Below are 144,179 nucleotides of genomic sequence, written 5' to 3'. Positions count from 1 at the left end.
TATTCGAGCAGGGCCACCTGGAGTGAGAGCAGATGTTATGTCCAGGAAGCTTGTCTACACAAGCTAGTTGTCACGTGGCCATTTCTGAAATATATCCTTTAGGGGAATTATAATAATATACACTTTATCCAGAGCACCCAAACTACGTAAAGTCATGAAATGGGCTTTTGATGAATCGCCATAACTTATGGCGATGGTCACAGATGCAATCGCATGATGCTAATAGTAATATCGCCTCATGTACTAAAGTGTGAGTTTATCTAAAATGGCGCTTAGGCGGCCATTCGCAAAATGGCGTCTTGCGATCTCATTTCCAAGATGGCGTCTTGCAGCCAGTCGCAAGTTGGTGTCGCTGTGATTCAATTTTAAAATGATCTTGTCTCAGCCAATAATCCAGCTTTGACAGAATCAATGTCTAATTCTCGTCAACAGCTGCTATAAAAAATATAGGTATATGCCTCTACCTATATGAAACAGAAAAAAGCAAAAATCAGACAGCGCTAATAGACAGAATTTAATTATATATGATTACGTGTAATAAAAAAGTATACATATATATTATAAATGAAACCAAGGTAAAGAATACAAATTATTAAAAAAATATGAGTTCAACCGGCCGGTATTATTACTCATTAAAAATAGCAGGCTAAATAACATTAGTATATTTTAACATGTACTGTATATACCTATGCATCTAAAAAGTATTCAATATATCTGCTACTAATATTCAAACAAAATTATATGGAACCTATATAGCTAAATTGTGCTATAAATTGACACAAATAAATATGGCAGTTAGTAGTGCAGAAACATCACTAATTATTGTGCCAACAGAATTACAAACAAGCATGCAGACAAGCATATATGAGTCATAAGCTTAGACTCTGTAGATGCAGATTTGATGTTAGTACCTGCCCAAAGCAAATTGTTAGTAAGAAAGTTTTTATAAGAACTCCATTGGTATATTAGCAAAGGGGTTAGTAGCAGGCATGCATTTGCCCAGGCTTATATCTTGTTATTTGCAAATTAGATGTTAGTATGCACCCAAGATGTTTTAGTAAGCAGTCCAATAAGCATATGGTTAAAGCTTTCAGATCCCTCCTTAGTGAAATCAGGAGCCCGTGGGATTTCTCACTTGAGGGAGTTGGAAACATGGCTTATTAAATATCCTGTACTCACGATACTCCCGGGAGGTAATCGAGTAGTATACACCAGCTGGTTTTAAAGTAAAATAAATCTTTACACGTTTCTCCGCCTCCTTTGGATTCAGCGGCTTCCTCAGAAGTATAAAAGCTCAGTCAAAGTGCTCCGGTTTTTATTCCGGGCACTGACGTCTTACGCATCCGCCATGCGTCTCAATCCAAGCCTCGTTTTCAAGAGGGACCATGTGATTGCTTTTCAACTCCCTCTTGCATGAGTCACCAACTTCATGCGTTCCGGCATGGTGTTTATTTGCGTGTCATTTCCTTCGGGCAGCTGATCTCATTATGAATGGAGGGCATATCATGTACATTCCAATGTATTGCCAAATTCCGCATGCCCGAAAATAAATCAGATGGTTTTGATTATTAAAAGTATTATTATTTCTGTTCAGTAGATAATATGTGTATAAACCCAAATAAAATCAAAATACCTTATCTTACATACATATCTAAAAATATTCATATACATATCTATAGAATAAAAAATAATCAATAATAAAAAAATTATAATACTGAATAATGAATACTGATGAGAATATAACACACTAATGAATAATGAAAAAGGAGAGTTGATATTGAAAATGATAAATACTAATAACCGTAACATACATAATAACTCCTCTAAATATCTAGCTCTATATTTATTTATTTGTTAAGAGACAAGTCAATCATATAAATATTGAAACAAGGTCTCTAACAGATCACTGTGAATTATCTAGAAGAAAACATAATACCTTATAGTAGCTATTCTTATAATCACATGTACTTAAAGAAATATATTTTTTTTATTTGTAATTAATCTCTCGGGAAATAATACAGATTCTATTAAGGATACTGTCAAAAGTGGAAAAAGAGGGACAACATATATATCTATTGTCCATAACCTACATATAACCCAAAAAAAACCACCAAATATATAACCCATGATCGTAAAAGGGAAATATATATTAGAGCCCATAATTATATTAATTAGAGACTTTGGGATAATATATACACACTTATAAGAGATGATAGTTAGAAGAATACATTATATTTTTTGGCTTCGGAATTTATAAAATACAATGGGCATAATGCCCTGGTCCAAAGGGACCTTTGGTAACCTATATATTTATACCTTGCCCATAAAGCAGAGTCTAAATTTGACCGTATTTAGACAAGATGGATAGAGTCGAGATATGCACCCCCTCGGACTTCGTTATAGCTATAAATTATATGGTTGACTTCATTTTGGTTTATAACATGATTTCCCTATTTTATTTTATATTATTTGTTGCTCAGGAATACTGAATGTGGAATGTTCTTTCTGTTTATTGCGTGTAAGTTTTATTTTGTATATGTTTACATTTTTTTTTTTAATAAAGAATACTTTATTCTAAAGAAAATAAAATAATATGTTAGTAGTAGTGCCCCATATATGTGGCAGAATCTGTAAAGGGCATTACTGTGTGGTATAGGGGTCTATTATTAAGATAATATAATCTGTGATAATTAAGGATTGAACTCGCTGCGAGTTCAATCCACGTATTGAAGGCATTCATCAGGGTTCGTATACTTAATTATCACTTCCGAAAAGCTGCTCTTTTTGCAGAGACAGCTTTCGTAAATAGAGCACTTTTCTCCTGCTGCCTGGACTCTTCGGAGCCTGTCTTGAAGCTGCACATCGATTGATGTGTACCCAACCTAACTCTGGATTTAATATGAACTTGCATGAGTTATAAAGTTTAACACTTGCTCAGAAGTTAAATGGAAACTTTTGTAGCTTTCACACATGTTTTTTTAAGACTGCCAATTTCCATTTGAACCAGCCCCGGATCCTATGTAATTTAAGAATGTCCCAATTTTTAGGGATTGTGTGACAGTGTGTGGCCATAATGAAGTTCAAACCTAAGGAAAAAACCTAATCCTGGTCAAACTATACCACCATGCCAAATTTGGGGGCGCTAGGTCCAAAACTCTGGCCATGCAAAAAGGACATACACACTTTCTTGCTTATTATATAGATAGTGTTGTAAATATCTGGATAATGCTTTTGTATCGTTCCTATGCTTCAATAAAAGAAAAGATTGTAAAATAAAACAGTTACCCCTAACAGGTGAACATGTAAAACAATCTAATTTTCTTTTCTTATAACATGATACAAAGTTTATATATGAGCACAATGTTGGCAAACAAGAACATGGACAATGTTATTGGTGCAGTGGCAGACCCAGATGGGGACGATCAGGGCCTTAATTGAATATACAGAGGGATTAAGTTATTATTAACAAAGTGACTATGATACAGGTGGTCTAGTGTTCAAATCCCCCACAAGGAGTGTGGTGCATTTTGTATTTTAATACAGGGGTCTCAGTCATTGAATATTATTTTATTATATTATTAACAAGGGGGCTCTTGCCTACCCCTGTATGACATCAGCAGCCAGCAAGTGTGGATTTGGGGCCAGGCCACCAGCGGCAGACATGGACAGACAGTCCCAGCGCAATTTGAATCTGGCACAGGTCACAAGCCAATCAGAGCTTGCAGACCGCCAGCCGATCAGCAGCCGTCACTGCTGATTGGCTGTCGGTCCGCAAGCTGATTGCTTCGCGACCAGTGGAGCTGTCTCTCCATGTCCGCCTGCTGGTGCGCCAGCTGTAATTAGCTGGCGGGCTCCCCCTGCACCCATGTCTGTGTGATTGGGTGCTAGGGGAGCAGTGGGCCACAGAGGCAGCTTGGCACCATAGCAGCTGCACCCCTTGCACCCACGTTAGCTACGCCACTGTTTGCATGCATGTTAGCAAACAGTGGGGTCCTTTTCAGGATCAAAGGGATGGAATTATAGCCAAGGACAATGTAAACAAATAAAGGCTTCTGGATATCCCAGCCAGTGTATATATACACTACCGTTCAAAAGTTTGGGGTAACTTAGAAATGTCCTTATTTTTGAAAGAAAAGCACTGTTTTTTTCAATGAAGATAACATTAAATTAATCAGGAATATACTCTATACATTTTTAATGTGGTAAATGACTATACTAGCTGCAAACGTCTGTTTTTTAAAGGAATATCTACATAGGTGTATAGAGGACCATTTCCAGCAACCATCACTCCAGTGTTCTAAAGGCTCATTGTGTTTGCTAAGCACGTTAGAAGTCTAATGGATGATTAGAAAACCCTTGTGCAATTATGTTAGCACAGCTGAAAACGGGTTTGCTCATTAAAGAAGCTATAAAACTGGCCTTCCTTTGAGCTAGCTGAGTATATGGAGCATCACATTTGTGGGTTCGATTATACTCTCCAAATGGCCAGAAAAAGAGAACTTTCATGTGAAACATGACAGTCTATTCTTGTTCTTGGAAATGAAGGCTATTCCATGCGAGAAGTTGCCAAGAAACTGAACATTTCCTACAACGGTGTGTACTACTCCCTTCAGAGAACAGCACAAACAGGCTCTAACCAGAGTAGAAAGAGAAATGGGAGGTCCCAGTGCACAACTGTGCCAGAAGACAAGTACATTAGAGTCTCTAGTTTGAGAAATAGATACCACACAAGTCATCAACTGGCAGCTTCATTAAATGGTACCCGCAAAATACCAGTGTCAATGTCTACAGTGAAGAGGCGACTCCGGGATGCTGGCCTTCTAGGCAGATTGGCAAAGAAAAGCCATATCTGAGACTGGCTAATAAAAGGAAAAGATTAGTATGGGCAAAAGAACACAGACATTGGACAGAGGAAGATTGGAAAAAGTGTTATGGACAGATGAATCGAAGTTTGAGGTGTTTGGATCACACAGAAGAACATTTGTGAGACGCAAAACAAGTGAAAAGATGCTGGAATAGTGCCTGACGCCATCTGTCAAGCATGGTAGAGGTAATGTGATGCTCTGGGGCTGCTTTGGTGCTGGTAAAGTGGGAGATTTGTACAAGGTAAAAGGTATTTTGATTAAGGAATACTATCACTCCATTTTGCAACGCCATGCCATACCCTGTGGACAGCGCTTGATTGGAGCCAATTTCCTCCTCCAACAGGACAATGACCCAAAGCACACCTCCAAATTATGCAATAACTATTTAGAGAAGAAGCAGGCAGCTGGTATTCTGTCTGTAATGGAGTGGCCAGCGCAGTCACCAGATCTCAACCCCATTAAGCTGTTGTGGGAGCAGCTTGACCGTATGGTACGCAAGAAGTGCCCATCAAGCCAATCCAACTTGTGGGAGGTGCTTCAGGAAGCGTGGGGTGAAATTTCTTCAGATTACCTCAACAAATTAACAGCTAGAATGCCAAAGGTCTGCACTGCTGTAATTGCTGCAAAAGGAGCATTCTTTGACGAAAGCAAAGTTTGAAGGACAAAATTATTATTTCAAATAAAAATTATTATTTCTAATCTTGCCAATGTCTTGACTATATGTTCTATTCATTTTGCAACTCATTTGATAAATAAAAGTCAGCTTTCATGTAAAACACAAAATTGTCTGGGTGACCCCAAACTTTTGAACGGTAGTGTATATGTGAATATCGGAACTGATATAGAGCGCTCAATGTGCTAATAGGTGCAATCTTTCAATATTTAAATATCCAAATAAATTAAAAATATAAAGTATATAAAATGCCAAGACTAAGATATGTGTGCAAAGAACAATATAAAGTGCAGTAAATACATATATGTGCAAATTAAAGTGCAATTCAATACATGACAAAAGGTATAACACTATAAATGATACCAATATACATAAGAAAAAAACTCATTGGATTAACTGTGAGAGTATCAAAAAGGGGAATTTAATTATAACACAGACATAGCCCTAGACATATAGGGCAATACATTTAAAACAAAATATGCCACCAAGAGCTGTTATAAAATTAGCATACAATTGAGGAATAAAAAAAGGAATAGCTTGTCTGAGCGTATATAAAAAAAGGTAAGTTCATGGAAGGTGGAACCAGGAGTCTCCTGGTTCCACCTTCCATGAACTTACCTTTTTTATCCAATGAGTTTTTCTTATTTATATTGGTATCATTTATAGTGTTATACCTTTGTCGTGTATTGACTTGCACTTTAATTTGCACATATATGTATTGACTGCACTTTATATTGTACTTTGCACACATATCCAGGTCTTGGTATTTTATAGTTTTCATTTATTTGGATATTTATATTGCTTTTCACTTTAAATATTGAAAGATTGCACCTACTAGCACATTGAGCACTCTATATCAGTTCCGATATTCACATTGTTATTAACAAATCACCATTGTTATCCTATTACTGATGAGCTGACACCCACATTAATGGGGAGTGCTTCGTTTTAGATATTAAATATCTTGCTTTCAATTTATTATACACTCAGATATTTTACTAATACGGTGTGTTCCAATTGTGAAGAAGGGTTCTCAATACCCTCTGGTGCTGTAAACTCATATATATATATATATATATATATATACACATCCCCTCTATGCTTTGGTGGATTTATATATATATATATATATATATATAATTATTATTTTTTTTTTTTAATAAAGAGAATGAGATACAGGCGCCTGATAGTGTATTAACTCCAGACAGCAAGGTAGTGAATGAAAACTTAGAATGCGTACCACAATGAAGTTAAAAGCAAGCACATCACAACAGATCTCTCAGTGGTTCCCAGGGAATTGTCTCACACTTAGTGAAGTTTCCAGGGTTTATCTTAAAACTCATAGGGAATTCATTTTCCATGTGGAAGAAAAATGTATTAGTACACACCAACAGCAAAGAACAAAGTTAAAGAGATCTTACGTGGAGCATTTAACAATTAGGTACAGCATGTATCTCAACGCGTTTCGTCCCTCACTCTTACAATTAGCTGGACTTTGTCCTGACAACCATGTTGCAATATTTTTAAAATCAAACTTCAATATGTTATGATGCGATAAGAGTCAATAGGGGTAGGGTCACGTCCAGGTTTAAAGTGAATTCTGCATTAAAAATGGGATAGGACTAGTGTGATTTATGTACAGTACAATATAGTTCTAATAGATAGGGATAAAGTCCCTTTGGAGAATTTTAAAATATTTCCCTGAAAATCCGTCAGGTCCAGGCATTTTGTATGTTTGCAGAGAAGATATTGCAAGATTAATTTCCTGAGCGGTAACCTCTGAGTCAAGGTGCCTAATCTGATCTGGAGACATGCAAGGTAATCTGGCATCCTCAGATCCAGCAAAATTTGAAAAACTGATCAGAGGGCACAGCTGTATAAAGGTCACAGAAGTACTTCTGAAAGGCCTTAGAAATGTCTGAGATCTTAGTTAAGGGAGGAGATCCCTCAGTCACTTTAATAGACACTATATGACTTCTACAATGGTTTAATTAAGGTGGCTAATAAACAATCAGCGCAACTGTCCCAACGATAGTATCAACTTTTGGTGTAGACTTGTCGCAGTTGGGCTTGGGACACTAAAAGGATCTCAAATAACTGTTTAGATTGAGTGTAAGCATTAAATGACTTATCAGTAGGGTTAGAGACATACTGTACGTCGAAATCAAGTTTGCATAGCACAATGAAGAGAGCAATATTGATATTTATATTCTTTGTTACGGTTAGCTACATAGGAAATGATGTGTCCACACATTATAGTCTTGGAGGCTTCCCAAAAAAGGATGGGGTCTCCCCAATAGTCTATTATATTGTCAACATATCAAGCCAGTTAATTAAGATATTTCTGGAAATGGTCAGATTGAAATAAGTAGAAGGGAAACCTCCAGGTGCGATGTGCGAGTCCTATGGCTGGTAATCTGATAGAGAATTCAACAGGCGCATGGTCTGAAATCACAATATTAACAGATGTCACCTCCTGGACTAAACTTTCCGCCACCAAAAGTTATCAATTCATGAAAATGAGTGTTGGACCCCCGAATGACTTGTCAGTGGGATGAAAGAGCCTCCAAATGTCGGTCATATGCATTTGTAACATAACTGCCAAAAACAGCCCAAGAAGGGGAATTCAGGTTAGCAGGTATAGGAGATTTATCTAACGTCGGGTCTTTGAGAGTGTTCAAGTCGCCTCCCAAGATAAGTGTAAAGACCTCGTGTTGAGCCAACATTTGAGACAATTGACACAAAAATTCCAAAACTTGAGTGTTGGGGGCGTAAACATGAATTATTGTGTAGGAGGTATCACCAATTTTAACAGCTAATAACAAATATCTACCCTCTGGGTTTAGGACCATATCCAAGACAGAGTATGAAAAGCATTTAGCAAAACTCCTAGATTTTGTAACAAAAGAAGCAGAGACACACACTCCCATCCAAGAGGCCCTAAGAGAGGAGCCATCTCCTGTCTTCCAATGGGTTTCCTGAAGTAAAATTATATCAGGGTTAAATATTTTAAGGTGAGTAGTGACTCTCCGCCTCTTAATAAGGGAATTGAGTCCCCACATATTCTACGAGAGGAATTTAATGAAGTCATGGGGAGGGAAATGAGGAGGTATAGTTGATCAGCTCACCATTATCCAACACCAAGAAAGTATTCCAGATAGGGTAGCAATCGTATCCCCCTGCTCCGAAGATGAGCCGCCATGACTGCCATAACTTTCGTGAAGACACAAGGAGCCATGGAGTGTCCAAAACTGGAAAAGTTCTTCTTGGACAGCAAACCTGAGGAAGCGCTAATGACTTGAGGGCCTGATTCATTATGGATCACAGCTGCAATAGCGATTATGCACGCTGTTCAACTGCAATAGTATGCCAAGCCATTGCGATCGCAATGCCACCGCAGCACTACACAACGACGCCCACTTTACCTTACACACATCCGTAATGTTTAGTAAGACTGCAAAACCATTGGTACAATTGAAGCCTCACGACACTTGCACAAGCTCTGACCTTACTCAGGAATTGCTAACATTGCAGTGGATAATTTATGCACACCCATGCAATGGCATTCAAACGCACTGTCACGCCTGCATTTCGCCAACCACCCTTCCATCACCACCCCCAAATGGTACTTCCTGTCAATCACTCTGCGATGCATCTGCGTAGTCACTGCAATTGCAGTGACTGGTTCACGCACTGCGATGCATGCGTAGAACGCAACAATTGGCCGATTGCGTGCATATTCGCAACTGTGATCCTTGCTTTATCAGGTCCTGAGTCAGATGGGAACATGCAAATAAGCATCCTGATGCCTAAGAAGGCCATGAAGTCCCCTGGCTCTAGAGCTAGTAGTTAGGAGCAAAGAGACTCCATGCGGAACTTGGGAACCCGCAAGTATCTGTTGAGTGACTTCAGGTTGAGGCTGGCATAGAAGCCTGCACTGAGATGGGAGAACCGGAACAATGACCTTGGAGGCCAGTAGGAAGTGACTAAACTCCCACAAGGCTCATGCTTTTTCTTCATCCAAACGAACACCTGTGGAGAAAAACTGGGCTGGAGGACGTTCCCGAAATGTCAACGCTTAGCCTTGGGAGACTACCCGTCTTACCCAGGCATCAGTCATGATTGCCCTCCAAATCTCAGAGAAAAGCAAAAGCAGGCCTCTCACGCTGGGGTCCCCCAGGTGGAGGCCCACCCCATAATGCAGCAGGCTTGTCGGTTGGTTTGGTGGCCACGGTTGTTTACCTGCTGGTTTAGAATTCTTAGGAGGAGGATCCCTGGATCTAGAAAACAACAGGCACTTTACTTTTCCCTGTGGACAAAAGGAACAAAAATTAGATGATCGCAACCTAGGAGCTGCCGCAGAAAGAAGAAAGGCCATCTTGGATGCTGCCACCGTAGCCCTTATCTTGTCCAATTCTGGACCAAAGAGAATATCCCCTGAAATGGTAAGAACCTCAAGAGCCTTGTTAGAGTCTGTGTCAGTGAGCCAAGAACGAAGCCAGAGGGCTCCTAGATGCTGACACTATGGAAGTTAGGATACCAGTGTCTATAGCCGCCTCCCCCGCCTCTTGGACGCTCCACAAGAGACAAAAGCTTGCTTCTGTGGGTACCTGAAGTGAGGCCATCTTCCAGGGCGTCTGGCCAGTGTCCGATGGCCTTAGCAACCCTGGCGGACGCCAGGGCCGGATGTGCAACCGCACTTGCATTTGAATAAATAGTTTTGAGGAAAGTATCCATCTTCCTATTTATTGGATCCTTAAGGGATGTTGTGTTAGGAAGAGGGAGGGTAGTATTCTTGACCAGGCCAGCAACATGTGCATCAACTGGGGGAGAAGACTCCCATTTAGCCCAATCTGCCCAATCTGCAGTAGGTAGTGGATATAAGGAAGCAATGCACTTAGAAACTTGGAAGCGCCTTTTTGGGTGGGCCCATGCCCCCGCCAAAATGTTCTCAAGCTGCTCAGAGGAAGGGAACTCTGAAACTGCCTTCTTCTGATGCTTAAATACTGGTGCACTAGACATAGGGGCTGGCTCAGCATCCTTGATTAGCAGCACTGATTTCACTGCTTTAATCAGAGAAACTACATCTACCTGAGGTTGGGAGTCCTCCGGAATAAAGGAGGTCTCAACCTCAGAGGTTACAGACACATTTTCCTTGTGGTCTGAGGAAACATCAGAGTCTGAATCATAACCAGACAAAGGTGTAGAACTGTCTAGCATCTGAGGGTTTACGTTTTGAAGTGCGGTCTCTGTCTAGCATCTGTTTGGAAGATTCTGACACTTGCGCCAAACCCTGCACTGACTGCGTGATGGACTGCATCCAAGTAGCTCCTTGGCAGATGGCTGCACAGGAGATGGCATAACTCTGGAAATATGTGCTGCGTCTGTAGAAATACTAGCAGGAGGAGCAGACCCAGGCGTTGAGAGCCTATTGTAATGCTAGGGTTTGTTTGTGAAACCAGGGTGAGGTAGATGTCTGTTTGAGAAGTAGAAGGTGTCTAAGTAAAGCTGGCAGACCTGAGCAGACTTCATGACACCTGTGTAGATGCTTCCCTGACCGGGAATTGAACCCGGGTTTCAGCAGAGAGATGCCCGATCGCACCCACTAGACCACCAGGGACGTCGGTGTTGATGATGGTATGATGTATGTAGCAGAGAAGAGTGTAACAGTACATTAACCAGGCTTAACTGGGTTGTTACTTGATAATAATAAAAGCACTCTTCTCACTTGGTTCTGAATCCCAGGACACTTGAGTGGCATATCTTGGCAGAAGTATTTACCAGGCTTGGGCTGGGTTTTCTCTGTAGTCTGGGAGCACTCTAAAGATGACAGGACCGGACACAGAGCTAACACCGCAATGGATGGTAGCTGTGGAATAATCAGGAATGGAACCAGGGAAGCAAGAATGGCTGATATTACCTAAGTAGACAGGTGTATGCTTCGCACAAGTGTAGAACAGATTCAGAAAACAGGAGCAAGCTGGAATTTACCTGGGCAACTTGAGATGCTGATTAAAAAGGAGTAGAATGGAAATGAAAGTTAGTGCAGCATATACAAACAGAACTGCACCAGCAGGGTAACAAATGAATGTAATTGGAGCACAGTTAAACTTCACTCAGTAGAGACTGAGCTAGCAACACACAGTAGATTAGTGGAGAGTCAAGCTGCATACACACACAACGATTTTGTTACCAACGATTTTCTGTCAGATTATCTGTCAGATTTTTTAAAGTGTAATGAACGAATTTTTTTGGAACTACAAACAATTTTTGCATATTCCCTTAATGAAAATCATTGAGTTGACATGTCTGACTGAACTACAAACGTGAACGCGCATGAACGATCATCGTTCATCATTTGACTCAGAAAGTGAACGATTTTGTCAAATGATTATCGTTTAACGATAATCGTTCAAAAAATCGTTGTGTGTGTATGCACCTTTAGAGATAAAGCAGAAGTGAAGCAATGCTGAATCAGAGCTGGGAGACCAAAGGTTAATTACACTGCCGTGGATTCAGGATTCCTTGTAGCAAAGTGGAAGTACACATAGATTGCAATTAGACTCACCACAGGCAAAGTCATAGTCTGTAACAATGCTGAAATCTTGCAAATTATAGATAGCTGGTTCTGGAGATGAAATCAAGATATCAGCAATCTGGATACTGGCTACAAATAGTGCAGTTTGATGAGAAATGGTACAGTAGCTTGGAGAGACACTAGCTGGAGAACTAGATGCAGGGTTCAGGAGTAACTTCGTCCAGTAAGGACTGGGTTAAACAGCAGCAGTACAGCATGATATCAGAACTGCACTGCTCAGGAAACTTACTACTTTAAGGAAAGTAGTCCAGGAGCTCAGTTTAGCATAGGCTCAGTAGGAACTAAGCTTAGATGTACTGGCAATTTACTAGAGCCAGTGGATGGAACTTATACGCCTGGGTTAGCCGTGAGAGGCTGAGCAGAATCAGGTGGTTCAGGAAGGCTCAGTCTGGCATCGGATTGGATGGACTGTGGTCAGGTGACGGGAACCTGTCACAGCAGTATTCCAGGGCGAGTCTAGGCTCTGATGTGGATTGCGGACTAGCAGGCCGAGAAAACTGTAGTTGATGCAACCTAAAATGGACAAAGGATGCTGGCACCTTGCCATGAAACTGGATTACAGCGTGACAGGAGCGGTAAGTGACCCAGCGAGACAGAAAACAGGACTGGGTTGTGACACCGATCAACTAATTTCAACATTGAAAGATAGTTCAAAGCGCTGTCAGATACCTAAATTTAATTACATAAAAAATTATATGTAACCCCCCTTCAGTGTGCGGTGTGGTACATTGGTGCATTTGGAGTGATACACCTCCTATTGCCTCAGGCTAGCTCTTCAGGGTGTGGGCAATACCTGAGAAGGGGGTCACTGCCCATGCAGGCTTTATAACAGTCACACATATAGATACAGGTATAGATAGACACATGCAGCAACAGTTCTTTTGAATAACTTGGATGCCAGACCTTCTCTTATACAAATATACCACTTTATTTCTCTCCTCCTGCACATGAATTTAAAGGACAAGAATATGGTTATAGCAGCTTCTCCTCTCCCTGCAGCTCATATACTTGGCATGTCAGATGGTATATGACAATCTTATGGATATGATTACATTACATCACACCATACTTGCCTACTTTTGAAAAAGCATTTCAGGGAGATCGTGAAAGCAACATCTATGAGCGAGGCTGCAAAGTGGGCGTGTACTGCTACATCTGAGAGGCGTGTCATACTATTAACTTACATTCAAATGTAAATAAGCCCCAAAGCAGTTAGTAAGATCTACTTATTATGTGAAAACACACTGATACATTTGAGAAAATACATCTAGCTATAGGGATCATTGTGCCTTATAATAACCAATGCAAAAAAATGATTGCAAATGATCCCATTTGAATGTATATATCTCTGTATTTTTTATATATAACAGCTACATAATGGGGGTAAGGTGAAATCAGGGAGATTGCTAGCCTCTTCAGGGAGTCAGGGAGATTGTTACTGTTTCAGGGAGTCTCCCTGACAATGAGGGAGAGTTGGTAAGTATGCATCACACTCTTCTTCACCAGCACAGTCTTTAAGCACAGTCACAATGAATGCTTTGCATACACAGGTCCACCTGGCCCTTTGCTGGCTGGTGCCTGTAGTTCTCCACTTCATACATGCAGGTCCACCTTTGCCCTATGCTGGCTGGTGCCTGTAGTCCCACAGCTTCGCACACATCTCACATAACATTTATGGTGCATACACACGGTCAGATTTTTCCTTCAGATATGAACGTTAACGATTTAAAAATCGTTCAGTCGTTCATATCTGAAGGAAAATCTGACATATCTGACATACCTGAACGATGGACGATCAACAATGTGCGTTCCCGTTTGTCAGATAACGATATCTGACATCTGATGTGTTTGCAGTCAGACTTGGACGATTCCATTCATTTTAATGCAGTCAAAAATCGTTCAATCGTTCAAATCGTTCAAAACTGTGGTAAAATCGTTCAAATCGTTCAATCGTTCATCTGACAAATCTGACAAGTCTGACAAATCTGACCGTGTGTATGCTCCATTACACTCTGCCTCTTCTCTGTCTATTCTAAGACAATATACAGAGTGTCTCATACTCAGTCTGCCTCTCTCTGCTCCCCTTCTCTTTCACATGGGACAGCAATACACAGACTTTTCTATTGCAGCTATCAAACTCTCAGCTGCAGCCCATCCCTATCCTACGGGAATGGCTCCTATAGCCACACTGCTACCCCTTTAATGGCTGCTGTGGGGCTTTTATGCATAAGGGACTCCTCTTGTACCTTAACAGAAAAGCGCCTGGGAAATTCCTCTTACCCATCTCTCCAACACATATACTGGCACCTCTTACCCCTCATGGGTGCTGAAAATGTCACTGGGCTGCTCACACTGCAGGCTTCCACCTCTTTCTCTGTGGTCTCTCACAGATGTTATCTCAGTGGTCTCACTCCAGACCTCCGTCTCCTTGGGCGTTAGATGGGCATCGTGGCAGCCACCACGGTCCTGCCAATCTCCCCCTGCCAGGGAAGCACGAGGGCTACATTTCTGCTTCCAGCTCGGACTCTCCCCAAAGATGTCTCCTCTCTCCCAAATTCTTCTTCTCATTTCCTTTGTTCTTCCTCCCCCCTCCTTTCTCTTATCTGCCTGCTACACACCCAGTCTTCCCACCCCTGCGTGTCTACCTCTCCAGCCCCTCCTGAACCTGAAGACTGATCCCCAGGGTTTCAGGAATGCAATAACTATAACAGGAAGCAAGCTTTAACACTGAGAGGGGTGTATTTACAAATACCATCCCCTAGAAGGTGTTACATATAAAAACATTATATATAAAAAATATTACATGGCAATTACATCAACATAAAACATATAATTCAATAAAAATCATATTCCACTTCTAACAAAATCTCAGTCACGATTGATATATGTCTGTAAGAATTGATAAAAAAAAGATTGTTGAGCACTATGTTACCAGGTAGCTGTGTCTTACTAGACAGTAACACAGTTATTATTCTGTATCCACTTATATGAACAAATTGTGTCCACAGCTCCCTCCCATTGCTATTCAATTCACGCTGAATTGAATCGACCCCAATGATTGTTAACGCACCACAAACAAAGAAATAAGTGGGGCTATGCAGAGATAGTTAAAAAAACAGGAATAGACAGTGAGAATATACAAAGTACTTCTAAACAGTCAATCACACAGAACATTCACTGCAGCAATAAAAGGGCAGTAAGTGTTCAACAACCCAACCCCAAGAGGGGAGGAAGGAGCTATATGTATAACCTGACCGGTGAGGGAGTGGAATACAGGGAGACCAGGACCCCGTGCAATCTATGGAGACAAGTTGAACTAGCAGGCACTGTGTAAAATGGCTGCTCCACGTCTCTTGTGGGAGGGGAGAGAGAGAGGAGTCACCCTGGGTCCGAATGCCTCTTAAGGGATAGCACCCAGGGGTGGGGGAGCAGCTAACAAGAAGAGGTTACATGCCCCTCCTGGCATGGACCCCAAGGCAAATGGCCGGCTACACCATGGTGCCCCATTGCCCAACTGCCCTGGTGGTCTAGTAGGAATGCAGTAAGGACCTAGGTTCCCACTGCCAGCACCGCCGGTGGTCTCCCTCTCCGGCAGTGAAAGCCTTACCTGTCCCCTTGCTGCACCAGCTGCAGCTTCCCTCTGTGCTATAGAGCTCTAGCCAAAGATGCTGACCTACTCGCCAAAGGTGCGGCTGTCATCGCTGGAGTGGCAGTGCGGGTGTTCTATAGTAAGTAATAAAGCTTCTAAAACTGTGCTGCTCCTGCAGGTACCAAATAAAAAAACTGGTTGCCTATGGCTGGGGCGGGGCATAGGAGGGAGCCTGAGCTGATGGGCAACAAGTGTGAGCTATTTGGTGTCCAAACTCCTACTCACCAGCCTTTACCCCAGTGAAGAGCCTGTGTCCCCTATGGGGGAAGAAGAGAGGAACAAGATAACTCAGGGTTAATAGCAGGTACAGGCTATCTGGATTGTCTAGTGGCAGACAGGAATATTTGTAGGGTTGTTGGACATTGTGGTACTTTAGATGTGGCACTCACAGTATGCAGTATGTTATAAGTTGTGGCAGCAGGATTATATAGATGTGTGTCTGTGTGTATATATATATATATATATATTGTGTAGGGGGTCCCTCTCCTGGGGTAGACGGACACCACCTTACACACAGCAGCCAGGAAATAGCACTCCAGTCGTGGATTTTTCTACAAGCTGGTCGGCGCCAGTTTTTATTGTGCAATATCAAGAATCAAAGAAACAAAATTCAAAATAAACAATAGCCCGGCTGGGCACTAACTAGACATCAAGTTCCCTCACTAACGGAACACTAAGTAAATCTCTGTCCACGGTACCTTCTGGTTTGTAGCCAGCAGTGTCTCAGAGCAAGCTAACCTGCAGGCCTGCTCTCCCAGGTATGAGACACTCAGCTACAACTGAACACAGCTTATATCAGCTAGTTCCAGCTGTAAACCCTAATGAGCCTGCTACCAGGCTGAAAGGCCCAAAACCTGGAGTGGCCTGTGGATGGAGCCCTCCCTCTCCTCACATCCACACCCCCAGGACCCAAACCAGCTTTTCCAAAAGCCGATACTCTGGTCTGCTTACAAAACAGACTTTTCCTGGGGTTTTTAGAACACATAGGTCAAAAACCTAGGACAAATGTACCTGCCATTGACCACTTTACCAGTGCTTCTATCACATATCCCCCCCCTTTGTTTCAACCTGTGGGGCAGAACAACTGCAGCCCCGAAACAATGGACGCGTTATTCTCGCATTACTGTCCTTGTTTTCTGACATCCACTTCCGAGGGGCATGGTCAGTGATCAATCTGAACTTTCTTCCCACCAAGTAGTACCTGACAGTCTCTAACGCCCACTTTATGGCCAATGCGTCTTTCTCTACCGTAGCATAGTTTCTTTCATGTACATTTAATTTCCGGCTTAAGAAGAGAATCAAGTGTTCTTTACCCTCTTTGCTTTGGGACAGGACCACTCTGATGCCTACATCTGATGCATCGGTCTGAACAACAAACTCTCTGTCAAAATCAGGGGCCATCAGAACTGGTTGGGTACATAACGCTATTTTTAACTCATGGAAAGCCTTCTCTGCTTCAGGACCCCATTCCACCATGACTTTTTGTTTGTCTTTGGAAAGGTCAGTAAGTGGGCCTGCAATGGTGGCAAAATTGGGTATAAACCTCCTATAATACCCAGTGATCCCTAAGAAGGCTCTCACCTGCTTCTTATTCAGGGGTTGTGGCCAGTTTTGGATTGCCTCAATCTTATTGAGCTGTGGCTTTATCAAACCTCTGCCAATGGTGTACCCAAGATATTTTACTTCTTCCATCCCCAGACAACACTTTTTTGGGTTGGCTGTCAAACCTGCCTTATAGATGGAGTCCAACACTGCTTGTACTCTGGGCAAGTGAGACTGCCAATCAGGACTACGAATGACCACATCATCCAGATAAGCAGCAGCACACTGTCTATGGGGCCTTAGAATCCTATCCATTATTCTTTGAAAGGTAGCAGGTGCCCCATGTAGCCCAAACGGCAACATCTTGTATTGAAACAACCCCTCCGATGCAGAAAAAGCTGTCTTTTCTTTGGCGTTCTCAATTAACGGCCTTTGGTTAAGTCAAGAGTAGTTAAATATCTGGCTGTCCCCAGCCTTTCACTTAGTTCGTCCACTCTAGGCATAGGGTAGGCATCGAACTTTGACACACTGTTCAATTTCCGGAAGTCATTGCAGAATCGCACACTCCCGTCGGGTTTTGGAATGAGCACAATGGGACTTGACCACTCACTATGCGATTCTTCAATTACACCCAACTCTAAATTTTTTTTAATTTCCTTTGACACTGACTCTCTTTGGGCTTCTGGTAACCTATAGGGCTTTAGGTTAACCTTAACCCCTGGGTCAGTGACTATGTCATGTTTAATGACCGTTGTTTTCCCTGGTATGTCAGAGAACAGCACCCTATTTCTGACCAGAAATTCCTTTACTTCCTGCTGTTGACTGGCTGACAGGGTTTTTGCCACTGTCACTTCGGGTACCACGGGCCTTGGGTTTACTGGAGGGCCAGGGGCTCGGACAGCTGACAGTGCTGCTCTATCCTTCCAGGGTTTTATAAGATTTACATGGTACATCTGTTCTGGCTTTCTTTTCCCCGGCTGGTAAACTTTAGAATTGACTGGCCCCACTTTTTCTAAGATTTCAAAGGGTCCTTGCCATTTAGCCAAAGTTTACTTTCTACTGTGGGAACCAACACCAACACTCTGTCCCCAGGAGCAAAGTTGCGTAAACGAGCATTGCAGTTGTATACCCACTGCTGTGCCTGTTGGGCCTGTTCCAAGTGCTCTCTTACTATCGGCACCACAGCAGCAATTCTTTCTTGCATTTGGGAAACATGCTAAATAACTGTTTTATACGGACTGGACTGCCCCTTCCATGTCTCTTTGGCAATGTCAAGTAATCCCCTTGGATGGCTCCCGTACAATAAATCAAAAGGGGAAAACCCTGTGGAGGATTGGGGAACCTCTCTTATGGCCAACAGCAAATAAGGTAACAAGTAATCCCAGTCTCTACCATCTTTGTCCACTACTTTCCTTAGCATGTGTTTTAAAGTTTAATTAAACCTCTACACTAACCCATTGGTCTGGGGATGGTGCACAGAGGTTCTTAATTGATCAATTTTAAACAGGCGACATAACTGTTTCATGATTTTTTACATGAATGGGGTACCTTGGTTAGTCAGGATCTCCTTAGGTATTCCCAACCTGCTAAAGACATGGACTAATTCTCTAGCAATGGTCTTGGTTGATGTATTGCATAATGGTATCGCTTCCGGGTACCTGGTAGCGTAATCCATTATCACCAGAATATATTGATGGCCCCGGGCAGATTTCATTAATGCCGCAACCAAATCCATAGCTATTCTTTCAAACGGAACATCAATAATGGGTAACGGAACCAGGGGCAGGATGCACAATAGTCAGTTACCTCTTTATGGACCCCGGGCCAGAAAAACCTCTGCATAATTCGTTCAGTGGTTTTCTCTACCACTAGGTGGCCTGCCGTTATATGACCATGGGCCAGATCCAACACTGTTCTTCTGTAAGCTTTGGGAACTATTAATTGTTCCACAATATCTTCCCCCTTCTTAGTCACCTGATACAGCAAATCCTGACATACTGCCATGTGAGGATATGACAAAGGACTATCGGGGTCTATGGGTTTACCATTGATCACCTTGACATTCTCCCTGACTTTTACCAGAGTAGGGTCATTTAACTGCTCCACAGCAAATACCTCTCTTCTGACCTCTAAATCAGGCAGATGATCAACTGGCTCAACAACATTTCCCACCTCAGTGGGAGGCACATCACTTGGCGAGCCACCATCATGCTCCGCATTCTCTAGTTCGCCAATCATACTAGAAAAAGGAACATCTCTGACTCTGAAGAAACTTCCTCTGCTGCTATGCCAGTACCTTCTCAAATGAGTCAGGGTGATTTACCTCTGTGCAAAATCGGTTTTCCCACAACTTCCAGAAGTGAGCAAAGTCTCTCCCCAATATTGCTTCATACATTAAGCCATGTACCAAACCCACAGAGACTATCGCGGAACCACATGGTGTCTCGATGTTCACTTCTGCAGTAACATAATAGCGAGTGTCCCCATGTATGCAGCTCACACCAACAGTTTTCCCCTTACGTTTCAAGGGGTTCACAAACTCAGCTTTCATAAGTGTCACCAGGCTACCAGAATCTAACAGAGCCTCTACACAGTTGCCTTCTACAGTGAGTACACACATGTGCTTATCAGTCTCAGCCTGCCGGTCAGCAGTACAGGCTGGCTGTGCAAAGAAAGACTCCCTGCGGTATACTTGAGCAGTATCACATTGCATAGGTTGAGAGGTAAGAGAACAATTAGCTGCAATATGGCCGAATCCACCACATCGGAAACACTGAATCACATTATAATCTAGTTTAACTTTGCAAAGTCCTTGGCATCAGCCAGGCATAAATCATAGTAGGCCTTTTGTGGTTCTCCAGATAGGAAGGGTGCCACAAGACTTGCCCACTGTTCCTTGGGCCAACTCTCCCTTTCTGCGGTTCTCTCAAAGGCAGTAAGATACGCCTCCACGTCATCACTCGGGGTCATCTTCTGCAAAAAATGACTGGCGCGTATAGAGCGAGTGTGGGTTGGAGGGTCAGTGGAAGCATCTCCAGTCCGGGCTACTAGGTGTTGTACCACCTCTTTTATGGCCCGGCTGTTCTCCGCTAAGGCCTGGTGGGTTTCCTCGATGGTAACTTGTTGTTGCCTTAGGGCTGCCTCCTGAATTTTGTTGGTTTCCTGCTGGGCTGCCGTAGCCTGGAGCCTGGAGCAAGGCCTTAACAATGTCCTCCATGTTGTCTTTAGGGGTCAGCTGAAAGCAGAACCTGGCCTCTCTGAGCATCTGCTGATGCCACCTTCATGGATTCCACAATCTCATGTCTGTCTCTTTAAATTTTAAAGGACAATTTTTCCTTGCTGTAACTTCAGTGTGTGCTTGCCCGCATTCTCCACCAATTGTGACAAGGTCAGGGTAGGGGGTCCCTCTCCTGGGGTAGATGGACACCACCTTACACACAGCAGCCAGGAAATAGCACTCCAAGGAGCTGCAGCAGTTCACTATAATGAGTCAGTGTGACTTACTATAATGTGCTGCACCGCCGCTAGTTCCTCCCCTGGGTTGTGACTTACTATAATGTGCTGCACCGCCACTAGTTCCTCCCCGGATGGCTATGACAAGCAAAGCACTAGTTGCTATCTTGCCTGTCATACAGGTGGGGGTACAAGAATGTGAGATGACCAGCTCAATGCTGAATAGCCTTTGCCAGGGTCGGACTAGTCCAGTCGGGGGCCAGATAAGCCAATGGGGCCCCCTGCTTCAGAGCTCCCCCACTATTTGCAGCAGGAGAACCATCAGCAGTAAGGGGCCAGACAGCCTATATGGCCCCAGCAACCAGACACTCAAATTTTTAATGGGTTCTGTAAAATGACAGTGCAATACAGTGCATACAAGTGGCTGCACTGGACCACATCACCAGAAAAGGCGGGGTCAACAATTTCCTCATTGCGTTTGCAGAGCACCAGCAAAATAATTGGGTAAGTGTCAAAGTTTTAATGATTTATCTTTTTTTTAATCACTCAATTATTAGAATAAAGTTAGATTAGTGTTATCTCGCAGCCATCCGTGTTTCCTCCTGGTTGTGGCTAGCATTCCTGAGGGCTGGACTTTACCATCTGCATACAGGCCTGTCATTCTCTCCCAGCGGTTTCCGTGACAACGGGGACCACTATCTTGGATGTGATCATATACATGACCTGCTCTGCCATCCAGCTTCCAGTAACTCCAGTCACATGTTCGGCCCAGCTTATCAGCACTTGCTGCACCTTATTTAAACCAGGAACTGCTGACTACTTATTGCCAGAACAACTTCTCTACCTAGAGATCAGTACCCTGGCTCTTGGTAACATTTGCATCATGCATATGTTCCCAGTCATCTGTCACCATTATTGCTAACGGAATTCTGCGCTTGTTCCAACTACCAGGCTTCAGTATGTTTTAGCACACCTGCTCCAGTAATTGCTTTTCAGCATCCTGTCCATTGCGATCCAGAAAATCTGATCCAGTATTCTGCACAGCAAACAGTTGCATCACCTGCAGCCTATTTCTATTGTACACAGCAAACAGTTCCATTACCTGCAGCCTACTTCTATTGTGCACAGCAAACAGTTCTATCACCTGCAGCTTACTTCTATTGTGCACAGCAAACAGTTCCATCACCTGTAGCCTGCTTCTATTGTGCACATCATGCAGTTCCAACATCACCTGCAGCCTACTTATATTGTGCACAGCAAACAATTCCATTACCTGCAGCCTGCTTCTATTGTGCACATCATGCAGTTCCAACATCACCTGCAGCCTACTTCTATTGTGCACAGCAAACAATTCCATTACCTGCAGCCTGCTTCTATTGTGCACATCATGCAGTTCCAACATCACCTGCAGCCTACTTCTATTGTGCACAGCAAACAGTTCCATTACCTGCAGCCTACTTCTATTGTGCACAGCAAACAGTTCCATTACCTGCAGCCTGATTCTATTGTGCAAATCATGCAGTTCCAACATCACCTGCAGCCTACTTCTATTGTGCACAGCAAACAGTTCCATTACCTGCAGCCTGCTTCTATTGTGCACATCATGCAGTGCCAACATCACCTGCAGCCTACTTCTATTGTGCACAGCAAACAGTTCCATTACCTGCAGCCTGCTTCTATTGTGCACATCATGCAGTTCCAACATCACCTGCAGCCTACTTCTATTGTACACAGCAAATAATTCCATTACCTGCAGCCTGCTTCTATTGTGCATATCATGCAGTTCCATCATCACCTGCAGCCTACTTCTATTGTGCACAGCAAACAGTTCCATTACCTGCAGCCTGCTTGTATTGTGCACATCACGCAGTTCCAACATCACATGCAGGCTGCTTCTATTGTGCACATCATGCAGTTCCAACATCACCTGCAGGCTGCTTCTATTGTGCACAGCAAACAGTTCCATCATCTGCACCCTGCTTCCATTGTGCACAGCAAACAGTTCCATCACCTGCAGCCTGCTTCTATTGTGCACATCATGCAGTTCCAACATCACCTGCAGCCTACTTATATTGTGCACAGCAAACAATTCCATTACCTGCAGCCTGCTTCTATTGTGCACATCATGCAGTTCCAACATCACCTGCAGCCAACTTCTATTGTGCACAGCAAACAATTCCATTACCTGCAGCCTGGTTCTATTGTGCACATCATGCAGTTCCAACATCACCTGCAGCCTACTTCTATTGTGCACAGCAAACAATTCCATTACCTGCAGCCTGCTTCTATTGTGCACATCATGCAGTTCCAACATCGCCTGCAGCCTACTTCTATTGTGCACAGCAAACAGTTCAATTACCTGCAGCCTACTTCTATTGTGCACAGCAAACAGTTCCATTACCTGCAGCCTGATTCTATTGTGCAAATCATGCAGTTCCAACATCACCTGCAGCCTACGTCTATTGTGCACAGCAAACAGTTCCATTACCTGCAGCCTGCTTCTATTGTGCACATCATGCAGTTCCAACATCACCTGCAGTCTACTTCTATTGTGCACAGCAAACAGTTCCATTACCTGCAGCCTGCTTCTATTGTGCACATCATGCAGTTCCAACATCACCTGCAGCCTACTTCTATTGTGCACAGCAAACAGTTCCATTACCTGCAGCCTACTTCTATTGTGCACATCATGCAGTTCCAACATCACCTGCAGCCTACTTCTATTGTGCACAGCAAACAATTCCATTACCTGCAGCCTGCTTCTATTGTGCACATCATGCAGTTCCAACATCACCTGCAGCCTACTTCTATTGTGCACAGCAAACAATTCCATTACCTGCAGCCTACTTCTATTGTGCACAGCAAACAGTTCCATTACCTGCAGCCTGATTCTATTGTGCAAATCGTGCAGTTCCAACATCACCTGCAGCCTACTTCTATTGTGCACAGCAAACAGTTCCATTACCTGCAGCCTGCTTCTATTGTGCACATCATGCAGTGCCAACATCACCTGCAGCCTACTTCTATTGTGCACAGCAAACAGTTCCATTACCTGCAGCCTGCTTCTATTGTGCACATCATGCAGTTCCAACATCACCTGCAGCCTACTTCTATTGTACACTGCAAATAATTCCATTACCTGCAGCCTGCTTCTATTGTGCATATCATGCAGTTCCATCATCACCTGCAGCCTGCTTCTATTGTGCACAGCAAACAGTTCCATTACCTGCAGCCTGCTTGTATTGTGCACATCACGCAGTTCCAACATCACCTGCAGGCTGCTTCTATTGTGCACATCAAACAGTTCCATCATCTGTACCCTGCTTCTATTGTGCACAGCAAACAGTTCCATCATCTGTACCCTGCTTCTATTGTGCACAGCAAACAGTTCCATCACTTGCAGCCTGCTTCTATTGTGCACATCATGCAGTTCCAACATCACCTGTAGGCTGCTTCTATTGTGCACAGCAAACAGTTCCATCATCTGCACCCTGCTTCTATTGTGCACAGCAAACAGTTCCATCACCTGCAGCCTGCTTCTATTGTGCACATCATGCAGTTCCAACATCACCTGCAGCCTACTTATATTGTGCACAGCAAACAATTCCATTACCTGCAGCCTGCTTCTATTGTGCACATCATGCAGTTCCAACATCACCTACAGCCAACTTCTATTGTGCACAGCAAACAATTCCATTACCTGCAGCCTGGTTCTATTGTGCACATCATGCAGTTCCAACATCACCTGCAGCCTACTTCTATTGTGCACAGCAAACAATTCCATTACCTGCAGCCTGCTTCTATTGTGCACATCATGCAGTTCCAACATCGCCTGCAGCCTACTTCTATTGTGCACAGCAAACAGTTCCATTACCTGCAGCCTACTTCTATTGTGCACAGCAAACAGTTCCATTACCTGCAGCCTGATTCTATTGTGCAAGTCATGCAGTTCCAACATCACCTGCAGCCTACGTCTATTGTGCACAGCAAACAGTTCCATTACCTGCAGCCTGCTTCTATTGTGCACATCATGCAGTTCCAACATCACCTGCAGCCTACTTCTATTGTGCACAGCAAACAGTTCCATTACCTGCAGCCTGCTTGTATTGTGCACATCACGCAGTTCCAACATCACCTGCAGGCTACGTCTATTGTGCACAGCAAACAGTTCCATTACCTGCAGCCTGCTTCTATTGTGCATATCATGCAGTTCCAACATCACCTGCAGCCTACTTATATTGTACACAGCAAACAGTCCATTACCTGCAGCCTGCTTGTATTGTGCACATCACGCAGTTCCAACATCACCTGCAGGCTGCTTCTACTGTGCACATCAAACAGTTCCATCATCTGCACCCTGCTTCTATTGTGCACAGCAAACAGTTCCATCACCTGCAGCCTGCTTCTATTGTGCACAGCATCCTGATCAATGGTAAGTAGTGGGGGGGGTTTAGGGTTAGGCTTTGAGGGGGGTTAGGATTAGGCACCACTGGGGGGTTAGGGTTAGGCACTAAGGGGGAACGTTTAGGTTTAGGCACCAAAGGGGGAAGGTTAGGCACTAACGGAGAGGGTTAGGGTGCGGGATGGGGAGGGTTAGGTTGCAAGAAGGGAGGGTTAGGGAGAGAAGGGGGGAGGGTTAGTATACTTGTCCGACCCCTCTCTGGATTCTGAGAATCGGGATGCCACTGTCGGCATTTTGACAGCCGGCATCCCGACTGCGAGGATATCATACCCAACTCTAAGAAAAGTACACAGTTCCAGCATCACCAGCAGCCTGCTTCCATTTGTGCACATCACTCAGAGCCTGATTCAGATTTGGGAATAGAGTAAGAGAGAGCAAGTAACTGTGTACCTGGACAAACCATATTGTAATGCAAGGGGTGCAAATACATACATTTTTTACATGTGCATTTGTTACAGACTGCAGGCCTGTTATAAGGCTGCATAGGTTTTTATTTCAAAGTGTTTTTTTTTCTAAGTGGTATTATATGCACAGCATAATTTAAAGAGTTAGACAGGAGTTAAACAGGAGGAAGACAGGAGGACAACATTTAAAAAAGAACTCAATACAACTTGAAAACAACTGAAAAGGATCTTCTGGATACCCTGCAACTCAGCCACCAACTTTCATTATAACCTGAACACACTTTTTGCTAACAGCCTGCTTCAACACTGCAAGCAACTACCAGTTGGATTCCTGCATTTTAATATTTGAATGTATGTTTTTTGACCCTACACTGTTTATATTATTCCTAAACCACTGTCAATTTATCTCTACACCACTGTTGTATCTACCATTTTTTTAACACCTTCTCATCTATAAGAATGCTTTATCCTTAATTTAAAGTCCAGCAACTTTAACAGCTCTAAACTCATTTTGTTTATTATATACTCTTGTAGTTGTGCCTTTACAACTACTAACACCGTTCTTCCTTTTTTAGACATTTTAACTGTACTATTCTTGTAACTCACTCTCATCACTACTACTGCTGTTTTCTCCCCCCCTAATCCCTCATCTACGCAATGTCTCTCTTTTCTTCTGCTCCCTCACTCACTCAGAAGCTAGATAATAATTTCCTCTACCACCAGTTCCCATTTCTTTTCTCCCTCCATAGTCGCCTCCACTTCCTCCTCTCCCTCTTTCCTCTCCTCTATTTCCCTTCATTCCATCTACTACTCTTAACCGCATCTCCCATAACTACTAAGCCCTGTACCCTCCCTTTTCTCCAAGTTAGGTCTCTTCTTCTCAACCCACACCCCACTAAACCTCCACCATTCCCACCACCTGCTGGCATCCTTCCTCACTCAGAAGCCCACCACATACCCATACTCTCCTTATCCCCCTGCTCCAAATCAATCTCAACCCCACACTACAGCAACCCTAACAGTCTCCTTCTCTCTCCTCCCAAATCTGTTCCTCTCTCCTGTCTTTTCTGGAAAGCCAGTCCTGTCTGTAATCAACTGGTCCCTGTCCATTACGGCTTCATATTCAACTCCTTCAATCTCCTAGCCATCACCAAATCCTGGACTTACCCATCTGATACAACTTCTCCTGCAGCTATCTCCTTTGGGGGCCTCACATTCTTTCACACTTCCTGGCCTGTAGGTTTCCACAGTGTTGGTGTTGGGGTACTTCTATCATCTGGTCACTCCCACCAACTCTTACCTTCTAAACTCTCCACTTCATTATTTGCATTCAATGCTCATATCCGTTGCCTTTTCCAACTTCCTCGAGTAGCTGACTTTCCTCGTCCCCCCTGGCCTTAACTCAAAATTCCATGTTAACTTTGCTTCTTGGCTCCTAATCTTCTTCCTCAAAGCTTTCCAGCACTCATCCTAACCCACTACTCCATGTTCCTTCCTCACAATCCAGCCTATCTGTGTCACCCCTGTTTGTCTGCCCCCTTCCCTTTAGAATGTAAGCTCTCACAAGCAGGGCCCTCTTCCCTCATGTGCTTCTCCTTCACTTACTCCTACTTTAATTTACAACAGCACATAACCCTTGGTTGCTGACGCCATGCTGCTTATTTAAGTGTTATGTAGCAATGTATAAATCGTGTATTTGTCCTGAATTACTTGTACTGTTAATAACTGTTTTTCTTGTGTGCTCATTTGCCTATGTACTTGTCTTGTGTGCTCATTTGTTTATGTACTTTGTAAGGCACTGCAGAACCCTTGTGGCGCCATATAAAGGATTATAATAATAACGTGGGGTAAATATGTCACCCACAAATGCTTAACATTTTATTTACACTGCAATTTAGATTTTAGTTTGGACACAGCCCTCCCAAATCTAAATCTCTCTCACATTTTAAATCTGCCCAACCTGCAGTGCAGCATGGTTTTACCAAGATGCACAGTTACTAGCTCTTTCTTTCTCAAATCCACAAGTTCTCAAACTCGGTGCTCAAACAGTGTATGTTTTCCAGGTCTCCTCACAGAATTGCAAGTGAAATAATTAGCTCCACCTGTGGATCTTTCAAAATGGGTCAGTGAGTAATGAATACACCTGTGCACCTGCTGGGTGACCTGCAAAACATGAACCGTGTGGGGTCCTGAGGACCGAGTTTGAGAACCACTGCTCAAATCTGGCTCAGGCCCTCAGTTCTAACATCGCCAGCAGCCTACCTCCGCTGTTCTACAGCCTGACTCCAGTGTGTCTGCAGTCTGTACCAGATTTTCCCTATTGCTATCCTGTATTCAGTAGCTTCTACCTATAGCCGTGGTCTGCTTGAGAAGCATTATCAGGCCATCTAGCTTTGTTAACTCTCCTGCACTTGTAGCTAGCCCTAGGGGTTCCAATCTGAATCAACAAAACCCCAGTGATGGTACAAAGTCCATGTGCATCAGGCTTTCTTTCCTCTGCAGACACAGTAAATAATCTGAGAAATAATTATGCATGTGGGAGGGTCGAGATACCTGTGGCATCATATGCATATTACCAGCATAATTTTTAGAGACTCAATACAGACATTGGTGAGCCGGAATTATTGCGTTGTTGAAGTCTTTACTAGCCTTGATTTTAAAGTGTTTTTTACCCTTTTTTTATTATTATACTACAATGCACTTTAACTTAGAGCCGGCATGTCAAACTCAAAATACCAACCGGGCCGAATATATTCAAGGTCTTAAGAATGTGTGAGCCGCAACAAAAAAAAAGTCTTATATGCAATTTTGAAAGGTTTCTTATTAATAAAAAACAATGCAGTGCCCCCTGTAGTAGTGCCCCTTATGCAGTGCCCTAGTAGGGCCCATAATGCAGTGCCCCAGTAATGCCCCTTATGTAGTGCCCCCAGTAATGTCCCTAGTAGTGCCCCAGTAATGTTCCTACTAGTGCCCCTTATGCAGAGCCCCCAGTAATGCCCCTTATGCAGAGCTCCAAGTAATGTCCCTAGTAATGCCCCTTATGCAGAGTTCCAAGTAATGTCCCTAGTAGTGCCCCTTATGCAGAGCCCCCAGTAATGCCCCTTATGCAGAGCCCCCAGAATTGTCCCTAGTAGTGCCCCTAGTAATGCCCCTTATGCAGAGCCCCCAGTAATGTTCTTAGTAGTGCCCCTTATGCAGAGCCCCCATAATGCCCCTTATGCAGAGCCCCTTATGTTGTGCCCCCTCCCAGTATAGAACAGGCCCCACTCACCTGTGCAGTACTTACCTTTCTTCACGATGGCCACTGAGCACTGCTCCAGTCCACGCCATCTTCACTCCCACCGTCCCGCGTAGACGCTGCCTCTGACTGGATCTAATTACATCCAGAGTGGCAGGCGCAGGCTTCTCTCATCGCGTGAGACGCGGGTGACGTCATGACATCACCCACGCGCTGCATCACTGGGAACACTTGCCTTTGAAGCGATCAGAGGCTTCTGATCGCTTTAGAGACCAGCGTTGCCAACTTTATATAAAGTAAACACTGCCCGATCAGAGCTCAGCTCAGTGGCAGGGATGTGGGCCGCATATTAAATATATGTGGGCCCACACTGTCGGGCCTCACAAAATGTTTATTCGGACCGGATGCGGCCTGACTTATGCTGGGCATACACGTCCAGATAAAATGCCTATCAGACCGACAGACATTTTATCTGGCAGCCTGCCAGCCACAGATGTATCTCACAGTGTATCAGCCTGACATCTGCGCTCCGCCCCCGGGGCAGGAGACATTTCCCTGTTCCTTCCTTGGGAAGGAACACAGGAAATATCTGTCTGTCGGCCATGGCTGGGCCCGATGCGGCTGACAGTTTACCCCATAAATATCGCATCGAGGGTCGGGGTCTGTGGCTGCAACCTGTGACAGGCAGCCAGGTAGGTGGGAGAGGGGAGCGGGGGGGGGGGGAGGTTGAGGGGGACACAGAATTGCAGCAGCTGTAATCAGTGCTGCGCATGCACCGCTTTTGCGAATGTAACAGTGCATGCGCAACACTGATTACAGCTGTGGTAAGTTAGAGCAGGCAGGGAAAAGTATCTATTTTCTGAAAAGCTGTCATCGCAAAAATGACAGCTTTTCGGAATAGATAGTTATGAAGAGGAGGAATGATGAATTCCTCAGGTAATTAGGTAGAACTCCATTACTCTTTAAAACCAGGACTGTTGGATGGCATATTGGGACTTGTATAAGCAGCAAGGTGGCACATAATTATTATTAAACTAAAGGTGGCACAGATAAAATATATTAGACAAAAGAGTGCACAGAGCTGTGTCTGTGTATCTGAGGCTGTATAACATTATGCCGTGTCCTTTGTGGGATGGCCATGCCCCTCAAGCTGATGACAACACCTACTCTATGGATGATCACAGCCCTGCAGCGGGCCCCTGTCATTGCATTCCCCTAGTGGACCCTTCATTGCCCAGGCCCACACTGGCCCTTGCTGGTATCCTTCTGCTGTAGGTACCAGAGTAATAAAAAACTGGTGTGGAATAATTATTTATAATAAACTGATGGTCACCAGGAAAATGTACTTCTCTGTAGTGCAGTATGAGAAAGGTAAGACTGCCTACTAATATCCAGCCAGCCAGGAGCAATCTCACCCAGATCCAGATCATGATGAATAATTACAGGTGCCAGTTTGTTCTTTGTACACTGGTTCCACAACTCACAAGTACCAGGAAGGGTCCAGTGCTATTCAGCATTGAGCTAGTCAACTTGAGGTAAGGGGAGCTGAATAATTCATAGACTATTACATTTCCCATTACGGCAGTTTGGCCTTTCCCACAATTATATTTAGGAGACCGAGACATACAGGACATAAGCTGCTCTCTGGGTGCGTCCCTTTATGAACACGTATGCTCTCACACTTGCCTCAAATGCAGGTCTGGGTAACAGCATCCAGCTGCAATCTCACACTGCTATTGCTACCTTGGTCTCAATGATTCCCTATACTTAGCCTTACCTCTTCGTTCTAGAGCACATGTTAAAATAAAGAGTAGCATAGGTGGAGCCAACAGTACAGTGGAACACAAGCGTTTAAGGGGAAAAGAAAACAAAGAGCTATTTTACACGTGGTTACAGAGAAGTCATGGTGTGGTATGTTAGGTAGACATTTATCATTTTAATATCTACATGGATGACATGATAGAATGTCGACCTAACATCCCTAGCGGCCCAGCAGTCACTTACCAGGTCACATCGGTCATGTTTCATGGCATCTGAGGAGCGGCATTACGGTAAATATTAATTTCCTATCGCTATCCCTAACCCCCCCTTCCCTTCCTCTGATTTCACTATGCCTTTCCATGTCAGCAGTTGATTGAGAAATGGCTAGGAATTTTTTTATTTTTTTGCAGGAACAGGAGGAAACAGGATCTTTAAATGGACCTAGTTTTTACGGCTCTATTGATTTTATTTTTCTCTAATATTGATGGGGAAAAAAACAGATAATCATTCTTTTTTTTTTTTTTAACTAACAAAACTGCAATGAAAATTGAGGCTAAGATTGCACCATGCATTTAACTGTCATATACATAAAAATGTCTTTATCCTAAGATCTCTGGTCTTATCAGTTGGGTTCTTTGACAGAGCTCACTATCGATCCTCGTTATGCTTCTGTGCTGCCCATTGCTACACTTAGCAACTAAGCTGGTTCAGCATATTAGCTACTTAATTTCAAATTGCTAAAGACTGGAAAGCTCCTAGATCAAATTGTTGTAATGCACTCCTTTCTCACATATGGTATACTGCAGCCATGGAATATTTCACAAGTCTGCTTAACCACAAGATCAAAAACTTGCATGAGACGTGGGCTTCCTGGTACTTTGTAGCCCTATGTTTCTTTTTCTTTTGGTGCACCTCAGTATCCTTCCTATCTTTCTTCTTCAGGGTCCATAGGGTGTCACAAGCTGCTCATGCGAACGCCGGGGGACCGTTTGCATCATTCCATCATTCCTGGTCTGTTCTGGATTGGTTCCTGCGGCTATTTCCTTCTGGTGCAAACGCTGCTCCGATGCTGATGATAGCGTTTCACGTGTTTCCGATTTTGGCATTGTCTCCTGTTATCCAGTCGAGTACCCAGTCCTCTGGTCAGCTTTTGTTACCTGCCATTCGTGTCATCTAGGCGGCACAGTCCGCATATCTACTACCTGCCGTTTGTGTCATCTAGGCGGCACGGTCCGCATATCCATGCTCTGCCGTTTGTGTCATCCAGGCGGCACAGACAGCACTCCGTGTCCACAGTGCGCAGTCCAGCGGCTTGTGTCAACCCGGCGGCACAGGCCGCAATCCAGCGTCCAAGGTATGCAATCCAGCGCACCACCGCTTGTGTCAACCCGGTGGCACAGGTCGCAATCCAGCGGCTTGTGTCAACCCGGCGGCACAGGCCACAATCCAGCATCCAAGGTATGCAATCCAGCGTACCTCCGATTGTGTCAACCCGGCGGCACAGGCCGCAATCCAGCATCCAAGGTATGCAATCCAGCGTACCACCACTTGTGTCAACCCGGCGGCACAGGCCGCAATCCAGTGTCCAGGGTACGCAATCCATTGTACCACCGCTTATGTCAACCCGGCGGCACAGGCCGCAATCCAGCGTCCTAAGTATGCAATCCTGTGTACCCCCGCCTGTGTCAACCCGGCGACACAGGTCTCTCACCAGACCACCGCTGCCAAGGCTGCTGCACGGACCACAGGCCACAGCTTGCCAAAGTTTACCAGCCCATAAGGCTGCTGCACGGCCCAAAGCCCGCATCTTGTTCTACGACCCACAGGCCACAGCTTGCCAAGGTTTACCAGCCCACAAGGCTGCTGCACGGCCCAAAGGCTGCATCTTATCTCACTGCCCTCGGGCCACGACTAGTCAAAGACTTACCAGCCCTCAAGACTGCTGCATAGCCCAAAGGCTACATCAACTACTTCAGCCCTCGGGCCACAACTAGTCAAATGTGTTAAAAATGAAAATCTAAGGTGCGCAAAACCTGCAGCCCATTCGTTTTCCAGAAAAGAATGTCACCACACTCTTAGAAATATATACAAATATGAAAGATTTCTGGATATGCGAAGCGGCGCTGGATATAAAATGTAAGCAGATGTGAAGTAGTGTACAAATATTGTAATACTTATATTATTTAGATGTAGGTCTCCCAAGATATTCGATGTATATTCTTACGTCACACCCACGTGGCTCCAGTTTGAACATATAAGAAAAGTGACAAAAAAGACATACACAGTCTCAGTCGTTTTTTATAGAGTCCAACACAGACTCTTTCTGTAGTTTCGTAACGTATTATCCGTCTGTAGGAGTGACATACCCCAACTTACACTAAAGCAAGAGGGGATAAACTTGTAAAGGTATTTTTATCCTCCCATATATAAATGAGACCTTCTTGCCACACTAGGTTATTCTAATAAAAAATACAGATGTTCTAAAAGTGGATGCATACCGTCACTCACGTGGTAAGTGGCGTTCCTCAGCTCGTAAGGGTTTCTTTAGGCTTTTCGAATTTTTCTCCATAAAGAGGTCTTTCTTCATCCATAAATAACTCCCCAAATAAGGATTAAATGGGTATGAGAAAGGATGGACGCATATAAAAATATACTCAAATTTATTTTTACAAGCAAACTATTAAAACACACATATAAACTAAGGAAGGAAAGAACTCTCATACCCTGTGAGTAGTGGACAGAGGGCCTGATTCAGAGCCGGATGCTCTGACCAGAGCGCTCGCTCTGAATCAGGGCCCTCCTTCATGAAAATGGAGCGGCCTCTTGGACGCTCGCATAGCTGTGGGTTACCACCCACAGCTATAGCGAGCGTCCATGATGATGGTCGCGATGGTCAAGACCATCGCGACCATCGGGCTTGCGACGAGACCCTGCGGTAGGGTCTCGGTGACCGCAAGCCCTGGAGTGATTTTGGCTCTATCAGAGCCAAAATCACTCCCACTGACATCACTAGTGATGTCAGTGGGGCCGGACTCAGACGGTAGGCGTTCCCATGGCACGCCCACCAAAGGGGGTGTGCTGTCACTCACCATCGACAGCAAGCCCCCTTTGGTGCGAGACCCCAAGCGACGGATTCCCCGTCGCTATGCGGGTCTCGCGCATGCGCACGATGGAGCTCCCTCCATCGTGCGCATGCACATTAGGGCACCATCGACCCGCTTGCGAGTGTCCTACGCTCGCGAGCGGGTCTGAATCAGGCCCAGAGGCCCTGATTCAGAGCCGGACGCTCTGACAGAGCGCTCGCTCTGAATCAGGGCCGGGCTTTTTTTCTTTTAGAATGACCTCCTGGCCGCTCGCATAGCTGTGGGTAACCACCCACAGCTATAGCGAGCAGCCAGGAAGATGGTCACGATGGTCAAGACCACCGCAACATCGGGCTTGCGACTAGACCCTTGTGGTAGGGTCTCGTTGCCGCAAGCCCCAGAGAGATTTTGGCTCTAACAGACCTGAAATCTCTCCCACTGACATCACTCGTCAGTGGGGCCGCCCCCAAACGGAGGCGTTCACATGGGAACGCCTCCGTTTGGGCAGCCACTCCCCCGGCCCACCCACGAAAGGGGGCATGCTGTCACTCAACATCGACAGCACGCCCCCTTTGGTACGAGACCCGGAGCGATGGCTTGCCCATCGCTATCCGGGTCTCGCACATGTGCACGACGGAGCCCACCATCGACCCGGTTGCAAGCGCCCAGCGCTTGCAACCGGGTCTGAATCAGGCCCAGAGTCCGGAAGTCCGCCCTCTCCAGACAGGGAGAGTAGTTTCCTAAACTTAAAAGACTGAACCGCAGGGTCGTAGCTAGGGTAGTGCGGACGGTGCCATCACACAGGGCACCACAGATCAGGGGGCGCTGTTTGGGCCTGTCAAATTTCTATTTCTTATCATTCTCACTTGTAGTTTCCTCTTATTTCATCCCCAACATCTCCTGGCCTCCCCTATCTCTTCGCTGGCCCTTCCCCATGAGGCCATTCCCCTTTTTTGGGTGCATTATATCCCTTTGAAAAATGAGGGGGGCGCCAATGCTTTTTCTGGCACAGGGCACCAAAAAGTCTAGTTACGGCTCTGCTGAACCGTATCAAGTATCAAGTGTCCATACAAAAAAGTCAAATAAGTCCCGTATGTATAGATACATACCGGACTTATTTGACTTTTTTGGATGGACACATCTACTGTATTTTTATCAGAATAACCTAGTGTGGCAAGAAGGTCTCATTTATATATATATGGGAGGATAATAATACGTTTACAAGTTTATCCCCTCTTGTTTTAGTGTAAGTTGGGGTACGTCACTCCTACAGACGGATAATACGTTACGAAACTACAGAAAGAATCTGTGTTGGACTCTATAAAAAACGACTGAGACTGTGTATGTCTTTTTTGTCACTTTTCTTATATGTTCAAACTGGAGCCACGTGGGTGTTACGTAAGAATATACATCGAAAATCTTGGGAGACCTACATCTAAATAATATAAGTATTACAATATTTGTACACTGCTTCACATCTGCTTAAATTTTATATCCAGCGCCACTTCGCAAATCCAGAAATCTTTCCTATTTGCACAACTAATCAATGTCTACCAGCCCTCAAGGCTGCTCCACGGCCGCAGCTAGCCAAGTGTTCCAGCCCTCGAGGCTGTTGCTGGACTCATTTTCTCTAAGATATACCCAAATCCTAACATTATCACCGGCAGGGCCGAAACTAGGATTTTTGTCACCAGGGGCAAGACAGTAATTTTATAATTCCCCCTGCAGTAGTGCCCATATTGTAATGCCCCCATAGTAATGCCCATATGTTAATACCCCCATAGTAATGCCCCTGTAGTGCCCACCATACAGTAATGCCCCTGTAGTGCCCATGCTCCCATATTAATGCCCCTGTAGTGCCCATGCTTTCATAGTAATGCCCCTGTAGTGCCCATGCTCTCATAGTAATGCCCCTGTATTGCCAATGCCCCATAGTAATATCCCTGTAGTGCCCTTACAGTAATGCCCCTGTAGTGCTCATGCCCCCACAGTAATGCCCCTGTGGTAATGCCCCTGTAGTGCCCATGCCCCAATAGTAATGCCCCTGTAGTGCTCATGCCCCATTAGTAATGCCCCTTATTGCCTATGCCCCCATAGTAATGCCCCTGTGGTAATGCCCCTGCCACCATAATAATACCCCTGTAGTGCAGCTTATTAAAAAAAAAATACTTACCTTGAACCCCGCTACTGAATCCAGCGTCGCGTCCGGTCCTCCGGCTGCTCCTTGGAACTATGGGGAGAGCCGGAAGCTGGAGTTCGGGAGAGAACTCCAGCCTCCGGCTACGGCTACACCGTGTCGCTGCAGAGAAGGAGCCGGGCGCCGGCTGGTAATAAATATTACCAGCGGACGTCCGGCTTGGAGCCTCTCTGCAGCGCCGGGCTGGAGGTCACTGGCACCAGGTACAGTGGCTCACCCGGTGCACGTGCACCTCCAGCCCCCCCCTAGTTGCGGCCCTGTCACCGGCCCTAAAAACAGAGTTTTCTAGCCATATTAAGGGTATTCTTCTTTTGATTTATCAAGCAGGGAGCCCTCACAAAATCCTGCTCAAATTCTGGCCACACAGATTCAGGTACTGACCCAGAAAGTAAAGGAGCTATCCCTTCGAGTTGAGGAGACTCGAGGTGCTTCAGCCCCTGCAGTGATTGAACCAAAGCTTAATCTGCCTGACCGGTTTTCAGGGAACTGTAAGGATTTCTTGAATTTCAAGGAGAGTTGCAAACTCTATTTTAAGCTCCGGCCCAGATCCTCAAGCTCGCAGGTCCAACAAGTTGGGATCATAATTTCCCTATTACAGGGAGACCCTCAGACTTGGGTCTTTGGTCTTCCCTCCACAAGTATGGCATTACAGACTGTGGACTCCTTTTTTGCAGCACCGGGTCTACTTTATGATGACCCCGATAAAGCGGCTATGGCAGAGGCGAGTCTCAGGTCCTTGAAACAGGAGAATAGAGCAGCCGAAGACTATTGTATGGAATTCCGTAAATGGGCCGTCGATGCGGGTTGGAATGACCCCTCCTTACGAAGCCAGTTTCGTTGGGGATTGTCTGATCAAATAAAGGATATCCTAGCCCAACACCCTTCTCCGGATTCCTTAGATGACCTCATGAATTTGGCCATTTGAATTGACTGGCGACTCCGGGAGCGCACAGTAGAAAAGAATCTACCTTCTTTGCCTCCATGATCTCCGGTATGGATGGATTTGTCTGTCTGAAGAACCAATGCAACTGGGAGCATTTTGTCTTCTGGCCGAAGAGAACCGTAGGAGATGTTCGTTGTGTATTTACCTCTACTGTGGCTGTAAAGGACATTTAGCCCAGTTTTGTCCAGTAAAGTCGGGAAAAGGCAAGGTTTAGATGAGCTAGGGGAGGTACATCTAGACCTTGCATCCATCTCCCCTGAAAATTCTGTCCATATCACCACAGTTATCAACTTACCCAATGCTCAAATTTCCAACCATGCCTATGTAGATAGCAGAGCTGTGGATAATTTTATGGACCTGTCTTTTTTTGAGACCTTGTGTCTGAATCCCGAGTCCTTATCTACTCATGTGTCGGTTATTCGTCTAGACGGGGCAAGTCTTTCCAAAGTTCCAGTTATCTTCCGGACCCCTCCTTTGCAAATGTCTATTGGAGCTCTGCATCGGGAAGAGTTGTCATTTCTCCTTCTACAGTGTCCGCTGGCTCTGGTCGTATTGGGGTGACCTTGGCTGAAAAAACATAACCCCGTGATCCAATGGCAAACTGGTAAAATCCTTGAGTGGGGATCGACTTGCTTTTCCCAGCATCTGTCTCGACCTATTCGTCTTGCTGCTGCCATCTCATCCAAATCCTCATATATTCCTGCTCCTTATCATGACCTAGATGAGGTATTTTCCAAGAAAAAAACTGACATTCAACTGCCTCACCGTTCTTTTGAATGCGCCATTGATTTGTTACCAGGTGCCTTCCAAAAGGCAGATTATATGCATTACACATCCTAGAGATAAAGCCATGCAGGAATGTGTTCAAGAGGCTCTGGATAAGGGATTCATTCATCCTTCTAAATCCCCAGTAGAAGCGGATTTTTTCTTTGTCCAGAAGAAGGATGGATCACTCCAACCCTGCATTGAATTCCGTGGACTGAATAAGATTATAGTCAAGAATGTGTATCCCTTGCCGCTCAACTCCGTTCTCTTTGATCAACTGCGTGAGACTTCCATGTTTTTTCTAAAATTGATCTTCGAGGCGCATATTACCTCATACGCATCAGAGAAGGAGATGAGTGGAAGACGGCATTTAACACCCATTCTGGACATTTTGAGTATCTTGTTATACCGTTTGGCCACTCCAATGGCCCAGCTGTCTTTCAAGATTTTATCAATGAGGTGTTAAGGGATTTTCTGGGAGTCTTTGCAGTGGTCTTATTAGATGGCATACTCATCTATTCCAAGTCCGTGGAGGAACATTGTAGGCATGTGAGGCAGGTCTTGCGAAGATTATTGGATAACTTGTATGCCAAGCTTGAGAAATGCGAGTTTGACATGAAAGAGGTCTCATTCTTAGGCTACATCATTTCTTCACAAAGTTTCTCCATGGACCCTGGCAAGGTGAAGGTCATCCTGGAGTGGGAACAACCCACTACACTGCAGGCCACCAGCATTTTTTTGGGTTTCGCAAATTACTAAAGCCTTCTCCTCTGTTGTCTCGCCCATCGTAGAATTAAGTAAAAAAATGAGCTGAGGTCGCTAATTGGTTGACTACTGCCATTCAAGCCTTCGAAGCACTTAAGGCGGCTTTTGCGTCTTCTCCTGTTCTTCGGCATCCCAACCCAGAACTTCCATTTGTCGTTGAGGTAGATGTGTCTGAGATTGGAGTGGGCACTATCCTCTCTCAAGAGGGATCTCAAAGATGGCAAGTTTCATCCATGCACATTCTTTCCCAGAAATTCGACTCCGCGGAAAGGAACTATGATGTTGGCAACTGGGAGCTTCTAGCCATTAAATGGGCGTTTGAGGACTGGAGGCACTGGTTAGAGGGGGCTAATCATGTGGTGACGGTTCTCATGGACCATAAGAATTTGGCCTATATTGAAACGGCCAAGAGGTTGAACGCAAGGCAGGCTCACTGGGCTTTGTTCTTCACCCGGTTTAATTATATTATCTCCTTCCGACGAAAGTGGAATGAAATCCCGGTGGCCGCATGGCCGGGGGTTCGAGTCCCAGCAGCGACAGGCAGACAAAAGCAGAGATCCCTGCAGTGGAAGCCCGACAGCGCTGGAAATCCCGATCGTCCTTAGGTAAGTATTTACTAACCTAACCCTCCTAACCCTCCTTATGGGTGCCTAACCCTAACCCCCCCTTCCCCGCTGCCTAAACCTAAGTCCCCTGGGGGGGGTGCCTAACCCTGACCTCCCCCCAGGGGTGCCTAACCCTAACCCTCCCTCCCCCTAGCCTAACCCTCCCGGGGGGGGTGCCTCACCCTAAGTCCCCCCCGAGAGCCCTAAACCTAACCCTCCCCCCCCCCCGCAGCTGTCTGCTCACGACCCCCGGCATCCCTTCGATCGGGATGCCGGGCGCTGGTCTGCCGGCATCAGAAAAATGACAGGCGTCTAGATTTAGACGCCTGTCATTTAACCCTCGCCGGGATGCCGGGCGCCGGTCTGCCGGCATCAGAAAAATGACAGGCGTCTAGATGCCGGGCACCGGTCTGCCGGGATCTAGACGCCTCAATTACAGTTACCCAGGACACTCAGAATTAATAATACATTTCATTCTTCACTTCTTAAACTGGTGTTCTTCTCCTCCAGGTTTTCTCCTAGACGTTCAGTAAGACCTCCACCAGTGCTCATCCAGGGTCGCCAGGAGTTTATGGTGGAGAAGATCCTTGGTTCCAGACTCTCATAGGACAGCCTTCAATTCTTAGTCCACTGGAAGGGCTATGGACCAGAGGAGCACTCCTGGGTTCCCGAAAGAGCCTTACATGCTCCTATCCTGAAGAAAAAGTTTTTGGAGAACTTTCCTGGGAAACCAGGGTTTAGGGGTTCCTTAACCCCTCGTCATGGGGGGGGTACTGTCACAAGCCGCTCATGCAAACGCCGGGGAACTGTTCGCTGAACTCCTCCTGTCAACTGTCCATCATCCCTGCTCTGTTCTGGATTGGTTCCTGCGGCTATTTCCTTCTGGTGCGAACGCTGCTCTGATAGCGTTTGAAGTGTTTTCGGTTTTGGCATTGTCTCCTGTTATCCAGTCGAGTACCCAGTCCTCCTGTCATCTTTTGTTACCAGCCGTTTGTGTCATCTAGGCAGCATGGTCCGCATATCTACTACCTACCGTTTGTGTCATCTGGGCGGCACGGTCCGCATATCCACGCTGTGCCATTTGTGTCATCCAGGCGGCACAGACAGTACTCCGTGTCCAGAGTGCGCAGTCCACCGTCCAGTGGCTTGTGTCAACCCGGTGGCACAGGTAACAAATCCAGCGTCCAAGGTATGCAATCCAGCGTACCACCACTTGTGTCAACCCGGCGGCACAGGTTGCAATCCAGCGTCCAGCGGCTTGTGTCAACCCGGCGGCACAGGCTGCAATCCAGCATCCAAGGTACGCAATCCAGTGTACTACTGCTTGTGTCAACAATCCAGCGTCCTAAGTACGCAATCCAGTGTACCACCGCCTGTGTCAACTCGGCGGCACAGGTCTCTCACCAGACCACCGCTGCCAAGACTGCTGCACGACCCAAAGGGCGCATCTTGTTCTACCACCCACAGGCCACAGCTTGCCAAGGTTTAGCAGTCCGCAAGGCTGCTGCACGGTGAAAAGCCCGCATCTTGTTCTACGGCCCACTGTCCACAGCTTGCCAAGGTTTACCAGTCCACAAGGCTGTTACACGGCCAAAAGGCAGCATCTTGTTCTACGGCCCACAGGCCACAACTTGCCAAGGTTTACCAGTCCTCAAGACTGCTGCATAGCCCAAAGGCTACATCAACTTCTTCATCTAGCCAAGTGGTCCAGCCCTCAAGGCTGTTGCGGGACTCATTTCCCCTAAGATATACCCGAATCCTAACATAGGGATATTATGGTTGGAGAGATCCAGGCACCAAACAGTTAAAGCTTCAGCTCCCAGGATGCCTTGGGTCCTCCTACATATGTACCCCGGCCCTAGCCATAGGCCTTCAGTTGTTCGTTTGGTGCGGCAGGATCAAGACCCACCTATGTAACAGGGGACTGCTCAGGCAGTCCTAAGCTTTTATTTTATGTTTAATTTTATTTCTATGTTTTTGGGTTGGCAGTACTAAGCGTCTGAATTAAGACGCATGTACTATGACTTCATCTATCTCCACCGGACCGCAACACCAGTAACTGGGCTAGTAATTCGGCGGGTCACGGATGAGCTTGCTAGCAGCAATGCTGCGACCCGGACTGCAACCGGTTAGGCACTTCCTTGCTTACAGGGAATCGCATGCGGCAGTCCCTTCTGATGTCAGAGACGCAGCAGAAACTGCTGTAGACTGCGCCCGGGATTGTCCGCGTCCTCACTAGATCGCCGGGGTCTTATCGTCTGATACCGGGGATCGGCAGCAGACGCTTCTGCTGCCACAATGCCAGCGTACCCGGCTGGTTGACACAGCTTAGGGGAGGTAGGCACTCCCCCAGCAGCTCCTCCCCAGACCCTACATAGGGTTTGCACGTCTGGGTTGCTCCACCTACCCTCCTCATGTATATGAGACTCTCATGGTCCACTATTAGTGCGCTGCTGTAGCTGTTGGTCTCAGGAGGGTTTGGGTCAGTCTCTTGGTATACCTCTCCCTTGGTTAAGGTATACAGGGCTCTATATCCTACCATTCCTGGTGTTTGTGTAGTTGATGTAAAGTCCATAGTAATTATATTACATATGCATTGTATGTGACTGTTTGCTAGCTGCTGTTGACACTGTCTTTTATTTTTTTCTGTCAATTATAACTATCACTATTTTTTCTCTCCATCCTTTGGGGTGAAGGTTTTTCTTTGAGTACTTCACATTCATTTGAGATTTTGTGAAGGCTGTCACATAGCATTGTATTTATTACGTTTATGAACATGTCAAAAGATAAAGGGAAACAGGAGGGGGAGCCCCCTTTCCTATTTTCATGTAAATCATGTATGGCCTTAGTGTCCTCTCAGGACATAAAGGGTGGTTTGTGTGTTGTCTGTTATAAAGAGCCACCTCACCAATCCAGTTTACCTGTCTCTAGACAAGAGCCATCTTGTATATCCTCTTTGTCCCAGGTAATGAAGCAGTTAGTGGATCGTATGGCTGCTCCCACGATGCTCCTTGGATGGGGTGTCCACAGCATGCTATCTTTGGAAGGATGTTTATGGCCATTCTAGTCAGAGTATGTTAAAAGCAGACCGATAGTTACTAAGGCGCCTAAGCGCAAGTTATATTTTTATCAGTCTGCTCAACATATGGATTCAGACGCATCATCAAAAGGAATCAGATGATGCGCAGGGTTCCTCTCCAGAGTCTATATCGGGGGAGGAGGATCATCTTCCACAGTGGATGCTCCTTCTTTGGTGAGGGCAGTTAAATCAGTCCTAGATATTCAGGATGATGAAGCAGCTCATAGTAAGAAGGCTCCAATGTTTAATCACCACCGGAAGGTGGCCAAAACGGAGTTTCTTGCATCTGAACAGCTCACTGAGCTTATGGATAAGGCATGGGGTAACCCGGATAAATGATTTTATGTAAATAAAAGAATAACATTGTTGTATCCTTTCCCAGCTTCTGTATGTACTAAGCAGGAGGTACCACCTACTGTGGAAGCTCATGTAACGCATTTAATCAGAAATGCTACGTTGCCTATTCCGCCAGCATCTTCTCTGAAGGATTCCACAGATAAAAAAAATGAAAGCATGTCTTAAGGCAATATTTTCATCATCTGGAGCTGTTACTCGTCCAGCTATGGCTGGAGCCTGGGTGGCCAAAGCTGTTGAAGAATAGATGGGGGCATTGGAAGACTCTCTACCAGATGCTACCAGAGAATAAAGGATGTATATCTCCCACATATACGGAAAGCGGCTTCCTATAAGGGAGGAGCTGCAGTAGATGCTGGGATTTTAGCTTCTAAAGCATCAGCAGCTTCAATAGTGGCTTGCAGGGCCCTTTGGTTAAGAGCCTGGAAAGCTGATACAGGATCAAAGAGGGTGCTGGAAGTCTTACCTTTCTAAGGAAAGGTACTTTTTGGAGCAGAGTTGGATAAAATAATAGCTACTCTGGTGGCTTGAAAATCAGCAGGTCTGCCATCTACGGCGACTATAAAGTATAGTCAGGTTTCTTTTCGGTCCTTCCGAAACTGGGACGATCAAGGGAACAGTCTTCCTCTAGGTCGACTAATTGTCGCAAGACTAAGAGGTCTGGCCCGGCAAGACATCCAGCTTCAAAACCAGATGACAAACCTTCGGCCTCATGGGGCGGGACTCCTCCTGGGGGCTCCCAGGGAGGGTGGCCGACTTCTTCAGTTTGTGGATTATTGGCATCAAACAACAACAGATGCCTGGGTCCAAAAAGTGGTCTCTCAGGGGTATGTCCTCAGTTTTAGGAGGCATCCTCCCCAGAAGTTATTTTGCACAGATCCTCCATCAGATGCAGTCAAAGCCATTCACTCCCTGCTGCAGGCAGGGGTAATAATCCCGGTTCTTGTGTCACATGGAAGGGGTTATTATTTCAATCTATTTCTGGTTCAGAAACCAAATGGGGCCTATCGCTCTATACTAAATCTAAAAACCCTCAACAGGTTTATCCATGTACCCAAATTTCATATGGAAACTCTCCGGTCAATTATCTTGGCAATGGAGCCATGGCATTACATGGTTTCCCTGGACATTCAGAAAGCATATCTGCATGTTCCTATTATACCATCCAATCAACAATTTTTACAGTTTGCTGTACTTCAGCAGCATTACAAATGTCAGGCTTTGCCCTTTGCCCTATCTACGGCTCCCACGGGTATTTACCAAAATAATGGCAGTCATTACGGCCTATCTCAGGCGTCAGAATTCTGCCATATCTGGACGACCTTCTGATATTGGCACAGACTCCGGTTGATATACAAACCCATCTTCAACTGACCATAGCCTGTCTACAAAAGCACGGCAGGATCATCAATTGGAAGAAATCATCACTTTCTCCAACACAGGATTATCGGGCACAAAGGATGTTTTTGCCAGATGACAAAATTGTGGCCCTGTCATTACAAATACGCAAGTGAAGGGTATCCATTCTGTTAACAATGCAGGTCCTGGGATCAATGGTATCCACCTTCGACATGGTGGGGTATGCTCAGATTCCAGGCCTCTGCAAAAGTTGATTCTCTTCAAGTGGAACTCAGAGGATCATTCTCACTCTAGAGGTTAGTCACTCTCTCCTGTGGTGGCTGAGAAAGGATCATCTGAACAAAGGGTGCCCATGCTGCATTCCAAATTGGGTGCTTCTCACCACAGATGCCAGTTTTCACAGATGGGGGCAGTGACAAGTCATCACACCTTACAGGGAAGATGGACAAATCAGGAAAGTTATCTGCCAATAAATGTTCTGGAACTGCGAGCAGTGTACAAGGCACTTATCATGGCACAGGACCTGCTCCAGAGTACGCTGGTCCAGATTCAGTCCAACAATGCGACTACTGTGGCCTACCTCAATCATCAGGCAGGCAAAAGAAGTTACGCAGCCATGAAAAAAGTGACAAAGGTTTTTGATTTGGGCAGAATGTCATCTTCCGCCCATCTCGGCAATATTCATACCGGGAGCACTCAATTGGAAAGCACATTTCCTAAGTCACCAGGACATACACACCGGAGAGTGTACTCTCCATCCAGAAGTGTTTCAGATCCTGGTAAACAAATGGGGTCTACCAAAGATAGATCTCATGGCGTCACATCACAACCACAATGTACCCAGGTATGGGTCCAGGTCCAGAGACCCATCAGCAGTCTTCGTAGATGCACTGGCAGTAAGTTGGGACTTCAAGTTGGCGTATCTCTTTCCACTGATTTCTCTTCTCCCAAGTTGTCAGGAAATTCAAGCAGGAAGGCAGAACAGCAATACTGTTGGCTCCGGCTTGGCTCAGACATCATTAGTTCACCGACATACAGAATCTGTCAGTTTCCTCTTCCTCTATGGCAGGGTCCCTGCCAGCATCCGGACTTAGCTCGTCTGGCTTTGACTGCATGGCTCTTGAATCTTCCATCCTATGAGTAAAAGGTTTTTCCAGCTCTGTAATTCAGACGATGCTTAGGGCACGGAAGCCTGCCTCTGCCCGCATCTATTACAGAGTTTGGCATTCTGTTGGTCAATGGTGTTCCTATAGGAATTATGATCCTAAGGTGTTCAGGATTTCCAGGGTACTGGCTTTTCTTCAGGCGGGGTTAGACAGTGGTCTCCGTCTGGCCACTTTGAGAGTACAGGTTTCTGCACTAGCAGTCTGGTTCCAGAGGAAGATTGCCTCATTACCAGATGTTAGAATTTTTTTCCCAGGAGTTCAGCCTTTTTGTTCCACCGGTAGCACCATGGGATGTCTTTGGTTCTTAAGGGGCTACAAGCTCCCCCATTTGAACCTCTAGACTCTGTAAAGTGGTTGACAGCAAAGACACTTTTTTCTCGCTATCTCTTCTGCTCGCAGTCTCTCGGATTTGGCAGCGCTTTCTTATCGCTCTCCATTTTTGATTTTTCACCAGGATAAAGCTGTTCTTCGTACAAAGGAGGGTTACCTTCCCAAGGTAGTGTCCCATTTTCATGTAAATGAAGAAATTGTAGTTCCAGCTTTTCAGGCTCCAGATCTTTCTGTTGGTGAAGCCTCCCTGGATGTAGTTTGTGCTCTCCATATCTGTGTGGCGCACACAAACTCTGTTAGAAAATCAGATGCTCTTTTTGTATCATATGGTTTTCACAAACGAGGATGGCCAGCTAATAAGCAGACTCTGGCGAGATGGCTACGCATTTCTGTCTCTCAGGTGTACACACAGGCTGATCTCCCTCTCCCAAGCGTGGTGACAGCACATTTTACTTGGTCTGTAGGGCCATCATGTCTTTGATACTTTTGCCTCTCAGGATGCTTCCTTTGGGCGATGAGTTCTCCTTTCTGCTCAGGAGCATCTCCCACCCCAGGGGAACTGCTTTAGGACATCCCCTTGGTATCCCTGTGGATCCCAATGGACCCTGGAGAAAATTAGAGTTATGATACTTACCTAGATAACTCCTTTCTTCGAGGTCCATAGGGTCCACAGGGCACCCACCCTGACACCTGGCTGCATGGGTAATTTTTTATTTCGGATACAGATTCCCTCAGTTTAGGGCATATTCAATTGGGGGCGAGAAAAGCAAAAATCCCGCACCTGCAAGGTTTTTCCTGGAGGTGCGGGATTTTTGCTATTCAATTAGGTGCGAGTTTTTTTCTATTTTGAGCCTTGGGAGTTTTTTTTATTCTCGCACCTCCAGAGCAAGTGTGATTTTTTTCTAAAATCGTTAATTTTCGGAAAAATCAGTGGGACTTGCTCTGGGACCCCGGCGGCAACCCCCCTGAGGACTAATTAAGCAATTAGAAGTTTCCAATTTGCTTAAGTAGTCCTTACTTACCTCCTCCAGCACTGTCTTCTGCATACAGCGTTGGAAGCCGGGTCTTCTGCAGCAGGGTGAGTAGATCAGTGTTTGTGTGTGAGAGTTGTGTGTGTGACCCCCCCCCCCTCCCTGGCATGGGCGCTGAGAGAACTACATCTTCCAGCAGCCCTTGCCCCTCCCAGTGAAAAGATAGAGGGGTGGCCATGGAGACCCCGGGCAGGTAAGTGTAGAGCTGAAAACCCCACAACCATTTTTTTTTTTTAATTGGATACTGCTGGTATCTGGAGCACGCATACCCGTGGTAATCCAAAATTGGGCGCAAGGTTTTTTTCCTCGCTAAACCTCACGCCCAATTGAATATGCCCCTTTGTGTGAGTGTTTCTGGTGTACGATTGCTTTTCCTTCTTCTGCCTTGAGACTTGTTAACTAAACTGAAGGCCTATGGCTAGGGGCGGGTTATATATGGAGGAGGAACTAAGGCAACCTGGGAGCTGAAGCTTTAACTGTTTGGTGTCTGGATCTCTCCAACCATAATATCCCCATGGTATCCCTGTGGACCTTGAAGAAAAGGCGATATCTAGGAAAGTCTATCATAACTCTAATTTATGCCTTCTCTCTCTCTGTTAGGTTGGTCCTCTGGGTTTTGGAGCGTGCTCCCCCCACCCTCAGTGACCTGTTCTTCCCAGTCCAGTCCTACCTCCTTTATAAAAAATCTTGCATTGGGTATTATTTCTGTTGACAATGTATATTTTCTACTTTTTATTGCACCCCCTGTATTTTTTGCTTATTAATGTCTACTTGTTATTTTTCTGTGTTCTGTGATATTTTGTATGTACCCTATGTGGTTATAAAAATAAAAATAATAAAATAAGTCTTTATCCTATACCCTTCATAAATATAAAGGCAAGAAATAGTTGACTGTATACTAGACAGTGAGGTGCTGTTGCAATGAAAACCCTCTTAAACCTTTGTGTGAACAGCAATATCAGACTACTCATACTCTTCACCTATAGAATTACATATCTCCCAAATGTCCCAATTTCATGATCAAGACATTCATCGCAACTTGCAGTAGGTTGGGACCTATTTCCATTAAAAACCCACAATAAAAAAAAAAAGTGTTTTAGGCAGCACCGCAGCCACTATGACGCGGTCAAGAGCCCACCGTGCCACAACCATGTCTCATTTTTGCAGGAGTTCAGGCTTTTTGCCTTTAATAAACCCCAAAATGTTGACATGGCTTCAAAATGTTGGCGGATGCAGTGCATGTTTCGCATTGTAAACCAAAAATTTATTAACCCTAGTTAAAGGTGTTCAATTAGCAACAGTTATTAAGCACAGGTTACTGTAAATGGAAACGAGTGGAAAAATTAGAGCAGAACATTCACAGTGGCTTTAATTGGACGGTATGTAAAAATGTCCGCCTTAAGTCATCTGTAATCTTTCGCACTATCAACACAAGGTCATTTTGATCTCTAGCCAACTATGCTTGAATCCCCCTTTTTATTATATCAATATGTTGTACAGGTTGGAAGTCTCCCATATCCAACTATTCCGTAATACCGATTTTTTTTTTTTTTTAACATGACTGAGATAGTGACACCTTTGCTTTCTGATGGTTCAATGTACACAAACTTTATTTAAGCCACAAAATTATCAAAGATATAAAATAACTTTCAGGCTGTGTATTAGGTGTATATGAAACAAATGCATTCTGTTTTTAGACTTGGGTCCCATTCCCAAGATCTCATTATGGTATGTAAATATTCCAAAATACGGAAAATCTGATCCGAAATACTTCTGGTCCCAAGCATTTTGAATATGAGAGACTCAAAAAAAATATTGTATTACTGGGTAATGCATGTCATAGTACTGTTCATAAACGGCAAATATCATGCTTAGCGTTTTGTTCCCCTTCCTTTTTTTCAACGTTTGTCTAATTTCACGCTTATATGGCACAGAGGTGGTTTTTGCAATTTGTTTTAGCGAATGTGGTTTAGCAATTAGTTTGGGCTCTGCTCATTTCTATTGCAGACTCCACACTTTCTAGTTTGTACTCTTACAACAACAAATGTGCCCCCCTGTATTCAAATACACTCTTCAGAGCTCTTCCTGTGGGGAATTACAACTCAAGACCACCTGTACCATAGTCAGACATTTTAACTGGTGAGCTATCCGAAATGAACTAATATGTCAGGGCACCTTGTTAATAAATAACCTTCAATGATTGAATCTCCCTGTATTAAAATACAAATGGTACAACACTCCTTGTGGGAGATTTGAAAACTAGACCAACTGAATCATAGCCAGACAATTAATTTGAGTGGCAACTGTAATTAAATATCATAGGCATGCACCAGATTAATAACTCAGTGATTTAATATCCCTTTATTAAAAATACACAAGAGGGGATTTGAACAACAGACCTCCTGTAGCATAGTCACACAATTAATGTGTGAGCTATAGCCACTATGTAGCAGCCATATTAACTGTAGCTACGTGTATGCTAGTTGTAATGCTCAGTTTATACCAGAACTGCCGTGACACTCACTCTCTCTGCCTCTCAGCAGCCAGACAGATATATGCAGAGTGGAGTTGGGGGGGGGGGGGGGGGGGGGATGCAGACCACCTCCATTATGCCACTGAAAGGTAGCGATTGTGTGCGTACTTGATTTCCTTCTTACGCAGAACACTTTAGTGTCCATAACTATACTGATAGACAATGCACACAGTTTCTGAAGCCTAAAAATGTAGCCTAACTGGTCAACCACTTGCACTCTGAGCAGCAAGGGGAGCCTTTGCGTGGCCAGCTTAAAGAGAGAATGTACAGTAACCAGGAATTACAGTTTCAAATATTTGCCTGAAATGTCCAATTTGCAATAAAGCAAATCAAAATCATAATATAGTTACTGCACATTTGTCAAAATGTGGAAACTTACAAATTTCTGATTAATACATTTTTTGTGTGTTGCTTGGTAACACCCAATAAGCATTTTACCTACTTCTATTTAAACAACCCATGTAGAGTAACACTTTGGCCTAAATGCACCAACTCCAGATATACGGGCATAAACGCTAGATTTAAATGGACAAATAGTTTTAAGGTAAAACCAACCAGTGGAGCCCCCTGTGGATTCTGGAAAGACCTACAGTGACCCAGCCCTCATTCTGTGACATATTTCACAATTCAAATTAAAGTTAATATGGAGATTTTGTGGTTTGCTTTCTAGCTCTAGAACAGTGGTTCTGAATTCCAGTCTTCAAGTACCCCCAACAGGTCATGTTTTCTAGATCTCTATCTGTGGAAGCAGGTGGAATAATTACAGACACAGCAAAACACATACAGCATATGTATATATGGAGGTCTATGCGCACTCAAAGCAGAAGCCCTCTCTAATTGCCCTCTCATTCCTGACCTGTTGCTTCTGCTGTTACCTCTATGACCTTTTAGTGTTTGGAGAGAATGTATTTGGAGGGATGCTGTCGATAACCCTTAGTACAGTCATTTGTATAAAGACGCCCATGTTCTCCCTGCTCAGTTTTATTAGCTTTATCTCTTGAAAATAGATTGCATAAAAAGAGAAAATAAACAATCAGGAGCACTTTAGAATTTACATAAGACAGTCGATTGTTGTAAAAACCAGACATTTTATTGACATTGTTAGGAACCATAGAAAATGCGTGCAGTTCCCACAAAACACTACTTTTTTATCCTCCCAGGTCCCGGGCATAGACTACCTCTTCTTAAATCCATACTTCTTTCTCTCATAGAAAAGATCTGTTTTGGAACTGCCCAAATTTACAATTTTGGGGCAACCATCTCTCTGAAAGAAAAAACAAAATAAAAGGATTAAAATTTACTAAAGGCTCAATCAGAGAAACAGGGTACATTTTGTTTATTAATATAAGACACAATGAAATGCAATTCTAAATACCGTATATGATTTCCTGGCAATTTATGCAAATATAGATCTGTGCAACGAACAAGTTTATGAGACCTATGTATTAATAGTCGCGGTACTGACGAGATTAACAATCCAGCTTGCCGTGAATATTTTAATTTTTTAATGAAATATTCTGGCTATGTACTACCGGGAACTAGCAGGGACAGCAGTTGCGGTAACCGCTGTCCACGCGAGTTATATCCCCAGCATTTCGGAGAAGTCTTTCACTGAAGTGGAAAAACTTCCCCGGGGGAAACTGACACTGCGCATGCGCACAGCGTCAGCTTCGAGGCCGGCTGGGGGCTGCAGGGGGAGCTCTCCTGCCCCTGAAGCGCCCATAGGCAAACAGTAGTTTACATTATCTGAAGATGGTGTAAACTACCGGGGCTAAACTCAGAAAAGCTTAGCACAAAGGGGTCAGATCGCAGTCCCCATTGATAATAATGGGGACTGCAATCTGAAGTGCTAATTTCTGTGAAATATCCTGCATTGTGCCATTAGTACATTGGATCGATACACAAAATTTTGCAGAAACTGCTGCATAATTTTATGTTAAAAAATGGCTCGACACAGTCCCCTATGTAACAAGATTCTCCACTATTATTTTTATTATATACACACAGTTCAACTTAAAACATAATAAAAAGTTCTTCGGACAACAACATATTATTTAAACTGTCCCTACTATCAAATGGCATAAATACACAGCTGGCAAGGGTTCCATCACCACTGTCTGCGTAAAAGATAATGGCCCACCACATAACCTGGCCAAATTTGTTCAGTAAAGGAAAGCCTTGTACCCTTGGGTTATTGCTTGGCTTTCCTGGGTCTTGTTATTGGAATCTCCAATCTTACAAAACAATGGACTTGGGGAACTCAAACCATGATGTCACTGTGTGGAGAAGTTTCCTTAAAAAATTGAACCTGGCATGAGTACACAGTAAAATCGAAGACATTTTTATGCTTCAGACAAGAAAAAAAATCCTTGAACGTACTCACTGATGGTAGCTACACTTTATGAAAGTGAAACAGAATTAACGGTAAGTACCAAAAATCTTATTTTTTTAGTCTATCAGACACTAGAACATTGGGGTGTAGTGAGGATTGAGGAGCTACCACTTAAAAGGTTAACCTTTTTTCAGGTATATAAGCTCCTCCCTCCAACCCCTTCCTCAGTTTGAACATAAAAAGACCCAAGGATAGGTTGGACAAAATAAGGACAGGATTGCATCCTTCTCTCACACACTACCCAATAGGGAAAGGGGCTCTGGACTCTGAGAAAAACATTTCACAGAAGTTCCAAAAACTTATTTTAAAGATGTTTTTATTTTCTTCCTGCATTTGGGGACACTCTAGACCATGGGGATGTACAAAAGCCCCCTAGGGGAGGGCATGTTCAGCCTTGGCTGAGCCCAATACTTTCCATCCAATCCCTGGACGCAAAGTCAGGAAATCTGTAAAAAAAAAACAGAGGACTATGTAGCTGCTCCACATAACTGCTCTGTTGAAGCTCCCTTCTGTGCCACCCACGAAGCAAGTGGAATGAGCTGAGATCCTAGCTGCGATAGGTCAGTCAACCCTCTCATATGCCCGATGAATTGTGGCCCTAATCCATCTGGCTATAGTTTGCTTGGACGCTGGCCACCTTCTTTTCTTAATGTCATAAAGAAAAAGTAACAATCTTTCTTATACTGGTTGACCTATCCAGATAAATTCTTAGCACTCTAACCAAATCTAACAGAGACGACAACTGACCCTGATCTTCTCTTGCCCGATTTAGAAAAAGTGGGTACTACTATATCCTGGTTAAGAGGAAAAGCAGACACTACTTTGGGTTGAAAAGAAGGTAGTGTACATAATACTGCCCCTAGCTTCATGAATTATCAGAAATGGCGGCCTACAGGTTAAAGCTCTCAATTCTGACTCTCCTAGCTGATGAAATAGCTAAATGAAAACGATAACCTCCAGGTCACCCACTCCAGGTCTACATCCTGCAAAGGCTCAAAATGAGGAAACTGAAGTGCTGATTTAGATTCCAAGGCTCTATGGGATGCCTATAGAGTGGATGAATATGTAATAAGCCCTGTAAAAAAAATTCTTAACTTCTGGAATCAAAGCCAATCTGCTCTGAAAATAGATAGAGCTGACACTTGCACTTTAAGGGAACCCAACCTAAGACCCAAATTGAGGCCTGCTTGAATAAAAGAAAGGACTCTTCGTAATTTAAAATAAGAATGAGAAACCTTCTCCAAGCAAAATAATATTTCCAGACTCTATGACAGTCTGAAGACACTTTCTTACTCTGATCATAGCCTAATCTACTGAATCTGAGTAACCCTTCTTTTTTAAAGAACTTTCCTGTCATGCCATCAAATTTAACCGATGGATGTCCTGACAAACAATCAGCCCCTAAGACAACAGGTTTCTGGACTCACTGCCATGTTTAGTATCGGAGTACCAAACTCTCCATGGCCAGTCTGGTGCTACTAGTATTACTGGGAATTTCTCATCGAGGAAGCATGGGTATTGGTGGAAACATGCAAGCCAGACAACAATTCCAAGGAACCACCATAGCATCTAGTAAGAGAGCTCTTGGATCCCTGACCTGAGCAGAGAAGCCATAATGTCTACCTCTGGCTGTCCCCACTTCTTTACCAGACTGTTGTAGACTTCCGGATGCAGAGACCATTCCCCTGGAAGAATAGACTGGCAACTCAAAGTCTGCCTTCCAATATTCAATTGCTGGATTAAAAACTGTGAATATTGCTAGAACATTCATCTCTGCCCAAGATAGTATCTAAAATTATTCTCTCATGACCAAGGAACTTTCTGAACCCAATTATGTATGCTATTGCTGTAGCTTTGTCTGATTGGATCCTTACAGGCTTTCGCTGCAAGAGAGATTGAAGAAAACAATGTGTTTAAACAGTTTTTAGTTCCAGCACATTAATTGTAAGCCTTGTTTCCTTGTTCCCTAAAAATGATGGTTTAGAATCACAGCCCACGATCCTAGGAGACCAGCAGAATCTGTCATGATAACCAACCAATCTTGGACGAGAACGCTCCTGCCTTTGTTCAAGTTCTCTGACCGGAGCCACCATCTGAGAGACTGTCTCGTTTCTGGTGACAGGATTATAAATTGAGTTTATAGCCGATGGTTGGCAAGCAACTAAACTTTTATAATGTTTAACTGGATCATCCTGGAATGCAGCCTGGCATACTGGACGGCTTTGAATGAGAACACCATCTTCCCTAATACAACAAAGAACAGATAGACTTCTGACCTTCAAAAGTTTTGCTTTACAAAATTTTGAAGGTCTCTGATCTTATCTGTTGGAAAGACCACCTTGGCTAGTTGGGTATTGAATGACCTAACAACCTCATTTACCGAGTAGGAATCAGTGACGTGCGGTGAGATAAATGTTTGGGGAGGCAATGGCTAGTATCAGAGCCAGATTTACAGATACATATATGAACCCGAGGGTTCATTTGTGCATTATACAAAGGTGCAGCAGTATATAATGCCGACTATAAAAAGGATTAGACTAATACAATGAAGATATTTATAATATTTTCTTTACATTTTTCTTATTTATATAGTCAAAACTCTTGAGTATACCCAAGTATGACAGGAAAGGCTAGGCTAGGAATCATCTTGGACTGCCACCAATTGATAACCTAGCAATGAGACTGTATGATGTCCACTGTCCTTAGCAGATTTGACTGAAGAGAAACCTTTGAGTCTTTCTTGCAAAGTAAATCTAGATAGGAAGTCATCTTTATTCCTATAGACCTTAGAAGGCTTACCATGATCTTTGTAAAAATGTGAGGGCATGTGACTAAACCAAAAAGTAAGACCATGAATTGGAAAGGTCTTCCTCCTATCACGGGGTAAATTTACTAAAGTGAGAGTTTTTAGAAATGGAGATGTTTCCAATAGCAACCAATCAGATTCTAGCTATTATCTTCTAGAAGGTGCTAGTTAAATGTTAAGCAGAATCTGATTAGTTGCTATGGGCAACATCTCCATTTCTAAAAACTCTCACCTTAGTAAATATACCCCCACGAATCTTAAGACACTGATGGCATCCTTGATGTCTTTATATGCCAGAAACATTGTGCCTCCATTCCGTTTAGAACTGATCTTACCGATTCCATCCTGAATCGGTCTAACCTCAGTCTTGTATTAAGCCCTTTAAATTTAAAATGGGTATGTGACTCCCATCTGATGTTTAGACTAAAAATATATTGGAAATCCCATTTCTCTTCAGCATTCTGGTACTGGGACAGCGACTCCAGAGTCCTGAAGGGTCGTAATAGCCTGCTCTAAAGCCAGACACTTCTTTTTTTGTCAATTGTTAACCCTGTAGTAAATAATTTTCTTGGTGGTGGACCCAAAAGACGGAGAATGTAACCTTGTCATCCATCTGTCTGAAGAGGACTTTTTCCACTGGTCCCTGAATAACAGACGTGCACCCACCACAATTCTGGGTGTATGCCCTTCCCGTCATGCCGACTTATCCTGGAGTCTAGGCTCCCGTTTCCTTGGCTCCTTCTTATTCATTGTAATTTGTCTTCCTCTATTTGCAAAACCTTGGAACATGGGCGGCTGACCCCTGGCCCAGAAGGATGAGATAGACTGCTGCTTAACAGGTGGACGAAACGAGAGACCTTAGGTTTAGTACATCTACCAAATGGTAAAAATGCACTTTTACCTCCTGTGGCCTCAGAAATAATTTTATCTAGTTCTGGCGCATTCCATGATTTTAACCACAGAAAGCAGCTAGCCACAACTGCTAGCCCAGAAATCTTCCACTGTACAGAAGACGCATCCAAAGAGGATTCTCCCAAATATTCTGCTCCTACTTAGAGATGCCCTGCAATGGACAATAGTTGAGACTTCATGCTGTCTGACTGAATACTCTATCAAAATGTCAAACAATTTTCTATTGCCAGGGGTACCCAAGATAAAGCAATACCGGGTCTTAATGCTGCCACTGCAGCAACAAATAGATTTTAATATGCTTTCACACTTTTGGTCTGAGCTCCATCCACAATAGGGAGAGCATGTGGCCTTATATAATCAGCGTACAGGAACATCCTTATTCCTTGTAAGCTATTTCACTGTCTGGAATAGGATACATATCGGGAAACCTGCGTGGAATCTGAAAATTCTTATCAGGATTAAGCAGAGGTCCAGCTACTAATTGTGGAGAAGAAAATAAAAGATCTTTTCTTAAACGTCTTAATTCTAAATAAATCCTCATAGGGGGTATCCTGATTTTCAATATCTCTAAAGATCAAGAACCTGATGCACTGTTTTAACCAGGTCATCTACCCCCTGAACGCTTGAACCATCTCCCATAAAGGATACAGAAGCCTCAAATTCAGAATCTTCCTCAGAAGAGGAGACGTCAGAACCAGGAAAAAAAAAAAAACAAAAAAAAAAACCGATAAATGCTCCATAAGCTGACGTTTATGCATCTTGGGCCCAACTGAAGACAAAAATGTCTCTAATAAAGTGCTGCTTTTCATCTAGCTCCTAGTTGGAGCTTTGCATTCCCCTGCAAAAGCAGGCAACTGCCTCTGACTGCCTGCTGTGCCCGGCGGTGGGACACTGTTTCTGCAGAGTCTTCTACCACCAGTGACCTTCAGCTGGGTATCCCGGTGACTGCGATGGCACTTCCTGCCGGCCGCCTTACAGCTGCCCAGCCACTGACCCTTGCTGGTAGCTGAGCCTCAGCAGTACCAGGTTGTGGTCCTAGTTAGCTACCGGTGCCTGCTGTCGAGGTGTTTCCCATACTGGGAGCTCCATCAGTCTGCAGAACATCTGGCTAGTTGGCCCCTGATCCAGCCAACCAACTGTTGGCATCCTCTCTTCCTGAACAAGCATACTGCAGCTGTTAAAGGTAAAGAGATGGGTGGAAAAGATAAGGTACTGGTGAAAGAAAAACAAACTACTAGTTAACCTACTGCTGACCTCTCCTTTAGGGGAGGATCTTATATACCTTAGAAATGTTAACCTATTAAGTGCTAGCTCCTCAACCCTCAGAACACTCCCATTGTCTAGAGTGTACCCCAGATGGAGAAAGACATTTCTGTTAATTCCTGTGAAAGCTGTTCCTCCAATCCTAAAAATAACTGTAGAGAAAAACACAGCGCATCAAGTAACATCAGATTTGCATTTTTTATGATTCTATTTTGGGAGTGTTCACACACGTGATAGAGTCTTACATCCTAATATTTCTGATGCGAAAACCATAAACCACACCAAACCGTATTTAAAAATATAAAGTACATTTTTCTTTTCTTTTTTATCATGCCCATTTCCCTGGAAACCATATTTTCTTGACCAAGACAGAATAGAAAAATGAACTGCTAGAATGTATGCAAAGAGGGAAGAGACGGCCATGGGGATCTAGTATTTATGTAGCATACACCAATACTGAAATTCTGGTTTATGATGTGTAAGAACAATGCCCATATATCAGAGGTAAGCCATTACAAGTGCAGATCTATAACAATTGGTCCATTCCTCTTATCACATGATGAATGCATCAGAAACATTTGGGAAATGAGCAATGTATTTGACATATGTTCCAACATAACCACATATAACTGACATTTGTTCCCTCCTGTAGGGATACATTTTACTTGATTTGCTCACATCTTTCTCCTGAATGGTGCACTCCTTGCAGTAGTAAGCATCGGACACTCCTGGGCCCCCACAGATCACACAACGTCCCTGGTAAGATCCATAGTTACACTCATCGCAGATCCTCACCAGAGTACAGGGGCGCACGTAGGAGTCGCATATTACACACTTCCCGTCACCTACAAAAAGGACAAGGCCAAATATTTCATTTTTTCATATAATTCTTACAAATTACATGAATCTGACAAAAGGATAGAAAGGGGATTTAATAAATAAAAAAAAAAAAGTATTCACCCCCTCAGGCATTTTATTTACATCATAGAACTAAATGGACTAGTAAATTCTTGCTATGTCAAAACAACTTTAAAGCCATTACTTAATTACAAACAAGAACAGAAAATAATTGATTCAATAAGTGTTTTCCAAACTTGGTCCCTATGGCCCACTCACAGCCCAGGTACTAAGGATATCCATACATTAGCATAGGTGGCTTAATTATCTCAGTTTGATTTACCCAGCTGTGCTGATCTCTAATGTCTGGACTGTGAGTGGGCGATGAGAACCATGTTTGGGAAACCCTAGAGGCAAATCAGTTGTTCATTGGACATTGGTGCTTTACTATTAAATGTAACTTCTGAGGACGAGTATACAAAATATGTAAACCTGTCTGTGAGAAGTCCCATAATGATCAGAGCATTTGCAAACTAGACATCCATTATAAACATTCAAAGCATATCCCAGAAAATATTGTTGAAAAGAACCAAATCAGGGGAATGATATAAGATTTAACTTAATATCCCAGTGCGCATTGCCAAATCCAACATAAGAAAATATGGTGAATCTGTATCGAACTGACCAAGCATCCATGTAAGAGATGCTCTAGCCAGGAAGACCACCAAGATGTGTGAGACAGGTATACAGTCATACACAATAAAGAAGAGAGGAGTAGTCCTTGGGACAACAATGGGTGGGGTATTTAACCAAGTGCAGGCCTGACAAACCATTACAGTGTTAAACCAAATTGTAATAGGATGACAAGAAAGGGTGGAAATGTGGCCAGGGGGTTGGACGACAAAGGAGGGGGAGGGGTGGGAGCAAATTATAGGTTGTAGATCCAGACGGGAAGAGTGATAGAAAATCAGTTAAACGAATTGGGTTTGGATACAGAAGTCCAAGGGTTCCATTTTTAGAAAAAGCTAGGGATGTATTGTGTATAATAAACAAATTCCATTTTGTAAAATATGCCAGATCCTGGGAAGGATAGCATGTAGCCATGGACAGAAGCTCTTTTCAGTCCACAGTTATCTGGCATCTGATAGCATGTGATGAATCAGCTTAGTATGGCGATAGGAGGCTCCAGGGATCTCTTTTGCCAAGAGGTAGAACTTAGGGGAGAATGCAACTGTAAGAGAGGTAATCAGGTTCCCAACATCCTTCCAGAAAGGACGGTTTTCCTTTATACAAACGCAAATGGAGCTAGAGGAAAGTGTTTCGTTTATATTGGACAGTGTAAAGTGTAGTGTGCAGCAGTAATTTGGAAATAAGAGGCTTATGTTTGCATGAAACAAAACAGAAAATAAATATGCCCGCGCTCGGTTTTATCCATATCATACATGGTACCAGCAGCATGGCAATATCAATGCCATAAATGTATACAAAACAGAAAAACTTTTGCTATCGGCGCTAACAATAATATACTGCAGATCTGGGTGTGTGCAGCAAATCAAATCGTGACAAATCCCCTTGGTTTTTATCAAAGCATATAAGCCTGCAGCCCTTAGGCAAGAGACCCCTAGGCACAAGCATATGTGCCCAGCACACCATTACATTGCAGTTGAATGTACTCACCTCCTAGATACAGAGGGACACATCTATACATGGGGCTGGCTGTGAGCCACACCCAACCAGGCCTTTAATCAGGGTTGCACAATATAAATCAAATGATTATATCATGATTTAAATCATCTGGGTTGCACGATTTAAATCAAATTATGTAATTGTAGCCCTGGATCGTGCACAAAGACGCAACTGCACAATCAGGGAGGTCGTACAAGTGTGGAAGAAGCTGTTAGATGATCTTGAAGAGATTGGACACAGCAGCAATGTAGTAAACATGGCAAAGGCAAGAGCTAAAATTGCACTCACAGATGCCCACTTGCTGGCTAATTTACTTGATCCTCGGTGCAGGGGAAAAAAAGCTTAGTCCTGCTGAAATTGAGACTGCTATAGAGTTTGCTCATGCCAATAATCATCGAATTATACTGGTCATTATCAACTTTCGTGCATCCATAAAACCATTTGCACCATACATGTTTGAAGTGGACACTTTACGCCAAGTATCTCCTCTAGCCTGGTGGATGTCCTACGCAGCTTAACTTCAGTTAGACACTTCTGTAGTAAATCTTCTAAAGCAGATGTTCACCACAGTTTCATCAAGTGCAGGAATTGAAAGGATTTTTTCAATGTACGGTTTTGTACAATCCAAGACATGCAACAGATTAGGAAATGAAAAAGCAGCTAAGATGTTTGCATGCTACAGAGCCTTTTGAGGACAAACCTGAGGGACGTGAACAAAGACATGTACAACTGATGTGAGTGAAATTCAGAGCCTAATTGTACTTGATGATGCAACTGTTTAGTGTGTATTTATTCTATTACTGTGTTCATTTTGTTACTCTTCTCACTTCAAAAATTGTTCATGTATTACTAAAACAAGGTGCAAACTTCTAAAAGTTAACAGTTTACTTTAAAAAAAAAAATAAAAATAAAAATCCTATTTAAATAACACAAAAATCCGATTTTTATGCAACCCTGCCTTTTATAGCCTTAATTGAAATCTGCCATTATAGCACAAATGAAATTTTTTTAAACAAAACAGAAAATAAATATGTCCACACTCGGTTTTATCCACATCATACGATATATGATTGATGTGCCTACACTGAACGTTCAGTGTAGGCACAGAACAGACTGTGAAACGACTGCACGATTACAATGTCGTAATCGTGGTCGTTTCTTTGCTAGTGGATACGCACCTTAACAGCCAGCCCCTATATATGTGTGTCCCTCTGTATCTAGGAGGGGAGTAGCATTTAACTGCAATATAATGGTGTGCTGGGCATATATGCTAATGTAGGGACCTGCAGACAAAGTAGGGGTCCCTTGACGCTGGGCTGCAGGCTTAAATGCCTTGATCAAATCATGACAAAATCCCCTTGGTTTTATTTGCTGCACACACACAGATTTGCAGTAAATTATTTTTAGCGCCAATAGCAAAAGTTTTTCTGTTTTATATACATTTATGGCATTACTAATGCCACGCTGCTGGTACCATGTATGATATGGGTAAAACCGAGTGCAGGCATATTTACTTTCTGTTTTGTTTAAAAATTTAGCCTTGTGCCATCATGGCAGCTTTCAATTAAGGCTATAAAAGGCCTAGTTGAGTGTGGCTCACAGCCAGCCCCTGTATAGATGTGTCCCTCTGTATCTAGGAGGGGAGTACATTTAACTGCAATGTAATGGTGTGCTGGGCATATATGCTAGTGTGGGAACCTGCAGAAAAAGTAGGGGTCCCTTGACGATGGGCTGCAGGCTTAAATGCTTTGATCAAAATCATGACGCAAAGCTGTACATCTCAGAACCAGGCCCAATGTCCTCTAGTAAGATCTTGCAAATGTTTTGACTTTCCAAACAGGGAATCAGAAAGGGGAACCAGATTTGTTTTTCAGCGTTTGACAACACAAATAGTATAAAGAAGGGAAATTTTGGGAAAAGGAAATACGTCGCACAGGCTTATTATTGTAGAATAGTATATATATTTAAGCATATGATTAAGCTACTGTATACACTGTCAAAGTATAAATGGAATATACTTATAATAGAAAAGTGGCGGTGCTCACTAGAGTTATATGTAATATAGTATGAACGGAAAAGTGGAAAGAAAAATAAACTATTTTGTGAGCACTCTTAGGTCAATGAAGAGAGAGGGGGCAGGAATACATCTACAAATACCCCTAAAATATAACTTTTAATATAGATTACTAAAACAATAGGTCATATAATAATAGAAGACCATATCTTTACCCAATTGACAATTTATAACATACAAAAACACGTACAACATAGAACAAAAAAACAACTTGCACTTAGATAAATATTGCAATATTCTCATATCAGGTAAAGAAGCAAGTGTGATGTCCTCCTAATTGGCGAAATATAATATAGTAAATATAATATAATCAATTTATCAATAAAGGATTATATACCTACTGAATATCAGTTTGTACCCATTATTACATCATACATATTAGAGCTGAGTGTGGGATTATAATAAGAAAAGTCAGAGCATAGGACTGCTACTCCTCACCTCTGCTAAATGCTATCTATGAAGAGTGAGAGATTACCGGAGAGCAGGTTGCCCTTAGAAACAACAGTTTAACGGGGACGTTACTCACATTTCATTTCTGCTGTTGAGTGTCATACTCTACGCATTGGACACCCAATGAGAGAACTACTCAAATAACATTGTCCGCAGTTAATAGAGTGAAAGACATCAAAGAAACATAAAAGAAACTATGATCTCAACAATGAAAACCCTGTATGGCTCTTATATCTGTCTAACAATTATATTACATGATATAGGCAATTTTTTATCTAGGTATCTATTTCTTATGTATCCAGTTTGTGGTGTATTACCTACAAACGTAAAATAGAACCATAAAGGCAATATAAACACAATTGTAATTAAGCTGTCTGCCTATTCAGGTGGATCGCTCTGTTTTAACAAATATGTGAACTTACATAGTTAAATATAAACAGAGAAAATAACATTATATATATATATATATATCTATCATAATAATACCCTCAAAGTGTGATAAGCAAAAAATATACTATTGTGCGGCCACTTAACTAAAAGGACATAGTCCTAGAACCTGCAGAAATAGCTAACCTATATGAAAAAAAATGAATAATAACCAGTATCTAAGAAGTGCAGGCTACAACTGTAAGAAAATAGCACGGTAGTTATCACATGTGCCAAAAAATGCGAATCATTAATTATCTTAAAGAGCAATTTAAACCGTGAGAACACATGAAGAGTACACAAATAACCAGGTGTATATAGTGTCTCCTCACTGCAAACTTTGTACAAATTGGGTATCTGATTACACACTGTGAAAAAAACCCAGCTGGAACGAAAGGAGCCAGGTCCTCTAAGAGCTGAATCCGGATAACTGGATCTGCCTCATCTATTGTCCCCTGGTGGCAAAGAGGAGAATAGGACACCAAACTGTATCCAGTATTAAGGAGCCTATCCATTAGCAGATGTTTTTCTGAACGATGAAAGACAAAAGATATCTAATGAAAATTCCGGTGGCTGTGCTGAAAGATCTGTCACGTACATGACAGATTTTTGCAAAAGAAACTATGAACGATATTGCATGACTTCATTCAGGGAGTGGATTTTTTTCTCTCCAGTGCTTTGTAGCTGTTAATATCGTTCGTCGTTTACCGCATATAAACTGCCAGATATTTCTAATATCTGGCAGCGATATGCGATAACTGACCAACATGTTGGAGACACGAAAGATAAAATTTATCGGCAGCAGGAGTGCGCATCTGTCATCGTTCAGGGCCTATCCATTAGCAGATAAATTGAACGACTGAACGATATATCGTTCAGTCGTTCAATATATCTGCTAATGGATAGGCCCCTTTATTCAGATAAGAGATCCTCTGTTTTCACCTATCAGAAGAGCATTACTTATTTATTTTATATAAATATACATACATAGAGAGTGTGAGTGAGAATGAGAGACTGACTAGTATGGTGTGTATTCCAATGTTATTTAAACACACCATCACAATATCTATATTAATCAGGACACAGTTTTACCAGGGTAACCACTGTCATTTATCCAGGATGGTTGCTTCCCTGTTTTGTCAGGATTTGTTTTAGAATTCTCCACTGCATATCACACTACTACTAAATTCTTATCTCGCCCACTGTAACCTAAATAGTGCGCTCAAGATGGCTGCTTTGCCTGGCACATTCATGGGTAAGATGAACTCCACATGGAACAAATGACTTATGAAAGGAATTAACATAATTCCTAATAATTAGCTAATTAAACATAATTACCTAATGTTTCGCTGATCTCCATGCATTACTTATTTTGTACATGGTAACCTACGTAGTACTTTAGTAGGATGATCAATCCGCGGATTTAATGATTATGTGAATTTCTTGTGCCTCCACTCCTATTCCACATTTACCCAATAATGTCAAATGTTCATATATTGCTCGTCTCACCCACTGTAATCTATATAGTGCGCCTAAGATGGTTGATTCACCTTGTATTTTCAAGTATATGATGAACCTGTATGGATCTTATATTTCATATCTCGCTATAGTATTCTGTAACTCACCCATTAGGGGTGTCTACTTTTCCAGCAACTGCCTAGTCTGCAAGGTTGTAGCCTATGTAGCGTACTCAAGATGGCTGCGTCGCTTGGTACCTACATTAGGTACGAAGAGTAATCCATGGAACTAATGACACAAAATGGCTGCCTCACACCTGTGTGTTAAGTACATTGTTACTGTATCTTCTAAAAATTTAACTCTGTATTATGTTAGTTTTTATCTCTATTTTCTGAAAACGTAAAGCACTTTGGCCTGTATTCAATTTGAGGCGAAAAGTCCGGACTTTTCGCCTTCTTCGCCTGTTTTGCAGGCGAAAAAGTATCGCGCGCGTCCCCGCTTATCACCGTATACAATTTCTAAGGACGCGAAAACGGGACCCGGCGAAACTGGAACAGGCAAAAAGCCCTGTCAATTTTCGGGAAATCATCCTTGCACCCCCCTAAAGATGTCCAGACATGGGAGATCACTATGGGTACCCCCTATTTTGCCTGCTGAAGGGAAGAAGTCAGGTTTTTAAATAGCCGCGGCAGGTGCATAAATGCGGCTTTGAAGAAGGTGGTGAAGAATAGCACTTAGTTATTTTTACCAAAAAAATAAGCTATGGTCATCAAATTTGGGGTACATGAAAATGGGTGCAAGCATATTTTAAAGTGATTTTTAACAATTCTTCAAAAATGCACCTGCCGCTACCACCCACAATGAAGAAAATACCTGCCGCATATTTGGGAACTTCTCTGGAATCAATTTCGCTACTTTAGAAGTTTGTCCGCCATTTTTTTTTCCACCCCTAAAATTAAAGTTCATTTTTTGGGGTTTCCCGATTTTTCTTTTTACTTTTTTTGACACACATTACTTTTAGGGGACATTACCAGGGGTGCAGGCTATTTTTTATTTTTTTTAAACCTGCACCCCTAAACCCCAATTCTGCATTTTTTTTTTCGCCATCTATTCTGTGGAGAAAACTTATCCCTGTTTTTTTACAAAGACTTTTCGCACCGGTGAAAAGTCTTTGAAATTGAATATGGGGATAATTGAAATAGGTGAAAATAAGGTCATCGCCGATAACGGACTTTTCACCTCAAATTTAATATGGCCCTTTGAGTACTAAAGGTGAAAAGTGCAACATAAATAAAATGATTAACTATTGTATACTTGTTAATTATGTTTTTTACACATATATGCAAAGAGAGAGAGAAAGAGAGAATAACTTATACTTGTGATGGTATCACACTAGGCACTACCTCCCTTTTATGGAACTTCCAGTTTGCTCCCTGCACTTAACCAGAGCATAGCAAGTCCACTGGAAGTCGCCATAGAGTAGCTTTAGTCCCATTCACGCTTCTTAAAGCATAGAGCAAACTCTCTGTCACAATGCATTATGAACAGGTGCAGAATAGTGCCCATGCAGAAGCACAGACACTTAAAGGTTCTATCCCCCTATTCACTCCTTCCCCTCACGATTCTCCTCATCGCTCTCCTTCCCAGGCTGGGGTGTGCCATGGAAGAGCTCAGAGTCGGCGGATATCAGCGGTTGCTGCTCAGACGAGACCGTTCATGTGCTGGGTCCTCACCTACATGGTCAGCCTGGCAGTAAAGATGATGTGAGTGGCCGGTACATGAGTAGTCATCTCACCAGATCCATGTCCATGAAGAGCCACAATCTCCAGGCACCATATTGGGAAGTCAGCCACCGGGTGTGTTCTATCAGCCTGGGATGGGCGAAGGACACAATGCACTGCACTGTGAGCCAGTGCCCTGGCTGACATGTAGGTAGGGACCTCCATTTTATAATCTGGGGACCCTTAATACAGGTGCCCCCACTAAAGCCTGGATGTTCTGATCATTTAAACACACTCAACACCCCTAAACACTTATCAGTGAAAGCCATGTAGTTACTCGTCCCTCTCCTGTTTATACTTACTGCTACTGGCCAACAGGCTCTTTTTACTGTCACTGTATTGAAATACCAGCCCGAGAGACAGTCTCTGCTGCAGTGTAACCATCAGATAGGAGCAAGCACACAACATGCCCACTGTAGTTCCCATTCTCTTGCATTCTTCTATAAAGCAGGTATGACTGTGTGGCATAACATGCATAAGGGGCACTACTGTATGGCATAACATGCATAAGGGACACTACTGTGTGCTATAATGTGAATTGGGGCTACTATTAAGTGGCATGTGAATTTTGGGCACATAGGGCCATATGCAATTTGAAGCGAAAGGTCCGTTGGCGGCCTTCTCGCAGCCATCGGAGGTCGAAAATTTATCGCGCCCGTCCCCGCGTATCCCCGTATTCAATTCCAAATCTGCGAAAACAGTACCTGGCGAAAACAGCAAAAAATCCTGTCATATTTGGGGAAATCAGCCTGACCTCCCAAAAGATGCTCCGACATGGGGGTTCATTATGGGTAACCCCGAATAGCCCTGCTAAAGGTATTTGGGATCTTTAAATGGTCTCAATAGGTGCTATTTAGAGTCTTTGAGCAAGTGGTGAAGAATAGTATTTACCACTGTTTTTTTGGAAAAATAAGTAGTCCCATCAAATTTGGGGTACATGAAAATGGATGCAAGAATATTTATATATACAAAAAAAAAAAAAAAAAAAAAATCGCTAAAGTCAAGCATTAAAAAGCGCAAAGAAACGCACCTTCAGCAAACACCTGCAATCAACAAAACACCTCCCCCATACTTGCAGACCCCCCCAAAGGCTATTTCGCTAGTTTTTTTAAATTGGTACCCCCACTTTGAACCTTTTTAGTCACATTTTCAAAGTGCTTTTTTGAGGTGTCCTGTGTGGTTTTTTTTTTTAAGAGTTTTTTGACGCAGTTAGCGTCAAGGGGGGTGTACAAAGGGTGCAGAGTAGTTTCAGCACCTCTCCATCCCAAAATCGCAATTCTGCACTTTTTTCCGCCAGGTAATCATAGGCAGAACCTTTTCGCCTATTACAATGCATTGCGTTTTCGCACCGGTGAAAAGAAACTACAATTAAATACGTGGATAAGTGAGAAATGCGAAAAGCTAAGGCTTTTCGTCGCTAATTGAATACAGCTCTATGTGTGGCATAATGTGAATTGGGGCATTAAGTTACATGTAATGTAACATTAATTATATTAATGTGAAATTACATAAATATATACACACACACAAAAAGTCCAGGATGGGTAGCACTCCCACTGTATCCAAAAGCAATACACGCTGGTGCCCTCCTAGGTGTCCCTCGGCGGGGACCCAACATAAATAGTAGAGAAGGCGGCACTCAGAACTATAATACCAATGCACAGCTGGTTAAGAATATAAGTCAACGTCTCAAGACATTATTTTCTCGTCATCAGGATAACGAGACAATAATGTATTGAAACGTTGACTTATATTCTTAACCAGCTGTGCATTGGTATTATAGTTCTGAGTGCCGCCTTCTCTAATTAATAAAAAATAATTATATATATATATATGCGCGCGCACACACACACACACACACACACATACATCTTGGATTTCACTTTACAAGGGCAAAAATACATATCCATAGTAGGCATTACAGTCTTCAAACAATAAATCAAGTATTCTTATGAACAAAGTACCAGACAGACAATAAAATAAACTGTTTTGCTCAGTGAGACAGACCATACAAATATGAATTAATAATACAAATTTTCTGTACACTGTTCCCCCCAAAAAAGAGAGAATATCAATTAGTTAAAAGACAGTTATAAACAGGTTTATTTTAGGATTGTTGACAGTAGCAACAGCTTTTGCATTTACTGTACTTACATTTTTCACACAGTCTTCCAATGGCTGAAAAAAATAACAAAAAAAATGTTAAAGTGTGTATGCACAGCATTAGTAGGGGCATGATTTACTACAGGACAGGAAAGGATTGTATATTATTATTATATAATCCATGCACCTGACGTGCATACTGGTTACCGCATAAGAAACATTGCTTGTAGACATACACCAGCAATGATCCACATGATCCTATTACATAAATCACAGTTCACATGCACCACAAGCACACATTCAAAACACGGGGCAGACATACACGGCTGCCGAGCAACTGTAATGACCTGGCTGCTGTTTTTGTTCCCATGAACTGAACAAAGAGAGTTTTTGTTTTCTTGTCTGTATGTGTAGCCTGACAATTAGTGCAGAAAATGATGGTATCAGAATAACTGCTTTGTGTGACCCATCTCTTATACTTACAGCCATTACCACAGGATGCCATACACCTAAAGCAAGCACGCTGGAAGCCAAGGTCTATTTTCACTGAGACATCTTACATCAAGATACTTGATGGCTTTTAGGTCATATTTACACTTCTGCCAGCAACTAAGACATGACCATAAGTATAATGAAACAGATTGTCCATCTATATCCAGCATAGTATTGTTAACCCCCTGTTGTTACCGTCATTTCAGCTGGGCCTAAGGCAGTGACCGCATGTGTCTCAATTTCCTGCCCCAGGCCAGCACACATGAGCATGCACTTGCAAACACACAGCAGCACATGCTATGAATGAGGACAGGGTAGGCGCCATGCCTGGCTGCTACCGGCACAACATCCCCTCAGCCTGTGACAGATCATTTCTCGCCGGACCTACCCACTCCCGCCTGCTTCCTGCAGAAGATGAGATCCGGGTGATGTTTCGCCATTATCCCTTCTCTCCACCACCGAACCGGACGGATCTAGCTACTTCCGAACCGGTCACGCCACTGATGCGTTCCAAGCCTCTCTATGATCACCACTGGTACAGATTTCCCCGGTGATTGGCTATCATCGCCCTGAGACCTGTGATGACTTCCGGATCACGTGATTGAATAGCAGCGTTTCCCTCTTTTGTGTTTTTTTTTTTCTTTAATTAACTTTATTTGTTTTAAGTTATTTATACATGATTTGGTGGAACTTGTATGCTGCTCTGCAACCTACACTGTCCTATTTGCTTATTTTTAAATGCAATGTTATGTTGTCCCTGACTTATCTGCTATGTTTTTTATTCCATCTCAGAATTCTTTGGTCAATCAATAGAAAGTATAAATAAAAAGGACAGGAGGAGAGAGGGTTGCTGCTAGATCCAAATTGGAGAAAGGACCTCTCTGACGTCACTACCGCGTGACCACTGCAGCAAGGCTGGACCACTCCTGTGTTACCATCCACGTGGGCCTAGAGGGGGAATATAATTTTGTGGCGAGCATAGCAAGCCACTGTGGCCAAAGCGTGGCGTGCCCGCGAGGGGCCACTTTTGGCCCACGTTGTAATCCTTGCCCCTCCCCCTTTTGTTGCGGGTCACGTGGGTGTGACGTCAGAGGTCCTTTGCAGCACCCAATTCTAGACCTAACCGAGGAGAGAGGGACGACCAAGATGATAGAGACAAGAGGGGGACAAAGATGATAGAGACAAGAGGGGGACAAAGATGATAAGAGAGACCAGGGAGACAGAGGTGGGAGCATGAGACAGATAAGAGCCAGAGATGAGAGAGACAAGAGAGGCAGAGGTGAGAGAGAATTGTGGATGAGATGAGAGTGAGAGAAATGAGGAGTGGGACAGGGATGAGATAGAGACGAGGGGAAAGGGGGATAAAGGTGAGAGGGGCACACGGCACACATATGAGAGAAATGGGAGGAGGACAAAGATGATAGACGATAGGGGAGGGGGGACATAGACGAGAGAAAGACGGGGTGCGGGAGGCAGAGATGAGTGCTAGTGACCCGGTGAATGATGGGTCCAAAATACTGGTAGTTAATCATGAAAGAAACATACAATTTATTTTTTATGGGAGATGCAAAGCATAGAATCACAATTACGCTTTAAGAATTGAGACGTGTGTGCGGGTCATTGTGCATATACAAAGGATACGTCAGCCTGCTAAGTCATGACCTCACATTGGCCCTATGTCCGACCAGAGCTATCCCTCTCATAAAAAAAGCCCCTTCAGCACACACAGGTAAAGCACACAGCCGTAAGACTCCGGAGCAGTGGAAACTTGTTCTTTGAGGAGAAGAATCATGCTTCACCTGGCATTTTGCAGTTTGATGGACAAATCTGGATTTGGTGGATGCCAGAAAAATGCTTCTTGCCTGAATGTGTTCTGCCAAATGTAAAGTTTGGTTACAGAGAAGTAATGGGCTAAAACTGTTCTTCCCTTTGTCCCAATAAAGAAATATCTTAATGCTATAGCATACAACTACATTCTAGAGAATTGCGAGCTTCCAACTCTCTGGTAACAGTTGGGGGCAAGCCCTTTCCTGTTTCAGCATGGCAATACTTCCATGCAAAAAAATAAAGTCCATCAAAAAATGGTTTAATGAGTTTTTGTGAAAAACTTGACTGGCCTGCACATACAGTAGTAGCCTTGACCTCAACACATACAACACCTTTGAGACGAAGCACAAATTATTTAGGTAAAACATATATATATATAGCTATATTAATCACCAAAAGGAGCACAATAAATATATAGGGCCTGATTCAGAGGTGCACGTAGTGTCGATTTCGCACACAAGCTGCAATGTTTTCAGTCTGCGCATGCATCCAAGTCGCACTGCGTATGTGTCCCGATGGTTACCGCTCCAAGCCGTAGAACAAATTTGGAAGTAAGAGCTGGGGATTTCAATGGGCTTCCTGGGAGGTAGCAGGGGCGATACGGGCGTGTCTCAGTCAGCGACTGCATCTATAGATGCAGTTGCACTGACACCAGCTGCCATGTTCAGATGGAGATTCTGTAGATCCATATGGCGATCTCCGATGGTGCGACTGTGATTAGCACCGCGACCATCAGCTCTGGCATTAACATAAAGATGCAGTAGTGGCAAAAGATGCAGCTGCAACTGCTCCCACCTCTGAATCATACCCATAGAGGGCAATGTAATAGCCTGCGAAAGCAGGCATTGGCACAATTTCAGCGTGTCTGCCAGGTGTTTTAAGGCAGTATTAATTATTGCCACTTTAAAACATCGGGCAGACTTTCCGGAATTGCGTCGATGCCTGCAAGTCACAGGCCATTACATTTACCCGTAGAGTTTTATCTAACTTGATCCTATTAGAGACAAACCAGTAATACACTTAGAAAGTATCAAATTAAAAATACAAATTAGTTTATTGAACTCAGTTATTAACCAATACGCACATTTACAGGATTTGCAATCTGCTTCCTCTACACCTTAAAGCATAGTTGCCTACTTTCAGGCTTCCACAGGCAGAGGGCATGGAGCTGCGATGATGCTCTGTTGTGGCATGTTTGCGTCATTGTGGCCCCGCCCCGTCTTCACAATGCCGAAATGAATGGCCACGATGACGCGATTCAGCGCAAATCAAGTCACCGGCTCCCCCCCCTACGGGGATTTCTAGTGTAACCCCGTGGGGGGGGGGGATGGGTCTTGCCTGCCTTTCTGGGGGGCCAGGAGCAGCACACGATTTTCGGGAGGCTCCCGGCCGAATCGGGAGGTTAGTGAACCCTGTTAAGGAAATTTTCCTTAACTTGAGGACAGTCCGATTCAGTATACCGCACCCACTCTGGAAGATCCTATTGATGATTCACTGCTTGCAATGACTGTAACAGCTAATGCATCAGCCATCTGGAGGCTGACAAACGAGCATTACAGTGTTAGCTGTTCCACCATCCAGACCACCTCACTGGAGACTTAACCATACAGATCTGTGGACTGATAGTTCTCTTGGTTTAATGCTTCATACTGACTGTCAGTGGGCTTCAGAGCTGGCCCTAGCCAAGTTAGTGCTTAGCAAGATTTTGGGTGGTGCCTCCCCCGTGGGATCCTGAAAAGAGGTGTGGCCTCATGGAAGGGGTGTGGTCTCATTGTGCTGTGGCCCCTACCCCCATTGTGCTGTGCTCCCAGCACAGCATAGCACCTCTCTCCTAGCACATATTACAGCACCTTCAAGTACTGATCACAGAACCCCTCTCCCAGTACAGCACAGATCACAGCAACCATCACCCTAGCCCTCACCCAGCACAGCACCCACCTCTCCCAGCACAACACGGTGTCAGCACCCCTCACCTGACTCAGCACCCCTATCCCAGCACAGCACCCCCCCATCACCCAGCCCAGCAAAGATCACAGCACCCATCACCCCTCTCCCAGCACAGCAGCCCAGCCCTCACCTGACCCAGCACCTCGGCCCTCATCCAGCCCAGAACCCCCCTCTCCCAGCTCAGCATGGTGTCAGCACCCACCCTTACCCAATACTCCTAATCCCAGCAGAGCGCCCCTCTCCCAGCAGTGAGCACCACAGCACTATGGCCCTCTCCTGGTTCCAGACTTACTTAAGCGCAGCCCGCAGAGCCGCCCAACTCAAGGTACAGCAAGCCGCGGGCAGTGGACCCGTTTTTCTCGGCTCAGGCTGGCAGGCCACAGCTGTGTCTGATGATTGCTAAAGGTGTGACTTACTACTCCGAGCTCCGCAAAGGCCCATGGGAGGAGTTGCCGTTGCCATTTACTTATAGTCCTGAATGAGCCTCTGCCCATGCACAGAAGCTCATTCTTATCACAGTAGTGGCCGTCGCCAGATGCCATCCTTGAACGTGTTGTTCTAGAGCCTATCCGGCTCTAACCACTAGCTGCCGTCCAAGTGCCCTACCCCCCCAAACTCCCACTGGCTGTTCTGCCGCTCCCTGCTCACTGTTTGCTGCTGCCTGGCCTGATCGGAGCTATCAGCTGAGCTCCGATCGTGGACGCCACACAGTGGCAGTAGCTGCTGCTAGAGTCTCTGCCCAGCCGTCAGCAGGTGCCCCAGACGTGCCTGCCCCAAACCTCTGCCGGCCCTAGGCTGGCTTGGATGCCCCTAAGCATTCCAAATGCCGTAGGCATTTTTCTTAGTTTGCTTATCCCTAGGGCCAGCTCTAATTGGTGCTGTTTCCTTGTCCCTAGAGACCGGACTCTAGGGTGGGTGTCCTGGGAGGAGGACCACAGCACATGCCCCCTGGGTTCCCTGCTTATTACTGCTCTACGGCACAAAAAACAGTACCTGGAATAATGGAAGTCAGTGTGCCCGGAGACGACCACCTTCCATTGTCTTCTGTATTTACACCTTGCTTGAGTCCCTTTTGGGCACTGTAGCCTACTGGCTACAATATCACAAATATTTTTGTAGATGGGATCCTTGAGATCCCTCTCCGATTGTGACCACTTGCACATGTATTGCACAATGGTTGTGCATGCGCATTACAACTGCTGGGTCCGAAACCCAGAAGTAAAGACTTCACAGAGACAGTAAGTTACCAGAGGAGCTGTGCAAGCAAGATAATGTTATTTTATTGAGTTGATGATCAGTGGAAATGATCGTAATTAATTTTCAATCAATGATAAATCTCCCCTAGGTATCAAAATATCTGAATATGACATGATGGGTATAGGTTTGGGGCAGGCACGTCTGGGGCACCTGCTGACGGCTGGGCAGAGACTCTAGCAGCAGCTACTGCCACTGTGTGGCGTCCACGATCGGAGCTCAGCTGATAGCTCCGATCAGGCCAGGCAGCAGCAAACAGTGAGCAGGCAGCGGCAGAACAGCCAGTGGGAGTTTGGGGGGGTAGGGCACCTGGACGGCAGCTAGTGGTTAGAGCCGGATAGGCTCTAGAATGACACGTTCAAGGATGGCATCTGGCGACGGCCACTTCTGTGATAAGAATGAGCTTCTGTGCATGGGCAGAGGCTCATTCAGGACTATAAGTAAATGGCAACGGCAGCTCCTCCCATGGGCCTTTGCGGAGCTCGGAGTAGTAAGTCACACCTTTAGCAATCATCAGACACAGCTGTGGCCTGCCAGCCTGAGCCGAGAAAAACGGGTCCACTGCCCGCGGCTTGCTGTACCTTGAGTTGGGCGGCTCTGCGGGCTGCGCTTAAGTAAGTCTGGAACTAGGAGAGGGTCATAGTGCTGTGGTGCTCACTGCTGGGAGAGGTGCGCTCTGCTGGGATTAGGAGTATTGGGCTATGTCCTTTCATATATGGATTTTAATAATTGTTTTAAGCCATACAGATCAATCTTTTTTTTTTACACAGCAATCTTTTAACTTTATGATTTTGATAATAAAGATAATATGATATAAACACCCCCTCCAATGGCTGGCCACATCTCTCCAGTGGTTGGCCACACCATTTCACCAGGGGTGTGGTATAAAAGGTCAATAGTATAAAGTTGGCATTCAGAAGGTTGCCTGGTTCTGAATATCAACATGAAAAAGGTCGACATGGTCAATAGGTCGACAATCATTCTTTAGACATGTATTTAGGATGACAGGGTTACATGGTCAAGAGTCAAAAGGTCAACATTTAACATGTCAAGACTAAAATGGATCCTAACCCTATACCTAATACTTAACCATCATGAAAAAAACATGTGATGACATTTTAATGTTGACATGTTTAATTTTTACCTTTTGATTGTCTACTATTTAACCCTGTCAATTTAAATACATGTCTACAGAATAATGGTCGACCTTATGACCATGTCGACCTTTATCAAGTTGATATTCAGATCCAGTTGACCTTCTGAATGTCAACCTTTATACTACCAACCTTTTATACCACAACCCTGGTGAAATGGTGTGGTCAACCACTGGAGGGATGTGTCAACCTTTTTCTTACTGTCGACATTCAGAATGTCAACATTTTTTTTATTGTTGACCAGTATCCTTCACTGGTGGCTTCACCCACTATTCCATGGGCATCTTTCATTGTATTTCCCCAGTTGACCCTTCATACTTTGTGTGAAAAATGTTATAATAGTTTCCAGGATAATGTTGCTGCTAAGCATAATGCACAAAAACACGTCAAGGGCAATAGTCATATTTGCCAACCTTTTGGCTGCCTCCTCCAGAAGGTGGAAGCCATGTCAGCACTGCAGGGGGCAGGTCTCGGCAGAGGTGGGAGGGTCTGGTGACAGCGGGGCTCGACAAAGGTGTGCGAGTCTGGAGGGGCGTGATGACGCAACTGCGTCATTGTAGCCCTGCCCCCCACTATGCAATTACTGGCATTGTGAAGCGGGGGCGGAGCCACGATGCATGTCTTTCGACCGCCTGTGCCACCCACTTCACTGGGAGAGACTTGTCCACCTTTTTGGGCGGCCGGGAGTACCACCCGATTTTCGTGAGCCTCCGGCCGTTCCTAGACGGTGGGCAAGTATAACAATAGTTAATTGGCAGAACTTATAGCACTACAATACCCATCATGTCATATTTACTGAATTTGATTCAAACATACTTTTTATTGATTTCAAATAGGCTACACCTATAAAATATATATATTTGTTAATTAGAATATCACAGAATTAATAACGGAAAGAATTGCAGATCTAACATGGACAGGGACGTGCAGTCATGTTAGGCAGAGCCTCCCCTGTCATACTCCCTTTCCTATCATACTCCCTGTCATGCTCCAGAGTTTTAATATAAAATCTGTGTTTTATACATGTGTGCCTCCCCAGCCATTGACCTCGCCGCACGTCACTGAACATGCTCTGATTTAGAGCCGCCAGCCTGACCAATCATAAAGGCAAGTTGTCAGGTAACCAGGCTATCTGGAAAGGAAAGGGTTAATTACGGGCAGAGAGTAAATGAACACACAGCCATGTTCATACAGTACTCTAACCTTTATTAGGTGTATCGAACATTTATATAGCTTCTTCTTTGCCTATCATATCTTATTCAGAGCGTGCATCGATGTTTGCCAAGAAATGTATCAGGGTCACATATACACTGTAAATTCTATTTGTATTAGTGGCAGGGGGCAGCATTGCATTTTTAATACGCAAATACTAATGCTACATATTTCTTGACACATAATTAAGAGTCTCTGCTCATTATTTCTGAGAATTAAGAAGTCCTTACATTTCAACATTTGTTTATTCATCTCCGCCACTTCCCACAATAGGTGCATAAAACTCTTTATCAGCAGGTGCATGCATACTTGCCTACTTTTGAAAAAGCATTTCAGGGAGATTGTGAAAGCACCACCTATGAGCGCGGTGGTAAAATGGGTGTGTACTGCTACATATGAGAGGTGTGTCATAAAAGTGACTTACAGCCAAATGTAAATGAGCCCCAAAGTTGTTAGTAAGCTTTACTAGTTGATGAAAACACACTTATACTTAGTCAGGGAGATTGCTGCTATTTCAGGGAGTCTCCCTGACAATGAAGGAGAGTTGGCTAGTATAAGTGCACGTGCGCATTCCTATCCTGTCTCTCCATGTAAGCATAAATTTGAACAAACCAATATTCAGAGTTTAACTCTATCACGACCCTCCCCCAAATGCTGACTACCTGTCACTCACTTTGTTAATGGGTTATTTGTGTCTGCAGAATTGTAAGACAATCGCAGCTTATACCCATGTGCAATGGCAAACAATCGCTTGATCTACAGTGCCTTGCAAAAGTATTCATCCCCTTTGCATTTTTCATGTTTTGTTGCCTCAAAACCTGGAATTAAAATGTATTGTTTGAAGGTGTGCATCATTTCATTCACAGAACATGCCCACAACTGTGAAGTTGTGTTTTTTTTTTATATTGTGAATCAAACAACATTTAGGACAACATAACAGAAAACTTCAGCGTGCATAACTATTCACCCCTCTAAAGTAAGTACTTTGTCGAGCCACCTTTTGCGGCAATTACAGCTGCAAGTTGCTTTGGATAAGTCTCTATGAGTTTGCCACATCTTGCCCCTGGGATTTTTGCCCATTACTTAAGGCAAACCTGCTCCAGCTCCTTCATGTTGGATGGTTTCCGCTTGTGCTCAGCAATCTTCAAGTCTGACCACAGATATTCTCAATTGGATTCAGATCTGGGCTTTGACTAGGCCATTCCAACACATTTAAATGTTTCCCCTTAAACCACTCGAGTGTTGCTTTAGCAGTATGCTACGGGTCATTGTCCTGCTGGAAGGCGAACCTCCATCCCATTCTCAAATCACAGGCAGACTGAAACAGGTTTTCCTCAAAAATATCCCTGAATTTAGCACCATCCATCTTTCCCTCAACTCGAATCAGTTTCCTAGTCCCTGCTGCTGAAAAACATCCCACAGCATGATGCTGCCACCAGCATGTTTCACTGTGGGGATGGTGTTCTTGGGGTGATGGGATGTGTTGGGTTTGCGCCAGACATAGCATTTTCCTTGGTGGCTGAAAAGTTAAATTTTAGTCTCATCTGACCACAGCACCTTCCTCCATACATTTGGGGAATCGCCCACATGCCTTTTGGCAAACTCAAATTGTGTCTTCTTATTTTTATCACTAAGTAATGGCTTTTTTCTGGCCACTCTTCCATAAAGCCCAGCTTTATGGAGTGTATGCACAGATACACCAGTCTGTGCTTTGGAACTCTGCAGCTCCTTCAGAGTTACTTTTGGTCTCTGTGCTGCCTCTCTGATTTATGCCCTCCTTGCCTGGTCTGTGGGTTTTGGTGGGTGGCCCTCTCTTGGCAGGTTTGTTGTGGTACCATGTTCTTTCCATTTGATGATGATGGATTTGATGGTGCTCCAGGGCATCAGCAAAGATTTGGATATTTTTTTTTATAACACCAACCCAGAATTGTACTTCTCAACAACTTTGTCCCTAACTTGTTTGGAGAGCTCCTTGGTCTTCATGGTGTGATGCCTCTTGCTTAGTGGTGTTGCAGCATCTGGGGCCTTTCAGAAAAGGTGTGTTTATACTAACAGATCATGTGACACTTAGATTTCATACAGGTGGACTTCATTTCACTGTGACGTCTGAAGGTAAGTGGTTGCACCAGAACTTTTGAGGGGCTTTATAGCAAAGGGGGTGATTACATATGCACATGCCTTAGAATTTTATTTATAAAGATTATTTTTTATATATATTTTTCTCATTTCACTTAACCAAAATAGACTATTTTGTGCAGATCCATCACATAAAATTCAGATTAAGAAACATAAATAAATTACAGGTTGTAATGTAACAAAAAAGGTAAAAAGCCAAGGGGGTGAATACTTTTGCAAGGCACTGTATGTAAAAATCGCAATCTCGTTCGTCTCTGAATCAGGCCCTGAGTTAAGTTAGGGTGAGGTTGGTCAATAATGCTAAACAAGACCATTTCCAGCGGGGACTATCCCATTGACAGGTAGCGTGCCATACAGTGTGCTGGTCTCCCCTTCCTGCAGCAGCAGAAGGGCACCAGTGGTCACCTTCATCATCTGGTAAAGACAAATTCATGCTACACGAGCCTAGCAGGGAGCTGCGCGTTTATTTATAATCAGGAACACACACATGAAAGCCACATAATTACTGTATGTCTCCATGTCTATCAGACACAGTGACGCTACAGACTAGCTCGGTACATACTGTTACTTTATATAATATATTTATATATGTTGTGCGAGTTATCTCGCATTATGTACCTGACAGGTCCTTCCCGGCCACGCCCAGCCGTCATCTCCAGCTCCGCCCACTGCACGCGCTGTATAAAACCTATCGATGTTACGTCACGTCCATGTGACCCCATCTTTGTCAGTGAACAAAATGGCGCCGTACTGTGTCCTGGCAGGCCGGCTACAGGTGAGCGGGCGGTGTGGGAGTGTGTATCGTTGGTCAGCAGGAGTGAGAGTGTAGACACTGCGGCTAGGAGCACGGGATGTGTTGGGTGTGCTGCGGCATGTCGGACCGCTTATGTAGGTGCTGTTACCATGCGGTCTGGGTGCTCCTTACATAGGGGTGACCCGGCTCCTGTTTCCATGACGACGGACATGACATTTACCTATAGAGGAATGCATTGCAGGATTGTTGCCTGTGGCTCTGTATTCTGAGTAAGCTGTCTCCTGTGCACTGTAATGGTCAAGGTGATCCCAAGGTGACAGCAGTATACTCTGGGCTGCTATTGTGACTTCTTTCCTGGCAGTCAGTGTCCGCTGTCAAATGCGTATTATGTTCCATCGGGAGTAAGGAAAGTGTGTTTGCATTGATTGTGTTTGTACATCAGGGAATCGGCACCTAATTTAGAGATTAGTTTCACACCACCTGTAAAGCACAACGGAATATCCTGGAGCTCTATAAGTGACTTAACAAATAAGTCTGTAAACTTGTTTTGAAGTGAAGGGGAAGTTTTCTATCTTTTGGTGCCCTAGGGGGAGTTGTATCATACATAATAAATAGGACAAATGTTAAATGCAATTCATCCACTGGTTCTAAAACTCAGTCCTCAGGGTCTGGATTCCAGGTCATCTGTGTGACACTTAGTATAATACACCCGTGCACCTGCTGGAGTTATGGAAATGTGAACTATTAGTGGTACTGTGAACCAGACTATTAAACATTGCATTAGTTTAATGTCTTATTTTAGGACCCGTCACTCATTCTGCAGATTTGCTCCTTCCTGCCATCTTCACAACCCATTATACATCCCAAGTTTCTTTATCCTGTACTTTATTACTCCAAAGAACAGTAATTTAGAGACCATTTTGTGTTAAATGTTATTACATACCTGAGCAATAATGTAGTGATTTAGATAGTTTGGTTGCTTTTCAAAATAATTTTCTACCATGTTCAGTTAAAACCTGCCAAGAATTCCTGCATTGTGTTGGAGAGTAAAGGTGCCTACACACTTGGCGATCTGCACATGACCCCATGATGTGAACGATTTCCCTTGAAACTCCTCCCCGGCAGATCTGCACATGATTTGGTGTTTAAAGTGTCCAATTTACAAACGATCTATCGTGCATCCAGACTTTTTCCAGTGCATTGTGTCCCATATTGGCAGATCTGCCCTACAGCACGGCAAATCTGATGATGCGATGTGCGACCAGCAGGGTCGCGCATCGTGATCGTGAGTGGGGTCTCACGACTTGGGTATATTTTACACGATCTGTTGTTCTGATGCGCTGGAATCGACCACATTGGGTAAAATATCGCTAAGTGTGTAGGCACCTTTTAGGTTGGGTACACATAAGATGTCGTCCGATTCCCGTGGATTGGAGCGACATATTGTACACAGTCTGATGTGTACCCATGATTGAGTTTTGTGCACAGCAGCTATGATGATCCGGTGGTCGATGGCATGCTCCTGGATGTGGCCACTGAAAGATATATCCAGGATCGTCTGTGTACCCAGCCTAAGAATTGTCTAGTTCAGTGACTTACTGTGCTTTTATCCCTGAATGTAGAAGTTTTTTTTTTTTACTATGTCATTCTTGCAGCAGTGGATTTCAGGAAGCTAGTGTATATTATCAAAGGTTTATTAGAAATAGAGTAGTTGTACAAGCTGTTAAAGATTAGTATTCAATAGGTCATATACAATTGGGAGCAAGGTTTTCTTTGCAAAAAAAAAATCATGCTTGCCTCGTGTCCAATTGTGGAATACCGCGGGTATGAGCGCTCCCGATACCCGCTCTATTCAATAAAAAAAAAAAAAGAGCCCAGGGTTTTCAGCACTGAAATCCCTGCAGTGAGAGGAAAAAAAAAAAGACCTACTTAGCGGTGCAGTGGTCTCCACGGCTCCCGGTCACCTTCCATCCATCTTTGCACTGGGGAGGTGGCTGCTGGGAGATGTAGTTCTCCCAGCAGCTGGCTCCGGGGGGTGCTCACACAAACATGGGAGTCAGTCACTCACACACTCTTACATGCAAATCTGCATGTATATTCCTATGTAATATTTTTGTCTGTTCATACTGCTTTTCCATCTGATGGCTGGGTCGCACCCATCCCGGCAGAGACCCCATACAGACAGGCAGCTTGGCCCGGCACTAATGCCGGGTCAATGACTTTGCCGGCTCTTCCTATGCAGAGAACGGGACCAAGGTCGCATTGACCCGGGTTACCCATTTGCACTGCTTCATGAGCACGGTTGACCACTCATTCAACCCTTCTCGTGTCCAGGGTTGGAATGCTGGGTCACTCAACCCGGCTTATTTCAACCCAGCCTTTTTACACTGCACAGTAAACTGGGTTGCTGCACGTTCACGTGCAATAACCCGGTTATTGCTGCTAGTGTAGAAGGGGTGTAAGTCCACGTATGAGGAAAGTGGACAATAGAACTCCTGTTACACGTCCCTTTATTTCTATAAATTAAGGATCTCTGCAATAAACTAGTTTCTTTCTGTATCTGATGTATAGAATGTAACAGTGACACACTGAAGAAATAAATCCATTTTGAACAGACACTAATGCTGGCCATACACGCTACAATTATCGGGGCGATCCACCCGATATCCGTGGTTCGCCCAGATAATTGTAGCGTGTGCGGGCGACCGAGGGTTAAATATCGGTCAGGCATGCTGGATTGTCCAGCATGCCCGTCCGATGCGATTTTTATGAGTTAAAATGTCAGCCGCATCGGGCAGTGTATGCCCAGCCGCGGCCGACACAGATATTTCCTGTGTTCCCTCTCATGGAAGGAACAGGGAAGTGTCTCCTCCCCGGGGACGGAACACAGATGTCGGGGCTAATACACTGTGAGATATCTGTGTATGCCGCGGACATCTGCGGGCTGGCAGACATTTTATCTGGACATGTATGCCCAGCTTTAGTAATCAAACATCAGTCCCACTGTATAATTCACTTGAATTCCATATTCTTTGTGTAGACATTTTTAATGTCCTTGTAGAATCTGCTGGTGACTTATGCCTTTGTGGATAGGCAAGGGAGTTCATAAGTAGACTACTTTTGCATTTAATGTCAACAGCTAACTTTTTGGTTTAATAGCTCTTATTTTGCAAATAATTTGAGTTAAGGTGTATGTTGTGTGGCTTTTATTTACTTTTTTTTCCTAACTTTTTTTTTTTCGTAGCAAGCCTTGGGCTATGGAGCTCGCAAGTACCACATTTCAGCCGTCATGTGCCAGAGAACCAAGGTGGCAATGAGCCACTTTGAGCCCAATGAGTATGTCCACTATGAGAAACTGGAAAAGAACATAAACATTGTCCGTAAGCGGTAAGGCTAATGATTCCTCAGGCTTGGCTTAACATCTAATATATAAAAGCGAAATGTGTCCTTCTGTCTTTCTATACAAATCCACAGTTTACAAGTGAAGATTGTGAAATGTTACATATGAGTGTATTAAAATGGCAGAGGCAACTAAAAAAATTTGCATTTGAAATTACTTACTGTTAATTTTTAATTAAACACAATTTTTGCTGTACACTCATTGTGGGGCCTCATGGCATATGGGTAGGGCCTCGGAGCGAGCGTTCTGTGTTGTCATGTTCTGTCATGATCTTAATGTTTATTATCAAAGAGAGCTTTAGCAGGCTTTCCCAGCATTCTCAGCTCTCTGACTATACCAAATTATGCTTCGCGATCGGAGGTTGTATGTAAACAAACGTTGTTTGTTGCCAATATTACTTCAAAAATGATTTTTAGTGTAGGTGTACAGGAGAAATAGAGTAGAAAATCCTTACCCAGACTCTGCATGTACTCATCGAAGCCCTGGCTGTCGCACAGCTTCCAGGTGCCCTCGAACTGATCCACCATGATGGGTTGTATATGGATGTGAGCAGTGATGGGGTGAGTGCTGGAGGCAGTTCAGGGAGTCCTTATAAAGTGGCTGCGCCCTTTCCTGAGAGCCAGTGTGGACAGGGCGGGCTGCAAGGTGAGGTAGTGGGCCAGTCCGCCCTCCCCTCCTAAATCACTGTCATTGTAAGGACAGGACCAGCTCAGCTGTTTTGGCAGAGCCCTGGCTGGGGGCCAGCGATGACAGGCTCATTTTGGGGAAAGTGGGATGCTTCCCATGTAACACATGGCTGCAATACTGATTAGCTCAGCCTGGGCAGACGCATAGATGCATCTGTTTAGTTGGTCAGATTTACCTGGCTGGGAGGAATATTCCAGTACACACTGATAGCCTCAGGTCTGTTCCATAAAGCTAATGAGGCTCTTCTACAAGTTTCACTATACAATATTTTTAATTATTGCGTTAACTAAAAGTTCATGATTTCCCAAATTGCACATTTTTTGAAATTCTTAGTGCCATTTCCTTACTACTGATTTGATTTGAACTATGTTGAAGAGCTGTAAGAATATCAAACATTCTTAAAATCCTGGACAACGCCTTGTACGCCAGCTAGTTTTATCAATAAAACCAAATTTGACTATGTAATCTGCACCCGTCCAATTTCTGACAATATATTGCTTTGATGTAAAGTTATTTTTGCAAAACTCGTAAAATGTGGCGACTAAGAACCTGTCCCCCTGTTTCTAAATCGTATACTGCTTGTGACAAATACACCAATCAGCCATAACATTAAAGCCACTGACAGAATAACATTAAATCTCTGATTTGGCAGCGTGAGGGGGACTTGCACAGTATTTGGCTAGTGGGTTTTATGTTATGGGTGTATAGCTGTTTTTATGCTGTAGCTATAAATGAGAGCAAAACCTGTGGCTGTCTTTGCTAAATGGTTTGTCTAACACTTCCCATTGTGTTTTCCCAGTTTGGACCGTCCCCTTACCCTGTCAGAGAAGATTGTGTATGGTCATATTGATGACCCGGTAAATCAGGAAATAATAAGGGGGAAGACCTATCTTCGTTTACGCCCGGATAGGGTTGCCATGCAGGATGCCACAGCCCAGATGGCCATGCTGCAGTTCATCAGCAGTGGGCTGCCTAAAGTGGCTGTGCCTTCAACCATCCACTGTGACCATCTGATTGAGGCCCAGCTTGGTGGAGATAAGGATCTTAAAAGAGCAAAGGTATAGGCAGTACTGTACAAATCCTTATTCAAACTGTTACATGTCAGTGCTTTATATGAATTGCTCTTTCTTTATATTTCACATAGTTTTGATGGGAAAAGAGCATTTGTTCTTTTGCCAGATCCTTCTAGTTCTGTGCTTGCCTTAAATCACTTAAGCTTTTATTTTCAAAACTTGCTCGACATGTGACTGGTCTCTTCACTAATCCACTTTTTTTTTTTTTTTTCTTCCACCTTTAGGATGTCAACCAGGAAGTCTATAACTTTTTGGCTACTGCTGGAGCTAAATATGGTGTTGGTTTTTGGAGACCAGGCTCAGGCATAATCCATCAGGTGAGACCAATTTATGTGGCCTATAGAATGTTTTTTATTTTTTTATTTTTTTTAACCTTAGTTTTATTTGGTTTTCTTTTGGCTCTTGGTAATCTTATCTTGTGCTGGCAGTATAAGTTCCAAGACTCCTAAGCCTTAATTTTTTTTTTTTTTTTCTTAAAGAGTTGTGCAAACTGCTTGTCAGAATTTCCATTTGATGGACAAACCAGGCTCTGTTCAAAACTGCCTGCCTAATCAAAGGTGATGTCTGATGCCAATTTGCCAATCTGACAAGCTAACTTATTCTAAAGCTTAGTGGCAAAGAGATATTCAATGGCAGGCGAAGGAACCTGGGAGAGAGGAACCTCCTAAGTTTGAGAGAGGTAGACAACCAATACTCCTTCAGAGGTGCTTTAGCTTAGGACAGTGCCACTAAATATGGCTGAAAGATCCGGTCACCAAACATCACTTCCAACGGTCATCAGAGATGGAAGGGGAGTTTGTGCAGTTTAGAGGTACTAACGATACGGGTGTTTAAGCCTTCTCTTTTATTCTGATATTATGTATGTAACCAGAGGCAGCGTTGTTGCCCGTAGTCTCTCCTAAATATATCTCCCAAGCCCTCTCAGTAGGATCAGAATAGCTCTGTTTAAGCCCCTTTTTAATGTAGAGTTTGAGAGGTCTGGAACAAAATCTGGGTTTCATATGTGAAAAAAGAACTTGTTTAGTATGTCTGACTTTAATAGAAAAAGAGGATATAATGGTAGGAAAATCTAATTGAGAGAGGCAATCCTGACCTCCATCCCAGACAACCATAGTTCAAAGACTGCGATATATCATCAAGGAGGGTAGTATTTGATGTTAAATAAAGGCACGATAAGTATTTACGGGGGAGATCATTTGGATTGTGCATTAGCTCCATCCCAAAAGTTAAGTGAGTGTCAGAAGGTAGGTCAATTTACAGCTGAATTTGGGTCTTCTAAATTCCTTTTCTAAAGGTTTTTTTGGTGAACATATTTTTAATCTAAAGCTGCATACACGCACAATGATTTTCTGTCAGATTTTCGAAAGTGTAATGAACGATATTTTGAACTACAAACTATTTTTGTAACTTCCCTTAATGAAAATCGTTCAGTTGGTCAGTCAAAATGAACTACAAACAGGTACGCGCATGAACGATCGTTCATCGTTATAATTCAGAAATTGAACGTTTTTTTTTTTTTTTTTCAATGAGAACGACGTCGTTATAGCTAAATCGTTCAAAAAATCGTTAAGTGTGTATGCACCTTTATGCATATCCCTTGGGTTATCTAACTTGACTAGACTGTAGACTGCTTGCAAAATGTATTTTATACATTAGTTTTTTTTTTGTTTTTTTTTTAAATCAACTTTGTTTCTATTCTAGATTTTGTTTCTTCTGTTTTATCATGCCACTGCCTGTTTACCTTAGTTTCATTCCAGGAATTCTGCCAGGCTGGTTTGAATAGATTATGCCCAGTATTAGATCCAACATGTGCCTGTCAGCTCTCTGGGGTTTTCCTCATTAGCAATCTTTCTAAAGCCTCTTCCTTCCAATAACAATACTTCCCTCTGTTTGCTCTATATAGCTGGGTCCTGGGTCCTGGCACATATAGCTGGAACATCTGCCATTAACTTTTGGCGCTATAACTTATGGTGCGTACACACTGGGCGATATTACTGAGCTACTGCATGTTTACGACATCGTAATCGTGCAATCGCTCAGTAATCGTGCACAAATCGTGCACTTTTATGTCAGAAACGACCAGCGATGCGCACTCCCACTGGCTGTTTCCGACATTGTCCATCGCCTGAACATGCAGCACAATCTGCTGATAACGACAATTTGGAATGTTCAGGAATGATGGACAGTGCCTGCACTGAACGACTGATCGTTCAGTGCAGACACTACAGGGGATCAGGAACGACTGTACGATTACGATGTCGTAATCGTACTGTCTTTCCTGATCGCCTAGTGTGTACGCACCTTTAGACTGCTCTATATAGTATGTCAGATCTTCCCTGCTGTGGAGAGGTCTTGTCAGCACCAACGGTGACTGACAGAAGTCCAGACTGTACATGAAGGAGCTGGAACCCAGGGAAAAAAGTGTGCCCTACACCCACAAACCAAAGTATACATCTTTTGAAGATGGGGAGTTTAGTAAAATGTTTTATCCAATTTAAACCTATATCTACTTTTGTTGTATGGAAGAAAAAAAAAAATTCTTAAACTAAATTTTATTAAGCAGTTGATAACTGTAGTTATTCCTTTATTCTCTTCGACAGGAAGTTTGTGGTCAGCTACTGTAGATGGAAATGTACTATAATGTATACATGAGATTTGAGTTTTTTATTTATTTTTTTTATTTTATTTCTCTTTAGTCTTGTGACTGCACACTTGACTCAAGGTCATCTTTTAGCAGTGGTTTAACTACTTCTTTCTTCTTCAGGGTCCATAGTCTCCACAGGGAGACCTTGGGGTGCAGGTGGTGGATGAGGAATCCGGGCACCGCGCAGTTGAAGGAAACCAGCTTCCAGCTGGGTAAACAATCAGCATGGGGAGGTCTGTGGCCCCGCAGCTCAAGGTGCCATTCCACTGAGGTCTCGCTCTCCTCCGACCACGCTCCCTCTGAGGTCTCCTGTGGCAATCTTCTCTAAGGCAGCCTACCAGACACTGAGTCTGTGTACTTGATGCAGTTTTGGTTATTTCTGCATTGTATGTAACTTATGCTAATGCTGCCTGTCTGTTCCTCTCATCTGTCAGCTTATAGCTTTACCTTTTCTCTGACTATCACCATAATGAACAGGTGTATTCAGGGGTTTTCCTGTGCCTCACCTCTATAGAACCAAGTATTTTTGTGAGGTTTGTCTCATACAGTTTTTTTTTGCACTGTGCCATATTTGGGCTGTGTGCTCCTGCATCTTACCCAAGCATAAGACAGGACCAGTATATTGCATTCCTACTATTATCCTACATACACAGTGGTTGCATTATACCCAGTGCCATTTACTCTGCAGCTATGTCTAGCAAAAGCAAGAGTAACTGGCATCTGCTCCCATACTGCTGTCTTGCAAGTTATGTGCTGCAGACTTAATTGAGGAGGATTTGATACAAGATGAGTTATGTAGTAAGTGTTATACTCCACCTGGCCCATCAGACAGAGCTGGTTCTAGAGCCCCCCCTGGGCTTCATTTTCTCAGGTACTGGTCACTATTGCGGACCGCCTAGTGGATCCGGCTGTAATTCCCCCTATGGGGTTATCGCAGCAGGCAGTAATGCCCCCTTTGGGGATGTCATAATAGGTTCTGGCGATACAAGTACCCCCTCCATGGGTAGACGTACTCTCTAACTCAGTGCAGAGTCTGGTGGCTATATCTCATGCCTTTCAAACCTTGTTGCAAGATGAGAGGCCCCTACCCAGTAACCCCTTTTAAGCGTCTTGTGGTATCGTCACAGTCCACGCAACACTCAGATTCTGAGGTATCATCCGAGGAGGCGAAAGATGCTGATCTCTCTAACCTGACTCCACTCTGGCGGAGGATGAGTTGGTCAAAAATAATGATCCTGCCTTGGCGCTGGCTGTCGGATCCATTTTATTAATCGAAGATGACGAGCCAGCCCCTAAATCCAAACACCCTCTCCAACGGATCAATAGCTGAATACATGGCTGCAGCCTCTTAAGGGGTTTCAACCACAAAAACGTCTAATTTCATGTTGCCCTTTTTCTGTGGCTCATTGTGCAAAATGAAACACCCCCTGAGGTGGATTCCCATGTTACGCGTTTACAAGCGCTACGTTGCCTATTCCTACAATTACTTCATCGAGCTACAGATAGGAAGGTGGAAGCTTGCCTGAAATCGATATACTCTCTTTAAGGGACTGTTGGCCGTCCACCCATGGCTATCACATGGGTAGCTGAGGCTATAGGGAACTGGGCTGATGCACTTTAAGGTGTGTGTGTGTGTGTGTGTGTGTGTGTGTGTGTGTGTGTGTGTGTGTGTGTGTGCTCTCTCCCCCCTCTAAAGCTTCTAGGGATCACTTGTCTTTTGTTGCTCACATTCGAGATGCAGCTTCCTAAATTGGAGAAGCAACATTGGATGTCAGTCTCCTAACCTCCAGAGTTTCTGATGCGGATTCCAAGAAAGGCCTTGAAGGATTACCCTATAATGGGGAGATCTTGTTTGGCCCTGACCTTGACAAGATAGTAACCACGTTGGCAGCATCAAAATTGAGATTTCTGCTTTCAGCTCATTCTACTACAAGGCCTCGGACTATGGCCCTGATTCAGTCCCATTCGCAAGCGGGTTGATGGTGGGGCATTGCACACGCGTGGCGTGCGCAAGCCCCGGAGCGAGAGTAATTCTCTCGCTCTGGGGCTCACTACAAACGGCGATTGTTGAAGTTGATCGACTGCTCGCCCGTTTTGTAGGCGGGATGGCTAGACAAACGGAGGCGTTCCTGAAGGAACGCCTGCCGTTTGTGGGCAGCCCTACTGACATCACTGGGGCTTTCGGCAGACGAGACCCTACCGCAAGCCCGATCGCGACCATCACCTGGCCGTTCGCAAAAGCTGTGGGTGACCACCCACAGCTTAGCCAGCGGCCAGGAGGCTTGTTTGTTTAAAACAAAAAAAAAAAAACGGCCACCCTGATTCAGAGCGAGCGCTCTCCTTTTGCGAGCGGTTCTGAATCGGGGCCTATATCTTTTAAATCCTTTCATCCTCAAGGAAAGCCTAAAGGCCAGTCCTTTACTAGGCAGTTGGCCTCCACGAGGGCTGCCAGACCCAGAACCAAGCAGTTCTGGAACACCAGATGCCCTGCTTCTAAACCCTTAGCCTAACACAGTGATTCCCAACCTCTGTCCTCAAGGCACACTAACAGTCCTGGTTTTAGTGATATCCATGCTGAAGAACAGATGGTTAAATCAAAATAACTAAGGTACTAATTAAGTCACCTGTGTTCAACTATGGCTATCCTTAAAACCTGGACTGTTAGTGTGCCTTGAGGACCGTGGTTGGGAACCCCTGGCCTAACAGGACGGACCTCCATCTAGGGGATCCCAGAGTGGGAGGCCGACTTTAAGTTCGCCCAGTGCTGGTGTCAAACCACCTTGGATGCTTGGGTAAGAGAAGTGGTCTCTCACGGGTACGTCCTCTCATTTCTCATTCGGCCTCCTCACCAGTTTTTCTACGCAGGCCCTCCTTCAGACCTGAACAAGGCCTTACAAATCCAGAAAGCTATACAGTCCTTGCTGCAAGCAGGGGTAATTATGCCAGTCCCACTATCTCATCAAGGGACTAGTTCTACTTTCTTTCTGGTTCAGAAGCTGAAGGCACTCATTGGCCTATCCTCCATCTCAAATCCCTGAACAAATTCCTAAAAGGTTCAGGATGGAAGCCCTACGCTCAATCATCCTAGCTATGGAGCCTGGGGACTTTATGGTATCACTGGATATTCACCCAGAGGTGCTTTTAAAGCCATCTACAGCTAACCATTGCTTTCCTTCAAAAGCATGGATGGTTAATTAACTGGAAAAAGTCCTCCCTGAATCCCTCACAGAGAATGAATCATCTGGGAGCCCTGGATTCTCAGGATCAGAATCTTTCTGAAGTCAGACAAGATCTCCACACTTCATCTACAAGTGCGCAGATGTATTCACAATTGCTGAGTGTCAATCCACTTGGCAATGCAAATTCTGGGATCCATGGTGTCCACCTTTGACATGGTGTAATATGCTCAGTTCCATTCCAGGCCTTTGCAAAGGCTAATCCTCTCCAGATGGAACAGGTTAACACATCGGATCAAGGCTCAGAGGTGCGTCTTTCTCTTTATTTTTTTTTTTTTGGTAGCTACAGACATCTCATCTAACCAAGGGTCACCAAGGGTTATCCCGGACTGGGTAATCACAATGATGGATGCCAGTCTCCGGGGCTGGAGTGCAGTGACTAGTCCGCACTCCTTTCAGGGCCGTTGGACATCGGTCGGATTAATCCTGCCAATCAACATATTGGAACTTCGAGCTGTATACAGGGCCCTCAAACTGGCCCAGCACATACTTCACGGGAAACCTGTACAGGTTCAGCCCGACTATGCCACAACAGTGGCTTAAATCACTCACATGGAGGCAGCAATGACAGAAGTGTCACATATTCTGACATGGGCCGAGGGTCACCTCCCTGCCATCTCTGCGGTGTTTCTTCTGGGAGTTCTCAATTGTGAAGCAGACTTCCTCAGCCGTCACTATGTGCATCCCAGGGAATGGTCTCTTCACCAAGAGGTGTTTCAACTCCTGGTGAACAGATGGGGCCTCTCAGAGGTGGACCTCATTGTCTCCCGACACAATCACAAACTGCCTGTGTGTTGGTCCAGAACAGGAGTTGCCGAGGCAACCTTTTGTAGACGCATTATCTGTGAAGTGGACCTTCCAGTTTGCGTACCTATTCCCTCTAGTCTCCCTTGTTCTTCGGAAGTTCAAACAAGATGGAGACGCTGTCCGGCTGGAGGCTCCAGCTTGGCCCAGATGTCTTTGGTACTCAGATCTTCAGAGTCTCTCCATCGACACTCCGTTCCTGCTGCCTCAACGACCGGACCTGTTGTCTCAAGTCCATGCCTTTTACCCGAACCTGGGTGATCTGTCTTTGACGGCATGGCTCTTGAGACATCCCTCCTAAGGTCCAAAGGATTCTCTAGCTCTGTCATCCAACACGATGCTTAGAGCACGTAAGCCGGCTTCTGCTCTGATCTACCACGGAGTGTGGCATGCATATTTCCATTGGTGTCATCCCAGCGGTTATGACCCCCAGGTGTTTCGGACTTCCAGAGTCCTGTATTCCTTCAAGCTGGATTGAACCTTGGCCTCCGCCTGGCCTCACTGAAAGTGCATGTCTCTGCTCTGTCTGCATGGCTGTAACGTAAACTTGCTCAGCTACCGGATATCCACACCTTCCTCCACGGTGTCCTCAGGATTCAACCTCCCCTTCGCCTCCTAGGATGCTTCCTTTGGGTGCCGGATTCTCCTCTCAGCACAGGAGCGTCCCCACCCTAAAAAGGACTGCTTTGGGACGTGTCCCTGTGGAGCCTATGGACCCTGAAGAAAATGAGTTATGGTAAGAACTTGCCTTTTAACTTTCTTCGAAGTCCACAGGGCACCCGCCTGACACACCTGGCTTCATATGGGCTATGTTTCTGGTCACCGGTTTCCCATCTCCTTCTCCGTGAGTGATTCTTGTGTGTACCAGTCTTCTCTCTTATCCTCCTCTGGCCTTTGGCTTGTCACAAACTGAGGTGCATCTGGCTCGGGGGTGGGATATAGGGAGAATGGACCAATGCATCCTGGGAGCTGAAAGCTTTAACTGCGTGGTGCCCGGATTCCTCATCCACCACCTACAGCCCAAGGTCTCCCTGAGGACCCTATGGACTTCAAAGAGAGGTAATAAAGGCAAGTTCTTACCATAACTAATTTTTTTCCTTAGTACTGCTCCACCCATGCTCATGATCGCCACCAACTGGACCATAACTATAGAGAAATAAATCGCAATGGCAGAATACTCTGCAAATAGTAAGATCTTGTTACGTCTTACTAGTTCATAGCCACAAACTTAGTTTAGGGGTGTACGCCTTCCCTTTTAAGTATCTATGCGTAGTTTCTTTTGAATTTGCCTATTGCTCCGACTTGCCTAAAATGAAAGCAACCTCCTAAGACTTGGCTCACATTTCAATACTTTATTTTAGACTGTAAATCATTCATTAGCTATAGTGCAGTAATTGTCACTGTGGCATGTCCTGACATCTATAATTGCCAGCTGGTGGCGACTGTAAAGGTGCGTATCCACTTGTAGATCTTGGAACGACAGTACGATTACAACATTGTAATCGTGCAGTCGTTCCTCATCCCCTGTAGTGCCTACACTGAATGATATGTCATTCAGTGCAGGCATTTTCCCTCATCCCTGAACATGGCCAATCTGTCATTAGCGGCAGATTGACTGACTGGCATGTTCAGGCGATGATTGATGTCGGAAACGACCAGCGGGAGTGGACATCGCTGGTCGTTTCCGACATTATACTGCCCGATTTATGCACGATTAATGAGCGATTATGATGTCTTAACCGTTCAATTGCTCTGTTTAATCGGCATGTGGATACTCTGCTTAAGATTTAGGTTTTCTATTTAGAAACCTTAAATGTGTGGTGTATTTGCAGTTATTTACCAGAATTAAAATTGGTGTTTTTTGCTTTATGTACTTCGACACGGCAAAGCAGTTTGCGAATTTTGAAGAGATTTTCTTCCATATACAAATGTAATATGGTGATATCAATCAATTTATTTATTTATTTTTCCCCCCTTTGCAGTTTAAATTGTAAAAATATATATATTTGGGGCTTTCAATTTATTTTGATGTTGCAAAGGGATATGGGATATTTCTAAAAGAAATTGCAGGCATTATGGCTTGCCTAGTCCTGGAGCAAGCTATATATTTTTTTTTTATATTTTTTTTTTTGCTACACCTAAAAGTGGTCACACTCTTAATGTATTAGAGGTCTCTGACCTAATAATGATAAACAAACAAAAAATGGCAGCTGCTCACTCAATCTAGCAGCACTAATCAGGTGCATGAAAGGGAGGGGTCATACGAAGTAGATAAAAAGGAGGGGGGTTTAACCCCCTATTCCTCAGCACACTGAATAGTGCCTGCAACAACATATGAAGACTATATGGTCATAGAAATCAGAGATATTAGTTGCATGCATTTGCAAATACATGGGAAGCTGCTAGGCCACGTCACGGCTTCTGTCACTAGCAGTGAACTCTATGACCATATAGTCTTCATATATTGTTGCAGGTACTATTCAGTGTGCTGAGGAGCAATAGGGGGTTAAACCCCCCCCCCCCCCCCCCCCCTCTTTTTTTTTTTTTTTTTTTTTTTTTTTTCTACCTGCTCAGACCACCACCCCATGTGGGTCTCTTTTTTTTTGCAGCCTCTCAAAACAGAGCTATGGTCCTGATTCTGAGTTGTATGTAATTCCCATTGCTGCTGAGTCTTTGTATGCAGTGGGATACAATTATGCTAATACTGCGTAAGGAGTCTTTTTTTTTTTTTTTTTTTTGTGTGTATGTAAATGGACGACTCCTGCCGGTATCTGAACTGTTGCTGTGTCGGACTATTTACAGCTGTTGTAAGGTCTTGAAATGTTCATTTCCCATCATGGTCATATCTGTTCCAAAGTATGCAATTTTGTTTTGTCACATTAGATTATCCTGGAAAACTATGCATATCCTGGAGTTCTCCTCATTGGTACAGACTCTCACACTCCTAATGGTGGAGGTTTGGGGGGGATCTGCATTGGAGTTGGCGGTGCTGATGCTGTAGATGTTATGGCAGGAATTCCATGGGAACTGAAATGTCCAAAGGTGAGTTGCTTGCTATTATTGTCCCCTATTGCTGCATGTTGAGTGCAGACCACCTTTACATGTTTACCTTATTAAGCTAGATGAATGACTTAAGGGCACTGTCCTTTTTGTCTGCTCCCCCCTCCATAACAGTCACTGCTTCCCGGTCTGGGCCTCTGCCTATTAACGTCTGGTCCTGGGGTCTGTGGGCAGTCGCAGCCTATTGTGGTGGTAGCTCTGAGCTGCAACTCCAGCCAAATCTCTCCTGTACACAGCATCGCATTACTGTGTCCCTGTGACTGGCTGTCCCTCTGCTGAAAGGTGCAAATAGATGGGCCACCAAATGAGAGAGGGGGTTTTCTGCGCTTTATGTGCCAAAGTCGCCCCCCCCTCCCAGTGATTCTTTGCAGCTTGCTCCTCCCCTGTTTCCACCTGGGCTGAATCTCTGGTTCCAGTGTTACAAGTTCTGTATCTGACGAGGGACCTGCATTCTGGCTCTAGAATACAGGTTTCAGGGGGCAATGTGCTTAAAAATTCTGTAGATGGCTGTGGTGATTAATGCCTTTTTATGTTGGAGGTGGCTAACCTTACTGTGTAATGCCTGGAGATCTTTTCATGTGGCTACTGTTATAGGTGGGTATTAAGAACTATTTTTGATTCATTAACACTGCTTCTGCTACAAGATTGATTACCTGGCCTTGGTCCTATTTATAACTCTAAAATACTGTTTAGCAGACTGGTGGCATGCACTTATTTTTTTTCTCACTGGCCTGCAATATTACATGCAGCTTAGGCAGGGTTATTGTGTCCATGTAAATTTACTGATTTCCTGCACTATTTCTGTTTCGAACTTGGGGCCTGATTCAGCAAGAATCGCAGTTGCTGATTCGCATCGCAGTGAGCGAACCAGATGCTGCGATTGCAGTGACCACGCAGTGATTGACAGGAAGTGCCGTTTGTGAGTGGTGATGGGGGGGATGCTCGGCCGAACGCAGGTGCGCCAGTGCATTCGAGTGACATTTCAGGGGCGTGCATTAATTTACTGTGATACTAGACTCAGCCCTCATAGCGTGCGCTGAAGTAAGCAATTCCTGAATGAGGTCTGACCTGCCTTTACGTATGGGTCTGATGTTACCGATTGTTTCGCTATGTTGCCCAAGTAAACGGATGTGAGTAAGGGGAAATGGGCATTCTTATGTCAGACTGAGATTTACATATCACCGCTGATATTGGCAACTGCGTTGCGTGCGTATAAGCAGAATAGTGATCAATGCTGAATCAGGCAGGTTTCTAGGTTACACAGGTTTTTTTATTTGTTTGGTTTTTTACCCTCTGCATTTCTGTTTGTCATCAACAACCTGTCGGGGAAGCCTGAAAAAGGTGTCTAAGGCAAAGCAAGCTTCCTCTGCTGCATTATTTTATGCTTGATCCAGCCTCTTCTTGATCAGAAACCAGATGGTTCCTTCTTTCTAATCTGAAATTTAACAGTTGCACAGAACCAGGAGCCGTCTTGCGATAGAAGCAGTGAACTGGCCAGCAGGGTGTTCAGCAGATCAGTCTGATCCCAGAGCTGGCTAGGGCCATGGCACAGTTCATTGCACTGCTTTCAAGGCGAGTAGATCGTCAATCTCAGGTGAGCGATTCATCACTCCCTTGTGCTCGGTCAGTCCCTCAGCTTCTGTCGGAGCCTTCCACAGAGCTGGTTTGGGCCTGCAACATTGAATAGTCTCTAACAAAGATGTCTGGATCTATGGATACATTTTTGACCTTCTCTGGTTCTTCAGATGCTAAGAAGCGCTTGTTCCTCTGTATTTAGATTTCCTTAATACCTCACAGGAGGATGAGCTAGGGACCCCTATTAGGTGGATGCATCAGGTTGGGAGGAGGATGCACCAGCCAGTATTAGTGTCTGGAAATTAACTGAGACAGACCGTTTGCCAGACGTTACATATTCATGAGGAGGAGGTGTCTATGCTTTATTTAAATGTAAAGAGATGCATATATCTAAATTTCTGTCCTCTTATCATTTTACTGATATATTTTGAAGGGGGCTTGGCTTAAATTGGATAAAAGGTTTTAGGTACCCAGAAGATTTTAAACATGCCTATCCTTTTATGAATGGGGACACCAAGGTTTGGGAGTTCCCAACCAGGGTAGATGCTCCTAACCAAATTGACTAAAATTACGGTGATTCCCATGTTGCAGTCTGCCACTCTCTCACACGGACAAAGTGTGATGCCCTATTTAAATCTGTTTGCTTTTTCAGGTTCGTCCCATTCTTGACATCGCCTGGGTCAATAAGGCCATAAATTCCTGGACCGAACAATTGGTGTCAGGTTTACAGGTAGATGTCTGTTCACCTTGCCCTGGTAGACCAAATCCGTGAGTCGTCTGTTTATATTGGAGATGCCTCTCTGGATGCATCGGCTATGCAAATACGTATTTCTGCTTTCGCCATTTCTGCCAGAAAACTCATCTGACTTTGACTGTGTCAAAGCGTACCCTACAGGAGGTCCATTTTGAAGGAGGCTTTTTGTATTTTTGGGACTGGAACTTGCCAATATTATACCCAGGCTACGGGAGGTAAGTGCCCTTATATCCCGGTCTCTGCTCCTAAGGCAAAATAGTTGTGGTGTTGCTTCTTCACTTCTCTGGCAGGGGTAGAGAAACAGTCTGCGTGGCTCAGAGAGCCCAATCCCATCCTCTGTGGTAGGGGCCTTCTTGCTGAGATTCTGGGATGTGTGGCTCCAGTCTGCATCTGATCTCTGCGCAGAAGTGTGTGTGTGTGTGTTTTTTAATCACTCCGCTTCCTCCTAGATCCACTGAGATGGTCATTCTGGAGGCGGTGCATTCTCTTTCAGATTCTGGAGTAATTGTTCCTGTTACTTCCCACCAGCAAGGACTGGGGTTCTACTCAAGCCTCTTCTTGGTCAGAAGGCAGACTGGTCCTTCCATCAGGTCTTGAATATGAAGTGGCTCATTTCCAATAGGTTTCTGGCAAAGTTCAAGATAGTCTCTGTGCTCTGTTATCAGCGCCATGGAGCATGGGGAATTCCTATAGACATAAAGGATGTGTGTATGTAGCCGTTTGGCAAGGGCGTCAAACTAAGAACTGGGATCCCTTTGACAGATTCAGGCTTGCAGTTGGGGATATACATATTCAATTCCTGATTCTACCTTTTGGTCTGTCTAAGGACCCCGAGTATTCACAAAGGTCATTGCCTGCATGATTTATTTAAGACTAAAGGGAATTACAATCTCTACTTATTTGGACAACCTTCTCAAGGCTCCAGTGGATGTACTATGTCAGCAAATGATTGTGGAGGTGGAGACTATAGAGTCTTGTGGATGGATCATAAATTACCAAAGTCAAATATCACTCCATCTCAGAAGCTCTTTTTGGGCCTCTGGTTCAATACCCGCAGTCATAAGGTCTGTCTTCTTGTTCAGAAGATTTGGGATTTTCAATCCCTGGTGAGATTACCTCAGGTCTCAGTGGTCCAGTGTATGCAACTTCTGGGGAAAAATGGTAGCTTGCGTCAAAGCAGTACTGCTCTTTAGGTTTCATGCCCAGACTATGCAATGACAGATTTCATGCCATTGGTCCAGGGCTGGATTCAGTCTGGACACCGAGGCAAACGCAGGAGGGGGTTCCGGTTGCCTGAAAACCCCCCTCCCCAGCCCACACAATGAGCCAATTGAAATGGTAATCTAAAATTTTACTACTGCTCCATGTTTTCGCAGCATCACAAACTAAATGATCAGCACCACCTGTGAATTCTTTTAACATGTGTCAGCCAGTAATAAATACACATGTGCATCAACTAGGAGATCTGGAAAACATGCACTTTTAGGGATGCACTGCTATAGACAAATGGGGTTACTGTATAATACCTTCTCCAGTGCATAAGGAGACTAATATGTACATATATGTGTAGGCAGTGCTAGGTTTTTTTTTTGTTTTGTTTTTTTTGCTGCTGCTCCCCCGGACTTGCTCCAATGCTCTAGAATGGTGCCGTCATCTCAAATAAAAACATTCACCTCAGGGAGAATGGCCCCTACTGCTGCATTTAATGGCTTACTGTGTTCTCTGGTCCTGTGTATGCTGAAATTATGACACAATACACTTTGTATAACTCATATTAAAGCTGGTTAAGTGCTAATTATGGACTGGCAACACTCTAATTTCAAGCATTTGGAAACTCCCATCTACAAATTCTGCGTTTGCCACTGGGACAGACAACTGTTTTGGCTATCCTAACAGACATTCCAGTCTCTACTGTGGTGGCTTCATACTCAATCTGTCAAAGGGATCCCAGTTCTTATTTTGGGACTGGGGGTTGGTCACAACGGATGCCAGCCTGACAGGGAGGGCAGACTACTGCTCCCCAACCGATCAACATCCTGGAATTAAGGGTGCTTCGGTACTCACTGCTCCAAGCACACAGGTCCTACAGGGCAGGCCAGTTTGGATAGTCTGTTTTACATAGGCCGCCGTCGTGCTGTTAAAGGGTGGGAACAGCAATCGTCAGGCTCTGATGGAGGTGTCTTGCATTTGTCATTGGGCGGAATGCTGGGTTCCTGCCAATTCGGCCATCTACATCCCAGGAGTGGGCAACTGGGAGACTGACTTCTTCAGTCTCCACATTGTCCATTTCTGAGTAGGCACTTCACTAGAAGGTGTTTAAGCTGATTGTGAATCGGTGGGGTCTGCCCAACGTAGACCTCCAGGTTAAACAAAGCTTCCCATGTACATGGCTCGCTCAAGAAATCCACAGGCTCTATTTGTAGATACCATGACAGTGCCTTGGTCCTTTCAGTTGGGATAAAGGTTTCTACCATTGCCCATGCTGGCCAGGATACTTCAGTGGGTTCGCCGGGATGGTCTCCTGATTATTCACGTAGCTCCAGACTGGCAGTGGTATGCTCTTCTTTGGGCCATGCTGGCTGAAGCTCCTTATTGTCTTACAATAAGAAAAGATCTGATAAGGCAGGGCTCTTGTCTACACCTAGATGTACGTCATCTGGCTTAGCCGGCATCGTTCTTGAGATCCAGATCTTGAGTGCTCATGGGTTACCAGGCTGCTTGTACAGAACATGATCAGGGCTCAAACTTGTCACTTCAAGGTTTTACCATCTGGTTTAGAAGTTAAACATTTCCTGGTGCAAACGTCTGAATCTCAGCATCTACTTGGTTTGCTGCGTCTCTTGGCTTTTCTTCAGATTGGTTTTATCTCATGACCTTTCGCTTTTTTTTTTTTTTTTTTTTTTTTTTTTTCCAATCAAGGCTCAGGTTCTGCCTTGTCCATTTTTTCAGAGGGGTTTGCCCATCATTCTGGAAGTTCACACCTTGCCCCCATACGTTCCAACAAGGGATTTGAATGTAGTGATTTGAGGCTCTTCAGCTGCCTCCCTCGAGGCCTCTTGAGACCATGGTTCTGAGAGCACTTACGATTAAGGTGGTTTTTCTGCTGGCCATTGCACCTGCTAGGCCCGTCTCGAGGTTGGCGGCCTTATCTTGTAAGCCTCCATTGGTCATTTTCCATCCTGACCAAGTGGTCTTTTGGCCTAAACCACCACCTTCTGAACCAGGATAATCTCCTGGCTTTTTCCGGGCTGGGCTAGTCTTCTGGTCCTGCATCTTTAGAGCCTTTGGGCGTGGTCTGGGCTGTGAGGATCTACGGTGACTGAATCTGTCAGTCAAATTGGAGATGTACACTTTTGGTCTTAATTGAAGCCCCTAAGAGGCTGGCCAGCATCCAAGTCGTCCATTGCCAGATGGATTACGTCGTCCATATGTCAGGCTAGTATGCCTTTGGCTAAGCCTGCTCTGCATAGTCTTCGGACTCGTGCACTCTGGCTGTTGGGGCCTCCTGGGCGGTTCAGCATGGGGCCTCAGTTGAACAGCTATGCAGGACGGTGACATGGTCCTCCTGTGCATAAATATACAAAATTTATACTGGTTCAATGCCTGTGGTTCCGGTGATGCTAGTTTTGGGCGGACTATCTTGTGTGCGGCTCTGCCAGATGGTGCTCCCTGTAGTTAAGTTGGGATTTCACAAAGCAAGCCTAACTGCCAGTGTCCCCCCAGAATGAATGAGAGGTGAATGGATTTTGGTACTCATCGTAAAATCCTATTATCTTAATCCATCTGGGGGACAATGCTCCTTCCCTGATTTTGTTGTCCTTTTGTTCTATACTCGTCTTGTTCTCTTGGTTACATAATTTGTTTGTCTTGTTGGTTGGTCTTTCTCATGCGGCTTTGTGAGAAAATAAAACTGAGGTCTGGTTGTGGTAGGAGGGGATTGAAAGGGGTTAGAGCATACACATTTTTTGCAGTGCCTGAACTCCTGAGCCAGCAGCTCAACCCAATGTAACTGCCAGATGGACTAAGAGGGAAGGATTTTATGGTAAGTACCAAAATCTCCTTTTTATAGGGGACAGTGGGGGATAATGAGACAAACAAATTGCATAGAAAAACATGAAGCAGAAGGGAAAGATGGCTCTGCTTGAATTAAATTAGTCTAAGGCTGGCCATACAGTGCGATATAGATGGCTTATATATACCGATCTGACGGATTGGTACGATATAGCTGCTGTATCGTACCGTGTATGGGCATGATATCCTACTGTGCGCACTTCCGTGGGGTCGTACATCGAGTGAATTTTCCGTAAGATCTGGGGATGCGATGTACTATCCCATGTTGCACTATGCGGCTGAGGGAGGGAGGTGCCACCACTTTGCTCTGTGTGTGGGAATCGCCCGATATGTGGAGCATTGGATTGACCGTCATGCATTGTGCATATTGCAGTGTATGGGCTGCTTTAGAGGTGTGTGGGGAACACTTGACGTGTCAGGCTTTAGATAATGGCTGCATGCTCCCAAGCTGTGCTATTGTTGGACTTCTGCCTCTGTTCCTGGGCCAGTTTTTGCTGCACCTATCCCTTCCAAAGTTGATAAATCACTTTGGGTTGTCACCAGGACAATTGAATGATTACCCAGCGAGAGGGAGGGTGTCTCAATCTGCTGGACAGTATTAATGGATCGTAAAAAATTATTTAAAATCTGACACTACAAAAGCCAAACTATTCCTATAAAACATGAAGTGTAGTAGAAACGCATTATCACACTAGTCAATTTTATTGGGATGTAGGGGGTGTGGCCTTTAATTAATTATTCTATTTTTCAGGTCATTGGTGTTAAATTGACCGGAAAGTTATCTGGCTGGACTTCACCAAAAGATGTAATTCTGAAAGTAGCGGGCATCCTGACTGTGAAGGGTGGCACTGGAGCCATTGTTGAATATCATGGTCCTGGAGTGGACTCTATCTCCTGTACCGGAATGGCCACCATCTGTAATATGGGAGCTGAAATTGGAGCCACAACATCTGTATTCCCCTATAACCATCGCATGAAAACCTATTTGGACAAAACCGGACGTTCAGGTTTGTAGCTTGTTCTCTACTTGCTATTAATTTATATGGTGCCTTAAGCGGCAATAACTAGTTGTACACTACATATGCCAGTTTGTCAAATTTAAAATTTTGCCATGAAACTACACTTAAGTTAAACTGTTAAACCAAGAATGGTTAATTTCTATTTTGCCAAGCCTTAACTTGACACTACACCATAAGTTCTATGTGCTGTTTAAATTGGGGGAGAGATTCCAGCCAGTGAAGCAGACTTATTTTCAGTCCTTCGATAAGAGCCTTCACGTTTCTTGAAATATAGGCAAAGAGCATGTTATGCCCTAAATTTCCATCACAGTGCTTAATTTTCAACCTCCGTAGCTGGCATAAGGCCACATTTGTGAGCCCACACCATCTCCAGTAAGCACATTTTTTTTATTTCCCCAATTAATTTGCACACCACTGTAGAGGCAATAAAGTACACACTATCCTTTGTAAACTTGCATTTCTGCTTCCTTTTTACTTATGTACAGACTTTGTTTATTGCTAGTTTTGGACATTGGAGGTGCCTTCCACTTCTACCCTCTGCTCTCTGGTACTTCCTCCAGTTGAGGAACCAGTTTAAGTGATTTTTCTTTCTCCCTGCTTGGAGAGAGAAATTTGAAGACTGTCAGTACCAGCAATCAGTGTTTGGAAGCATAGTGGATCTGGTGAGGAGCTGTTTCATAAAGGGGGCCCCATACTAGGCAGTAACTTGCATTCTGGTCCTTTTAGTGATTGGCTTGGAATAGGGGATGGTAAATAATCCCCATCTGCGGCAGGTGTCGCAACTGGATCTGAGTGACTTGGTGTACCTGAGCTTTGGGGGGTCTAGGGTTGGAGTGGTTGGGGGGAAAAAAAAAAAAAATCTTACCTCTCTGTTACCAAGTCCCAAGGTACTGGTCACTGAACAGAATTCAGTGGTCTTGTGGATAACTGGACACTGTACAGGAAACTGTGGCTTTGCAGGTAACTGGACACAGAATGAGATTCTGTAGACTTTTGGATAACTGGATACAGTATACTTGCGGATAGCTGGTTACTGAACTGAAACTATAGAAGCTTGGCTGAACACTGGCAGACACTGTGGAGCTCGAGTGGATGCCTCGCAGAGCAGAGGAGCTGGCTGCTGTATTGGAAGCAGCAGACCTGGGATAAACTGATAACTCGGAAGAAAAATAAAAAATCGCTGAGGGGGATAGATAATGTGCTCACATGGCCTGCAATGAGACTTTGCACTGGCAACTAGTAAGTCCTTGTTTGTTTAAAAAAAAAAAAATTCTAATGGCAATAGAAAAATATATACAATAAGAAAATGTGAGACCAAAAATGTACAGTAATGCATGTAAATCCGTACAGCAGCATAATAGCTGACATAACATTTTGTTGTTCTGCAATGCATAATATAAAACAATATAAAAAACAAATATTAGCATTTAACAATCACATTATCAATCTTGCATATATTCTAGACAAGAATAACATTTTTTTTTTTTTTAAACTCATTCAATTAAATGTGAGTGGCTGATGGGGACACTCCAAACACAAGAACTAAGGAATCAGTTACTAGCAATCAGAGAGAGCATAGCGGAATTTCTGTCACCGGGACCAAACTTTATCGAATTTACTCGGGCAGTTACGTTTCTGGTACATATAATGTTCATGAGATGTTGTCAAATTAACCAATGCTACCCAGGATGCAAAGGTGGGTGAATCAGGGGCCATTCACTTGCGGGCAATACACACCCTTGCCAGAGTTAAAAGGTTGTTGACATATAATATAAGGGAAACAGACAGGGAATCCTCAAAATCCAGGCCAAATAAACAGATGCGTGGAGACAGTAGAGGTACATGGATACCCGTGTCTCGCACACCACCATCACACTAGACCAAAATGAAGCAATACAAGGGCATGACCAGAGGAGGTGCCAGAAATCAGAGGGGGTAAAGCATTTGGGACAGGAGTCCACGTCAGAACCACCAATCACAAAAAGTCTAAACGGGGCCCAATAAACCCTACGCAAAATATACAACTATCTGCTGAAATCTGGCATAAGCCGTAGCTTGCCGGGGGGGGTCCCTATAACAACCTTCCAGTCATCGTCAGACAGAGTACCCAAATCATTAGACCCCATTGGGATAAGGTTAGTCAAACCCCCCTTCTTCCCTAGGAGATAACAGTAAGGAGTAGGCCACAGAAACTGATATCCTAGAGGGCAAAGTACGCGCCAATAAACGCATTGGAGCCTCACGAAAGTCAGGAGCCGCATCCCTCCACTGTGCACAGAGAACATGCTGAAGGTATCTGTAAAAGAAATGAGCCGGGAGACCATATTTGGAGGTTAAGAATGCAAAAAAGTGTGAAACCCCATCTTGATGTAACTGACAAATAGCTACCACTTCATATGACTTCCAAACCGATCCACCCTGCAATCCCTTAAGTTCTGAAAAAGAAAGATTACCCCAAAGTGGAGAGCATGGATCAGTTGGAGTTTCCCCCAATAATTTCTCCCCAGCGAGCCACACTCTCTGGGTCTGTTGCAGCAACGGTGGGCACCGTGAGAGAGAAGTATGGGCCAGCAAAACTGTGTGGGAGAAAATATTCATACCCGTTTTTGCAAGAAGAGCTAATGGAAGATTCTCGTGACCTATTCCCCCCCAACTGGGACATCTGAGCAGTGAGATAAAGAGATAAATCAATGCCAGACCACCCTCCCCTCGAGGCCAACACACTCTTTTATAAGCTATACATGGAGCCTTGTTTCCCCAATTAAATGAAGTAATACAGCTGGCAATCATCCTAAACTGGGACAAGGGAATATACACCGGAGAGTTTTGTAATATTAAGATGGTTATTCAACCCAAGTTTTTATATACAAGATTTACACGACCTGTTACTGAGAGAGGAAGTTTTTGCCATGTCTGAGACTTGGTTTTAAAGTTATCAGTTTGGGGAGTAAGATTTAAGTGAATAAAGTCAGCCGGAGAGTGCGAAAGCTGTATACCAAGATACTTGAGTACACCATCCAAGGGGAAAATTGTATGCACTTGGAGGAGGGGCATCAGGGGAAAGAGGAAATATTAGATTTATCCCAGTTTATATGAATGCCGGAATACAAACCAAATGTTTCCACTAACTCGAGGAGTGCTGGCAAAGAGCTCTGCATATTTGTCAGGAATAGAATCGTGTCATCTGCATAAAGACCAATCTTTTCCTCCTCCTGGTTTCAAAATCATGGACAGAGATCAGAGGAGGCTCTAATAGCGCAGGCCGTGGGCTCTATAGCAAGGGCAAACTGCAAAGGGGACAACTGGCATCCCTGTCTAGTCCCCCTTTCCAATTTTTTAAAGTATTTGGTAACAAAACCATTCACACACTGATTCTAGCAACCGGACATGAATATAAAAGTTTAATCCATGCCAGGAATTTTAGACCCTTTTCCGAATCTAGATAGAACTTCCAAAAGGAAAGGCCACTCCACCGAGGCTCATGCACGTGCTGCATCCACAGATATTAATCGTCCATCTTCACACCAGCCGCCTGTAGATAGGTGAATACCCTTCTCAAATTAATGGTGGTGGAGCTTCCCGGCATAAAACCTGTTTGGTCAATGTGGATAATCTCAAGAATCACTGTATTAAGCCGGGAAGCCAAAATTTTAGGGCAATATTTTTATATCCGATGCCAGCAGTGAGAGAAGATGATACGAATCGGGGGACAGTGGGTCCTTACCAGGCTTTGGAGTTAATATAATTATAGCCTCCGCCATAGAGTGGGGGAAGCGAACAAATCCCATAGAAGTGCTCAAATATTTCCAAGAGCTGGGGAATAAAGAAGCTCGCAAGGGTCTTATATAATTCATTAGGGAGTCCGTCTACACCAGGAGCTTTATTGTTAGGAAGGGACTTGATAGCCTCCTCCACCTCTTCTAATGAGAGAGGGGAGTCTAAAATCTGTTGCTGCTCATCAGACAAAACTGGCAAAATTATTTGATCGAAGTAACTGGACAGTTCAGAAAAAGAGTAAAGGGCTCTGGATTTATACACCACAGCGTAATGAGTGGATGGAGAACGCAGTAGCAATAGAAGGGGTATCCTCATGAATTGTCCCGGCAACATCTTTCAATCTGTGCACAGTGGTAGGGGAAACCTCAGCTCTAGCTAAATAGGCCAAAAATCTACCCGTGCGATCTCCCTGAGTATAATAATCGTGTGAAGCCACCAATAGGTGGCATCTAGACTTGTCCAGTAGAAAATTAGTCAACTGCTTGTGTACAATAAGCCATTCCACTCTATCAGCAAAAAGACCGCTAGCAAGGTATATCGCATTAAGTGCTGCACACTCATAGACTCCAATTCTTCCTCTCGTTTCCTATTGAAAGCCTTGAGTTTACGATATCCTAGATATCAGAGACCCCCCCCTGCTCAGAAAGGCCTTAAAGGCATCCCAGACTAGGGGACCAGAGTTCTTTATTAAATTTATTTAAAGAAATTCACGCCATACTGCTAGGAGTTCAGAAGCCGCCCCCATCTGTGTTAACCAAAAGGGGTTAAGTCTCCAATAAGAAACACTCCTAGGAAACGTCAGGTCAAAGGATAGCAATAGAGGGGAATGATCGGAGACACCCCTCAACAAATACTTTTTAGTATTAAACGCGATACAAAAGCCATATCTATGCGTGAAAACACGTTATGAGTAACAACGAGCTAGGGGAAAGCACTTGCACCAAGCATTCACCAAACTCATCTCCGCAATTAAGTGTGAAAAAGGGGTCGGATGAATCCTTAGATAGGTGGAGAGAGGTTCCTCAAATAAATTTTATTGAAATCTTCAATACAAATATTAAGAAATTCCAAAAGAAAATCACAGACCTTGGCAAGAATAGTTGAATTAAAAGGGGGAGGTATATACATTGCTAACAAAATAAGGGGAGCTGCATGGAAAGTACCTGCAAGAAAGACATACTGACCCAGAGGATCTATCTGCACCTTAACACAGTTAAAGCACATTGATTTGTGAATTAATACAGAAACCCCCCCTGGAATGTGCGTAAAAACAAGGAATGAAAGGCCCAGCCCACCCAGGGTTTTTTGAGTGACATGATACGACTACCAATCAAGTGTGTTTCCATTAAGCAGACTATTTCAGGGGTCAGAGCTTTAATTTGGCGTAGGACCAGGGAGTGTTTTAACATTATCATTTAGGCCCCTGACGTTCCAGGAAAGAAAATTTAGCATAGTAACGATGGGTACCATGAAACAGGAGAAACACTTTACCAAAACCCCATCCAACACAGTACATAAATGGTTGTGAAAAAATTAAAATACAAATACCCAGAACCAACCACCCCCACCCTGCATACCTACCCCAACACAGGTGCACCTAGACCCCAAAAATACTAGTCTCAAAGAGAAAAACTAAACTAAACCCTCAAAATAGTAAGGGCAACTAAATCTGCAACTTAAAAGACATGTCCCCAGTGAAAGGATCTAAACCACTGAAAAAAAACTTCCAAGCAAGAGTAAAACAAGTGGGCATACATGCTTGAAAAGCATCTCCATATAACAAATAAACAACATAAAACATAATGTACATACTGTTGGTGAAAATGGTAAAAAGACACTATCACTTAAAGAGCACTCAATATATTGGAAATATTATACTCTGGTTAATATCTCTCATGGTGGAACAGCACGGTTCTGCGCCTGTAGATCAATCCAGGCAGAGGCCTCGCGCGGAGAGTCAAAGAAATGGGTGGGGTTCCCAACCACGACCCGCAGCTGAGCAGGAAAGAGCATAGAATAAGGCAGCTGCAGGTCTCTCAACCGACGTTTCACTTTCAGAAACTGTGGGGGATTTTTGGACATCTGTAGAAAAGTCCTGATAGACCACAATTTTATTACCATTATATTCCAACGGGCCATTGGTTCTAGCAAGACGGAGAATGGTATCACGGTCCTTTATAATGAAGAATCTTTGTAATAAAGGTCCGTGGCTGTGCACCAGGAGGAAGAGGGCAGTCAGGGATGCAGTGGGCTCGCTCAACTGTAAACTGTGGAGTGAAAAATATCCGTTAATTTCTGCTGACATGCAGTCATCTGAGACTCTAATGAAGACAGTCTCTCAGGTACAGTCACATTAGCATCCTCCAAATTAGATATCCAGTTCTCTGCTTCCCCAACTCTATCTCTAAATTTTTTTTTTGCATATCTTGTCAAATGAGAGAGATGTCTACATGAACCTCCTCAACCCTGTCTGCCAAACGTTTTTCATAATCCGTAATGGCCTGCATTAGCGTCTCCATAGTAACTTCAGGCGATGCAGCCATATCAGGCGAAGGTGGGGCAGATATAGAGGGTGCAGGTGAGGAAGGGCCCGGACTGTTTCTGGCAAACCTTGACGACCTGGATGCAGCAGAGGATTGGGACTTCCTCACCATTAGAGAAATAACTTAGACAGACAACTACGGAATCAATATGAAGCCAAAAGATAAATATCAATCAATATCTGCAGCAGTAGGTACTCGGAGGATCCATAGTGTAAAAGTGAAACTGTATTCTGGCAGCTAATGGGCTGTTCATGCGTAACCACAACTCCAACGAGAGGCACACACAGATCTCTTTGGCAATCAGGCTGTGAAGTGTGGGAGAGGAGCACTGATCACGGGAGCAGCGTCAACAGCAGACAGTGTGTACTTATAGGGTAGTCAGCAAGGGACACTACCAAGCAGCCTCCCTTTCTCAGGATCGGCAAAGCAGCAGTAGACCAGGACAAGCTGACCCACCTAAGTTTACACTCCCCAAGTTGGCGTCCTATGCAGACCGTTATCCGGAGCTCATAGCTCTCAGCAGGAGCAGCCCAGGGTCTTCAGGCAGCCCACTGCAGGGTAACCGCCTCCGGAGGTCTCTCAAGCCGCAGGAGACAAGAAGGGAGCAGCCGCACAACAGGGAGCCGGAGCTAAAATGGCACCGCGTTGCACCACACAGGCCGAGGACCGTGACACCTGGAAATCGCAGGAGTCACGCTGCCGGACTGCCGACCAAGCAGAGACTTGCTCAGAGGTATGCTGGGCTCTTTACACAACGGGGCAGAGTTATGTGGAAGCCTTCCGTGGGGTGCAGGATATCGTCCAGGATTACAAGGCTGGAGAGCGAAGGGACCAGCGTCCTACTCCATGCCTAGTCAAGCCACGCCCCCACAGTCTTTTTTTTTTTTTTTTTTTTTTTTTTTTTTTAAAGGATCCACTAGCTGTTGATTGGCTGGGTCTGCAGGTGCAGCACTCCATTGGTAGAGCTGAGGTCAGGTGGTTCACTTGAAGATGGCTGCGCCCATGAACCAGTACTGGTGAGAACGGCTGCTGAAAGCACACCAAGAACATCTGCATGATTTTCATGCAGGTGCCGTCAGCCTAGCACCAGGAAAGTGGCGGCCATGGCAACTCTCAGGTGGTGGATCGGCAGCCGCTGACGAGGAGTGGGGTCTGTCTGGAGTCTCTGGTTAGGGTTGTGACTGTACCCCCACCTTTTTACAAGTGACTGCCAAGACACTGTTTGACCTTGTGAGGGATCTTGTCATGAAATGTTTTAATCAGATGAGTATGAACATCTGGGGAGTTTTGAAAGTCCACGTTGACTTTGAGCCTTAGGAGCTATGGGTAGGGAAGACTGGAACCAATTCCGAATTGGAGGTTTCAGGAGAGATATGAAAAGAAATCGGATTGTCAAGAAAATTTGGTAAATTTAAGATTCTAGGCTACTGGACTGATTACTCGTTCCACAGGTAAAGGACCTATGAATTGTGGTGCGAATTTCATGGATGGAACACTTTTTTTAAGTTGCGAGTCAACTGCCATACACTATCTCCAAGACTCAAACTTGGAACAGCTCTTCTCTTGCGATCTGCTGAGACTTTGTATCAGGCAGAGGACTTGGTTAATGAAGAATGTACATCCTTCCAAATTCTGCTGACTTATTGAAGGGAGGATTTAGCTGCTGGAACATCCAAGACTGGCAGTGACTGAAATTCTGGAACGTGAGGATGGAGACCACAGACTGTAAAAATTGTCAAGAATTGGAGGATAAATTATACAGATTATTGTGTGCGAACTCTGCCCAAGGTGAAAGTTCAACCCAATCATGCTGTGAGGAAGAAATGTACAGTATTTGGAAGGTTTCAAGATCTTGGTTCACTCTTTTGGCCTACCACCTCATTCTTGCCCATTCGGAGTGGTAGGCCGAAGAGAACTTAACTTGCTCTGCCTTGCAAATCAAGCTAATCTCCAAAAACTGGACTCTTCTATCTGAAAATATTTTTGTTTTTTTACACCATGAAGATAGAATATCTCTTTGATGAACAACTGGGCAAGATTTGAAGCTGAAAGCAGTCCAAGCAGAAGAATAAAATTGACCAATCTTAGAGATATGGTCTAACAACCCAGATGCAGGTGTAAATGTGATCTTTTTAAAAGAAGTTCGACTCTCTCTGTTTCTGATTGTGTACTACAGCTGGCCATTTTCCTTTTTTTCTTTCTGCCAAGCAGATGCACCCTGAACAATGAGGTAAATGTGTGAGGGATAGGGCCGAGGGCTAGTTGCTGTACTGACATGGGTAGTGTAGCTGAGAAGATGGAACTAGTCCTATGATAACTCTTTAGTCCAGTCTATGACTCTCTGGAGTAGGTCATTGGGTCCTTTAAACTCCCCCAAGGTGTCTTTTGAGTGCTGAAAGTGCAGAAGGTGTTTGGTTTGTGCACGAGAAGATACTTCAATAGAATCCAGACAGCTCTTTGGGCCATTCTGAACCTAAATGCACAGCTTTGGGTGGACAGGTTCAAGACTGTCTCTGAGATTAACCCTAAACCTCAGAGCAATTAGTCCGTGGTTGCTACATACATCAGGGATGTATAAAAATGTCTTTGGATTGTGAGAGGAAACCAGAGCACCTGGAGGAAAATCACACAAACCGTAAACCTACAAACTCCACACATTCCCTTGATGGGAATTGAAACAAGACCTCAGTGCTGTGAAGCAGTACTGCTAACCATTACTCCAACTGCACTCTCTATTTTCAAGTTTGTGCAGTTTGCAGGGGTCAAAGTGAGCGTATGGCAGATTTTACTTTGTTACATTCCGATTTATAAACCGTTTTAATATGTTAATGGCTCTTCTGACTCCTCAGAGGTCACTACATGCTTTGGGGCTGAACAGCAGTGGCAACTGATGCCAGTGTTCAGGACTGGGAGGCTTTTGTACTTCGAGACCAAAGGCCTTAATATGTCACTGAACAGTCAATACCAGTTGGAAAATGCCAATGAGCAATTAAGAAAACCATGTAAAGTTGTTTTTTTTTTTTTTTTTTTTGGGGAATATATGTTCCAGCAATTTCTGTGTCTGCTTTACACTACATAGCAGGTTTCTGCATCTGGTAATGCTCCAGTATATAGTGTACCCCATTTGTCTACGATCTGCTTCAGCAATCTCAGATGTGTCTGCCTTATACCATGTTGCATGGTCTCTTCCAGGCCAACACCCCCACCCCTGCCAAAACATTGGGCCCTTTGATTAGTAAGCCACCTATTCAACCCCAAATTACATCTCGAGGTACAGGCACTAATGGTGTTTTTAACCAGGAAATAATTCCCTGGAAAAGGTTGGTGGTTTTTTTTTTTTTTTTTTTCTCCATATGTATAATGGAAGAAGTTATTAGCATAAGTGCTGGTACCCTCCATATGCTTCTCTGATTTACAATGGGTGATTTTTTTTTTTTTTTTGCTTGCTTTAGATTCTTTGGTAACTGTAATCTATTTCTTCTATTTCAGAAATTGCATCTCTAGCAGATGAGTTCAAGAGTAATCTGGTGCCAGATGAAGGCTGTGAATATGACCAGTTGATTGAGCTTAACTTGGATGAGGTGAGTGCACTCTGCTAGAGCTGTTTGTTGCCTAAGTGCTATTAGATCTAACATACCAACAACACTGGGGAAAATGTGTAATCCACTGGATGGGGATATTATCAGTTGATGATGAGAATGAGTTAATGATAGTGGAGGTTATTCATTAAATTTGATAAATTGGCAGTGCCTTTGTTAACCCAACAGTGAGGCCTGGTGCCAGGTTACCTTGCTTAGGTTCTTGGGGACACGCAACTGTTTTGTGGGTGGGTTTTGCGTGAGTTTTACTTCTTTGTAGCCAGGTAGTAATATGTGCGAATGTCTGTTTTATCTCCAATAGCTTAAACCATACATCAATGGACCTTTTACTCCAGACCTGGCAACACCAGTGTCTGAGGTGGGAACTGTTGCAGAACAAAAGGGATGGCCTCTGGATATCCGAGTCGGTAGGTTCTAAAAAAAAATTGTGTGTTTAAAAATATATAATTGTGTAGTTCCTCTAACCCTGCTCTTCCTTCTGTGTTTTCTCTTTTGTCTTTCTCTTGATCGCCCCCCTCGCTGTTTTTTTCCTTTTACTGGTCATTTTGTTAATCTGTTAAAGAATATTATATTGATCAATAATAGAGGCATGTTTTCCAGATATCTTCAGTAGCACTTTCAACATATTCTATTTTCCAATCCATAATATCTCTGACAAACTTTTTTGTTTTCAATCAAGTTTCATTGTGTTGATTGTACCAATGTACAGCATAACTGTTACTTTCTTATTCACACATCCATAGGTGACACAGGCTTAGACCATGGGTATAGGGTGGAGCAGGAGGAGTCTGGTCACCAACTAGTTAAACTTCTCCCAGTAGCCCAGGCTTCTCCTTTTTTTTTTTTTTTTTTTTTTTTTTTTCTCCTTCATCCACTAGGGGACACTGGAGCTCAAGAAAGTGGGATATAGATGGTGGTAGAGTAGAGCCTGGCACTTAAAAAATGTAGAAATGTAACTGGCTCCTCCCCCTCTATGCCCCAGTTTAGAAAATGTGCCCGAGAGAGCCGGTAGCGCATCAGGCTGTCTCCAACACATATAATATATATGTTTATTAACAAGCATTGAGGACAGGCAGACTGCTAGCTGTGGCAGTCTGCCTGCTTCGGGGGAGCTGCCAGGAAGCGCTCTGCCACGGCTACTGCAGCCTGTGTCCGGTGACCCTGAGGAGGGGGCTCACGGACTGAGTCATCGGACTCTGCGAGGACCCGCCACAGCTGACACCGACTCGTGTCCGGGTTCCTCGCCTCCCCCTCAGCTCAGCATCCCGGCTGCAGCAGCCTTTAAGTATAACCACTGCCCCAACCCCCCCCCCCCCCCCCCCACCCTGCATCTCTCCCAGACTACTCTGTACTCTCCCTCTCAGCGAGCTCTGCACTGCAGCAGCATCCCTGAGGCATAAGTAGCGCGGCTCTCTGAACTGCCGCACCCTATACATATAGCCGCTAACAACGCGGTTGTCAGAAGGCTGCACCGTTTCCTGTGTGAGGAAGGCACCGGTGCCGATAATTGCACCATACGTTCCCACATGCAAGATGCCTGCCTCTTATAAAATGAAAGGTGTGTAAGTACTGGAATATCCTGGCGGAGCAGTTAGTTCTAGCAAAAGTGATCTCTGCTCTCCCTCCTTATTAACAGGGGACGCCGCAGCGCTGATCCCCGCTCGGGAGAGAAGCTGATAGCACAGGGCCTGCCGCAGCTGAAACCGGCTGAGTCCAAGTCTGCTGCTCCTCCCCCCCCACAATGGGAAGATGTGTGTGTACTGAAGCCCCGAGCGCTGTATGACAGGGCTATTGACAGGCATCTTGTATATGTAGTTATTCCTAGAATTCCACAATCCTAACCACCGGGGATTAGTAGGAGCTGTAGGCTAAGCATAAGATTTTTATATTTTTAAATCTTGTGTGCTTGCTTTGGCAGCAGGTAAACTATTTAGAGCCACCTAATCAATTGTACACTGGACATTGAAATCCAGCTATAGACTAGTCATGCTGAATCTTACATTGCGAAAGTCACAATTCCTTAAGACATTGCTAAAACTGTACTTCAAGTGCACCAATACATGCCTGTGGCCTTCTTGTATCTCCACACTTGCATATAAAAATATGTACTTGCATAGGTGCTCCTGGGGCAATAGGTGTCTAGGTTCAGCTCAGGCTGTTCTAAAAGCGACATTAGGCCTCATAACTCTTAGGTCTTCGCATTGCGACCTTGGACAATATTTAGTGTAGTTCTGTCCCAGTCATTTAATATCTAAGGCGCCCCTTTTTGAGGGGCCTATTATGTAAAACTGCAGTAATAGCTCCAGTGACGCACTTGATCAGCGCCCGGTACTTGTAAGACACTAAGAATGCAGTATTCTAATTACTATATAAGCATGCTGATCTCCCGGTGCAGGAGTCTGACAGTAAACTTGTGCTGCCCATCCACTAGAAGACGGGCAAAAGACTGAACGATCACGACATTGTAATCGTGCAGTCGTTTCAGTCTGATGTGCCTACACTGAACGATCAGTCGTTCAGTGTAGGAACATCAATTATCTGCTAACATGCTGAACCTGATGTTATCGTCAGGTTGTCCAGCATGTTTGCCCGATGATAGAGGTCTAAAACAACCAGCGGGAGCGCGCATCACTGGTTGTTTTAGACATTTTAGTGAACGATTTGCAAACTAACGTTATCGTTCAATCACTCAATTTAATCGCCTACTGGATGGGCAGCTTTATTCTGTTGGTACTAAATATCTTCCTTTCAAAGAGACTCACTTCTCATGCAACTTTGTATGTGTAATTAAATAAAAATTATATATTTACCTATTTTTCATATGTACTGTATATTTCATAAGAATCGGGAAAACGTGTTTTAAACCCTAACTGGGGTTATTCATACAGGTGTATCCCTTTTCTTGGGATAATTGATAAGTACAGGTATCCTTCTTAGTATGGATTCTGGTACTCTATAATATTGCCTTGTCACAGATTAAACAAGGCTGTCTCAGCAAGATAAGTCTCTCCAAGGTGGATTCCTATTAGAATATAGAGAATCCAGGTTCTATTCCTTCTCAGTAGTTGTAAATGCAGTCTGCTGTAATTTAACCAATAAAGTCCTATGTTCTGAAGGCCACCTGCCAGGAGGTTAGGCTGGGTCAGGCCTGGGTTGTACTATATTGGTGGGTATCAAGTAAATCCTTGACCCTGATGTTCATTTGTTTTCAATATCCATCTTGCTGTGACCACTTTTAACTGTCAAGAGTCACTGGTGGGGATCCATTGATAATTCTATGTGTACCTTGACCGGTACAGGGTTTTAATTTCTTACGCTATCCTGTGTTTCTGCCTTTTTAGCGAATACGCACTGCACCATTAGAAGTGTTTAATGTAATGATACTTCCATTAGGGAAGCCCAGAAAACATTACTTGAGTGTTACACTAGTAGAAAGTCATAGAATGCAGGCCTGTTGTATAACCTTCATGTCTCCCCTAAAAATTCTGCTAGTTTTCTACAGTATTTTCTACTGTAACATCTGCAGGCTGAAGTTCGAGCTGTAGAGCATTGGGTCTTAGGCCACCGTTGCTACTCTTTATACCTGACAAAGCGGGTTGCTGTGAGATGGGAAAAAAGTCAAGTGACATTCTTCGTGGTGTCCAGAGGGCTTCTGGTCGCTCAGGTAAGCGCACTTACCCTACTAATGCCACAGATGATGCTCCTGATAAGGCGACCTGATATTACACAACTGTTATTCTCCCTTCCGCACCCTAGCTGCTGTCCTAGCAGTCATTTGCCATTTTAGGGTACCTGTTGACGTTAGTTGGCTCTACTCCTGGGAGCCTTTCTAGCTTGTGGGTTCATTGTTCCAGCGTAGTGATTAGTGACACTATTCTACTAGAATCTGTTGGTATGCTCTATTCTGGACTGAGGTGCATCTATGGGCTAGCACACTGGTTTACATTAAAGTGTGAAAGTCATAGGTTCGGTTGCTATAACTGCTATATTCCACGCAGGAGGCCTTGTTGACTTTACTATCCTGTATCTGATACTTTCATTACATTGGCAGGTAACTTCGTGGTAGTGCTCTCTTGGGTAGCTCTCTCTCCCAGAGTGGCTGTGGTGTCCATGATTATTAACAGCTAGGGTATCCCAGTGGTTTTCATACTATGTTCGGGCTAGAAGCACACTTCCATCACGTTGGTAGTCTGTTGGGGTTGATTGTTTTTTCCAGGCGTAAAGGTCGTGGGTCTTTGCCTGGACTTGCTGAAGGGTTTCAGTTGCTGTCTTATATCCCTCTGTGCCAGAATGAGTTATCCTGCTGCCTGACCCTCAGCAAGGACTTGTAGTTTCACTCCTCTTGATGCCTTCTGTCTCATGACCAGTGGGATCTCCACTTGTTCTATGATCTGACCCTTCCACTGCTTTTTCATTAAAAAAAAACAATTAGTTGGACCTCAAGACTGGTCATATTCGACTGTTCAGTATTGGCTTTGACCTTCATGTATACACTTTTTTTTTTTTTTTTTTGGGGTGGGGGGGGGAGTAGTCTGGGACAGGATCAGCTCTGAATCTGTATAATTATACATATATCGATATGATTTGTTTATGCCGGCAGTGCTGGGTTTCTACTGCGGGGTCGGCAAGTTCTTCTCAGCACTTTGGCTTTGGGACGCCTCCACTGTCTTGAACTCCAGTGTCCCCTAGTGGATGAAGGAGAAAACAGGATTTTGGTACTTACCGATAAATCCCTTTCTCCAATTCCACAGGGTACACTGAACGCCCGCCCACGCTGCATACCTGCCATTTTGTTGGTTCATTATATGGTTCGATGACTGCCTGTGTTCCCTGCAGTGGGTTCCTCTGTTCTCCTTCTGTTGGTCTTGTTCCGTTCTATGGGCTTCTTCCCCTAGTTTCCTGTTGTCCTCCTCTCGGCTCAGTTTCTTAACTGGGTCTGATGGGGCATAGAGGGGGAGGAGCAAGTCAATCTTCTAAATGTGTGTGGGGCCTGCTTTGCCTTGTTTACCAGGTTTTTCAAGGGCAAAGCACTCAGGGATTGGGGTGCTTGTGTTGTATAACTGCACGAGTCTGTGTTTTCTCCTCAGGATTCGTACCATGAGGGGCTCTGTCCGGTGTTTTGCAGTTTCGCAGCCAGAGTGTCAGTCAGCCATGACTTCCACCTGGAACCAGCCTGGACTACCTCTTCTATAGGTAAGGTTGCAGTTGGACATCATCTGCAGTGTCAGTGTGTCCGTCACACAGACTGGCAACCTCAGGGCCCGCACCCCCCCTACTAGTATCCCTACTGAGGCCAAGCTGGGTACCTTTTATATCATTCTGCTTTAAGAGCCATGGATACAGCTTTTCTCTCTTTAAGTGCAGGTGTCTGCATCTTTCCAGCAGAGGCTGGACAGGAACCGCACTTCAGACGACAGTCTAGATAATACTGCATCCCACTCCGATAATTTTAAGTTCCTTGGCTCACTGGAGCACTGTCTAATATTTCAGGCGTGACCTTAGTCTATCCCATACCACAGCTAGATGTAGCCGCCCGGTTTAACTGGAGAAGAGCTGTTCTTCGCTTCAAAGTTGCCAAGGCCTACGGCCACACCTCCCTGAATACGCCTGATCTGGGGTTAGGCCTTGGATGACTGGTAATACCAGGTGTGGTAGGCTACAGACCCCTAAGGCTAGTGCTTCGGTAGACTCTTTGCAGTGTGTGGACCTTCGCCGGGGCGGGCTTACCCGAATAGGCACCTCCCAGGTTTCTAAGCACATTGCCTCCTACAATTCTCTACCTGCTGCGGACAGGGTATAATGAGCCTCATCCTCTGTGGATACTCGCATGGCCCACCTAGTAAAGAACGCTACATTTGCTAGTCCAAATACGGCATCCCTTGGGATCCGACTGACAGGACAATGGAACACCTCATAAAGGACTTGTATTCTGCAGACGCTATTGCGCATCCAGCCCTGACTCCTGTTTATGTAGTTAGCCATTGTTGGAGGTTGGATGGGTGCTCTTTAGGAGAACCTCCGCTTTGTTTCCCATTGGCACGAGCTGCATCAGGTGAGAACATCAGAGTGGCCTTTTATATAGGAGAGGCAATGATAGCTACTGGTGTCCTGACTTCAGGGTGTCAGCATCCTTGGTGGCTGTTAGATGAGCGCTCTGGCTTAATTTCTGGCACGCTGACTCAGACTTTAGGAAGGCCATAGGGGCTCTTCCGCTTTCTGGTCATTCGCTGGGATCCTGTTTTTTGGAGGATTGTAGCCACAATGACTGCGTCCAGGATGACCTTCCTCCCTTTTGTGATCTAGGCGTGAACTTCAAATTTTCGCTCCTTTCCCCCAGAAAGAAGACAGCCTTTCTCAAGGCTCCGGGTTACTCTTCCTGGCCCTGAGCTAAACAGCCCTGGTCTACCAGTTATCCTACCTCCAGGCCTACTGACAGGCTTGCGCTTGACTAGGTAGACTTACACCTATGGGGGTCCCAGCATGGGAGGCTGACTTTTGCGGTTCCATCACCTGGATGGTGACCTCGCAGGATGCCTGAGGGTGAAGTTTTCTCTCCTGGGGCTATGCTGTAGCCTTTCAGGAAAGGCCTTCGATCCTATGTCTTCTAGCTGGGGTACTCTGGTCTCACCCTCCTGGCCGCCTGAGTGAGTGTTCCAGTTCCCCTTAGAGAGGCAAGGACATTTTGCTAGTCTGTTCTTTGTTCACCTGGAATTCCTTAACAGGCTTTTTGGTGAGTCCAGGAGTCTCTGTCAATCATTCTGGCATTTGGCTCTGGAGGGGATCTTCGGGCTTCCTTGTATTTCGGGGAAGCCTAATTGGTGACTGGGCCAGATAGGAAACTGCAGAGTTACTTCTGGCTTGTGGTCCAAGAGGCGCATTTTCAGACATTACCATTTGGCCTTTCCAGAGCCCATCGACTTTTAACGAAAGTCATAGTAAATCATTTACGCACAGGGGCATCTGGTTTCTACCTTCTGATCCTTGCCCGATCTCCATATGTTTTTAAGGAACACATCGGTCTCTCCAGCCCCTCTGAAAGCTCATCAATAGGATGTATTCCACCTGGGCTCCGGTGCAGGAGATGTACCATCAGCAGGTCTTCCTCTTACCAGAAAAGCTTGGAACCTATAGGCCAGGATTCACAAGGTTTTTAGTCATTGAGTGTCGGTACACTCTTACATTCAGATCCTGGGCTTGTTTTCTCCACGTTAGTCAAGGTGGAGTATGCCCAGTTTCACTTCCGGCCTCTTCAAATGGAGGCTGGTCCTTGTGGAATAGGTCCCACCGATGGCTCACACCTTCCTGGGAGGTTCGGCTCTTCCTCTTGTGGTCCAGACTTCCCACTTAGACAGGGGTCGCCCTCTTCTGGATTTGACACTGGGTACAACCTTCCAGGGTCAGTGAACAACTTCCGGGATCTCTGAACAACCTTCAGAGCTCTCTGCCTGGCTCGGCTGCTCCTACAGCATGGTCCGGTCCAGGTTCAGTCCGATAACGTGACTGTTATTGCCTACATAAACCATCAGGAGTCCAGGTTGGGGAAGAGCATACTCTTACACCTGGGCATCTACCCAGGCAAATGGGGGGGGGTTTTGTCCAGACTCCTTTTCGGATCCTAGTTCTTCGCTGATAGCCAGACATCACCTTAGTGGCATTTTCACGAACAGACTACCAAGGTACTGTTCCCATAAGTGTTCCTGGAGCCCTTCGGATAGACGTCTTGCCGGTGCAGCAGGAGTTAATTCTCTCATGTGTTCCCTGCCGATTTCATGGATTCCATGGGTCCTCCACAGTCTGCAGTGGGAGGGAGGCATGCTAATCCTGGCTGCCTCCTATGGGCCTTGTTGAGCTTGATGCGCAGATCTTCTATCAATGTTCTGCTGTATCTTCCTTGTGGCCGGATCTCCTGTCTCCGGGCCTATGCTTCTATCCGAATCTGGCCCGTCTCGTTGCTCTTGACTCTGAGAACTCTGAACTGCTCAAGACAGTCATTCTGTACTATGCTGTATGCCCGGAAGTTCTCCTCTGCAAGACTGTCACTGCTTGGGCGGATTTACTTTGCTTGTTCTGACTGGAATTTTATTCCCAGAGGGTCTCCCTCTCTTGGGTCCTCTCCCTTCTACAGGTGGGGCTGGATTGTCCCTCCGCCTCTAATCGGAAAATGCAGGTTTCCACACTTTCTGTCCCCTTCTTAGGCAGATAGCTCTGATGCCTAACTGACGTACAAACGTTCCTTCAAGGTGTTCTCCTCGGACAGTGTTGTTCCTCTGCTCCTTGGAGCTTGACTTTGGTGCTTCGAACTCTCTTCAGTCGTCGCCCTTTGAGCCCTTTGGCTCTGCTGACATTCGTTGGCTTGCGTGGATTACCGCTCTCCTGCTCCCAGCGAGTTTCCCTAGGCTGCTTTGTCCTGTCCCTCCCTCATTGTTTTTTTTTTCACTGGGAACGGGCTGTTCTTTGAATTTTGCTTAGGCTACCGTAGGCTCTTTGGATCTTTGTGGTTAGGTCTCTGGTCCTCCGTGGGATGGGACCCCATTTTTGTCCTCTACGAATTTGGTAAATGGGACTGGCCAGTTGCCTCCATTTGACTTTGAACAGAAAGGACCGCCATCACTGAAGCGTGACAGTCTTTACAGTTGGATTTTCATCTGATTGTACTCCTTGGGTGGCTTGCCAGAGGTGCTTTGGTTGAGCAGCTTTGTCTTTATTCCGATTTGGTTCATTTGACACTTCGCTGCCGCGGAAGCGGCTTATGGCAAATGGGGTTCCCAGCGCAGCTCCGGCGCGTCCCCTCCATAATGGGATAGCTTTGTAACGTCCCATGGTCTAAGCCTGTGTCCTCTATGGAACCAGGTAAGACATACATACAGTGTCTTGCAAAAGTATTCACCCACCTTGGCTTTTTATCTGAATTTTATGTGATGGATCTGCACAAAATTAGTTTTAATGTGAAGTGTGTGTGTGTGTGTGTGTATGTATGTGTGTATATATATATATATATATATATATATATATATATATATATATATATATATATATAAATATAATTTTCTCTATCCACCCCCTTTGCTATGAAGCCCCTCAAAAGTTCTGGTGGCAAGCAATTACCTTCAGAAGTCACAAAATTAGTGAAATGAAGTCCACCTGTGTATAAACACACCTTTTCTGAAAGGTCCCAGAGGCTGCAACACCATTAAGCAAGAGGCATCACACCATGAAGACCAAGGAGCTCTCCAAACAAGTCATGGACAAAGTTGTTGAGAAGTACAATTCTGGGTTGGGTTATTTAAAAAATAAATAAATATCCAAATCTCTGATGATCCCCCGGAGCACAATAAAATCAATCATCCACAAATGGAAAGAACATGGTACCACAACAACCCTGCCAAGAGAGGGCCTCCCACCAAAACTCGCAGACCGGGCAAGGAGGGCATTAATCAGAGGCAGCACAGACAAAAGGTATCTCTGAAGGAGCTGCAGAGTTCCACAGCAGAGACTGGTGTATCTGTGCATGTGACCACAATAATCCGTACACCCCATAGAGCTGGGCTTTATGGAAGAGTGGCCAGAAAAAAGCCATTACTTAGTGATAAAAATAAGAAGCCACGATTTGAGTTTGCCAAAAGGCATGTGGGCAACTCTCCAAATGTATGGAGGAAGGTGCTCTGCTCAGATGAGACTAAAAGTGAACTTTTCGGCCAACAAGGAAGAGGCTATGTCTGGAGCAAACCCAACACATCCCATCACCCCAATAACACCATCCCCACAGTGAAACATGGTGGTGGCAGCATCATGCTGTGGGGATGTTTTTCAGCAGCAGGGACTGGGAAACTGATTTGAGTCAAGGGAAAGATGGATGGTGCTAAATACAGGGAAATTCTTGAGCGAAACCTGTTTGTCTGCCTGTGATTTGAGATTGGGACGGAGGTTCGCCTTCCAGCAGGACAATGACCCGTAGCATACTGCTAAAGCAACACTCGAGTGGTTTACGGGGGAAACTTTTAAATGTGTTGGAATGGCCTAGTTAAAGCCCAGATCTCAATCCAATTGAGAATCTGTGGTCATACTTGAAGATTGCTGTTCACAAGCGGAAACCATCCAACATGAAGGAGCTGGAGCAGGTTTGCCTTGAGGAATGGGCAAAAATCCCAGGGGCAAGATGTGGCAAGCTCATAGAGACTTATCCAAAGTGACTTGCATCTGTTGTTGCCGCAAAAGGTGGCTCGACAAAGTACTGACTTTAGGGGGGTGAATAGTTATGCACGCTGAAGTTTTCTGTTATGTTATCATAAATGTTGTTTGATTCACTATATATATATATATATATATATATATATATATAATATATATATATATAATATATATAATTATATACATACACAAAAAAAACACTTCAGTTTTAGACATGTTCTGTGAATGAAATGATGCACACCTTCAAACAATCTATTTTAATTCCAGGTTGTGAGGCAACGAAACCTGAAAAATGCAATGAATACTTTTGCAAGGCACTGTAAAGGTGCCCACACACATACCGATCTGCACACGATCCCACGATGTGTGCGATTTCCCCCGGCAGCTCCTACACACGATTTGGAGTAAAAAGCATTAAGATCTATCGTGCATCTTAACTTTTTTTTTTCCCCAGTGCATTTTGTCCCAGATTGTCAGATCTGCCCTATTGCACGGCAGAACTGACGATGCGATGTGCGACCAGCGGGGACCCGCATTGCATCATGATCGTGAGTTAGGACTCACTATTTCCTCACGATTTGGCCATATTTTACACGATCTGTCGTCACAATTCGTCGGAATCGGCCAGATCGTGTAAAATATCGCTATGTGTGTGGGCACCTTAAGTCTCCTTTTTCTTCTGTCATTTTCTTCGAACTCCATAGGGGACACAGACCGCCCACCCTGACGCACCAGGCTGGCAGGGGTTTTTACTGTTTCCAGTCCTCCTTTTTGAGTTTCGGGGTGTTGGACCAGTATGTGTAAGTCTGCTTTCCTTCGCTTCCTCGCGCCTGCCTGAGGCTGGGGGGGGCCCTGGGCTGCTTGGAGTAGAAGTTTAACTAGTTGGTGCCCGGACTCCTCCTCCTCCACCCTATACCCATGGTCTAAGCCTTTGTCCCCATGGAGTTTGAAGAAAAGGACTTAACCAGGTAAGACACAACTCCCTTTTTTTTTTCTTTCTTTTTTTCTTTTTTTTTTTTTAATGCGGTCTTGTATCCCTTAATAACCTTTAGTAATAAAACCTTTATTAAAAAAAACAAAAACCATTGTGTGTTATTTAAGCGAACCTCCCTTTCTTCTGTTTTCTAGGTCTGATTGGCAGCTGTACAAACTCCAGCTATGAGGACATGGGCCGTGCTGCAGCCGTAGCCAGGCAGGCTCTAGCACACGGACTGAAGTGCAAATCCCAGTTTACCATCACTCCAGGCTCTGAACAAATTAGAGCCACTATTGAACGAGATGGTTATGTGAGTGCTGGCTGTAAGAGGGAATGGGGTGTTTTGTTGTTTTTTGTTTTGTTTTAATTTATAAGTGCAGTAACTGGTCCTTAATACCATAAATTCCCTTTTCATTTAAGCTTCATTTATTTTAATATTTTTCTTTGTAAACACTGTGGAAGATGACACTTTAAATGTGTTTTTTTTTTTTTTTTTTTTTTGTCAACAGGCAGCCATCCTTCGTGACGTAGGTGGTTTAGTGCTTGCAAATGCTTGTGGGCCTTGCATTGGCCAGTGGGATAGGTATGGTTAAATTAAGATTTTATTCACTTATTTTTTTATTTTTTTTTTCTAATGCATTCCACGTGATCAATGTTGTCCTATATTAGAGTTTTGTAATTGACTCCTTACATGTATCCCGTACAGGAAGGACATTAAGAAGGGGGAGAAGAACACCATTGTAACCTCCTATAACAGAAACTTCACGGGGAGGAATGATGCAAACCCTGAGACTCATGCCTTTGTCACATCCCCAGAGGTACTTTCATTCTTTGTTAAAAGAAAAGGGCACCACAGTTAATAGGAATTTTGGTTCAGAAAGCCCTAATTTATCAAATGAGGGTGCCCAGGAATTTGAGGAAGATTCTTCCCTAACCCTGGACATAATGTTTTATGTAGCATAGGCGTTGGTAGCTATTCCTGGTGCTCAGATAATAGGTGTGCATAGTTTGAAAAGAGGACCTTATCTTTCAAGCAAGGAACAAATCAAATTTCTAGGTGAATAAAACTTTACAGATCCATTTGCTATTTGAGTCTGTAATTTGGCTCACAGGAAAATCCAATTGCTTTGTTCACACTGAAGTAAATGTTAAGGTGCGTATCCACTAAGCGACCTTACTGAGCGATTGCACAATTACGACATCATAATCGTGCAATTGCTCAGTAATTGGCCACAAATCGGGCATTTAAATGACAAAAACGAGCAGCGATGCGCACGCCCGCTGATTGTTTTTGACATCTATCATCGCCCGAACATGCTGCTCAACCCGACTGCGTTGTCAGGATGACCTTGTTCAGGGATGATTGATGTGCCCACACTGAACGATCAATCGTTCAGTGTAAGCACTGCACCCCTAGGGAAACGACGGCACGATAACTGTCGTAATCGTGTCGGGATCTAGTAGTGGATACACACCTTTACACTAACCATGCTTGATAGAAGCTGCATCAAGCTTAATCCCCTTTTTGGGCTGGCCGCACCCTTTCTGTTAGGCACTTGCCCCCAAATTATTTGTGACAGATAAAAATGCGGCTTTAAAATAATCTTTGTGCAGTCATCCTCAGACTTACTACTAAGCCCAGAAGTGATCCAACCACTCAATGCAAAACAAACCTACAGATAATCATTCAATTTGGCCACACATGAATGGCCAAATCAGAAATGATGTCTCCAGACTCTGGGCCTGATTCACTACGGATCGCTATTGCGATCACGGCTGCGATTACGCACACAGGACTGCAGTGAAAATATGCTAATGAATGCAATGCACAGCCAGCATAGACGCCCATTACCACTATCTCGCATCCATAATACTTTGCAGTCCTGCGGGAACATCAAGTAAAATCTGCCCTTCACGCACAATTGCAACAAGTCTGACCATTACTAGGAAATTGCTAACCTCGTTGTAAGCCGTGAGTACACAAGCTGCGTATGCCATCGCAGTGGCTAATTTATGCACGCCCAAGCAACTGCGTTCAAACAGACAGGCATGTCTGAGTTTCTCCAACCACTCCCCCGTCACCCGCCCCCAAAAGCTGACGCCCTATACCTCTGGCTGCGTTGGCTTTGTATCTGCGTAGGTTATCACAATGCTAACTCAAGCACGTGCACTGCAGAACGCACCATCGGCCAATCTGCGTATGCTGCGATCCGTGATGAATCAGGCCCTCTGACATAGAAGATCGTGAAGTATACACATGGAAATCACCAAGTATGGTAGCACAAATAATTTTACTTTTCTAATGGCTCTTTTAGAGGTGTTGAGGATAAGAGCCCTCTTTTCTCCCAAAACCACTTTAAAATATCAGTTTAGAAATAAGTTCAGGCCTTAATTTCTGATGAGCCATATCACCTTAACTGAATATTTTCTTTAAGACTCTTATATTGTATATTTCTAGATAGTCACAGCTCTATCGATAGCTGGCACCTTGAAGTTTGACCCAGAAAAAGATGATCTCACTGGGGCTGATGGGAAGAAATTTAAACTGGAGCCTCCAGATGCAGATGAGCTGCCAAAATCTGTATGTATTAGAATTTTATATACTCAAACGTGACATGCAAGTACAGATAGTCACAGCACTAATGCTTGGGACCTGAAGTGTTTTGGATATTGGATTCTTCTGTTTTTGGAATATTTGCATACCTTAATGCAGTGATCGCGCTGAGCGGAAAAAAAATGTGCGTCCCTGGGACCCCACAGTTTAAAAAAAATTGGTCCTACTCCAGTTTCTGGGTCCCATCGCAATTTATGCTTTTCAGCTCCCCATATGCCATGAGACCACCCCACATGCCCTACACATACTGTACACTATGGAAAGTCAGTCATCAAACACCAGGTAATATTGTGGTAATAGAATAATCTACAGCAGTCACTATAAGCAGTATCCAAGAGCCATGGGGCAGTATGTTGGTATGTTACAGAAAAATCATTAAAAGGTAATTGGATGGGGACCGTAAGACAGGCTTTAAATGCTTTAAGCTTTGGTGGTATTTGCTTAATTGTAAGTATGCAATAGCCTGAAACAAGTTTTCCTGTCTACATTCAGATGACTGGAGTAAAATACAAGCCATTGTGAGCAAAGCTGGTAGTAGGTCGTTATGTTTGCATCTGGGACTGGCCATTTAACAATGCCTTTCTACTTTGCTATATTCCCCTGCCTATTGATCACAGTGGGGGAGATGTATTCTAGCGGCACGCATTGTGCTACTATGACTCTTCCTGCTTCTCCTCTCTACCGAGCTGTAGCAGGAAGCAGCACCCATTAGCTATATTACCATCTCATGTGGCGGAGCGAAAACACTCCCCTCCGGCGATCCCTGCCAGAGCACACAGCGAATCAGCCTAGTGCCGATGCGCTGTCATCACCTGGACAGCTCCACTGGGCATGTGCGAGATCTCGTGTGCAGCCTGGAGCTGGCTGCCGCTGTCCCTGCTGTGGTGATAGGACAACGACCGCTGTCGGAATGGTCAGTGACAATGACCGTTCATACATCAGCTCTCCTATCTTGAAGATGGGAACGCCAAAAATGATGGGCGCAATTGCGATGCGTGGCGTTATGAGGCTAGATGTATGAGGACACCTCTGAAGTTCCATGGAAGAGTCAGAATGTGGGTAATTATTGTGTTTTAATTTTACCCAAATAAAATAATGTATTCAACAAATGAGATTGCAGGCTGATAATGGGTATGCTCTACCCACACAAGGCAGGAGACTTTGCATTCTATCCCCACACCTAAGCATGATTCTCTTCTCAATCAGGTTGGTTCCAGTGATATGCTCTTTTGCGCTCTGTTACCCCACCAGCCTAGCTAGTATAGTAGCCACCAGTTCCTCCCTATTTCAGATGGCCATTGGTCACCTCTTCTTGTAACTTATTGAAATACTTATTTCCTTGCCATCAATTACTTGTCCCACCCCTTAGAAGGCTAGGGAAAGCCGTGTCCCAGGGATATCTACCCACAAGCATCACCATAAGTCTCGGATAACGGACAGGAAAATACCATGACCTATTTGTTTTATGCAGAAAATACCATCAGAGTATCTGGATTTAGTGAAATCTGGATAATTTGACATCACGTCCCTAATATCAGGACATTGACATCAGCCTGTTATATTGCATGTATGTTTTACCAGTTTCTATTTCATTCAATTACAAGGATACCAAATCAATGGAGATTATTATGAAAGGTAGAGAATCACAAGACCTTGTTGCTGCCAGCTAAGGCACACTGGATCTAGCAGACAGATTATATGCTTGTATTTAAACAGTAAAGCCGTTAAGCTTCTGTGTACCAGCCTGTAAACACTGCACTGTCCTGTGTACCTGCCTGTGGTGAGGAAATAAAGCTTCTGTTGGATTTTACCCGGTCTGTGTGATGCTTGTCTATGTATGTGTATACACATAAATAATAAAAATATATATATATCTCTCTCATTCTTAACGCAAACTTAAAATGATTCCTACTATTCCATCTAAAATTTAACAAATCCTGCCTCGATCACTGTAATTTCTAACAAATGGGTCTTTTGCCACTTGCTACAGAGCTTTGACCCTGGTCAGGACACCTACCAATATCCACCCAAGGATGGGAGCAGTGAACGTGTGGATGTGAGTCCCACCAGTCAGCGCCTGCAGCTCCTGGAACCTTTCGACAAGTGGGATGGAAAAGATCTGGTTGACATGAAGATTCTCATAAAAGTAAACTGCTGAGACTTTTCTGTAGTTCATGGGGTCTCTAGTTATCGAGGTCATTTATCTTTTATCTCTGCATTTCTTTGGTTTCTGCCCAAGCTGTATGCAAAACATTACTCCTGTATGGCCCCTTGTTCTCTTATTTTACCCTTAATCCTTTTTTCTATTATACTTAAATTCTCAGCTGTCTGTATTTGTGCCATTGCACCTACTGTAGCATACAGAAAATGTAAACTAACAGTTCTACCTCCTGAGAATATCATTTAGAAGATATCCCTTGGCTAGGGTTTGCAGAAATGGTTGACTGTCTAGCTTTGTTTTTAAATTTGACAGACAAGGACCTATCGGTGTTTGGCTGATGGCTGGATTTAATGTATTTGTATTTTAAATGACAGGTGAAGGGCAAGTGTACAACCGATCATATTTCTGCAGCTGGCCCCTGGCTGAAATTCCGGGGTCACTTGGACAACATTTCTAATAACTTGCTGATTGGTGCCATCAACATTGAGAACAACAAGGCGAATTGTGTAAAGAACTTCCTGACCCAGGAATATGGATCTGTCCCTGACACTGCTCGCTATTATAAGGTAATACTGCAAGCCCCTCTAGCCAGTGATGTTATGTAGGGGACACCAAGATACTGTGAGGGTTAAATGAGTGAAAGAGACATTACAATAACTAAGCTTGTCATTTTACCTAACAATGTATAAATATAGTCTGTATAAAGATTTCGCAGTAGTGTTACCTACCACATGAGTTGGTGGTCATATGTAAATTATGTTCAGAAATTCCTCACCATTTGTAACTATAACTAGTAGAGGACATTAAAGAAGTCACTTGACCCTGGACAGTTGGCGCCAGTTAACTGACATTTTTGGGGTCAAGGGAAATTGAGGATAACAAACCATGTATACAATGATCTATAGAAGTAACCTCCTGCTTAATGGAGTATTAATCGTTGGAATAAATCCAGTTTGTCCACCAAATAAGACACTTGTTGTTAATATACATGACTTCCACAAAAAATTCTGGAGGCTTTATAGTGTCTCAAACAATGGAGCTATTTGACAGGGTAACACCCACCCACACATACAAAACACTGTAGTGTAAAGTCTTTGGGCAAAGATATGATCTCCTAAATGAGAACTCTTCCTTGTTGTAGGCAAATGGAATTAAATGGGTGGTAATCGGTGATGAGAACTATGGAGAGGGATCTAGCAGAGAGCATGCAGCACTTGAGCCACGGCACTTAGGAGGCAGAGCCATCATTACAAAGAGCTTTGCAAGAATTCATGGTGAGTTTCCAGTACTATATAGGTCCAATAAGCAGTTCAGGTTTCCTATAAATGAGTCTAGGTATAGAATACTTATTCCCGCACATCCTTCCTTTCTTTTGAGATTGTAAAGGTTAAGCATAAAGTAACCTTCCCAATGATTGACTTGTCTGCAGCCTGGACAAGCATCCTTTGTTTCCTTTTGAGACTCCATGGTGGCCATCCATGAATGGGTATATACCTTAGATGAGTATACAAAAAGACCCCTGGAAAGTAATAGTGTGACGACTCATTTTATATTATTAGCTCCCACAGTCAGCTGAATGAGACGAGTGCGTGTGATTGTAGTGTTCACTCTGTAAGTTCCCACTGAGTCAGGATGGTCCTTTCAACCCACTTTGGGGAGTGCAAGTAGGGACAGGAGTGGCTCCCTGGGACGCTAGATGCTGTTTCGAAATGGCAAACACAAGCTGGAGATTCGTCCCTCTTTCTCTGAGTGCATAGGAAGGTCACTGGCATCTATATGGCGTTACTGGTATTGCTTCTTTGCTGACCTCTGGGAAGTTGTCTGCATACAAATAATTGCTTTGCTGAGAACCACAGAGAAATTCTACACCATGGAACCTTAGCTGACCCCCATAAAGCCAAAAAACTGTGTTCTTGTATAATCCCGTTCTTATGTGTTCTTCATTGGGAAAAATAATAGCATGGCTTAGTAATGTTTCCTTTCATGGTAGTCCTCTTTTCCCTCTTATCTAGCTCTACAGAACCAATCATCGTTTTGGTTTAGCATGTGATATAGCTTTACCTGAAGGTTATGTGGAGCAATTGTGTGGACTGTAGGCCTAAAGAAACCCTGGTTCAGCCTCCTGAACAAATATCAACAACCATAAAATTGTGTTTTAATTTATGCAGGATAAGTTTAGCATTAAGGAAGACCTTTTCTGCCCCTGTATATTAAGTGTTGACATAGAGGATGCTAAGCCTGGTCATCCAGGTGCCAGTGAGTCTGTTTTCTTTTATTGAACTTGGTTGGTCATAAAGCAGTCAGTTGGTATAAATTGGGCAAGGTTGTTTAATCCTGAATTTGTAAATATTTGTAAATATTTTGCTTAGAGATTCACAAACCATGATGCACTGGCTTCTCTTTAAGATCCATTCATAGGGATTATAGCAATGGCAATGGTTTTACTATCCCAGGTTATTGACTATTAATAAACAATGAGAGGAATCTATTTAATGCCGGTGGCTGAATAGCCGCCGGATCAAATACTGACAGCGGAACCCCGACGGACCTAATTCCCGATGGGCTGGTACAGTGCATTCGGAAAGTATTCACAGCGCTTCACTTTTTCCACATTTTGTTATGTCACAGCCTTATTCCAAAATGGAATAAATTAATTTTTCTCCTCCAATTTCTACACACAATACCCCATAATGACTACGTGTAAAAAAAAAAAAAATAATAGTTTTTTTTTCTTAATTTTTTTGAGATTTTGGCAAATTTAATAAAGATCACATGTACACAAGTATTCACAGCCTTTGCTCAATACTTTGTTGATGCAGCAATTACAGCCTCAAGTCTTTTTTTGAATATGATGCCACAAGCTTGGCACACCTATCTTTGGGCAGTTTCGCCCATTCATCTTTGCAGCACTTCTCAAGCTCCATTAGGTTGGATGAGAATCGTCTGTGCACAGCCATTTTCAGATCTTTCCAGAGATGTTCAGTTGGCTTCAAGTCTGGGCTCTGGCTGGGCCACTCACGGACATTGAGTTGTCCTGAAGCCACTCCTTTGATATCTTAGCTGTGTGCTTAGGTTCGTTGTCCTGCTGAAAGATGAGCCGTCGCCCCAGTCTGAGGTCAAGAGCGCTCTGGAGCAGGTTTTCATCCAGGATGTCTGTACATTGCTGCATTCATCTTTCCCTCTATGCTGACTAGTCTCCCAGCTCCTGCCGCTGAAAAACATCCCCACAGCATGATGCTGCAACCACCATGCTTCACTGTATAGATGATATTGGCCTGGGGATGAGCGGTGCCTGGTTTCCTCCAAACATAACTCCTGGCATTCACGCCAAAGAGTTCAATCTTTGACAATGAGAAACAAAATTCTCTGGTCTGACTAGACAGAGTCCTTCAGGTACATTTTGGCAAACTCCATGCAGGCTGCCATGTGCTTTTTTACCTTGGCGTGGCTTCCGTCTGGCCACTCTACCATACAGGCCTGATTGGTGGATTGCTGCAGAGATGGTTGTCCTTCTGGAAGGTGCTCCTCTCTCCACAGAGGAATGCTGTAGCATCGGGTTCTTGGTCACTTCCCTGACTAGGGCCCTTCTCTCCCCCCCCCCCCCCCCCGATCAGTTTAGATGGCCGGCCAACTCTAGGAGTAGTCCTGGTGGTTTCCGAACTTCTTCCATTTACGGATGATAGAGACCACTGTGCTCATTGGGACCTTCAAAGCAGCAGATATTTTTCTGTACCCTCCCCCAGATTTGGTGTATGCCTTTCAAAATCATGTCCAAACAACTGAATTTACCACAGGTAGACTCCAATTAAGCTGTAGGAACATCTCAAGGATGATCAGTGGAAACAAGATGCACCTGAGCTCAGTTTTGAACTTCATGGCAAAGGCTGTGAATACTTATGTAAATGTGATTTCTTATTTTTTTTTGTATTAAATTTGCAAAATTCTAAAACTTTTTTTACACGTTGTCATCATGGGGTATTGTGTGTAGCATTTTGAGGACAAAAATTAATTTATTCCATTTTGGAATAAGCTGGGGTGCCTACCCGTAAGTCCCCCGGGGGGGTCCCTAAACCTGACCTCCCCCATCGGGATTTCATCGCCTATCTTTAGCTCCCTGTCGGGCTGTCTGTGTCGGGATATCGGCGGGTGGGATAGTGCCCGCCGGTATCTTGACTTCATCCCCAATTAGACCAGATGGACACATGGCAGTTTTAATTTTGAGACTTAACTGTATGAAGTGACTTTGGATGGAATTTCATTATTATCCAGAGGCATGTCTCTAGTAGTATACCAAAGCAGCGAACTACCGTTAAACCACAATTCCAGTAGTTCGAGTACGTTGTATCCACATTAAAATACCCTTTTTGTACCTTCAATAACAGAAAAGGTAAATCTGGGCTGTAGCCCTGCTATGACTGCTATTTTGACCAAGCATGGTCGCGCAGTGCGCCTATATCATGCTGGCTTAATACACCTAAATACTACTGAAAAATGTATATGGAATGAGATATTCAGTATAATGGCCCTTGATTACGCCTAAAAAGCATGTAGTGGAAACCTTAATTACTATCGGTCACTCTTCAGCCCATCCTCAAGGTCTGCAAAGACCAATAATTCAAAGCTAACCATCACTATTAGTCATCATATTTCTTTATAAAAAAAAAACCCACCAAAAACCTGTGAATTGGCCATTAGGATATTCTAGAAAGCCAGTTTAGTGAGGCAGACCTGAAGTTGTATTTTATTTTTGGGAAAGGAGGGTGCCTTGACTCCTAGGGGTATATCTGTCTGTATCTTATGGCCTCTGGATTAATCGTTGGAAAACTCTTCTTGCAGCATCCTAATGCTAGATTTATTTCAGAAACGAACGTGAAGAAGCAGGGACTCCTACCTCTCACCTTCGCTGACCCAACTGACTATGAGAAAATTCACCCTGAGGACAAGATCACACTTGCTGGACTAAAGGAATTGGCACCTGGAAAGGTAAAAGTCCTGTGGACTAATCAGTTCTGATCCTTAAGGATGTCAGTGGTGCATGATTACAGTTTGTTTTACAATGTTTTTAGATGGCGCAATCTTATAGCTTACAAATAATATCTGTTAAATGGAGACTAACACTGCACTTTTGCTGGATATCCACATTGAAGCCATTTAGATTAAATGTGTGCAAGGCTGCACAGAAAAGTACTCTTTATTCTTTAAGAGTATTCACAACATTGATCTAACATTGTTACTTCGCGTACATCTAACAATCTGATCTCTGCAAATAAAAATGTACATGTTAAATACTTTTTTTACCGTATTTAAGGGTAATTTACTAAAGGTTTTTATTTTTTTTATTTTTTTTTTTTTTAATTTGTTAAAACCAGATCCGTGGGGAAAGGAGGGTTTCTCTCAGCATTATTCCCAAAGTGATTTATAGATCACCTGCTTTTCTAGTAATTTGAAAACCGTAGTCTGGAATTAACCTGGTAACTCCAGAATGACATAAGTAAACCAAATGAGTTCCCAGTAGTGTCTTTCTGGATTGTCTACCTTCTGATGTCTATATACTATCTATTGACTGTCAATAGGTCGACATGGGCAATTGGTAAACATGCAAATGGTAGACCAAAAAACAGTCGACGCATGTAGGCTGTGTTTGAAAAATGACAGGAGCTGATTGGTTGGTACTTTATCTCTCTCCAAGGCTTGGTAGTGTAATTGTCAATATTAAAAGCTTACGATTATAGATTATATTCACTAAGTACTATTGATGGAAAGGACATGTATTTTTATACATTAGGTCAATATGTGTTTTGTAAACTATTTTCTTCAGGGTCCTTAGGGCTCCACAGGGAGACCTTAGGGGTGTAGGTGCTGGTTGAGGACCGGGCACCATGCAGTTAAAGCTTTCGGCTCCCAGGATGCATCGGTTCATACCCCGCCCCCGAGCCAGAGCTCCGTTTCGTTGGTGGCCGAAGTCTGGTCTCCATTCTGCAGTGGGCTGCTTAGGCAAGCCAAATAGCAGGAAAATATAAAATAAAAAAAATCATAAAATAAAAAGCTGAGTGTGCAGCAGAGACTGTCCACAGGACATCTGCGCTGCTAGTCAGTCACCCCTCCGGGTGCCGCAACGCCAGTTTCGGCTGAAGATTTCGGCGGGCATCCCAGGGTCCTCGTTATCCGGCCCCGTGGACTGACCCAGATTGCAGCCCAGACGCGGATTGGCAGTCATACCTCTGGTCTTGGTACAGACCGGAGGCGCTGAGTGAACACAGGCTTTGTCCAAAGTAATCCACTAGACCACCAGGGTACATAAGCTTCTAGGGATCAGATGTCTTTAGTCTCTCACATGAGATGCAGCTTCCTATATTGGAGAAGCGATGTTGGATGCCAGTCTCCTAACTTCTAAAGTCTTGGCCGCAGCAGTGTTTCCCTGCCATACCATGTGGCTACGATCTTGGAAGGCAGATGTGGATTCCAAGAAAAGACTAGAAGTGTTACCCTACAATGGGGAGATCTTGTTTGGCCCAGACCTTGACAAGATTGTAACCATGTTGGCAGCATCAATAACTGCATTTCTGCCTTCAGCAACTACTGCTACAAAGCCTCAGACTACATCTTTTTGTCCTCACGGAAAGCCTAAAGGTCGGTCTTTCCCTAGGCAGTCTGCTTCCACTACGGTTGCCAGGACCCAGCAGGCCTGGACCACCAGACCCCCTGCATCAAAACCCAAGGGTAAGCCTTCAGTCTGACGGGACGGGCCTCCATCTGGGGGATCCCAGAGTGGGAGGCCGACCTCTTCAGTTTACCCAGTGCTGGTGTCAAACCACCACGGATGCTTGGGTAAGAGAAGTGGTCTCACGGGTACGCCCTCTCATTTCTTCCACTACCTTTCCCACCAGTTTTTTTTTTTTTTTCCTACACAGGCTTCCTTCAGACCCGAACAAGGCTTTACAAATACAGAGAGCCATATAGTCCTTGCTGCAGGCAGGGTAATTGTGCCAGTCCTATCTCAGCGGGGGACTGGTGGTTCTACTCTTCCTGGTTCAGAAGCCGAATGGGTCTCATCAGTCTATCCTCAACATCCAATCCCTGAACAAATTCCTCAGGGTACCCATGTTCAGGATGGAAACCCTACACTCGATCATCCTAGCTATGGAGCCTGGGGACTTTATGGTATCTCTGGATATTCAGGACGCGTACCTATAGCGCCCTCACATCAGCGATATTTCCGGTTTGCTATACTACAGCACACTTCCAATTTCAGGCTCTGCCCTTTGGACTATCCACAGCTCCATGGGTGTTTTACCAAAATTATGGCTATCATTGTGGCCCACCTGTGTGGTCAGGGTGTTCGATTGCTACCATATCTGGACGACTTCCTGCTCTTAGCTGCAGATGGCTGTGAAACACTTCTGGGGATCATGCTAACCATTGCTTTCTTTCACAAGCATTGATGGTTAATCAACTGGAAAAAGTCCTCTCTGCATCCCTCAGTGATTCATCTGGGAGCCCTGCTGGATTCTCCGGATCAGAGAATCTTTCTAACATCAGACAAGATCTCCACACTTCAACTAAGAGTGCGCAGATGTCTCCACAGTTGCCGGGTGTCGATCCACTCAGCAATGCGGTTTCTGGGATACCTTTTGACATGGTGGAGTATGCGCAGTTCCACTCCAGGCCTTTGCAAAGGCTGATCCTCTCCAGGTGAAACTGGTTACCCCACCGGATCTTAAGCTCAGACGATGGTACTCTATACGGATGGGGGGGATGGACCCTTAGCTACAGACGTCTCGTCTAGCTAAGGGTCTCAGACTAGGTACTCCTAACAATGAACGCCAGTCTCCGGGGTTGGGGTGCACAGTACACACTCCTTTCAGGACCATTGGACATCTGTCAAATCAACCCTGCCAATATATTGGAATGTCGAGCTGTCTACAGGGCCCTCCTACTGGCCCAGGACATACTTCGTGGAAAACCTGTACAGGTACAGTCCAACAATGCCACAACAGTGGCTTACATCAACCATCAAGGAGGCACTCTAAGTCGGGCAGTAATAACAGAAGTTCTGACATGGGCTGAGGGTCCCCTCCCGACCATCTCTGCGGAGTTAATTCCGGCAGTTCTCAATTGGGAAGCAGACTTTCTCAGCCGTCATGAAGTGCATCCCGGGGAATGGTCTCTTCACCAAGAGGTTTTTCAACTCCTAGTGAGCAGATGGGGCCTCCCAGAGGTGGACCTCATGGCCTCCCGACACAATCACAAAATCCGGCGTACGGGTCCAGAACAAGGGATGCTGAGGCAACCTTTGTGGACGAATTATCAGTGAAGTGGACCTTCCAGTTTGCATACCTATTCCCTACAGTCTCCCTTCTGAGTTCTTCGGAAGTTCAAACAAGACTGAGGCACTGTCCTGCTGGTGGCTCCAGCTTGGCCCAGATGTCATTGGTACTTAGATCTTCGGAGTCTCTCCATCGACACTCCGTTCCTGCTGCCTCAACGACCGGACCTGTTGTCTCAGGGTCCTTGCCTTTACCTGGCGTGGCTCTTGAGACCTCCCTCCTGATGTCCAAAGGATTCTCTAGCTTTGTGGTAGATCAGAGCAAAGACTGGCTTACATGCTTGGAGCACAGTTTTGACTGCAGAGTGTGGCATACATATTTCCAATGGTGTCTTACCAGAAACTACGACCCCCAAGTGTTTAGGATTTCCAGAGTCCTGGCCTTCCTTCAAGCTGGATAGACCTTTTGACTCGTGGATTCTGTGGAACTGAAGTGGCTTACAGCGAAAACTTTTTTTTTTTCTTCTGGCTATGGCGTCCGCCAGAAAGGTGTCAGATTTAGGGTCACTCTGTCTCTCCCCATTTCTGATATTCCATCAGGACAGGGCTGTGCTTTGGACTCTGGGCCTGATTCAGAGCCGGACGCTCTGACCAGAGCGCTCGCTCTGAATCAGGGCCGGCCTAGCTGAAAATGGAGCGGCCTCCTGGCTGCTCGCATAGCTGTGGGTGACCAGCCACAGCTATAGCAAGCGGCCATGATGATGGTATCGCGACCATCGGGCTTGCGACGAGACCCTGCGGTAGGGTCTCGCTGCCGCAAGCCCAGGAGTGCTTTTGGCTCTCAGAGCCAAAAACAGTCCCACTGACCTCATTAGTGATGTCAGTGGGGCCGGACCCAGACGGTAGGCGTTCTCATGGGAACGCCTCCGTCTGGCGTGGGATGTCAGTGGGGCCGGACCCAGACGGTAGGCGTTCTCATGGGAACGCCTCCGTCTGGCGTGGGATGTCAGTGGGGCCGGACCCAGACGGTAGGCGTTCCCATGGGAACTTCTCCGTCTGGGCAGCCACGCCTCCGGCACGCCCACCAAAGGGGGTGTGCTGTCAGTCACCATCGACAGCACGCCCCCTTTGGTGCGAGACCCATAACTATGGCTTGGCCGTCGCTATGCAGGTCTCGCGCATGCGCACTAGGGCACCATCGACCCGCTTGCGAGCGGGTCTGAATCAGGCCCTCTGTTTCCTTCCAAAAGTTGTTACTAGTTTCCACATTTAATGAGGAAATTGGAGTCCCAGCCTTTCAATCACCAGACCTATTATCAGGTGAGGCATCCTTGGATGTGGTCAGTGCCCTCAGGATATACGTGGACTGTATCAGTTCCCTTCGGAGATGACTCCTTATTTGTGCTCTATGGATTTCACAAGAAGGGATGGCCAGCCAACAAACAGTCATGCGAAGCCATTTAGCCAATGTCGATCTCACAGGCTTACACGTAGGCAGGCCTTCCTGTGCCGGCTACTGTTACTACTGTTTCTGCTCGCTCTGTGGGTCCTTTCGTGGGCAGCTCACCGTGGCGCCTCAGCTGAACAGCTTTATAAGGCGGCCACGTGGTTCTCTGTTCATACATTTGAGGTTTTATGCCTTTGATACATTTGCCTCTCAGGATGCTTCATATGAGCGCCGGATTCTCCTCTCAGCACAGGAGCGTCCCCACCCTTAAATAACTGCTTTGGGACATCCCCCCAAGGTCTCCCTGTGGAGCCCTGAAAAAGAAAATGAGTTCTGGTAAAACTTACCTTTGTTAACGCTTTCTTCGAAGTCCATAGGGTCCACAGGGCACCTGCCCTGACTCACCTGGCTTCAAATGGGCTAGGTTTCTGGTCACCTGTTTCCCGTCTCCTTCTCCGTGAGAGTGTGATTCTTGTGTGTACCAGTCTTCCTTCTCTCTTCTCCTCCTCCGGCCTTTGGCTTGTCACGAACTTAGGTGGGGCGAGGTGTAGGGGGATGCATCCTGGGAGCAGAAAACTTTAACTGTGTGGTGCCCGGTCCTCGACCACCACCTACACCCCCAAGGTCTCCCTGTGGACCCTATGGACTTTGAAGAAAGCGTTAACAAAGGTAAGTTTTACCATAATTCTCATTAATCTGCCCAAATAACTTTTTGCATCCCATCAATAGACCCTAATGCAGAGGTTCCCAAACTCTACCATTACAATCCAGGCTTTAAGGATATCCATGGTTGAGCTGAGGTAACCTAGTTAGCACCTCAGTCAATTTTGATTTTACCATCTGTGCTCAAGCGTGGATATCCTTTAAAACCTGGACTGTAATGGCAGAGGTTCCCAAACTCTACCATTACAATCCAGGCTTTAAGGATATCCATGGTTGAGCTGAGGTAACCTAGTTAGCACCTCAGTCAATTTTGATTTTACCATCTGTGCTCAAGCGTGGATATCCTTTAAAACCTGGACTGTAATGGCAGAGTTTGGGAACCTCTGCCCTAATGGATTATTGCTTCAAAGTGTCTAAATTATTAAAGGTTTTCCATTAGTAGCTCTTGTTAAAGCCAAACATTTCCCACAGGCCTGCTCCCAATAGCTGGCATTAAGACCTCTGCCAAACACACAAAAAGGTGCAAAGTACTTTTTTAAGATTTGTCCTTTTTGGGCTTCCTGTGGTTAAGAATATGAATAATCTTTATCTATAAAATAAAAGGATTGAGTAGCACTTATCTTAAAGTATGGTACTTTATTAATATTGTATGAAGTCATTTTATATGTGAAGGTCTAAATTTATTTTATTTTTTTTGCTTTCCCCCTTTTACTGTCCACCTGCAGCCTGTGCAATGTGTAATCACTCATCAGAATGGCAAACAAGAGACCATCCTCCTGAATCACACCTTCAATGAGACACAGATTGAATGGTTCCAGGCTGGCAGCGCACTCAACCGTATGAAAGAGCTTCAGTAGAATGATCACATTTGGCCACATGCTTTTTCTTTGCCATTAACATAGACTGTTCAGTCTCAGAGTGATTGATACATCAGAACGGATAATCACTTAACCATACAGCACTTTGAAATACATCTTTAACGGTCCCCCCATATTTCTTTTTTTTTTTATCCTTCTGAGAACTCCTTTTCCAGGACCTGCTACAGTATGACTCTTACTTCCTCCCATCATGCCTATTTCTTCTATTTATTGGCAATTAATATTGCTGCTGTGATGTTCTCCAGTATGTGGAAAGCTTAAAAGATCCATGCTGCAATTTTACAAATATATTTTAACTCCGAACAAAGTTGTTATAATAAACCTTGTACAATTGGACGTTTTGCATTCCATTCATGCCTAAATTTAATATATTCTTGTTGCATTACGCCCATTTAAACATTGTGTTAAACAGAGTTTGATCAGCCTGCTTTGTGACTACTACTGTCCACTGTTCCTTATTTTGCACAGTTATAAGCTCTAGAAGTGAGGCCCTGTCTGCGCTGTGGTACAAAATGGTGCTGCTTCCATCCTGCTAGTCATACTGTGATACTTTGCTGTCTGACAGTGTGTCTGTAACATTTGGTTAATACTTGATATGACACTGTTATTCTTTCTACACTTTAAAGAATTAATGAAGCATTGTAATGCTCTGTAAGGAAATAAATGGATTGTATCTGGGGCAAACTGTAACCTCCATTGTGATGGTGGTTAAATCCATGTAAAGCAAATACCTGCATAATATACAGTAATTCAATCCTGTTGCCTAAGTGATGGAGAAATCTGACACTTCAACAGCATGTTTGGCTTGTAATGCAGTGTTGCTCTGTTGCTCTCAAATCGAAAACTGTACAATGGGGAAAAAAATGATTCAGTTCAACTGGCTATGGAAATGTGCTGTATAACACCATTTGTGTAACCTAATGTTACTGTCTGCAGAGCACAAACATGCATTTGCAGTGTACTTATCTTATTGGCTCATGATTTTCTCTGACTACTTGAGAGGTTATTCTGTGAATGTATAGAATATGAAATCTATTTACAAATCTGTAAATGCCAAATAAAAGCTAAATATACACTAAAACATTTTGCCCAAAACTGAAATACTATTTGGCAAAGAGCAGTGTTCTCTGTGCAATAGATTAGATGACTGTTTCATTAGATGGTGCAGTGCTTGGAGCATGAATATTTATGCGGTACTTGCCTCATCTTGTTTCTGTAACATCTTGTGCACTCTTCTCAGTCAGTGATAGGATTCCCTAAATGGTCATTTTGGAGAAAAGGGTAAAAGTCTGGGCATTGAATGCACTTCTGCCAGACACTCTAAGGTGGAGCCCATCTTGGCAATCCTTGTGTGTTCACAAAGATAGTTAGGAGGGGATACACCTTAAAATACACTTTGTGAACATACAATCGTTTCAGGCGTGCAGATTATGCTGTTCATAAATTACCTTTTTTCTGTAATGAAATCGCTGAAAGAACTTTTTTTTTTTTTTCTCTCCTTCTTTCTTTTGAAGATTTCCTGCAGGAGTAAGGATTATCTGTTCTGTGTATAGGAATATTCTTAATAAAAAGGTAATCTTCTATTAGGTGGGTGCATGGCTACTTTTGTTTGTGCTTGCCTTGCTCAGTATTTTACAAATGTAGCCATGGTGCAGAGGAGGGAGGTCCCCTGCAGATTCCCATCAGGAGGGACTTAGATGTTCTTGGACATTCCAGCACTCTTGCCATTTGCTAGACAGTGTTATAACTTTTTTTTTTTTTGGGGGGGGGGGGAGGGGGGGGAGAGTCAGCTTGTCTTGAGTCGCCCAGAGTCCTGTGGTTGCTATGGCTGCCACTGAAACCTTGCTTTATTGGCATGTCTATGATCCTCCAAAAGGAATTTCTGTTGCCATCCTTGATTTCACAATACTCAGGAAGCATTGCTTCACTCCTTTTGGATGTGGTGCATTGCCTGTTTAACTGTCCAGAAGTTCTGTTACAATATCCACACTGTCATTTATAGGGGCTGTGAGAAGGGATGAGATGCCTCCCCTGAGTCTACTAATTGATCAAGAGTGCAGTCCGGCAGGCCCGCCTATTCTGGGGTAGGGTTGCTGGTTTCCTTTTGGATTGATGCATTGTTCCACCATTTTCTTGGATGGAAAAGTTTGCGAAAAGCTTCTTCATTCCTAAGCATTCCTCTCCTTTTTGGTATAGGTTTGGGAATAATTGGTGGGTGTCCTCTTAGTGCAGATGGAGAATTAGGGTATTTCTGTACTGCCATTAAATACCTATCTGTAAGGTGAACCTAGAACTACTGACTCACGAATGTGTAACTCTGCTCCTTTTTTTTACTTCTATTTTTGCTGAACTAATTGTAAAATGATGAGGATCTGGGTGAGTACAGGAGGAGATGGTCAGGTTTCTCTTTTCCATTGCTTACTGCTTAGGAGTCTATTCTCCAAGGTCAGAGAAAGTCCTTTTGTAAAAAAAAAAAAAAAAAAAAAAAAAAGCCCCTTTTCAAACGCTCTATCCCTAGTGTAGGTTTTTATTTTTACATTTTAAAATGACCTAAACAATTCTTCAGACTCCACTTTTTATATTTATCGCCTAATGGCATCAGAGGCTTAATGAGCAAGGAAAATCTGTGAAGTTAATGGAATTTAGCACAGCATGCAGTGTTCAAAGGTAACTGTGAACAGGGTTGGACTGGCCCACAGGGGTACAGGGGAAATCCCCGCTGGGCCCCTCTGCCTGAGGGCCCACCCACTCCTCTAGGTGCCAGGTTCCAGACCTCAAATCATACACTGACCATCTAATAGAGTAACAGTTACCTGGTAGTGTAGTACCACTGATCATGGGTGATTGGTTCCTTTCTATAGATACTACAGCAAGATTTGCTTATTGGTTAACCAAGCATTTGTGGTGGCTGGCCACACCCCTTAACTATGGGCCCCTTCACTGCATTCCCCTGGTGGGCCCTTCATGCTCCAGTCCGACACTGACTGTGAAATTAGTGAGTTTTATGATTTTAGGGTAGCTTGGCCAAACAACATACTTTTTTTTTTTTTTTATACAATTTTCAGGGCATTTTTAACTGACCACATAAACCAAAAGCCACAAGTACTCCTCAGTTGGTTTTTAATTGAGGCCACTAAGAAATAGGTATTTGCAGAAAAGAAGAAAAAAAAAAAACTGTGGATACCCAGTATAGTAATTGAGGCAGGTGCTTCATACTACAAGTAACTGTACTGCTGTCAGTTTAGTAATAATGCACTACAATTGGTTGGGTGTGACTATGTAGGACAGTGATTTTCAACTCTATGCACACTACGCAAGATTATAAACTTGCCAAGACACACCATCCGGTGATGTGGCAGGCATGACAAATTAAAAGATTCATACACATTGGATCCTACATAGAAAAATACACACACACACCCACCCACCCACCCTCCACCACAGGAATGAAACACTATAGTACAAGTGCGCTGAGCTGACTGCTGCGGCACACTTGACGACCACTCGCGGCACACTAATTGAAAAAAAAAAAAAATGCTAATGTAGGACTATAGCTAGAAATGTAATGTATTTGAACAATTGGCTACCTACTAACTCTATATAATTCAAGCCTTGTAATGTTGGAGTTGTGCACTTGTACTTTTTCTTTGTGTATGCAACAATAGTCTCAACAGGTATCACAAACACATACATACATACATACATACATACATACATACATATATTTATATATATATATAATGTATTTATTTCTTATTCAGGGTTTGCAGTTTAGGGCCCTTCTCCACATACTCTATTTAGTGTGCTCCTAAAGACTAAAGCTGGGTACACACCTATACAATCGTTGGACCATTCTTTAGCTTTCGATCTGTTCGTTCAATATCAAAAGAGTGTGTACGCACGTTCGATCCTGTTTTGACGGATGAAAACTGGCCGAATCAGAGGATCGTATCTTCTGTGCAGTTTTTTAATTTTCATCTGATATGCCAGGGCATGGTCGTATCGAAAGTGCTGTGTGTATGCACCTTCGACCGTTAGTGCGACCGTACACCAAACCTGGGGCTGCCTCTCTGGGCATGCATAATTACACTATGGAAATTCAGGAAGCATTCCATTTTTCTACGCTCCTCTTCATATACATATTCTCCATTTTATTTATTTTTATTTTTTTCCCTTGTTAGTGGACACAAGCTTACATCCTTCCTCTACCCCACCACCTATAATACAAGGCTTGGCTTGCTGGACAGTGTAGTTCCACAACTTGCTGGGTTATGTAGTACTCCAATTGACAGTGGACACAAGCATATGTAATAGCTCTGAAAATGTTCACGTTGGTATGGTCTCATAATTGCCCCCCCCCCCCCCCACCCCCTTCCTGTCCATTGTGTTAATTTGGGGGTACACACACTGAGTGCAGTCTGAAATTGGGAAAATGTGTACGTTGGTACAATCATCTGCTTGTGCTATTTCGACAGTGCGGGATGTAAGGTCGCACCTTGGATTGTATATATGTGTACGCGTGTATTGGTACTGTGATCGGCACTTCCAATCGAACTGTCGCATCGAATGTGTGGTTGTATAGGTGTGTACCCAGCTTTACCCTGTGGCTGTCATTTCCCAGATATATGAGCATGTGCAGTAGAGAAATCGCTAGGAAATGCCAGAGTCTTCACTACACATGCGCTGAGGATTGCACAGGGGTCACTTATGCATAATCACTATATTAGGACCATTTCAGTGGCATTTTATCCTATCTGGTCCCTATAAACTTAACTTGGGTCTGCTTTCCTTATTATCACGTTATCTGTTTCCCCAATAATGGATGTAATGGTTATAAGACAAGGAGCCAGACTGCAATACTTACCTTGCAATCCAACATTATATACTACTAAATATACACAAACATTGAGCAGCAATAAGAATGTAGTGAAAGGGCTGCTAGATAATGAGCAACTCTCTAGTCAAATGGTTCACTGCAGCCATTCTGCTGAGGTAAAGTATTGCTTACCCTTACATAACCTAAAACAGCTGACACACTGCATATATAGCTCTGAAACCTGATCCTGTAATAATGCTGGCATCTTGTGCAAGGTTGTGAGAAAGGTGACACTGGTGTAGCCGGGATATTAACCGCATCCCTAATGTGAGTACTACTAACCATGTCATGTTCTGTCTACCACCATTATTATTATTTCAGGTCTCCTACTATTATATTAAAAGACCTTTCAAGTAACACTTTGTGATCATGCCTGGGAACACTTCATTACTTTAAAAAAGTCACTGCTTTGCTATTTAATCTCATGCCTTATAATTGAAGTTTAGGACTTACAATTGACACATCTGAGGTAAAGTCCATTGAAGCACAATGAATGAATGAAGAGAGAAGGAGGGAGGGGATGCAACAGAGGCCAATAAGAAAGGGGAAGGGAAGGGTAAAGAGTCAGAGAGGGGTGGTGACAGAAGCCAATAAGAAAGGAGTGGACAGGGACAAAGCCGATCACAGAGTAGGTAGGGGATGGAATTAAAGTGGTGAGAAGATAATATAATCAATCTAACAGGAAAGGGGAGGTGACAGAAGATGATTACAGAGGAGGGAGGGCCGGAGAGGAGGCAATCTGGGCAGTTTGAGAGAGCAGGAAGTTTTATCTTGGTTTCTTTGCTCTATATCCTAAATAAGTTACGGATCTTAGATCCGTTTCTACACTAGCAGGCGTCCGTCATACTGTGCAGCACCCCATGCATTCGGAACCCTGGATGGCGCCCTCTGTCCATTTTGCGCCCGGAGCTCATCCTCCACCGAAACCACCCTCGCTACACCCCTGGCAGGGATATTCAAAATGCATCTTAGAATAGATTCAAAATAAGTAATATCCAGGAAACAGGATCAGAAAGATAATACATTTCACTGTGATAGGACACGATTTCTTCACAGGATTAGTACAAGGGCAACGATACATAGTATACTGTAATACCATACTGATAATAACAGCTAATTGCTTTAGAGAACGTCCACATCAAATAAAATTATTGTACTAAAAATAATCACATTTGAATAAAGACCTAGGTACAAGGAGACAGAAAACACCTGCACAAATAATACAACAAAATACCTTCAAATAAGGTGCGCTGACAAGACAGAAATATTACTCCTGAAGAAACAAGCAGCTCACCTGGCAAGTTCTGCTCCTGCTCAAAAAAATGTAAAACAATATCAAAGATGGGTTGAGCGCTAGTTTAGTCAAGTGACCACACTGATATGTAATAAGAAATTTTTAATTGAAAAAACAATAAATCAATACAATAGACCACACAAATATAGTGAACAGTAAAAGGTGAACAATGGACAATGATGAGAGCCAGTGAAGAATAATATGGGGCTATGACCCAGGTCTCTCTAATGTGTTCATACACAGAAATTACTCTAAACGAATGTTCACTAAATGACAATTTTCCTCTGTTTAACTGTGAGCCGTTTGGTAAATGCACAAGGATGCACCTGCATAATTGGAGTAAGAAAATCACCTGTAGTTTTGGCAATCCAGATATAGCACTGTATGCTAGAAGTCGATTAAATAAGAAGAACAGAAAGAAAAAGAAGGGGGTGGGAAGGTAGAGTAATCAACGGATTCCAGGAGTAGGGCGGGCCTGAGAATGGAACCATGGTGATCAAATCAAATGATATTTCATCACCGAGTTATTTTGTAAGCTGAAAATATATTCCATTGATGCAATATAGCGGTGGTCTTTCCAGTGTTTGGCTATAAGGTTTTTAGCGTCATTACAAATATGAGTAATCAGTTTATCTTGGGTTTTGGAGACACCAACGAGTGGTGCATTCAATAATGCTGTGATAGGATCCAATGTAAGTCCCGTACCAAGAGCCTGATTAATCACTTGGTGGACATGGATCCAAAAAAGGCGAATA

The 144,179-nt window shown here is 44.1% G+C and overlaps 2 protein-coding genes across 3 annotated transcripts; one reads left to right on the top strand and one right to left on the bottom strand.

Annotated features, from left to right (window-relative positions):
* Positions 1–49,923: 49,923 nt before the first annotated feature.
* PHF5A (PHD finger protein 5A) lies at positions 49,924–68,128 on the bottom strand. 2 transcript variants are annotated; one of them, XM_088468083.1, is made up of 4 exons: positions 67,924–68,128; positions 67,095–67,118; positions 56,907–57,073; positions 49,924–50,119 (listed from the first exon to the last, which is right to left on the bottom strand). In XM_088468083.1, the coding sequence occupies exons 1-4, from the start codon at positions 67,973–67,975 to the stop codon at positions 50,030–50,032; spliced, it is 333 nt and encodes a 110-aa protein (XP_088324209.1). In that variant the 5' UTR covers positions 67,976–68,128; the 3' UTR covers positions 49,924–50,029. The 2 variants fall into 2 exon arrangements, with proteins under 2 accessions (XP_088324209.1, XP_088324210.1); XM_088468084.1 differs by lacking the exon at positions 67,924–68,128 and adding an exon at positions 67,527–67,809.
* Positions 68,129–77,734: 9,606 nt separating this feature from the next.
* On the top strand, positions 77,735–138,335 carry ACO2 (aconitase 2). The gene is made up of 17 exons (XM_088468082.1): positions 77,735–77,840; positions 81,064–81,206; positions 82,706–82,964; positions 83,204–83,296; positions 92,547–92,705; positions 99,875–100,130; positions 109,952–110,043; positions 110,363–110,468; positions 121,378–121,535; positions 121,735–121,808; positions 121,932–122,043; positions 123,684–123,806; positions 125,830–125,985; positions 126,375–126,566; positions 127,142–127,274; positions 130,862–130,983; positions 137,102–138,335. Exons 1-17 carry the CDS (start codon positions 77,760–77,762, stop codon positions 137,231–137,233), a joined length of 2,391 nt encoding a protein of 796 aa, XP_088324208.1. The 5' UTR covers positions 77,735–77,759; the 3' UTR covers positions 137,234–138,335.
* The last annotated feature ends 5,844 nt before the right edge of the window (positions 138,336–144,179 follow it).

The sequence above is a fragment of the Taudactylus pleione genome, unplaced genomic scaffold, assembly GCF_031769625.1.
Source record: "Taudactylus pleione unplaced genomic scaffold, aTauple2 ptg000080l, whole genome shotgun sequence".
In the NCBI taxonomy this organism is placed as follows: Eukaryota; Metazoa; Chordata; class Amphibia; order Anura; family Myobatrachidae; genus Taudactylus; species Taudactylus pleione.
Note: the sequence above shows the minus strand (reverse complement) of the source record. Positions and strands in the feature narration are given on the sequence as shown.

Bases quoted from the DNA above. Each gene is read 5' to 3' on its own strand.
- ACO2 (XM_088468082.1), top strand. From the start codon at position 77,760: ATGTTACGTCACGTCCATGTGACCCCATCTTTGTCAGTGAACAAAATG. The intron at 100,131-109,951 runs GTTTGTAGCTTG...CTTCTATTTCAG, and splicing joins GGACAAAACCGGACGTTCAG to AAATTGCATCTCTAGCAGAT. The intron at 121,809-121,931 runs GTATGGTTAAAT...TATCCCGTACAG, and splicing joins TGCATTGGCCAGTGGGATAG to GAAGGACATTAAGAAGGGGG.
- PHF5A (XM_088468083.1), bottom strand. From the start codon at position 67,975: ATGGCGAAACATCACCCGGATCTCATCTTCTGCAGGAAGCAGGCGGGA. The intron at 67,119-67,923 runs GTAGGTCCGGCG...TATTTTTTTCAG, and splicing joins CAGGAAGCAGGCGGGAGTGG to CCATTGGAAGACTGTGTGAA. The intron at 57,074-67,094 runs GTAAGTACAGTA...TCCTTTTTGTAG, and splicing joins TGGAAGACTGTGTGAAAAAT to GTGACGGGAAGTGTGTAATA.